The following is a 142,669-nucleotide window of genomic DNA, read 5'->3' on the forward strand; positions in this document are numbered from 1 at the left end:
TTCTGATCACAGTTCGTTTACAACTATGATTAAAGGTACACTATAGTCCCCAAAACAACTTTAGCTTAATGAAGCCGTTTTGGTGTATAAATCATGCACTTGAAGTTTTACTGCTCAATTCTCTGCCATTTAGGAGTTACCGTATATACTCGAGTATAAGCCGACCCGAATATAAGCCGAGGCCCCTAATTTTTCCCCAAAAAACTGGGAAAACTTATTGACTCGAGTATAAGACTAGGGTGGGAAATGCAGCAGCTACTGGTAAATTTCTAAATAAAATTAGATCCTAAAAAAAATATATTAATTGAATATTTATTTACAGTGTGTGTATAATGAATGCAGTGTGTGCGTATGAGTGCAGCGTGTGTGTGTATGAGTGCAGTGTGTGTATGAGTGCAGCGTGTGTATGAGTGCAGCGTGTGTATGAGTGCAGCGTGTGTATGAGTGCAGCGTGTGTATGAGTGCAGTGTGTGTGTGTGTGAATGCAGTGTGTGTGAGTGCAGTGTGTGTGTATGAGTGCAGTGTGTGTATGAATGCAGTGTATGAATGCAGTGTGTGCAGGGCCGGTGCAAGGATATTTGCCCCCCCATATGTCCTGACCTCCCCTCCTCCTCCCTCAGTGGTCCTTACCTCCCACCCCCGTGTTCCTTCACCCCCCTCCCCCAGTGGTCCTGACTCACCCCTCCCCTAGTGGTCCTTACTTCCCCCTCCCCTCCCCTAGTGGTCCTTACTTCCCCCCTCCCTCCCCTAGTGGTCCTTATCCCCCCCCCCCCCCTCCCATAGTGGTCCTTATCCCCCTCCCTCCCATAGTGGTCCTTATCCCCCCCCTCCCTTCCTCCCATAGTGGTCCTTATCCCCCCCTCCCTCCCATAGTGGTCCTTATCCCCCCCTTCCCTCCCATAGTGGTCCTTATCCCCCCCTTCCCTCCCATAGTGGTCCTTATCCCCCCCTCCCTCCCATAGCGGTCCTTATACCCCCCCTCCCTCCCATAGTGGTCCTTATCCCCCCCCTCCCTCCCATAGCGGTCCTTATCCCCCCCCCTCCCTCAGCGGTCCTTATCCCCCCCCCTCCTTCCCATAGTGGTCCTTATCCCCCCTCCCTCCCATAGCGGTCCTTATACCCCCCCTCCCTCCCATAGTGGTCCTTATCCCACCCCCTCCCTCCCATAGTGGTCCTTATACCCACCCCCTCCCTCCCATAGTGGTCCTTATACCCCCCCCCCTCCCACAGTGGTCCTTATACCCCCTTTTTTTTAATTATTATTTTTTTTATTATTATTATTTTTTTTTTTATTATTATTTCTTATTTTATTTATATTTATTTTTCGCCCCCCCTCCCTGCTTGATACATGGCAGGGAGGGGGGCTCTCCTTCCCTGGTGGTCCAGTGGCAGTTCAGTGGGGGGGAGAGGGGGGCTGGCAGAGCTGTACTTACCTGTTCTGCAGCTCCTGTCAGCTCTCTCCTCCTCTGCGCCGTCCGTGCAGCTCCTTCTATCAGCTCACACAGTAAGTCTCGCGAGAGCCGCGGCTCTCGCGAGACTTACACTGGGAGCTGACCGAGGTGCTGAACGGACGGCGCGGAGGAGGAGAGAGCTGACAGGAGCTGCAGAACAGGTAAGTACAGCTCTGCCAGCCCCCCTCTCCCCCGGTCTGTATTATGGCAATGCAAATTGCCATAATACAGACCTTGACTCGAGTATAAGCCGAGTTGGGGTTTTTCAGCCCAAAAAATGGGCTGAAAAACTCGGCTTATACTCGAGTATATACGGTAAATCACTTTAACTCTTGGCACTCCGACTGAGTACCTCCGCCAATCGATGCTCCTAGTGCTCGCTGAGGACTCCAAGCACTCCAATCGACGCCATCAGCACTGCAGACCCCACTTAAAGCGATACAGCTGCGCCGCGGTCCCACCTTGGATCCACGACCAGGATCCAGCTCTCAGTGGGTGACCCTCTCCTAAATTCAGAGAGCGTAGCAGGAACAAATCAAGCTCTTGCAAGAGCTGACTCTGGGGAGTATGTGATTATAGCAATCCCCAGAGTGTAGTTATCCCATCCTCCAAGCATGAGCCAAGGCTTCAAGAAAGGTTCAAGATGATCTGATTTTAATGACCACACACTGGCTTTTATGCAAGTCCCCATGCAAGGGGACATCCCACAGGGTGGGACACAGTACAACCAATCCTTTACAGGCAAACCGTAAAACACACTCAGCACAAACATACAATCCATCCCCTCTGCCTGTGATATAATTACTGAACACAATGGGTTAATGTAATTTATCACAGGCAGGAAAAATACACTTTATGCACCATATATTCCAAAATATACATGCCACAAACATAAAAATCACATATTCGAACTCCGCACACTTTAATTACCGTATTTATCGGCGTATAACACACAGTTTTTCTCCCTGAAAATAGGGGGCAAATGATGTGTGCGTGTTATACGCCGATATGCCGTATTTTTCGCTCCATAAGACGCACTTTTTTGCCCCTCAAAAGTGAGGGGAAATGTCGGTGCGTCTTATGGAGCAAATGTGAAGGTTTACTTACCTGTCTTAAAGCGTGGGCCGGTGTTCAGCGCGCACCGCGGTACAGGAACTTCAATTTCAGGTTCAGGTTTCCGGCGGGACTGAAAGGAAGTGCGCACTCAGTGTGCACACTTCCTTTCAGTCCAGCCGGAAACTGAAATTGAAGTTCCTGTACCACGGTGCGCGCTGTGAAGCCGGCCCACGCTTCGAGACAGGAAAGTAATTATGGGACAAGGGGAGGGAAAGTGCACTATGGGACAAGGGGAGGGGGGACACTATGGGAGGGAGAACACTATGGGATGAGGGGGGGGGGGAAACACTATGGGATGAGGGGGGGGACACTATGGGATGAGGGGGGGGAACACTATGGGATGAGGGGGGGGAACACTATGGGATGAGGGGGGGGAACACTATGGGATGAGGGGGGGGAACACTATGGGATGAGGGGGGGGAACACTATGGGATGAGGGGGGGGAACACTATGGGATGAGGGGGGGAACACTATGGGATGAGGGGGGGGAACACTATGGGATGAGGGGGGGAACACTATGGGATGAGGGGGGGAACACTATGGGATGAGGGGGGGGAACACTATGGGATGAGGGGGGGGAACACTATGGGATGAGGGGGGGATCACTATGGGATGAGGGGGGGAACACTATGGGATGAGGGGGGGAACACTATGGGATGAGGGGGGGGAACACTATGGGATAGGGGGGGGAACACTATGGGATGAGGGGGGGGACACTATGGGATGAGGGGGGGGACACTATGGGATGAGGGGGGGGGACACTATGGGATGAGGGGGGGGAACACTATGGGATGAGGGGGGGGAACACTATGGGATGAGGGGGTGGAGAATACTATGGGATGAGGGGGTGGAGAATACTATGGGATGAGGGGGTGGAGAATACTATGGGATGAGGGGAAATTTCCTTCTTAAAATGAGGTGCGTGTTATACGCCGATAAATACGGTATAAACATACAATTCCCTCCAGCAGTTCAAAAGTTAGGTAAAAGTCCTATTTGGGACAAAACAGCTAGTTTCAGCTGGTTTGGCAGTGTCCCTGGGACAACGCCCTGCTGGAGAACAATGGTGTAGGTATTAGAGGGGGAGGGGAAGAGACACATGCTCCCATGGAATCAAAGGGCAGAAACGGTCTTTTAAAAGCCAATAAGCCCAAATTGTCTTTTTAACTGGCAAAGTCTCCCAGGGACCATAGTCACATGGCAGGAGGCTGGCAATTAGTCCTCTCCAGGCACAAGTGGCGAAGGGCACTTCGTCACAACTTGTCTCTATATATTTCCTACACCTGGAACTTCTAGACACTGGGTGGAGCTACTGACATCTACAAATGTCAGTACATCCCAGCCATCACTGACTGCTACATGAATTTATCCATAGACCTCAATGCTGTACTCCCGAGCATGAGCGGGAGTACAGCAGTGACGTCAGCTCCTGGCACTGAAGAGCACTGACCAAAGGAAGATGGCTGCACCCGCGAGAGTTAGGTTCAGGTTAGTAAAGCTCACCTTGACCTTCCCCACCATCTGTGATGTCACAGTCAGGGATCTTTGCAAATTCTGCAAAAACGTTAAACCCCTTAAAGGAACACTATAGTCACCTAAATTACTTTAGCTAAATAAAGCAGTTTTAGTGTATAGATCATTCCCCTGACTGCTCAATTCACTGTCATTTAGGAGTTAAATCACTTTGTTTCTGTTTATGCAGCCCTAGCCACACCTCCCCTGGCTATGATTGACAGAGCCTGCATGAAAAAAAAAATGGTTTCACTTTCAAACAGATGTAATTTACCTTAAATAATTGTATCTCAATCTCTAAATTGAACTTTAGTCACATACAGGAGGCTCTTGCAGGGTCTAGCAAGCTATTAACATAGCAGGGGATAAGAAAATCTTAATTAAACAGAACTTGCAATAAAGAAATCCTAAATAGGGCTCTCTTTACAGGAAGTGTTTATGGAAGGTTGTGCAAGTCACATGCAGGGAGGTGTGACTGGGGTTCATAAACAAAGGGATTTAACATAGAATGTGACGGCAGATAAGAACCATTCGGCCCATCTAGTCTGCCCAGTTTTCTAAATACTTTCATTAGTCCCTGGCCTTATCTTATAGTTAGGATAGCCTTATGCCTATCCCACGCATGCTTAAACTCCTTTACTGTGTTAACCTCTACCACTTCAGCTGGAAGGCTATTCCATGCATCCACTACCCTCTCAGTAAAGTAATACTTCCTGATATTATTTTTAAACCTTTGTCCCTCTAATTTAAGACTATGTCCTCTTGTTGTGGTAATTTAACTCCTAAATGGCAGAGGATTGAGCAGTGAGGCTGCAGGGGCATGTTCTATACACCAAAACGGCTTCATTAAGCTATAGTTGTTCAGATGACTATATAGTGTCCCTTTAAGGACCAAAGTTCTGGAATAAAAGGGAATCATGACATGTCACACAAGTCATGTGTCCTTAAGGGGTTAAAGTGCTGCTTTAACATGAATTTCAACTTAAGGCCACAATAGCCAGCCTGAAAGTCAGCTGTTTTCAATTTGGTTAGTTTTGCCCAAATTCTGAAACTATATTTATAACTCCTCACACTTTATAGCTAGCCATGTTAATTTCTTGATCAGTATTACAAGGAGTACAGGCCACATCTATCCCAGCAGCAGCAATCCCTCCCTATGATCTCCTTATAGATAAATAACTGTGACGTCACAACGACGTCATTATATACAATAATAATGGCGATCTCATTATAATAATGGTGATGTCATTATATATAATAATAAAGGTAATGTCAGGGAGGCCAAACGCTGTTTTTATTAACCCTTTCCCTGGTGTAATAAACCCACCTGACAGGCCTGTCCATAGTGCGGTATCCCCGGGGGGAGGCCGAGCACTCTGGGTAATACCGGGGTTTCCTCCGCAAAGCAGCCGCCGATCTAAACTCAAAATCCCCGCGCACAGCCCGTGCCTCGGACACCCGCTCACAGACGCACATTCGCGCTGAAACAAATTACATGAACCCGCCCGAGGGATTTTGAAATAGTAACTAGAATTCCACAGATCGCCTTCGATATTATCTCTCTCCGGTATTTTTTTTTTTATTTTATTTTTTTTTAGACTTACCGATCCATACTGGAATAATGCTCTGAGGAGTAATGGCGAATCTGCGACCAAGGATGTCAGTGATCGATCTACACCACCGGCCAGTGAGCTGGGGAATCACGTGATCTAGGAAGTAGTCACGTGATCGTGTTATTGACTTCACTGCAGGATTGCTTTCATTAGAACGAATACATTGTAATCCTAGTAATATATCACCATGTGTACTGACTACTGGGATTAATGGCAATAGCCAAACAATGTAAAACAACCACAGATTGCTAGAGTGTCAGCTTTTCACATGGACACTTTTTAAAATCTAGGGTGGAAGAGTGACTGGTGAGTTGGGCTGCTCATGTAACTTTGGGTAGATATATGTTGGTATCTTTATAAAAAAAAATGTGCAGTTTGATCTTTATGGGAATTTGCAGTTACTTTATCAATAAATCCTTATTTTCATTTATAGAACATAATTTTTATTACAGACACTTGTTTCAAAGATTCTACAAGGTTAGAGGATATATACAGGACATGAGCGTCATTCACTAAAATGAGAATTGTCAGTGATGGAGAATGAATTATTTTACCTATGCAATGTTTAGTGAATATTCCCATAGACCAGGCATAGGCAACCTTCGGTACCCCAGATGTTTTGGACTACACCTCCCATGATGCTTTGTCAGCATTATGGGTATAAGAGCATTATGGGGGATGTAGTCCACAACATCTGGAGTGCTGAAGGTTGCCTATCCCTGCCCTAGACATACAGAGCTATAAATATATGCATTAATGGATTTAATAACCTATATTATCCTGTATCTACAAATACACGGACAGGTCTTCCTCAGTGGTTTGGTTTGGTGGGAAGGGGGGGGGCGAGGGAATAGCGGTGAAGCGATAATTAAAGGCCAACAGGTGTAATTAGTACATCTGGAGATACCTTGCCTAACTTACCTGCAGTACCAGAGATAAGGGGACTGGTCATAGATACAGGTAAATAAAGAGTTAAAAGGCCTTTTTGCCTTAGTTAAGTCTTTCCACATCTGCAAGGGTTAAAAGCAAGAATTTCATCCACTGTCTGTTATCTTGCAAGCACAACCTACCTTTTCTCTATCACAGGTCAAGATAACATTCGCATAGTTTAGAGAAGATGTGCTAGACATGTGCAGTAGATTTCCTGTAATAAGTAATGTTATATGAATAATTATACTTTTTTGCACTGAACGTCTATGATTGCTTGATTGTGTCTTCTGTTGGCTACACCCCTATGAAACTGTGTTTGTTTCATATATACGCTGTACCCGCATTAAATAAGCCACAATTTTTCTGGAACTTCGGAATCAGGTACCTCTCTAATTAGGCGATTTAGGCGGCCGCTTAAATTGCCTTAGGGCAGACTAACATGTCGGGTTCTTAGTCTATGACAGAGGGCCCGACCCAGGAGAGGACCCGGCGGCTTGCCCATAATGCCGCCGGGTGCGAGGCTCCTCCAGTCAGTCTCCCCTGACGGAAACTAAGCCTCCAGTCTGCAGCTCCGCCAGGAGTGAGCTGCAGACTAAGGTGTCTCGCGATCTCCAGCCTGTCAGAGCATTGCCGCGGGTTAACACGGCAACGCTCTGACTGGAGATCGCAAGACTTGCCAAGTGGTCTGCAGCTTACTCCCGGCAGAGCTGCAGACCAGATAGCCGGAGCACCGGGGAGAGAGGGCGCCCACTGGACCACCAGGGGAATCCACAGGACCACCAGGGAAGGTATTTATAAACCCCCTGTTAATTTCCCTCCATCACCCCTACCCCCTTTCAAAGCCCCTACACCGTCACTGCCCTTCCACCTCCCCTTCACCCTGTCACTGCCCCTCCACACCCCCACACCCACCCTGTCACAGCCACCCACACATCTTGACACAGCCCCCCCTACCCTGTCACAACCCCGCCAACCTGTCACAGTCCCCCCCCTACCCTGTCACAACCCAACTTACTTGCTGTGGGATGACAGCCCCTCCACCCGGCCATCCCACAGTAGATAGATATATACACACACTCTGTCACCCCATACACATACACTATCACCATTCCCAAACACTTTCAGCCCCTACTCACTGTTACCTCCTTCACCCAGCCAAACCTCACATTAAACCCTCCTAATCATGTCACTCTCACCCCCTCCAACCATACCAAACTCACCTGCCCTTGCTTTACCACAATTACCCTTTCACATTTACCCCCCCCCCCCCAATCCTGTCTGACTCCCCCTTCTTTTGCACTGTCGCACACAGTCCCCAACCCTGTCACACATCCTCTATCAGTCTGTCCCAATTACCCCCTTCACCCTGCCACACTCCCCCTACCACATAAGCGCCTCCAATCCTGTCAGGTGTTTTTAGTTTCAATTTGAAATTCACTTTAAATTCCCGGGAAATCTCACTTTAGTTAATAACCCTGCTAGTTTATGCTTTTTCTATTTATTTATTTTTGTTGTGCACGTCCAATCCAGCATTTAACACCACACCAGCACGATCAGGAACACAAAGGCAACAACAGTGGCAGAAAACTGCACATTTTTGATAATATAGAAATAGCTAGACTAATGTCTATACTTACATTAATAGTGAGTGAAGTGGAAGTCTGAGGTAAATAGACATGCACAATTCAGAGAGATAGTTGTAGAGAACAGAGAGCATGACATAAACTGGTTGTAAATGAAGACATGGCTATTGAGATTACTGTATGACATACTAGATATGTATACAGAAGTTTAAGCCACTAGAAATAAACATAAAATTATGCTGCCGCACCTCAAAAAGTTAAATTAAAAAATAGCATAAAAAATAACTATTTGTGGGACAGAAAAGATAGGTATGCCACAAGATCGCATCCACCCTTAGCAGGTGAGAATGTTACCTAGGCATTGGGCCAGAGGATAGGTTCAGTCGACTCCTGTAAACAGCAAGGTGAAGGTGTTAGCAAGACATGCATTTTGTGAGACCATGATTCTGCGCTTCACTGCTCCCCTGACTGGGAGGCTCACAATGACCAAGTCCCTCTTCAACTTGGAAACTCAGAGGATCCAAACAGATGGTATCGCCTCCAGCGGATATTCGTGAACACCGGACAATTTCCTTTAGCCCCACTAGGCCATGATCTAGGGTGCCATGTTGAGCTCTGTGGTGTATGTTCAACTGAAACGTGCTTAGAGGAGGCACATCCGCCATCCTAGGTCACAGAGTATTACTCTAGTAACGTCTGGAATTGTGAGTTAGGTACAGCAGAGATAATATGTTGCTGTCCAGTGGGGCCCGGGATTCCCCCCGCCAGTCCAAAGGGGATGGGGGTACGAGGTCAGCAGGGCTGCATAGTGGACTTAGGGATGATAAGAGTGTCCGCCTCTTCCCTTCTCCATCAGGCCGCAGCTACACGTTTCGGGCTCCCAGTAGCTTATAGACTTAAGGGAGGTCTCAATCTAGTTGCCTTTACACCCCAGATGTGGGTAGTGTACTTTGGTTGTTATGTCAATTCCATGACCAAAATAATTATCCTAAGATTAGGTGAAAAAACAGGAGCTAATGCAGCACACGTCTAAACAGTTCACATTTTAGGCTCCGACGCCCAGTTCATGCATTTTCATTCTGCAGGACATAATTTTAGCCTCCTTTTTTTGCTTTAAAAAAAAAATATGTGGAAAAACATTCTATTGTTTAAATAGTTTAATTTTTACCATTGAAATCAGTTTCAGAACAAGTAGGTTCAACAAAATTTGAAGTTTATCAAATAAGCTGGTGAATTAGATTCCAACTTCCAGATTGATTCTCTTTTCCCCAAATGTCGGCAATACAAGGGCCAACAAGCACAGATAAACCCTATTAATAGACACCTTTTTCTTTTTCTTTAAAAAAGCAAACCTTCTACTTTTTTTTTCCAGGAGTCCTGCACCTTACCATGTCAAAGCACACCATCCGTTTGGCCCATCCCAAACGTGTATTTATACTTATCAGTGTTTGAAGGTATGCATTGTTTTGTTTTGATTTTTACCTTCGGTGATGATTAAAGCCCAGAAAGTGAGTGAAGGGGGCTTAACATAAGAACCTACTAATCTTAGGGTTGCTCCATAAGCAAAGCCCACCCTTTCAGTATGCCCTTTCAACCTTCACTTCCTCCCTATCTTTTTCCCCAAAATACTGCTGTGCATATTTCATGTAGTGGAAAACTGATAAATGAACCAAAAACAGTAAACAAAATTGAATTCCAATTATACGCTTTTAGTATGGGTTTCACAACCAAGTTTTAAAAATGATCAAATTTGAATGATTTGGTTAAATTATTTTATTTGTAAACAGAATTGTGTGCCAGCATTTACATTTACATTGTTTCCTAGGGATTTATGTCATCACTATACAGAAACTGGAAATGTATTTACATGCACATATTGCTGTATTTTTTAAGCAAACTTTTCCTATTCTTTTTATTAAGATTACATAATTGTGTGCCTCTCATGCTGATACAGATACTGTCTGGTGAATAGACAATAGGCACTAGATGTCTTCTACTAAGTATAATGTATGTAAGTTGATCAGGAGGTGATCTGTGTAAACTAAGAAGCTGTGAAAGAAGCATAGAATGGTGGTCTGTTTTACTGACCTAGTTAAAGGAACTCAATGGCATTAGAATTAAAAATCTGTATTCCTAATGCTGTAGTGTTCTTGATCCTACTCTTATTCTGGTCCCCCCACCCCCTGGTGCATTCAAATAAAAAAAATGTAAAAAAATGACTTGCCTTACTTTTTTCCAGCACAGAAGCTCCCTCAGTGCTGCTGACCTCTTCACCACCGAGGTCCAATCCAATACTCATCATAGAGGAGCATTTGGGCCTAATGAGCATGCGCAGAGACAGCGGCAACCACATTCAAACTTCCCCATATGCATTGCATCAGTGTTGCGCAAGCGCATATGGTGGCTGTACTACAGGTGAACTTAAAGCACCACTCAATACCCATAAACCACTTCAACTTATGAAAGTTGTGATTTCTCATAGAAATCAGCACTTTTATAAGCTGATAGGATACTCCTCCCCCTAAAGCACTTCAGGTTGTTGAAGTGCATTATGGGTGTAAAGTATCCTATGTTAACCCCAGTTCAGAAAGGTGCAAAGTTCTATGAGAAATTATTGATTTTCCCCAATGCCCCCCAAGACCTGTCTGATTAAGCTAAGAGAATTGGCAGGCATTCTCTACTTGAGCGTGCCTGCGTCCTCCTACATACCCCTTTCTCAGACCCCAGATCAGAGTTCTGTGCAGTGCACAAGCTGACGTGCACAATCAGCCGCACACGTGTGCACAGCAGGAGAGTTTCAGAGGCTTCTCAATGACAGACTATTTCCTTATGAAGAGACTGTTAGTCTCTTCTGAGGAAAAAGGGGAGGGCTTGTTAAGGCTTCTGCAAACTCTTTTACGATATACCCTCAATGAATACATCTATGAAAAACGTATTCATGTATTCATTGGGATTATATGTACTAAACAGTGAATTATACTTTTTTGCCCATTTTGGCAGTGGAATGTCCCTTTTAACTCTACAATACAGCTTATTAAAAAAAATGCAAAGTTTTACATTGCAGTGTTAAAAGGACAGGGATATTGTACTCAGACCACTTCATTGCGATTAAATGGTCTGAGTGACCATAGTGTTTTCCTGGCATTATAGTGCCCTGAGGGTGCCCCCACCCTCAGGGTCCCACTCCCGCCGGGCTGAAGGGGAGGAAGGGGGTTAAACACTCACCTTTCTCCAGCACCGGGCTCCCTCGGTGCTGGGGACTCTCCTCCTCCTTTGGCCTCAATGCTTGCCTATGGACGCTGGCATCTTCTCACTTTGAAAATCACAATGAGACACGCGGAAGCGCCTCTAGCGGCTGTCAATGGATTAACCCATTTGTAAACATAGCAGTTGTTATGTTTACAGCAGAAAGGGTTAATCCTAGATGGAACTGGTACCCAGACCACTTCATTGAGCTGAAGTGGTCTGGGTGCCTATAGTGGTCCTTAGTGTAGGAACGAAAATATGTGATTCATGATGAGTGGTTAATTTACTAAAGGAACAATATAAAATAATATAAGATAGCAGCAGTTTTGAGACAGAGGTGGATTAGCATGATAGAATTTTTACATTAGATTTCATATTTTTATGAAATAATATACTAAGAGGTTTATGTGATTACTTGTTGATCTGCTAAATCTACCAATGCAATAGCCCTCATAAAATCATACCGTTAATCTGTACATTGTATCACTTTGGAAGTAAAGCAACTTTTAGACAGTATCCACAATATCTACATTCATTATTTATTTCAGTCACCTTCCTGTGACCAACACCACTCTTGTGCAGTCTCATGACAGGAATGTACAAACACCGGGGGGTAAGAGACTAATTCATGTCTGATTTTTTTTACAGGGAGTGGACAACTTTTGGTCTTTGTTGCTCACTTAGCATTTATATAGCACCAACAATTATAAAAGGGTAGAGGTAAGGAATGCCCTGCTCAAACAAGCTTACAAACTATGAGGATTTTGAGGTAGGCAGATATACATAATTTCGTGTCTTACCCAAGGACACTTTCTTGTAATGTGGTCTGACCGGGATTCAAACATGAGTTTTTCAATGTTACCACTGCTTTAACCAGCAGATATAACACACAGACAAGATAATCACATATATACAGATTGAAATCCACATAAACACAAAACAAGCATCACAAAACAATCTTATTTAATATATTTAAAGGAACACTTTGATCATCATAACAACTTAATCTAAATAAAGTGTTATGGTACCAGGAGGGCCCCGGGTGCACTCTTACCTTAAGGTGTTAAATCGTTCTCAAACAAATTAACCCAGTTATCTCCAGGTCCCAGAGGTGACATCCAGCTTCTCAATCTCAGCTAACCCCTCCTGCTAATCAGTGGTGCCTTGTTCAGTGGCACTCCGCACTTCCTGTAACTGAGATTCAAAAGCCAAATGCCACCTGGGGGGACCTGGAGATTGGCACCAGATGCAACTTTTTGGAGTTAAACCGTTCAAGAACGGCTTAACCCCTTAGGTAAGAGTGTGCCCTGGGGTCTCCTTGCACCGTAACAACTTAATTTAGATTAAAGGGACACTATAGTCACCTGAACAACTTTAGCTTAATGAAGCAGTTTTGGTGTATAGAACATGCCCTTACAGCCTCACTGCTCAATTCTCTGCCATTTAGGAGTTACCGTATTTTTCGCTCCATAAGACGCACTTTTTTTCCCCTCAAAAGTGAGGGGAAAAGTCTGTGCGTCTTATGGAGCGAATATGAAGCTTTACTTACCTGTCTTGCAGCGTTGGCCGGCAGCACAGGGCGCACCGCGGTAGTGGAACTTGAATTTCATGTTCCGGTTTCCGGCGGGACTGAAAGGAAGTGTGCACAAGCTGAGTGCGCACTTCCTTTCAGTCCCGCCGGAAACCGGAACATGAAATTCAAGTTCCACTACCGCGGTGCGCCCTGTGCTGCTGGCCAACACTACAAGACAGGTAAGTAATTATGGGACAAGGGGAGGGGGACAGTAAGGGGAGGGGGACAGTAAGGGGAGGGGGACAGTAAGGGGGGGGATGAAGTCTATGGAGGGGGGGATGAAGTCTATGGAGGGGGGGATGAAGTCTATGGAGGGGGATGAAGTCTATGGGGGGGATGAAGACTATGGGGAGGGGGGGGAGATAAGATCTATGGGGAGGGGGTGGATGAAGACTATGGGGATGGGGGGATGAAGACTATGGGGAGGGGGTGGATGAAGACTATGGGGAGGGGGTGGATGAAGTCTATGGGGAGGGGGTGGGTGAAGACTATGGGAGAGAGGAGAAGACTATGGGAGGGGGGGACACTATGGGACAGGGGAGAAAAAAAATATTCTGTACAAACTGTCCCATAGTAAGAAATACTATGGGACAGTTTGTTCAGAATATTTTTTTTCTGGGTTTCTTCCTCTAAAAACTAGGTGCGTCTTATGGTGAGGTGCGTCTTATGGAGCGAAAAATACGGTAAATCCCTTTGTTTATGAACCCTAGTCCCACCTCCCTGCATGTGATTTGCACAGCCTTCCATAAACACTTGTAAAGAGAGCCCTATTTAGGCTTTATTTATTGCAAGTTCTGTTTAATTAAGATTTTCTTATCCCCTGCTATGTTAATAGCTTGCTAGACCCCGCAAGAGCCTCCTGTATGTGATTAAAGTTCAATTTAGAGATTGAGATACAATTATTTAAGGTAAATTACATCTGTTTGAAAGTGAAACCAGTTTATTTTTTTCATGCAGGCTCTGTCAATCATAGCCAGGGGAGGTGTGGCTAGGGCTGCATAAACAGAAACAAAGTGATTTAACTCCTAAATGGCAGTGAATTGAGCAGTGAAATTGCAGGGGAATGATCTATACACTAAAACTGCTTTATTTAGCCAAAGTACTTTAGGTGACTATAGTTTTCCTTTAAGCTGTTATGGTGACCGAAGTGTCCCTTTAAATGCTTTTTCTAATTTCTCATTAGATATTTCCTACTTACAGTATCATATAAGAAAATAAAACATGGTCATCAGTTGAGGTATTGGCAAGCTAAAATTTTTCATTTTGACTATTAATGTAAAATACTTAATGTGTTTTATTATTAAAAGATTTGTATTAAACCTGGTTTCTAAACAGCAAAACTAAATATCAGATCTTCAGTATAAGATGCTTTTTTTTGGTTTTAATGGATTGCAAAATTAGGAATCGAGATTCAAAAAATGACTCTTGCAAGTTCAAACATGACCTGAAATGAGTAAAAAGTATATATTAAAACACAGAAAGAGTTTATAATAAAGTGACCCTTTTATCTAGAAAACATTACAGTGAATACCAGAGTCAGCTATAGGCAGGCATATGCAAGCTACAGGTATACAATATGCAGACATGTACTGTGGCAGTGTGAGGGAACACTGCTATATTAGCACCAAAATGGCACTTGCAGTGTTCCCTGACTAGAGGGGTTTAGAAATCAGGCTGCTCTAGAACACTAATTAGGGAGCTACATAAACCTTATGCAGAGGGTTAGGAGGTTTTCAAAAGGCTTATTACAAGTTAGTGCTGTGCAGCAAGAGACCAATCGAACCCTGTAAGAAAGCAACCGCTTGCTGACAGCACAACTTACTGCAGTGATAGAGGGACAACTTGCTGACCATAGTATACTTAAAGAGATAGTATACAGTCTCTCAAAACCTGACAAAGAAGAGCCCAGAGGTGTCTCAAAGTCTCTCCAGGCAAACCAGTATATACAAAAGATGACTCCCCATGATGATGTGGAAGCTGGGAGAGGCCCAAAAAGCATAAGTTGATCTGGAGGAAGAGGCTGCCGCTAACTATGACTGCCTTAAGCTGAGATTCTAGCCAGGCACCTGCAGTCAGGGCCCAAAGATATTATAGTATACTAAAAATGTAATATATATGTTGGAGTGCCCATGCGGATTTCTACATATTGGTATGACTACAAGATGCTTGAAGATTAGACTAACAGAGTATTGTCGCAACATTATCAAAGGATACGAAAATCATTCAGTGTCCAAACATTTTATTGTACACAAAATAAATCTGAGATTACTAAAATGTATTGGAATTGAAAAATGTGATATCCTCTGGAGAGGTGGAGACATAAGAAAAATCTTAGGCAAAAAAGAAATCACGTTGGTCTTTCAGCTAAAAACTCTCTCTCCAGATAGTCTCAATGCAGAATTTGATCTTTTAAATTTAAAAAAAAAAAAAAAAAAATTTAATTTAAATTTTATATTCTATTCTTACATTTTATTATTTATTTTTTATCTTGTATTGTTATGTTTATTTTTAATGTCATATTCATTTTTATTTTTTTCCTGCATTTTTATTGTTATTGGTCCTACTACACTCCTTTGATCATTAATATTCTTTATATCCTTTAAGATTTTTCTCTAGTAATATGCTATATTGAAAATGGGCTGTTATTTCTGTCCTCTACTAAGATGTCTTTCATTTTGCCATCCACCTCACCTGTTCCCCTTTCAAGATGTCGTCAGAATCTGCCTTATCGATCAGAATAAGGTAGGCCACGCCACCTATCCTTACATGTGTTTAGAGAAACATTTTCCTTTATATATACATAACCCCCATGGTAATATCTTGCTATCCCCTCCTATTAGTGTGAGTGGGTCCTATTAATAATATAACTTTCAGGTGTATGTGGCACTATAAACTACATGTCTCGAAATCCTAGTCGTGGGATGTGCACAAACACAAGCACGTCTCACGACCTGCCACCTCCATTTTTTTTTACTATGGAGCCACAACCTTCAAACCATGCTTGGCACACAACTCCCATAAGGAACTGCAGCCGACCATGTGACCAAATACATCACTATCCATGCGTGTCACGTGGTCGGACCGAGCAAATTAACAATACAAAGTACACACAATCCGATACCTTTGTTTTAATTTCACAAACATACTTTTTAGAAGTATTTCCAAAAAATATTGTTATCTCAATCCATTTAATGTGTTTTGTAAGGTATTCCACTATTTTGTGTTTCATGCTTTGTGCTCTCTATTATTGAGGCACCACTTCCAAACCATACCGGGCACACAATTGCCATAATGTGCTGCGGCCGTCCACGTGACGCAATATATCACTATCCATGCGTATCACATGGTCGGACCAAGAATAACAACAAAACCATGTACATGCAATTCTAAACTTCGATTTTAACCATCTTTTTTAATAGTATTTAAAATAAATAGTTATTTTTATGTACAAAGAAAACAGGTATGGTCACTCACACCAGACAAAATAAGTGGGTGGTGAAAACAAACACTTATCTTAATAGACAGAGGCAACAGCTTCCTCCAGGGATATCCCAGCAATTAGTTATAATAGTTATTTTTTATTTTATTTTAAGTTATTTTTATCTACTTCATTTGTTTTGTAATGCATATCACATTTCTGTGTTTTATGCAGATGACGTCATTATGGCGCTAAGATTCAATGTTGTAATTGATTGCATTGCCTATGTATACCCTTATGTACCAGGTTAATGTTTTTAATGCCATTTGAAAAAGCCATGTGTTGGCGAAACGCATTTTGGCTATTTTTATAATTTCAATTTGTATTAAAGAACCACTATAGGTACCCAGACCTGGTCCATCTAGGGTTAATCTTTTTTTCTATAAACATAGCAGTTTCAGAGAAACTGCTATGTTTATAAATGGGTTAATCCAGCCTCTGGTGGCTGTCTCATTGACAGCCGCTAGAGGGCTTGCGTGCTTCTCACTGTGAAAATCACAGTGAGAAGACGCCAGCGTCCATAGGAAAGCATTGTAAATGCTTTCCTATGAGACTGGCTGAATGCGCGCACTGCTCTTGCTTCAGCCGAAGAGGAGGGGAAGAGGAGGAGGAGAGCTCCCCGCCCAGCGCTGGAGAAAGAAGTTAGTTTAACCCCTTCCTCTGCATCCAGCCCGGTGGGAGGGGGACCCTGAGGGTGGGGGCACCCTCAGGGCACTATAGTGCCAGGAAAAAGAGTGTTTTCCTGGCACTATAGTGGTCCTTTAATAAAGTAATATTGGCCTTCTTACCCTTCCTGTGCCATATATTTTATTTTTTTTTACCGATAATTTTTTATTTTATTTTAACCTGGTCTCCAAGAATCCACACGGATCTACTTACTAAAGAATCCCAGGTGGGGATTATACCACCTACGCCTATATAAGTGAGCAGTACTACCTGCTCACTTAAACGTGAGTATAAGACCTTTTATTATATTTAAAAGAAAAATAAGTTTTTACAGAGAGAGCACTATTTCTGCCCTATGTCTTTACCTTACCGGTACATCTCTACCCTGAGGAATCAACGTAAATATACCATCACCTATATCCTACCAGTGGGGGGGATCAACGCTACTGAATGCCAATCATACCTGAGCTTGTACTGGCTCAAAAATAGGTTAGTGTGATTATATCATATTCCACACTTCTTAACGTACCTGTGACATACTTCAGCATTTGAGTTATTTTTCTTTTTATGTCCTAATCGGATCAAGAGACACCACTATCTCAAGACCTTCACGATACAGATCCAGACCAGTACCTCATATACTGGACTTCTTATTATTTATAATTTTGGACTATAACTAATCTGTTTGGCTTCTTACTGCAAGTACTATTTTTATACTTTTTATATTTAAAAAAAAAAAAAACATTGTGGTGCAACCTAACATCTATCAGATTGTATACCATTCCTAGGTTTTTGCTGCCCATCTCGTAAATATCTTCTAATTGGCCACTAAGCGCTGATCCATCTATTGTTCTTTTACCCGTTCGTTCGCTTCCTCCCGAACTGCTAGACACGTTGTAATTATAGCTCGCATTTTGGGTGTCTATTCGTACGTTCTCCAGAGTAAAATACAGCATATAAATAAATCCAACGGGTATTCAGACGCATACCCAAACATCAGCCTAGACTAGATGAAGGGTACAACAGGAATGTTTTAATCAGGCCAAATGGCCAGCTTTTATGCAAGTCAAGGGCACATTATACACACCCACAGAAACTCCCACAACACGCCCCTTAAATTACTGATTCACAATGACTCGACATAAAATACAAAATATAAAAAGTACATAATAATTCACATAAATATTATAGGGACCCCCAGAAATGTCATATCCCGGTTAGCCTGGATCTGAGCGCCCAAGTTGTCCAAATAGCGCTCAGATCTCACGAAAAGAACCAAATCGCCACCGGGGTAAAGATTTGACCAAATGTTCATGAGGCGCTTGCCCCAAATAGTTCCAAAGTTTCAATAGTAGCGGTCGGTCAATTTCGGGAGTCCCAAACCAAACAAATCCACCAACGGTTCCCCTGGCTCATTGGTAGCGTTTTTTTACCGGGTTCGTGCGAACAAACCTACCGAACTTAATGAGCCAGGGGATGGTCGGTGTTAGGTAGATTAATATACTGAACCAAAGAAAATAACGAATGGGAACCAAAGTATGTAGTTTCTTCACAGTGACAATAGTGGAATGTGATATAGCTGTAACAGTACTAAGCCAAAAACCATAAGTTGAAGGTACCCCAACACCCAAAGACCTGGAGGTCAGATCAACCGCCGCCATCTGGATGTGGAAGTTTGGGTCCCGATGAACTCCGCCAGAGCTTCAAGGAATCCCAATTCTGACACCACTTGTAGCAGGCTGCCGTTCTTTCTTCCAATATGAGGGAAGCTTTGTGGTGGAATCTCGGTAAAAATAAATTTAGGAGGCCGAGATTACCACGTGGCATGTGTACGTGCATATACTGGTGTATCGGTCGGTTGGTTGCACGTGGCAAAGATACAATACAATACAGGATGTAGTATTCCCCTCCTCCATTGTGCTGGGCAAGCCATGTGGTCAAACAGGAAGTTAGTTCTTGTTCGATTGATTGGGTAAGAGTATGTGTGGGTGGAGCTTATTATGGGAGGAGTTACATGCCTATATAAGGAGCCTACACTATTGTCCGGGGCTCAGATCTTGTTGTATTTTGGTGACATTAGTCCCTCTGAGTCCCGTTCGGTGAATCGAATAAAGAATCTCTTCCTTCCTGAAGAAACCTGTGTCCATCTCTCTGTGCTTGGCTTCCGTCAGTTTCTCCGGTATCAGCTTTATATAGCAAGAAGGCCTTACTTTAGCCACAACAAAACATTGAACAAAAATAAAATCGTACTCTGCTCTGGAGAATAACTAAAATAGAGTACCCTCTCTATGCTACTGGGTAGCTAAGCAGACCCCAGTGGTTTAACAAATAACAAAACAAAAGGCTTGCAAAATACCTTTTGTTGCTATACTGGTTAAGCAGTCTCTTAGTCTCTTTGCCTCTCAGGCTCAGTTTCTGCTCCACCTGATTCCCCCCTGCATGGGGTTTATGTAGCTCCCTAATTAGTGTTCTAGAGCAGCCTGATTTTTAACCCCCTCTAGTCAGGGAACACTGAAAGTGCCATTCTGGTGCTAATATAGCGGTGTTCCCTCACACTGCCACAGTACATATAATTATATCATAACATTGGAAATCTGGGGAGGGGGAGGAGGAAGGGAGGGAGGGACAAACAAAACTAGACATATAACTAACCACATAATCTACACTAACACAAACTGATCTTTGACTCTCTCCTGCCAAGCAAAAGGTGAAGTGCCTTTTGGTAATAAACAGTCAAGCCTGTTGACATACATTACCTCGATAGTAATAAGTATAACAATCATCCATTCCAATCGTAATCCACGTTTCTCGCTTAGATGATTACGCATCAAGTCTGTCAGTTCTGTACAATGTTGCAATTTTTCATTGATTACCTGGAACATAAAATAAGTTAATTAAAGGACCACTCTAGGCACCCAGACCACTTCAGCTTAATGAAGCGGTCTGGGTGCCAGGTCCAGCTAGGGTTAACCCATTCAGAGAAACTGCTATGTTTATAAATGGGTTAATCCAGCCCTCAAAGCCTCTAGTGGCTGTCTCATTGACAGCCGCTAGAGGCGCTTGCGTGATTCTCACTGTGAAAATCACAGTGAGAGCACGCAAGCGTCCATAGGAAAGCATTGATAATGCTTTCCTATGAGACCAGCTGAATGCGCGCGCAGCTCTTGCTCCCCGCCCGGCGCTGGAATAAAGGTAAGTTTTAACCCTTTACTCTCCCCAGAGCCTGGCGGGAGGGGGTCCCTGAGGGTGGGGGCACCCTCAGGGCACTATAGTGCCAGGAAAACGAGTATGTTTTCCTGGCACTATAGTGGTCCTTTAATGGAAAATTTTAATATTCTTCTGCTTGTATAGCATGTTTATTCCTTGTGCAAGCATTAAAGGAACACTATAGTCACCTAAACAATTTAAGCTTAATGAAGCAGTTTTAGTGTATAGATAATGCCTCTCAGGCTGTACTGCTCAATTCACTGCCATTTAGGAGTTAAATCACTTTTTTCTTTTTATGCAACCCTTGCCACACCTCCCCTTGCTATGATTGACAGAGCCTGCATGAAAAAGCTGGTTTCACTTTCAATCAGATGTAATTTACCTTAAACAATTTTATCTCCTGCTCTGTAAATTGAACTTTAATCACATACCGGAGACTCTTATAGGGTCTAGCAAGCTATTAACATAGCAGGGGATAAGACAATCTAAATTAAACAGAACTTTCAATAAAGAAAGGATAAACTTTAGATGACTCTTTACCTGAATTGTTTATGGAAGGCTGTGCAAGTCACATGCAGGGAGGTGTGACTAGGGTTCATAAACAAAGTGATTTAACTCCGAAATGGCAGAGAATTGAGCAGTGAGGCTGCAGGGGCATGTTCTATACACCAAAACTGCTTCATTAAGCTAAAGTTGTTTTGGTGACTATAGTGTCCTTTTAAATAACTTTATAAAATAACATTATGGAAAGCCATAATATAAAACCAACAGAAATGGTACTAGCTTAACTCAAAAAGACAAGAATCCTTCCTATCACACACAAGTTACGGATACCGGTATACATGCTATATAATACTGGCAAACACTGATTTTTTTTACAGTGCAAAATTCCCCCATGAAATATTTTTTTTTTCTTGGGGAGCACACACACCTTGACCCTGCGATTGATGCTGAGAAACTGGCAGGTCTTATCATAAAGATGTTCCAGGCTCTCTCTGTCCCAGTAGAAGTCAGGCGTGATAAGAAGGTCTGAACTCAAATTTATACGATGTCTGAAAGAGAAGACACTAATGGTCGATTTCTTTCTGTATATGCTCTCTCTGTTTTTTTTTTTTTTGTGAAACAAAATAAATAAAGCATTGGGCAAAGTTCTTTGAGCCCTATGAATAGAGATTTAGAGATTGGGCATTCATTGGGCAAACATGATATTCATTTGATAGGGTTTGACCTTACTAATTTCTGTATTTTTATACAAGTGATCTCTTTTTTTAATTCTCAACCTGGCTACAGACAGTCAAACACACTACAAAGATGGAGTGATAGCCTTACTATATGTCTTCCATGGTGTCATCTCCTTCTAATGTATGCTGCTATGCAGTTTAGAGCACTCTGTGCAGTGACTTTTAATGTCTGAGCTATGTATATACCTTTGATAAGGAAGTATTTATCTTGAGTGAGGAGGTTTGGCTAAGGAGGCAGGCTTATGATTGCAGCATTCTGCAAAAAAATAGTTTTTTCATGGAAAAAAAGAATTTTGAGCGTGCACAAAATTAAGAGCAACCACCACAGGGGACTCACACCTACTGCACCATATGGGATAAGGGTCTTCTATAAGGGAGGCTGAGCAGTGGTTTTGTAGAAGGGGATAGTACAGGGGTTTGTAGAAGGGGGCAGGACAGGGGATTTGTAGAAGGAACTGACAGGGGTTTTACAAAGTTTAAAAATGTGTGCAATCTATAAAAAAAAATGTAAAAGATTTTGCAGGTGTTTTATTTAATTTTTTGGGAGGGGGTGCCAAACATAGGATCCTCCCGGGTGCCAAATGCTCTAGGTACGCCCCTGCCTGCGTGTACCGCTATGGGTGAGGAAGCTAATTCTAATAACCAGAAATTTACGAGGGGGAAGAAAGATAAAGACAAAAACTGAGCCTATTAGGCCTAGCAAAGGGAACCAGTATGGTAATATAAGCAACAATGGGGGACCAGGGAACCTATATACAAAGATAAAGATGTTCACAGTTTTATGCTTACTATTCTGGGACCTATGAATCCATCTTATACTTGAAAATAGGGACCTGCGCGTCTCCGCAATAAAACTTTTGTATCTCATTCCAAACTAATTTACTGAAGATATGGGAGACCTGCGAGTCTCACTGTTATATTTCTCTTCTAAAAATGAAAACTTAATTTAAAGTTATTGATTAGAAAGAAAAAGATAGAGAAAGTGTGTCAGATTGCTGAAACAAGATGGGGGGTAACCCCATATTTTACGCAATATGGATTGCTAATATTGTACTAGTAACCTGCAGGTGTCCGAATTTAGTGTACCCTCCGAATTTAAGCTGTATTGGTGCCCGGAGTGTCCCTTTTAAGATGATGAATTTGTCTCAGGTGACTTTACACCCATCACCTAGTCCTAGTGTGAGACCTACAGATCAAGAGCACCCTAAACTGATTCTATAGTAATGCTACCAAGGATGTTTGTCACAAACCAGTAAAATGAAACACACTGAAAACAAAATTGTAAAATTTAGATCAAAATAGCAAAAAAAAGAAAAAATAAATAAATAAATAAAAAATCTCTAGCTCGGTTCTTTTCCAACATGACTATTGTAGCCGAGATGTCATCATTCAGTTTACAACTTACTGTATGATGTATAAACACAATGGTTCTAGAAAAAATAAAATAAAAAAGTGTGATTGACAGATCCTCCATATACCCAAAGTCGTAAGATGTTTAAACTGTTCACTTAACTAGAATTTACTTATAATACGTTTACCGCTAATATTACCTGCTTTATAGAACCTACTACAATTGAATATTTTGTAAGCTATAGCCGTTTCGCTCTCACTGTTCGGACCTGCGTGTCCACTCTAAATATTGCACTTTTCTGCATTTCACATAATGTGAAATATAACATAATTTCAATAAACAGCTTTGGAATCTAAACACAATGGTTCTAAAACATACACTATAGACAATATGTAGAAATGAGAGAAACGCAATGGAAATTCTGGTCCTTCCACTTTATGCTACTTTGAGATTTTTATTCCACTTTCCCGGACTTGGATATATTGGCAGAAAAAAATGTTCTACCATTTACAAAGGCTTGGACAGGCATGAGGACTGACATAAATATGTTTAATATTGAAACGTGAAAGTTAAAATAAAAGATAAAATGTTTCACCTTAATGCAAATAATTCTCCGATTTTCTGCATTACATCCTCATGCGATAGATTAATTTTTTTTCTTGCTTTTAACATCTGTTAAATGTAGAGATGGAATTTATTTGAAATTCTTCATATCAGAGAGCATTAAGCCTGGATATATACAAACAGACATTAAAAGGAGCTAGTATTGGCTCATGAGAATTTAATAAGGTTTGTGTTAATTTCACAAACGCATACTAAATGCAGGAGAGAAAGCGTGGAGGAGAATAGTTATGGATTATAAAGAGAAAATGTGAGAGGGGTGTAAGGGAGAATTAATGAAGTCAGGAGAACTGAACAAGACAGAGAGAGGGAAAGGTTCAGTTAAAAGGTAGCATAGACTTGCCTCGGGTATTGATTGAATTGACTCAACAAAAGTGTCAAGGGTAGCCTCCCAGATGGCGAGTTTCACTGCCAAAACAAAATAAACCCATTACATCATATAAGACATGATCCTTTAGTTATTTTAATTTCAAGCACTGAATGACCATGCCATTTAACAGTGTTTTTAATGAGCTACACCCATCAAATAGGTTTTATTTTATTTACATCTTGATGCCATCATTATAGAGATACATATGCCCTTTCATAAATACATTATGAATGTGCGATCTCATTAGTTACACATCTATTTGCAGCAAAACATGTAGGAGTCTCTTCAATAAAAATCAGAATTTTAGAGAGATGGAGTCCGATTGGCAACTATTAGACTACAATAGCTGAGCTGCAAAAAAAAAAAGTCACCAATTCTGCTACAGACACAGCTTGACTATTGTAGCCTCAGTTTTGTCTTTTTCCTTTAATTTAAATTTGTTATAATTCAGAATTTAGTGAATCAACCCCTTGCTAGTCATTAGATTTGCTAACAATTCAGCTCTTTCAAGCTCCCAAATGATACTCACCAGAAAGACAAAGTGCATTGGAAAATGCAAACTTCTCTAAGATTGCATTATCTGCCTCTAATAGGGAACTCAGCAGAATTTCACCATTCACCAGCTTTGAGTGACCCCTGCAAGACATGTTTGGGGAAAAAAAATATATATTTTTTACATTTGATAGAAATTGTAAGGCAATATTGCTCAAAAAAAGATCAGTGAGTTTAATATTAATATTCGTTTTTTTTATAAGCAATATTAATAATAGATTGACATTGATCTTACTTTATAGCTCTAGTTGTATTGGGCCTGGTACTTTCCACAATATTTACAAACACGGTCCTGTATTTTTCTGCTGAATATAAAGTAATTGTGTTCCTTTTATGTCGGTAGGAATATTTGTATCTATACAAATAGCTGCTCCCTTGGGGATGCACAGCATTTTTAAGTGGCACTGTTACTTTGCAGGGTTTTGCTGCTTTTTTTTTTTCATCTATTTCCTCTTATTTTTTGAAAGGCACCTTGGTTTTTTATGCATAAAGAAAGGTGGGGGCATTATCGTTCGTAAAAAAAATTTCAATACCACCAACTACAGCGTTTTGTCCAATCGATAAACCCAAAGCAGAATCACAGTAGAACCCCAACACAGTTCGAGGATCTTTGCTTACGCAGGAAGTCCATAGCAAGGGGCGTCTCTAAGCTATACCAAATGCTGCTTTCAGCAACAAGTCCACCCCCATACATCTCTAAATGGGAGGAAGAACTGAGAGTGATCTTGACCGAAGTGCAATGGTCAAAAATAATGGCACTGACACACCACCAGCGCTGTATCTAGCCCAAGGCTGACAAGGCATTTTCCTTGGGCGGCACTTTCAGGGGGACGGGGGAAAAAAGCCGCCCCCAATGCCTGGGGGGCCGAGGCTGTCATGCGCTAATGTTTCATGCGCGCAGCGAGGGAGCACTCTCCATTGAGCTCTACCTGCTTAGCTCCCTCACATGCACCGCAGTGATGCCAGAGCCGGAATATGACATTACTCCAGCATTACTAAGAGTCGCGCGAGGGAGCTGAGCAGGGAGATCAGAGCTCCTTCGCCGCCTGCCTCCGCCACTCACCTGTCTGCCTGTCTGCCTGACCACCCACCCTTCCGCCATGCTGTAGCCAGCCCCACTGGACTACAGGGAAAAATCCACTCCAACACTGTGTTAGTGTGTCTGTTAGAGTGTGTATGTGTTAGTGAGTGTGTGTCTGTCACTGAGAGTGTATATGTGTGTGTCAGTGAGTGTGCATGTGTCTGTCGGTGAATTCGTACCTGTCAGTTTGTGTATATGTGTGTCTGTCGGTGAATGTGAGTATGTATGTAACTGAATGAGTAAGTGTGTATGTCTGTGAATGTGTGTTTCAGTGAAAGAGTGTGTTGGTTAAACAATGTGTGTGATAATGACTGTGTATCTGTCATACATGTACCCCCATCAGCTCAGAGCTGTGTTGTAGGTGCGAGGAGGTAAGGAGAACAATGATCCATATCTGAGAATGCAGAACACTTCAACCTTTCTGGAAGCAAATACACAAAACACTTATCAAAGTGATGGGATCAGACCTGACGGGGAACCAGTGGCACACGGGCGGGGAGGGCGTGGACGGGAGGGCGCACGGGGATGGGTGGGGGATCACGAGCCCTCAACCCAACACTTACCAAATTATTTTTTATTTTATTTTCTTCTTTTTCTGCCATATGGACACAGTGTTCATTTAAACATATAGGCTTTGCGATCCAAGACTGGATCGGACTGGTAGGGAGGTTGAGACAATCACTCACCTGAAATCACATTAAACAGATATCTCAACATGACTACCGTTGGGGGGAGTGGGGGAGAGGAGTAAGGAAAGATCATCGATTATCCCTTATTATGAGCAACAACTGTAGGGAGCGTTTACAGAACCGAAGAATCCACAGGGAGGAGTTGGGGGAGAGAGGTTGAAGTCAGAGGCAAAACCCAACATTGTCAATATACTACGATAAAAAGCGTACATATTGTCAAACACAAACTGTGTAACCCTTACTCATACAAGAATCCCTTACCAATATCACACTCACGATATTGTAAACTCCGGTTTAAGTGTTGTATTATACAATATTTGAAAACCAAAAAATAAAGAATGTCAAACAGGGAGAAAAATGAAAGGGGGAAAAAAGTGGGGAAAACACATGGATCTTCATTGGCTACAGAGGCTAGTACTGCAGCTGATACGGAGGGAAAATAAGTTGAAAAAATAAATAAATAAAATTTCTAAATATTTTTTACACTAGCCCATTTACTATTGGGTGGTGGAAAGTCTTCCCTGTGCAAAGTCGTTAACTAGTTATTCTCTTAATCCATTCTTCTGACTCCTCTGTGCTTGTAGACATTTTCTTTAATATTTTGGGTACTTAAGGTAGGAATCTGCAATATTGTTCTTACTATTGCATTATGTAAATATCTTTCCGAAAAGATTGTAAAAAATCAAAAGGTAGGTGACTACTATGTCCTATGTGGAGAGTGATCTTTGGCAATGAACGAATGAGCAGAGCTTAAAGGAACACAATGGGGATTAAACATTTTTTTTTATTATTTACAATGTCTGTGATCGCCTGGTGCTGTCAATGCATTAATTGTTAAACCATTTTCAAACACTAATTAAGGGTCCCTGGCAGCCCACAACTCGGTATTCACTGGAAATTGGAGATTACACACTTCCTTCTAGCCATACCAATTCATACCTGCAATGAGCACTGTGATAGGCTGAAAGTGGCCAGCCAATGCTTGCTTATTAGTCCAACCAGCACAACCAGCGCATAGGGGAGCTCACATTTAGCATCAAAGGGACACCTTACACACCAAAACAATTATTGCTTTATGAAGCAGTTTAGGTGTGTAGATCATGCCCCCTGTAGAGTCCCTGCTTAGTTCTCTGCCATTCAGGAGTTAAAGGAGCACTGTAGGGTCAGGAACACAAACATGTATTCCTGACCCTTTAGTGTTAAAACCATCATCTAGAAAACCATCATCTGACTCCCTCTTGCCACCCTAAATATTGTGGCTATGCCTGTGTCTGCTGACATCATCAGAAGCGGTAATCTGAGCCAATCACAATGCTTCCCCATAGGATTGGATTTGTATTCACTTTTGTGTCACACAGCTAGGTTGCAATGCCGCTGCCCATCCCATGTGTTCCCTATTAAGAGTTAATAAGCATGTAGGGATGTATATAAAAAATACCCCTTTCTGTCTCATTAGAGATAATTTTGCCAGAAGCTCAAGGAAGCAAGGCGAATGGTTAGAGTTAGGACCCACCTAAGAGGTCTGCCATGACGTGGCAGGTGGGCATACCCGCTCATGCACATTGGAGGTAACTAAAAACCTCAATTTGTTTAAAAATACATAGGGATATGGAAAGAGGGCAGGTAACTTTTTTTTCTTTGGTTTTTACTATATGTATTTTGGCTGATGTGTACTATAGTCATTGCTGCCGCCTAGGAGTAATGGGAGTTTGAGCGCAGGACTAGTTTCTTTGTATTTGTATTCCCCATAGGATTGGCTGAGACTGTCAAGGAGGCGGCATATCAGGGGCAGAGCCAGCACAAGTCAAACAGAGCCGTGGCCAATCAGCTTCTCCTCATAGAGAGGAATTGATTCAATGCATCTCTATGAGGAAAGGTCAGTGTCTGCATGCAGAGGGTGGAAACACTGAATGGCAGTGCTGCACACTTTGCAGCACTGCCCCAGGAAGCACCTCTAGTAGCCGTCTGAGGAGTGGCCACTGGAGGTATCACTAGGCTGTAATGTAAACACTGCATTTTCTCTGAAAAGACAGTGTTTACTGCAAAAAGTCTGAAGGGAATGACTCTACTCACCAGAACTAATGCAATAAGCTGTAGTTGTTCTGGTGACTATAGTGTCCCTTTAATATCACTTTTATTTCTATTTATGCAGCCCTGGCCACAACTTCCCTGGCTGTGACTCACGTGGCCTGCAAAGTAAAATGGTTTCATTTTCAATCAGATCTTACAGTGCAGTGTGTTTATATTAAGTTCTAAGCTCCTGCTCTGTTAAATGGATTTTGGTCATGCATGTAAGGCCGTTGTGAGCTCAGGCTATTAAGAGAATGGAACAGAAGAAATTCTAAATTGAATTAAACACACGGTGTAACAAGGAAGCTAAAATAAATTGATTAATTTTCAGGAAGTGTGTAGGGAGGTTGTGTAAGTCTCATCGAGGAGCAATTAAAATGTTTTACAGTGTGCCAACATATTTCACAGGGCTGTACAATAAAAAAACAAGACAAACATTTAATTCTAACAAAACATGTATGACATACAGGACCCGAAAGTGAAGAGGAACCTGCCCAAATGAGCTCACTAAGGTTGCATAAAAGTTATGTAAAACGTCACTGTCACTATCTGGGGACTTTGCAGAATTTGCATCCCCAACAGTGACAATACCGCTCGGTGAGGGAATGTAAAGGTGAGTTCTACTTGCCTGAACCTGTGTTTCACAGGTGCGGCCATGGTTCTCCCGCGGGTTCTCCTCAGCTCCTGGGATCCAATACATGGGATATGGGATCCTCCATACATAGTGCCAATTCCCTTCACCTATCATTGGTGATGGCTGGGGAGAACGACACTTCTATATAGCGGTAGCTCTGCCCAGTGTCTAGAGGTTTCAAGTGTAGGGAATATACAAAAAGTAGTCCCTATGTTGTCTCAGTATATCTCTTGACTAGGGTGGAATTTCAGTAAAATTCTAATACAGTTAAATGAGTATTTCATAAAGACTCATTTTTCAGGAAGGGTGGGGGGGGGGGGGGGGGGTGTCAGTGCCATTTAGACTCCTAAACAGCAGAGAATTGAGCAGCTAGACTGAATGTGTATGATCTATACACACAACCACATTATTGAGTTAAAGTTGTTAACATGCTTAGAGTGTCCTGTTAAAACATCAAAAACTATTTACCACTGGTTGTAAAGAAGATGTCAGGGGGGACTATAGACATTATAACCACATTAATGAGATGAAGCAGTGCCTACAGAGTTCCTTTAAACAAGGATCCTTTTCATTTGCCAAGGTAATTTATTCATAATTTAGCAATCAAAAGAATCCTACAGCAAGGCAGACAGCAGACATTATTGACAGAGGAAAAGAAAATTTCGACTTTCAGATATTAAGAGCCAGCAAGTGGAAGAAAAGACAATATATAATATAAAGAAATTCATCTTGTAAGACGGAATGTATAATCATTAAGATACAAAGGTTATAAGGAAAGAAAAAAAAACAAAAATACAAATGACAATGCCACTGTAATGTGTAGCCGCAAGATGGATATATTTAGTCCTTAGGGATAAATGCATAAGCTTGTGGGCTATTGAACTATTCAGGGGAAATTCTAAAGAGAGCGAGAAAATGTGTGTGTGTGTGCTTGTGCGCACAGTGACCTATTGGCAAATGCAACTTTAGGTGGTGGTCTCATGCAATGCAAGTACACCACGGCATGAACTAACCAACAAAAATTTAAATGATCGCACAGTGACCTGTTTTAACGAGATGAAAAGGCTGCTTACTCTCCAAAGCTATAATTAATCTCTTCATTCTCCCAGTGAACCAGCGCCACCTCATATGGTTGTATTTCATGACGCTCCAGAATTTGCATCACATGTTTCATCTGGTGGGGGAAAAAAGCACTAATAAAAAGGACAACTGTCATACTGACTGCATTGGAATTTCAGTGAATTTAGCCGTATCGGATCACTTAACTTTCATATAGCCATACTTCCTCGGCCGCCATATTTTATAATTCCCAAAACTTATAGTCTCTGTTCTTTTTTTAAAGCCAACTTCCAAATTCTTTCTCCACAGTAACATTTATCCATGCCATCTTCAGCACCATAAACCCTTCCATTCTCATCCACATAAATATATTTCTCACTCTCAGAAGCTGTAAAACAATTATTCGTACTCTCAAAAGCCATATTCATTTACTTGCTTAAAAACATTTGCTTATAGCTTTACTTACAGTTTTTTCTTCGACATTCCAGAATACAACAGCCCCTTCCCTGTTATAACAACATACACAAGTATTAATGAATAGCTCTATATATCTGTAACATTGCCTGGGTTGCTATAATCAGATTATATTAGAGTATGAGATCAAATTTAAATACAGACTGCCCCACTTCTAATCATGGAGCATATTTTCATTAACTGACCACTACTCCTGTTTAAAAGGACATTCTAAGCAACAAAACCATATCATCTTAATTTAGACCCTGGCCCTTTTGTGTGGCAATGTGAAACATGCTGTTGAGGGAATGTTGCCATGAATGTGTCCCGATTGGTGGAACTTTCTCTATGAAGACTTTCAATTATTGAAAGACTTCACATTTTGCGACATCGTGCACAGCATGATGCCACCAAACGCTGTGAATGCATTTCACAGAGAAGCAATACTTCTCGATAAAAAGTATCCAAATGGCTGAGTGTGAATTGCTATGCATGTAGGCTTTTTATGAGTTGCATTGGATTGAACCAGGCATCATCCAGACAGATGATGTCAAAAGAAGAGAAGTGGCTGCAGCAAAGAGATGTCCTGTTTTCTTATTTTAAAGAGTGAAAAGGGGCATAATATAAAACTCAGTCAGGAACACTATACTATTATAAACCATTATAACTAAATATATTTATTTTTAATGTTAGAGTGTTCCTTGGAGATTCACAATAAATATTTTTTTTTTTTGGGGGGGGGGGGGGGGGGGGGGAATTAAAGGGACACTACAGGTATCAAATCAACTTTAGCTTAATGAGGCAGTTTGGATGTACATATCATGTCCATGCAATCTGACGGCTCAGTTATCTGACATTTAGGAGTCTAATCACTTTTGTTTCATGTGGATCTAGCCACACCTTCCCAGGATATAGCCTGCAAGAAGAAATTGGTTTAATTTTCAGGTCTTAACTCACTTTGGAAGGTTTTATTTCCTGCTCTGTAAATTGAACTTTAATGACACACAGGTTCTAGCAGGCTATTAACAGATCAGGTGATAATACATTTAAAATGAAAAAGACTGTGCAAAAAAGGAAGTTTAAACATTAGATCTCTCTTTCCAGGAAATGTGTAGGTCACATGCAGGGAGGTATAACTGGGCCTTCATAAAGTTATAAGTTAACTACTAAATGGCAAAGACCTGAGCAGTGAGACTGCAGGGGCGTGGTCTATACAACATAGAAACATAGAATGTGACGGCAGATAAGAACCATTCGGCCCATCTAGTCTGCCCAGTTTTCTAAATACTTTCATTAGTCCCTGGCCTTATCTTATAGTTAGGATAGCCTTATGCCTATCCCACGCATGCTTAAACTCCTTTACTGTGTTAACCTCTACCACTTCAGCTGGAAGGCTATTCCATGCATCCACTACCCTCTCAGTAAAGTAATACTTCCTGATATTATTTTTAAACCTTTGTCCCTCTAATTTAAGACTATGTCCTCTTGTTGTGGTAGTTTTTCTTCTTTTAAATATAGTCTCCTCCTTTACTGTGTTGATTCCCTTTATGTATTTAAATGTTTCTATCATATCCCCCCTGTCTCGTCTTTCCTCCATGCTATACATGTTAAGATCCTTTAACCTTTCCTGGTAAGTTTTATCCTGCAATCCATGAACCAGTTTAGTAGCCCTTCTTTGAACTCTCTCTAAGGTATCAATATCCTTCTGAAGATAGGGTCTCCAGTACTGTGTACAGTACTCCAAGTGAGGTCTCACCAGTGTTCTGTACAATGGCATGAGCACTTCCCTCTTTCTACTGCTAATACCTCTCCCTATACAACCAAGCATTCTGCTTGCATTTCCTGCTGCTCTATTACATTGTCTGCCTACCTTTAAGTCATCAGAAATAATCACCCCTAAATCCCTTTCCTCAGATGTTGAGGTTAGGACTCTATCAAATATTCTGTACTCTGCCCTTGGGTTTTTACGTCCAAGATGCATTATCTTGCACTTATCCACATTAAATGTCAGTTGCCACAACTCTGACCATTTTTCTAGTCTACCTAAATCATTTTCCATTTGGCTTATCCCTCCTGGAACATCAACCCTGTTACATATCTTAGTATCAACAAAACTAAATTCCCCCCCTCCCGTGAAAAATTAGTATTTCATAAAGATAGAATCTATGAAATACTCATTTTGATTGTGTTGGAATTTCATTGAAATTCCAACCTAGTAGGGAGATATACAGTAACAAAGCAGTGACTATGTTGTCTCTGTATATTTCCTAACCCTGACAATTTTAGATGGACTTCTAGACGGAGTTACCACTATCTAGCAGTGTCAAACCTCCATCTGTCATCAGTACCAGCTGCAGGGAATTGGATCTGTCTATGGAGGATCTCACATGGTCAACAAATTAGTTACGTAGTTACATAGCTGAAAAGAAACTTGCGTCCATCTAGTGATTATAAAACAAATGTGTACAATGTAGTTTGTGTTTTAAGGAGTTTATGGTTGGAATGAAGATAGAAGATGTACAAATAAAGGAAATGAAACATCTGTACCTGAAGAAAAAGATAATCCCTGTATCATTTTCTTTGGCAGTACTTTCTACTTCGACTAGCAACACATTGGATGCATCTATAAAATAAAATGAAATGCACAGAATATAGAGAGTTGACAGATGTACATGTCCCTTCACAGCAGTGTAGTTAAACAGGTCTCCCACCAACTGAACTCCTGTAGAAGTTATAAGCCGTTTGTGCCTATTCGGTAGGGTTCATGGCCTTCATGTCTTCTTCATTACAAGTGATATTGTAATGAAGCCTCGGGGGGGCTCAAAAGTGGCCAGCTGGCCAGCTCTTGAGCCCCCAAGACACAAGGCAAGTAAAGGATCTGCCTGAGCGTTTGGGAGTGGCTTTTTTTGCCACCCCCTGCAAAGTGCCACCCAAGGCGGATGCCTTCTTTGCCTCATGTAAGATACGTCCCTGCACACACACAAAGACATACACTGACATACCCATTGACAAGCATACTGACACACATATACTGACAGACAACCTACTGACACATTCACACTTTTAAATCTACTCCCCATTTCCTACCTTGAAGGATTGCTTCCCTGGTGTCCAGAGTGGTGGCTGAGGCTGTTGTGGGTTGCCGACTGGCAATCCGGACCAGCCCCGCTCCTCTCTGCTTCCCTCATGTGGTCTCTCCCGCATGTCTCTCTCTGGGAGGAAGTGACTCATGGCAGTCACTTCCTCCCATGTTGCCAAAAAGCAAAGGGGCCTGGTCATGCTGTTAAAGGGCCACAGCATGGGACCGGGCCCCTTCTTACAAACGCCCACCGGGTGGCCCTTATGCATTGGCCACCCGGTGGGCCTTCTTAGTGTGCAGGCAACAGGATGCACAAGGGGTCCATGGGAGGAAGAGAGAAAGTTGTCGAGGGCAGCAGGGCCCATGGGGCAGCTGCCTTGGGCCCCCTAGAAGTAAAAGGGCACGGGACAGCTGCCCCGTTTGCCCTGCGTTAAAGACGGCCTTGTGTTGCATATTGCTATGGGAAGCACTTCTTCATGAAACTTATGTTTGGTACTACTAACTAAAAATTGATGGGGACAGTTTAGTTAGAAGGACACTATAGGTCTCAAGACCACTTTATCTCTTTGAAGTGCTCTGGGTGTAGTGTCCCTGTTTCCTTAACCCTGCAATGTAAAACATTGCAGTTTTAGAGAAACTGCCTCTAGTGGCTATCTATCTACAGTTCCCAAAATTTGACTCTGTGAAACGACGCTGAACATCCTCACGTTTTCACATTGAAATCTCTTTGAACAAAAAAGTAGCTAGGGACCCTCACTCAGTGTTAATCTGTTAGGAAGTGGTTTAATACTGAATGGAGGGATGGCACCAGAAGATTTCTGGCACTATAACCACTTCAATAAGATGCAATGGTTATAGTCCCTGGAGTGTCCATCTAAGTTGCTTTGGCCTTAGATTTTACTTTTAACACATTTTCCACTATGACTTTACCATAGAGGTACCAACTCAAATTTGTATGTGTTTTTTTTTTTTTTTTTTTTTACTAAATAATATGTATGTTAGCTGCATCTTAACCCTGCCTACTATTCCTCATCTCCCTTACTCTAAAACATGTAAATATTCCTGGGTCTATAACAGAGATAAGTGATTTCACAACTAACTTTCTAAGCAATGATTTATCATGTTGCACTGTACATGATAGCAGATCAAGAAGCACAGCAAAGGTTTATGTGATTTGTAGTTCAGCTTTCAGAAGTATAACTTTAATAAACGGCATCCAAGTCCCAGAAACCTCTGCTGTGACCATATTGATTATCTAAAAATAAAAAAAGGGAAATTCCTCCAAAATACAGCAACTTCACATGTAGTGTCTTGTTTGGCTTTTATACTTTTATATTCTATTGTGCTGTACAATAGGTAAAACAAGACAAACAAGTAATTCTAACAAAACATGTTTGAAATATGGGAACATTAAGTGAAGGGCGAACTGTTCAAATAAGCTTATAATCTAAAACAATTACAGTCATCAAAACAATGCAACTGTGGATAACATTACCAAACTGTCACTCAGTCTAGTACTTAAGCATGGAAATACTAACATGTAGTTTTACATCTAGCTCTTGGAGAGTCCTATAGCATGCACAGAACTCATACGTTTTCCTCCTTGCTCTGCATGGACATACTTTACTATCCTTTTCACTAAATCCTGGGCAAAACCTTAGCATTACTTTATTGCTTTCAATTACTGCCAAAATAATGTATGGCTTGACTACAGGTGTTTTCTGAAAATTATACAAGAGGTAAGGCTGATGGTGAGAGTGCACAAATCAAGATATTGCAAGAACATAAATGATACCTCTTGGCAAAATTGGCAGTTCCAAGTAGCCGTGTAATGTCAGGTCATGGCACAAAGTACCCAAGTGATACTCATCAGCTGTTGCGAAGGCTGTGCACTGCATCAGATCCTAAATAAGAAAAGCAAAGAAAGTAGACAATATTGATGCCAAGCCCACTGCTCTTATATGCACCCAGTGCCTTTATACTGGTGGTTGAATCACTGGCACGATGGATGACTGCAGAGATGTGTGCGTACAAATCCTATGATATGATATTTTCATATACTATTAAACATACATTCAAAATACTATTGTTTATTCTGTTTACGCAAGGCCAGAGGTTGTTCCTAAACTTGAATAAAAGTGAATAAACCCATTTTTACCACAGTGTCTGACAGTGAAGGTTGATTAGCTCTGGATGGCTGTTTTGTTCTCGGTGCTTTTAGAGGTCTTTTGGTTACAGATAACGGCACTCCAGGTTTTGATGAGGAGATGGAATATAACCTACGAGAGACTCCAAGCAAATTACAATGGGGAACAGAGGTCCTTGTGTGTTGAAAACCAATATAAAATCCACATCGATTTTGTAACTCTACATGCACTCCTGGAATATTCGTCGAAGATTTGACATTGCATTTCATAAGAACATTTGTAGTCACAGATGAAATTGCAGGTCTTGTGTTCCCAGGTCCTGTGCAATGTCTGTATTTACAAGGTACTGTAAAAGGTGCATTCGTGATGCATTGAGTCCTGTATATTTTTGTCACCAGATCAGCTGTCCTCCTCAGCAGGCCCCTCATGATACAGAGCTGAAAAAAGAAGCACACTTTATGAAATTAGTTTTTATTGCATTTATTTTAGCAATGTGTCAGTCTATGCTGAATTATTTTTGATAAATTCACTATTCACAGTGTTATTTATATCTGTGTTATGTTTTGGCTAATACAATGGAGGCTTGTCCATAGTGGCAGTGCTACCCCTCTGCTGTTTCAAGGAAGAGTGAGTAAAAAAAAACAAAAACCTAATCTGATGGTTGGGTGACGTCCCTAAAACCTGTTTAAACTCTATGTGAAGTTGCCTACTTCACCGTCATTTGCTGGCAGTTCCCATTTGATTCCTAATGGTGCCATTTAAAAGGGACAAAAATAGGCCTTAGTAGAAAGGCCAGCTTACAAGCATGACTACTGGTCTCTTATTGGCTGCTGGAAGCAGGCGTGGAGTTGTCAGAAATCCACTTGCCCTTCTGCAGTTGAGGTATGTGGTCGCTCCCTCGTTTCCTCTCTCCCGCTCTAGCAGGTCCCTCCAAGCACTGGCTTAACTTTGCAGAAGGAATGGCGGCAGACACTGCTTTACCTTCAGGATCCTGTGCCAAGCCCACAAACTCCCAGGCTCTTTCCCTCTCCTCATTGTGTACTTTAACTTAGAATGGCAGCAGGCACCGCTTTGATATGTGCTTTAGGTAGTAAGAATGGCAGCAGGCACTGCTTTACCACCCGCTGATTGAAGTGGTGTCTGCCTTACTTTAGTGTTAAGAAACTTTAAAGGTGCCCCTCATACCGTTGTCTTGTCTATCATCCCTAAAAATATCACACAGTGACAGGCAGTGGTGTATTTTAAATTTGTGCTGCCCTAGGCATGACGAAACCTGTGCACCCTCCCCCCTATCTAAATTTGCTCTACCCCTTCTTGTCAAGGCCGTAACTCTTCCCGTTTAAGACCAACACGCAGTTTCACTGACAGACACCCATTGGCACACACTCTCAAATACACATACAGTGACATACATTCACTGACATACACTCACTGACAAATGCACTGACAGACACACGCACTTACTTATAGATACACACTCACTAACAGACACACACTCACAGACATACAGTGACAGACACATACACTCACTAACAGATACACACTAACAGACATACAGTGACAGACACACACTTCCAGACAGGCACACACACACACACACACACTCACAGACACACACTTTCACTCACAGACAGCCTGATACTGACACACTCACACAGACACACACAGACACCCTGATACTGACACACACACACACATTGTCTAATACAAATTATATGTCATTTAATTTTAATCCACCCAGCCTCCCTAGTTTTAGGAGAGTTGGAGTGGATTCTTCCCTGGGGTCCAGTGGGGCCAACTGCTGGTGGCTGGGCTGGCTCCTGCTGCTGGGCAGGTAGGCATGAAGGCACAGGCGGGCGGGCCAGTGGTCAGTCAGCCAATGCAGGCGGCGAGGGAGCACTATGCTCTGAGCTCTTCCTGCTCAGTTCCCCGCGCGCCACACAGTGGTGCCGGGAGTTGGAGTGACGCATTGTTGGCAGCTTGAACGCCTCTGGGGGGCCCTGAGGTGGCCAGTCAGCCAGATCTTGGGCCCCCATGAAAGAGGCAAACATGGCATCTGCCAGGGTGCTTGGGGGGGTTTAGGAGGGGGGGGGGGGGCAGGTGGCATTTTTGCTGGAGGAGTGGAAGAGTGGATGAGGACTCCAGTGGCAACCTATGAAGCTCTGGTGAACTCCATGCCCATGAGGGTTAAGGCAGTGCTGGAAAATAATGGTGGGCACACAAAATATTGACACCTTAGGCCCAATTTGGACATTTCCACTTAGGGGTGTACTCACTTTTGTTGCCAAAAATTTAGACATTAATGGATGTGTGTTGAGTTATTTTGAGGGGACAGACAATTTACACTGTTATACAGGCTGTGCACTTACTACTTTACATTTTAGCAGAGTGTCATTTCTTCAGTGTTGTCACATGAAAAGATATAAAATATTTACAAAAATGTGAGGGGTGTACTCACTTTTGTGAGATACTGTACATATTCCTATTCATGATTAACAATATTTAGGGACTGATTCAAATACACGTGTATTTGACTGTGTCCAGTCTGGCGCCCCACCAACTTGAAAAGTCACCAGCCGCCACTGGGCTAACGTAGTAAAGGATGACTCCAAACACCATAGCCACTACAGCATTATGTAGTGGTTATGGTGCTAGGAGCCCCCCCCCCTGCCACCCCCCATTATGAGTCAAACCATGCTAGACCCATACATCTAAACATTGCTGACTTAAGAAAGATAGCATTTGACCTAACCCAAGACTCAGGATTCTTTGAGGAATAGGATTGGACCTTAGGGTTGGGTACCTGGTTGGATCTATTGGGTAGGAAAATATTGAGCGGCGCTATTGTGATTATTTTTATTCTAATTACTATATATGTTGTCGTTTCTTGTTTAAGATGCTTTGTTTGTGAAATCACTAAGAATACTAGAAAACCTGTTCGATATCACCAAATGTCAATCCACCAGTTCTGCTACCTGTGACAACCTCAATTTTGCAAATCGATTCCTGCTTACTTAAAATAAATACCTTTAGATGGGTAAGTATAAAGTTAATACCTCACATGATAATTATATTAACCATGATGTAGATTTTCGTTGTGGATTGCAATATATTAAATTCTACACCATTTATATTTTTTGTGAATGTTACAGGTGCCACCTCAGCTTTGCATCACCGAATATTTCACAATAGTTTAGATGTCTTGTAAAATAACAATAATTCATTTTGCTGGGCAATGTTTTGTAGACCCATTTTTTCGTAGTTCACATACACGAATACACAATAACATCTAGTAGAAAATCATCAAATATGATAGTGATTACGTCATATTGAAAGTTCTTTCAGAAACTGCAGAGACCCCAAAAATGACAGCACTACCTTAAAGGGACACTCCAGGCACCCAGACCACTTCTGCTCATTGGAGTGGTCTGGGTGCCAACTCCCACTACCCTTAACCCTGCAAGTGTAATTATTGCAGTTTTTTATAAACTGCAATAATTACCTTGCAGGGTTAAAAGTCCTCCCCTACTGGCTGTCTACTAGACAGCCACTAGAGGTCACTTCCTGCATCATAGCACAGATTATCTGTGCTAGAGCGTCGCTGGACGTCCTCACGCTGTGTGAGGACCTCCAGCGTCGCTCTATTCCCCATAGGGAAGCATTGAAATTAATTTTCAATGCCTTCCTATGGGGTCCGCCAATGCGCATGCGCGGCATTGCCGCGCATGCGCATTGGGACTCCTCGGCCGGTGGGCGGGATCAGTCTTGCCCAACGGCCGACGGAGGAAGAAGGTGGAGCGGCAGGGGAGGAGCAGGCAGCGATGTGGGACATGTCGCTGCCTGAGGTAAGTGACTGAAGGGGTTTTCACCCCTTCAGTAACCGGGGATTCGGGGGTGGGAGGGAAAGGGACCCTCCAGTGCCAGGAAAACTGATTGTTTTCCTGGCACTGGAGATTCCCTTTAAAGGAACACTGAATCAATACATCTCTATGAGAAACATTCAGCGTCTCCATGCAAAGCACCTCTAGTGGGTAATGGAGTGACTGCCACTAGATGTGTTACTAGGCAGTAATGTAAAAGGCAGTGAGTTTAGTGTGCCTTTTGACAAGGCAGTGTTTACAGTAAAAACCTGCAGGGACAGGCTTCAGACACCAACCTGTAGTTGTTCTGTTGACTACAGTATCCCTTCAATAAGACTTTTAGTATACATGTTGAATTAAAAATAAGCACTATTTATGATTTATACAATCCATAAATCGTTCACCTTGTTTAGGGATAAAGTGAAGTTGACTACAATTCCGTGGGAACGTCCATTTTGCTGGTCAGCCATACAGCCAGAATTGTAGATACACTAATAACAAAGCTGATTCTGGTTACATTTAATTGTTGCAGAAGTCTTGGAATTCAGAACCCCGTTAATAACAACATTCCAATCCAGGTGTGGTGTCTAATACTCTAAAGCTGACATCTGACCTAAACAGTCGGGTGCTATACCCTAATATGCTTCCACTAAAATCTACCATCACTACATTGTCCATGCAACCACGAGTAATTAGCATTTATTTAACAGGAGATTCACAAAAGCACGAGACAGGACTCGAACACGCGACCTTGACAAGTACAGACAGCGGATTACCTGTCTTCTCTGTCGCAGCCGGATCACGCCCCTTTTATGACCACGCCCCCGCCAGCCCTTCACATAGAATTCTAAAGACCATCCCTCTTGCAGCCTGTTAGACTGCTGGATACTTATTCTAGCCGTTAGAAGCCGCAGATTCGTTTGAAGCAGCAGTCACTTCAAGCTGCGTCAAAAAGACACTAAAAGTTAGACAAACGCTCGCTGGGAAAATTACACGGATAAATAATCTGTGTGAATTATTATTTTAAGATGGAAAAAAAAATAAACTTCAGTGCGTCTATCTCATTCATGGTGATTGTATGGAAAGTGCGTATGAGGGGTGAGCGGCTGCGGCTGTCACTTGCTGTGTCTGAGACTCCTGGCAGTTCAGCTCATGGGGAACAAGTGAGCTCCTGGCTGTGTCTCTCTCTGGGTGAGTGTGAATAGGACAGAAGTTGCAATATAATCAATCATTATTAATAGCATGTTCATAGAGATATATCGTTTTATGCAAAGGTTCTTTAAAAGGGAATTATACCCTGAAAATATGTACATTTTCCCCATAATCAAGTGTGCATTTGCTTCTATTCAAAGTGAATTTCAATTTTTAGCCAGAAATAGCCAAATTGTAAAACATAGGTAAGAAATGTTCCAGTTCAGTAATTGTGGCCTTGAATTAGAAATTTACTTTAGGGTTTATTCCTACATTCAGTACTGTAGTAAATTCAAAATGCAAATCTGTGTTGATAGTCGAGTTTGTGAATTTTTGTTCTTAATTCTCTGCAATTCACTAATTTTTGAATAAACTCTATGTCCAATTCCGTTATTTTATCTTGCAATTCATGATTTTACAAGCCCTTCAGGTGAGACATAATAGAAATGTTATTAAAGATAGCCGCTGGAGGTCTGGTGGCCATGGGAGGCATGGAAAAGTGAGATTCACTGACTTGAACATGTCACTGGCGGGCATTGGCATCCTCCTCTTACTGCTCTTCAGCTCCCTGCGCTTTAGCTGACAGGTGTGGGAGTACAGCATTGAGGTCTGTGAACCATCCAGTGCAGAGAGCAGAGGATCTTCCACAGAAAGGGACATACTAAAAGGAATGACAGATTGGAATGCCCATAGACTTTAACAAGGCAGTGGAATGCCCATAGAGAATAATGGAAACAAAATATTTCAATTAGAGATAAAACTATAAGACATATGAAATAAATCTTTTGCTACAATACTCTCCAGATTTTTTAAATTGAGATTAGGTGGGATTATTAATGTTTTCTTTGGAATGACAAGGGTGAATGACTAAAGAGAATGCCCATAGACTATAATGGGAGGCAACACAAACTCATTTGCAGGTAAATATGTGTTATGTAGCAAATTCATCTTTACCACAGGTGTTCCCCAAGTACAGCAGTAGATTATAAAATTAAAAGTAATTGGGATTATAGCTCTTTTCTATGGAATGACAGTTAAATGATACAATGGAATGCCCATAGACTATAATGGGAAGCAATATGTGACTTGGAATCTGAACCGTGAAACATATCAAGTAAATCTTTTGCAGGCTTACTCTACGAGTTCAGTGGCAATTTTTGAAATTGAGTTTAAATGGGATTATCATTGTTTTCTATAGAATGACAATGGTGAATGACTAAAGAGAATGCCCATAGACTATAATGGAAGGCAACACATAAACTCATTCACAGGTAAATTTAGAATAAGGGGTGGGGACCTATTGACCTCCCCCCCCCCTGGCCCACACCCCTGCACGGTGGGTGGGGGCCCTAGATAAAAATTTACCCCCCCCCCATCACTCCCCTACCCCCAAAAAATAACCTCTACCTACACCCCTCATCCTAAAAATAACGAGGGGGGGACCATAAGCTAGATACCTGTAAAAAATAAAAAATAAGCTTACCCATTGATGTCTTCTTTCTTCTAAAATCTTTGTTTTTCAGCCCCCAAAAAGGGCAATTAAAAATCCATAATAACCGACGCACTTTAAAAAAAAAAAAAATAATAAAACAAGCGGAAAAACCTGAGCTCTGCAGGGCGAGGGAAAGGGTTATAAAGCCTTGCCCCGCCCTACAATTAGGCTCAGAGCACTCTGATTGGTGGGTTTAAGCCATCCAATCAGAGTGCTCTGACAGGTAAGTCTGTACATTTACCTGTCACGGCACTCTGATTGGTTAGCTTGAAATCCACCAATCGGAGTGCTCTGTGTCATTTTATACAGCGTGGGAAAGTTCTTTGGAATTTTCCCACGCTGTGTAATTAAACTCATAACAACACTCTGGTGGATTTAAATCCACCAATCAGAGAGTTATGAGTCAAATTACACAGCGTGGGAAAATTCCAAAGAACTTTCCCACGTTGTGCAAAATGACACAGAGCACTCTGGCTGGATTTCAAGCTAACCAATCAGAGTGGTCTGTGTCATGTAACACAGCGTGGGAAAATTCCAAAGAACTTTCCCACGCTGTGCAAAATGACACAGAGCACTCTGATTGGTGGATTTCAAGCTAACCAATCAGAGTGCCGTGACAGGTAAATGTAGAGACTTACCTGTCAGTCTCTTCATTTACCTATCAAAGCACTCTGATTGGATGGCTTAAACCCACCAATCAGAGTGCTCTGAGCCTAATTGCAGGGTGGGGCAAGGCTTTATAAGCCTTGCCCCGCCCTGCAGAGCTCAGTCTGCGCAGAGCCCTCCAGGTGAAGATGGATTTTTTTATTTTATTTTTTTGAAGTGCGTCGGTTATTATGGATTTTTATTTGGCCTTTTTTGGGGGCTGAAAAAAGAAGATTTTAGAAGAAAGAAGACATCAAATGGTAAGTTTATTTTTTTCCAGGTTTCAAGCTTATGGCCCCCCCTCATTATTTTTAGGATGAGGGGGGTAGGTAGGGGTTATTTTTTTGGGGGGAGAGGGGTGACAGGGGGTAAATTATTATTTAGGGCCCCCACACACCGCACAGGGGTGAGGGCCAGGGGGAAGGACAATAGGTTCCCACCCCTTATTCTAAATTTAGGGCCCCCACCCGCCGCTCAGGGGTGGGGGCCGGAGGACAGTAGGTCCCCACCCTCAATCTTATTTAGAGCCCCCACCCACCGCACAGGGGAGGGGGCCGAGGGTGGAGGACAGTAGATCCCCCCCCCTCAATCTTATTTAGGGCCCCCACCAACCACGCAGGGGTGGGGGCCAGGGTGGAGGACTGTAGGTCACCCCCATTTTAATTTAGGGCCTCCACCCGCCGCTCATGGGTGGGGGCCGGGGGGAGGACAATAGGTCCCAACCCCCTTATTTTACTTTGGGGCCCACACCCGCCTTCAAAAGATTTACTTGATATGTTACACGGTTCAGATTCCAAGTCACATATTGCTTCCCATTATATTCTACGGGCATTCCATTGTATCATTTAACTGTCATTCCATAGAAAAGACTTATAATCCCAGTGACTTTTAATTTTATAATCTACTGCTGTACTTGGGGAACACCTGTGCTAAGGATGAATTTGCTACATAACACAGATGTACCTGTGAATGAGTTTATGTGTTGCCTCCCATTATAGTCTATGGGCATTCTCTTTAGTCATTCACCATTGTCATTCTATAGAAAACAATGATAATCCCATCTAAACTCAATTTCAAAAATTGCCACTGAACTCGTAGAGTAAGCTTGCAAAAGATTTACTTGATATGTTTCACGGTTCAGATTCCAAGTCACATATTGCTTCCCATTATAGTCTATGGGCATTCCCTTGTATCATTTACCTGTCATTCCATAGACACGAGCTATAATCCCAGTTACTTTTAATTTTATAATCTACTGCTGTACTTGGGGAAAACCTGTGGTAAAGATGAATTTGCTACATAACACAGATTTACCTGCAAATGACTTTGTGTTGCCTCCCATTATAGTCTATGGGCATTCTCTTTAGTCATTCACCATTGTCATTCTATAGAAAACAATGATAATCCCATTTAAACTCAATTTCAAAAATTGCCACTGAACTCGTAGAGTAAGCTTGCAAAAGATTTACTTGATATGTTTCACGGTTCAGATTCCAAGTCACATATTGCTTCCCATTATAGTCTATGGGCATTCCATTGTATCATTTAACTGTCATTCCATAGAAAAGAGCTATAATCCCAGTTACTTTTAATGTTATAATCTACTGCTGTACTTGGGGAACACCTGTGGTAAAGCATAATTTGCTGTGTAACACGGATTTGCCTGTAATGGAGTTTATATTTTACTTCCCATTTTAGTCTATGGGCATTCTCTTTAGTCATTCACCCTTGTCATTCCATAGAAAACATTAACAATCCCACCTAATCTCAATTTAAAAAAACGACACTGAATCTGGAGAGTATTGTAGCAAAATATTTATTTCATATGTCTAATAGTTACATCTCTAATTGAAATATTTTGTTTCCATTATTCTCTATGGGCATTCCACTGCCTTGTTAAAGTCTATGGGCATTCCAATCTGTCATTCCTTTTAGTATGTCTCCACAGAAAGAGCTTTTTTCCCTAGAGCCTTTACTGGTGACGGCCAAGATAAATTACAAGGTTGAGAAAAGGTAGCTCAGCCTTTTTGTCATAAGTAGGAAAAATACTGAGACAAAATAGTCCCTACTTTGTCTCAGTGTATCTTTTTGACTAGGTTGGAATGTCGGTGAAATTCCAACACAGTCCATCTGAGTATTTCATAAAGATTCACTTTTTATATCCTGCTTTAAAGGAACACTATAGTCACCAAAACAACTTTAGCTTAATAAAGCAATCTGATGTATAGATCATGTTCCTGCATGTTTATGCAGCCCAAGTCACACCTCTCTGCATGTGACTTGCACAGCATTCCTAAACACGTCCTTTAAATAATCATCTAATGTTCTTCCTTTATTGCAAATTCTGTTTAATTTAGAATTTCTTATATCCCACACTGTTAATTGCTTTGCTAGACCTTACAAGACCCTCCTGTATGTGATTAAAGTTCAATTTACAGAGTATCAGATAAAAACTTTTTACATAAGTTAACATCGGTTTGAAAATTTTACCCTTTTGATTTCATGCAGGCTGTCAGTCATAGCCAGGGGAGGTGTGACTAAGGCTGCATGGACAGAAACACTAGTGATTTAACTCATAAATGGCTGATAATTGAGCAGTGAAACTTCAGAGTCATAATCTATTCACAAACTTCTTAATTAAAGGACCACTATAGTGCCCTGAGGACTCCTGTACTCCGACCAAGTACCTCCGCCCAGTCCACTTCCTAGCCGCTTGCTGGGACTCTGGAACACTTCAGCCCCTGTAACCGAAGCTTGACTGGGGTTAAATTATTAGGAGGAGGAGATTTTATGAACTAGAAGAGTTTCTTTGTGGTTATTTCCAATCTGTTTACCCTGCGCAAATAATGAACACGTGAAGAACAGCATTCAGTATGAAAGGTTATATGGGGACAAAGAACTGGCAACATGGCTGTTACACTGGTATTTGGTCAGGTCCTGCAGCGGCTACAAGCCAAACATTTCAAAAGGAATTAAAATGTGCTTCCTTGAAAACTATAATAAAAAGTAATATTCCTAATGTCCGGTATTCCAGGCAGGTATCGTCCCCTTTGCCTATTCCTCTGCAGCTTTCCTTCTAGGCAGCTCTGCATGCACCTCTGAGTGCAATGTGATAGTGCTTGTCTTTAAAAAGACCCTTGTGGCTCTCAGGCCTAGCTCTCTTTTTGATTTGCTCCCGGGCTAGAGGGATCGTGTAGCCAGCCAACATGTCTGAAGACTCTTTTACTCTGATCCCTAAAAATGCACAAAGGACACACAGTTCCAAAAGGAACTAACATACCATTCTTTATTTTGGACAACGACTAACCTTTGAGAACTAGTACTGAAGCATGTGCTGACAAACATTTATAATACAAATATATAGAATACTAGCAAATGAGCAGTTAAAATTAATACAAATAACATTTTCAAACACAATAAAAGGAACAATATACAAGATCTGTAGAAGATTGGACAAAAGTGGAACAAAGCCTTCTACACAGGGTGAACCTAGCTGTTAAAAGAGCACTAGGACAGCTTTAGCTACAGAGAGAGACTCCAAATATCTCTATGGTGATACAAAAAAATTAAAGATACATTCCTAATGGACAAATTAACAGCACAGGTCCGCGGGACAAGCATAAAGTTAGAAAAGATTTGAGGCCCCTGGCTGGCTAGCACAGCGAGTGACTAAATGAGGGGCGAGCTGGGCTAGGTCCCCCTAGCGCACCGACCATCTCACTTTCGTTAGCGACCCACAGCCGCATACATGTCATCTTCTGCCTAGAGACCTGGGGGATCCCCCTGGGAGATGCTAGAGACCTGAAATGCCCCAAAGCATGAACAAATATAATACCACACTGTTTTCACCTCTCACAAACAATATTTATGGAGGCCCCTCCCCCCCCCCGAGTGCCCTCCTATATCCTCCCCCTCTTACCCCAATCCATGCCCTCTTTGTTATTTGAGGGACGTCCTGTTCTATCTCTCTTCTTACTCTCATCTTCTCTCTCCCTTTTATCACTTATAAATCTACGACTTATGGTCGCTAACGAACTGCAGAGACTACGTGTGAACGCTTGCAGATACAATACTACCCTAGGGTATTTCTAACCGGGACGTACTTACGGACCATATAACATCTCGATGTTCTCTGACGTACTTACGGACCATATAACATCTCGATGTTCTCTGACTGTGTGTATGGTGGTATAGGAACTTCTTTCCTTTCTATTTAAACAAAACCCGAGACGGGATATATGCTACTATCGGAATCCGTGCTCTACTTCACGATACATGGTCGCTAACGCTTTTCAAGATCTCTATTGTTACAATGTCACTGGCTGTAATTTTGCTGGCAATATGTAAATGAACATGGACATCGTGATTGTACAAAGTTATGATGGTATGCACTGTTATCTTGTTTTGTACGCATTATTTTTGTTACCCTGTTTTGGAGTAAATAAAGAATAAAAAAAAAAAAAAAAAGGAACAATATATGTATTTAACCACATATTTGGCTGCCCTCATTTCTTACCCAGAAAGCAATTCTACTGGCCATCTAAGTGACTGCCACTAGCTATGTTTCTATTCAGTAATGTAAACACTGCTTTTTCTCTGAAAAGGCAGTATTTAGAGTTAGAACCCTGTAGAAACAGATTGTAGACACCAGAACAGCTACTTGAAGCTGTAGTTGTTTTGGTGACTATAGTATCCCTTTAATGATGCATTTTTCTCATTGGGGAGTATATCTAAAAACAGCTCGCAAAAAACTTCAGATCTCATGTTTGCAGCCTTTGCAAGCCCTCCCCTTCTTCCCCAACCCAGACTTTCTGTGGCTGTCCAATTACAGACTTCCCAATGCAGCTCACCAATTAGCATTTGCAAGTTTAGCTCCACTGCCCTAAACAAACCAGGATGTAACAAGGCCGGTTGTCTGATTGACAACCAGGGATAGCATAACAAGATTACCGTAGTTTACAAAAGTGTAAATTCTATTTAAATATGCACATTTTGTAAACTAAAAAAGGGCAAAATCTTATCAATCTTCTGAAACTATTAATGGGTTTGGTAAAAATTTCTATACAGGTTGGGAATAAAACTCTTATATGGTATCTGACACCTTGTTTTGTTTGGTATACAGAGCCAGTAAAATGGTTCTTGCCCCAGCCTTTCTGAAAATCTTTCTTAAAAAGTTTGCAACATAAAAACAAAAAAGGAATTCTCATATTTTCCAATATACTTTGTAAAGGTACCTCCAAATAAAAGACCCTTTTCTGCTGGGCTTTTTTTTAGATGTAGATAATTGAGTATGTTGAGAATCTTTTTTTAGTAAGCTTGCCTTTCATCATTTCATAGCCATGTTAGAAATTATAACACCAAGAAGGCAAGCTGCCCTGTGGATCCAAATATTTAGACAAATGGCTCCCATTGAGACTGCAGATGCATATATAAACCAAAACCACATAATTAAGCTAAAGTTGTTTTGGTGCTTGGCGTGTCCCTTTAAATAAAGGGTAGAATAAAGAGTAACTAATCCAGGAGAAAAATTAATATGTATAGTCACAGGTTCATGAGTCTATTGCTGTTATTTCTTCAATCCTCCACTAGTCCTAATTCCAGATGTGCAGAATATAGTGAAAGTATTCCCTTTGTGTAGAGTTTCCTCAATATAATGGACGCAATCAGTCGTATTGGGTAAAAGTAGCAATCTCACTGTATTAGGACACACTCGACTTTTTATGCAGTGCCCCTATTTTCTAATACAAAATCACAAGGGTTTCCTTCCCACAAGCCATTGTGTTTGAGAGATAATTGAACTCCAATTAAGATAATCCAATTATCTCTCAAATAGGAAAGCTTGCATACAATTTTAACATATCACAAAAATTATATTCCCGAATAGCCCCGATCTGGGCGCACAACATATCCAAAAAGCGCTTAGATCGGTTTGGTAAAATGAAAGTTATGTTCGTGCATATATGAACTGGCTGCCCGGTAGAGGTGGTATAGTCAATTTCAAAAGGGGTTAATTTGATTGTATGGGAGGTCAGAGCGTACAACCTAAATTCCTCTTTGAAGCTGGGACCCCAGCAGAGCTACTCTGTAAGGTGTGAGAAGTCACAAATAAGTGGCCTGGAAGTCTGGTTTCAGTATAAACTAACTCTCCCATTTGCCATATGTCTGTCACGTATCCATCCTCTTCATGTAAGGATTACTGTAGTAATTACCTTCCTAAGAATAATAGAAGTGCCTCTCAGCAGGCCTACGCCATTATGCCTGGAATTTGCAACATGTCGGTGGACTCCAGCCACTGCGGATCCACTCGATTTTATAGCCCTGCGTCCGTCCACGGTGGAGATGAGGTTGACGTGCAGGTGACGTCACGCAGGAGATACACACGCACGTTTTGGGGTCAAAGGCCAGGTACGGCCAATAGGATCCGCAAGAGGGTTATTTAAACTCACTTATTCCTTTAGCTCATTGCCCTGTCGTGTGTTCCTGATGGTATTATTCTGTTTTTTGACTTTGGCTTTATTTAGACTTCCCTGATTTATGATATCTGTGACTTTTGGCTTTCCCTTATCGTTGTGTCTCATTCTGTATCCCTGACCTCAGCAAGTATCTTGACTACTCATGGGTACGTTAAGTCCGGCCATTCTAAGGTGCGGTTAGAGATTATCCTTAGTCCTAGGTGTAATACTATTTCTGCATGCTGGATCAACTAATAATCCTGACAATGTCTTGATTCCCTCTTAGATAAGGAGTCCTTTGATATGAACAAGCCTTGTGTTCCAATATCATATCCAAAAGAGACATTAATAACTATCCACAGATTAATACTCAAGCCTCATTTTTATCATATTTAGAATGGGACAAGCACAATCTTATCAAGCCTAAACATGATTTGCGAACAATGGAACACCACAGAATCTGTTCGGTAACCGAACAGAAGTGAACAATTCCATTCAAATGCAGGGAAACATTAGACGATAGAAAGTATAATTAACGTTTACCGTATTTTTCGCTCCATAAGACGCACCTAGTTTTTAGAGGAGGAAACCCAGAAAAAAAATATTTTGAACATGTTTCTTACTATGGGAAAGTTTGTTCAGAATATTTTATTTTCTCCCCTGTCCCATAGTGTTCCTTACCACCCACTCCCCTCTCCTGTCCCATAATGATCTTTAACCCCCCCCCTCCCCTGTCCCATAGAGATCTTTTAAGCCCCCTCCCCTGTCCCATAGTGATTTTAAACCCCCCATTCCTCTGTCCCATAGTTATTTTTTTAACCCCTCCTCCCCTGTCCCATAGTGTTCTTTAACCCCCATCCCCTTATCCAAGTGTTCTTTAACCCCCTCCTCCCTTGTCAAATAGTGTTCATCCCCAACCCATAGTGTTCTCCCCCTCCCCTCCCCTCCTCCCATAGTGTTCTCCCCCTCCCCTCCCCTCCTCCCATAGTGTCCCCCCCTCCCCTCCTCCCATAGTGTTCCCCCCTCCCCTCCTCCCATAGTGTTCCCCCCTCCCCTCCTCCCATAGTGTTCCCTCCTCCCATAGTGTTCCCCCCTCCCCTCCTCCCATAGTGTTCCCCCCTCCCCTCCTCCCATAGTGTTCCCCCCTCCCCTCCTCCCATAGTGTTCCCCCCTCCCCTCCTCCCATAGTGTTCCCCCCTCCCCTCCTCCCATAGTGTTCCCCCCTCCCCTCCTCCCATAGTGTTCCCCCCTCCCCTCCTCCCATAGTGTTCCCCCCTCCCCTCCTCCCATAGTGTTCCCCCCTCCCCTCCTCCCATAGTGTTCCCTCCTCCCATAGTGTTCCCCCCTCCCCTCCTCCCATAGTGTTCCCCCCTCCCCTCCTCCCATAGTGTTCCCCCCTCCCCTCCTCCCATAGTGTTCCCCCCTCCCCTCCTCCCATAGTGTTCCCCCCTCCCCTCCTCCCATAGTGTTCCCCCTCCCCTCCTCCCATAGTGTTCCCCCCTCCCCTCCTCCCATAGTGTTCCCCCCTCCCCTCCTCCCATAGTGTTCCCCCCTCCCCTCCTCCCATAGTGTTCTCCCCTCCCCTCCTCCCATAGTGTTCTCCCCTCCCCTCCTCCCATAGTGTTCTCCCCTCCCCTCCTCCCATAGTGTTCTCCCCTCCCCTCCTCCCATAGTGTTCTCCCCTCCCCTCCTCCCATAGTGTTCTCCCCTCCCCTCCTCCCATAGTGTTCTCCCCTCCCCTCCTCCCATAGTGTTCTCCCCTCCCCTCCTCCCATAGTGTTCTCCCCTCCCCTCCTCCCATAGTGTTCTCCCCTCCCCTCCTCCCATAGTGTTCTCCCCTCCCCTCCTCCCATAGTGTTCTCTCCTCCCCTCCTCCCATAGTGTTCTCCCCTCCCCTCCTCCCATAGTGTTCTCCCCTCCCCTCCTCCCATAGTGTTCTCCCCTCCCCTCCTCCCATAGTGTTCTCCCCTCCCCTCCTCCCATAGTGTTCTCCCCTCCCCTCCTCCCATAGTGTTCTCCCCTCCCCTCCTCCCATAGTGTTCTCCCCTCCCCTCCTCCCATAGTGTTCTCCCCTCCCCTCCTCCCATAGTGTTCTCCCCTCCCCTCCTCCCATAGTGTTCTCCCCTCCCCTCCTCCCATAGTGTTCTCCCCTCCCCTCCTCCCATAGTGTTCTCCCCTCCCCTCCTCCCATAGTGTTCTCCCCTCCCTTCCTCCCATAGTGTTCTCCCCTCCCCTCCTCCCATAGTGTTCTCCCCTCCCCTCCTCCCATAGTGTTCTCCCCTCCCCTCCTCCCATAGTGTTCTCCCCTCCCCTCCTCCCATAGTGTTCTCCCCTCCCCTCCTCCCATAGTGTTCTCCCCTCCCCTCCTCCCATAGTGTTCTCCCCTCCCCTCCTCCCATAGTGTTCTCCCCTCCCCTCCTCCCATAGTGTTCTCCCCTCCCCTCCTCCCATAGTGTTCTCCCCTCCCCTCCTCCCATAGTGTTCTCCCCACTCCTCCCATAGTGTTCTCCCCACTCCTCCCATAGTGTTCTCCCCACTCCTCCCATAGTGCTCTCCCCACTCCTCCCATAGTGTTCTCCCCACTCCTCCCATAGTGTTCTCCCCACTCCTCCCATAGTGTTCTCCCCACTCCTCCCATAGTGTTCTCCCCACTCCTCCCATAGTGTTCTCCCCACTCCTCCCATAGTGCTCTCCCCACTCCTCCCATAGTGTTCTCCCCACTCCTCCCATAGTGTTCTCCCCACTCCTCCCATAGTGTTCTCCCCACTCCTCCCATAGTGTTCTCCCCACTCTTCCCATAGTGTTCTCCCCACTCTTCCCATAGTGTTCTCCCCACTCTTCCCATAGTGTTCTCCCCACTCTTCCCATAGTGTTCTCCCCACTCTTCCCATAGTGTTCTCCCCACTCCTCCCATAGTGTTCTCCCCACTCCTCCCATAGTGTTCTCCCCACTCCTCCCATAGTGTTCTCCCCACTCCTCCCATAGTGTTCTCCCCACTCCTCCCATAGTGTTCTCCCCACTCCTCCCATAGTGTTCTCCCCACTCCTCCCATAGTGTTCTCCCCACTCCTCCCATAGTGTTCTCCCCACTCCTCCCATAGTGTTCTCCCCACTCCTCCCATAGTGTTCTCCCCACTCCTCCCATAGTGTTCTCCCCACTCCTCCCATAGTGTTCTCCCCACTCCTCCCATAGTGTTCTCCCCACTCCTCCCATAGTGTTCTCCCCACTCCTCCCATAGTGTTCTCCCCACTCCTCCCATAGTGTTCTCCCCACTCCTCCCATAGTGTTCTCCCCACTCCTCCCATAGTGTTCTCCCCACTCCTCCCATAGTGTTCTCCCCACTCTTCCCATAGTGTTCTCCCCACTCTTCCCATAGTGTTCTCCCCACTCCTCCCATAGTGTTCTCCCCACTCCTCCCATAGTGTTCCCCCCTCCCCTCCTCCCATAGTGTCCCCCCCCCTCCTTCCATAGTGTTCTCCCCCTCCTTCCATAGTGTTCTCCCCCTCCTCCCATAGTGTTCTCCCCCTCCTCCCATAGTGTTCTCCCCCTCCTCCCATAGTGTTCTCCCCCTCCTCCCATAGTGTTCTCCCCCCTCCTCCCATAGTGTTGTTCCCCCCTCCCCTCCTCCCATAGTGTTCTCTCCCTCCTCCCATAGTGTTCTCTCCCTCCTCCCATAGTGTTCTCTCCCTCCTCCCATAGTGTTCTCTCCCTCCTCCCATAGTGTTCTCCCCCCTCCTCCCATAGTGTTCTCCCCCCTCCTCCCATAGTGTTCTCCCCCCTCCTCCCATAGTGTTCTCCCCACTCCTCCCATAGTGTTCTCCCCACTCCTCCCATAGTGTTCCCCCCTCCCCTCCTCCCATAGTGTCCCCCCCCCCCTCCTTCCATAGTGTTCTCCCCCTCCTTCCATAGTGTTCTCCCCCTCCTCCCATAGTGTTCTCCCCCTCCTCCCATAGTGTTCTCCCCCTCCTCCCATAGTGTTCTCCCCCTCCTCCCATAGTGTTCTCCCCCCTCCTCCCATAGTGTTCTCCCCCCTCCTCCCATAGTGTTGTTCCCCCCTCCCCTCCTCCCATAGTGTTCTCTCCCTCCTCCCATAGTGTTCTCTCCCTCCTCCCATAGTGTTCTCTCCCTCCTCCCATAGTGTTCTCTCCCTCCTCCCATAGTGTTCTCTCCCTCCTCCCATAGTGTTCTCCCCCCTCCTCCCATAGTGTTCTCCCCCCTCCTCCCATAGTGTTCTCCCCCCTCCTCCCATAGTGTTCTCCCCCCTCCTCCCATAGTGTTCTCCCCCCTCCTCCCATAGTGTTCTCCCCCCTCCTCCCATAGTGTTCTCCCCCCTCCTCCCATAGTGTTCTCCCCCCTCCTCCCATAGTGTTCTCCCCCCTCCTCCCATAGTGTTCTCCCCCTCCTCCCATAGTGTTCCCCCCTCCCCTCCTCCCATAGTGTTCTCCCCCTCCTCCCATAGTGTTCTCCCCCCTCCTCCCGTAGTGTTCTCCCCCCTCCTCCCGTAGTGTTCTCCCCCCTCCTCCCGTAGTGTTCTCCCCCCTCCTCCCGTAGTGTTCTCCCCCCTCCTCCCGTAGTGTTCTCCCCCCTCCTCCCGTAGTGTTCTCCCCCCTCCTCCCGTAGTGTTCTCCCCCCTCCTCCCGTAGTGTTCTCCCCCCTCCTCCCGTAGTGTTCTCCCCCCTCCTCCCGTAGTGTTCTCCCCCCTCCTCCCGTAGTGTTCTCCCCCCTCCTCCCGTAGTGTTCTCCCCCGCTCCTCCCATAGAGTTCTCCCCCCTCCCCTTGTCCTATAGTGCACTTTCCCTCCCATAGTACCCCCTCCCCTTGTCCCATAGAGTCCCCCCCCCCTCTTCTTGTCCCATAATTACTTACCTGTCTTGTAGCGTGGGGGCAGCACAGCGCGCACCGCGGTACAGGAACTTTAATTTCAGGTTCCGGTTTCCGGCGGGACTGAAAGGAAGTGCGCACTCAGTGTGCACACTTCCTTTCAGTCCCGCCGGAAACCGGAACCTAAAATTTAAGTTCCTGTACCGCGGGGCGCGCTGTGCTGCCCCCACGCTACAAGACAGGTGGTAAGTAAAGCTTCACATTCGCTCCATAAGACGCACAGATATTTCCCCTCACTTTTGAGGGGGAAAAAAGTGCGTCTTATGGAGCGAAAAATACGGTAATTATGTTTTTTTTTTTTTTTACAAGTTAAAACAAAACTACAGTTTCCTTTTAGGAACACTATAGACATCCTTATGACTTCGTCAGTTAAGTGATCTGGGTGTCGTGAGCCTTCGTTTGAACCCTGCAGCTGAAAACATTGCTATTATGCAGAAACGGCAGTGTTTACATTGCAGGTTAAACTGTCTCTTTTGGATGTCCATATGAAATCCACTAGATGCGCTTCTGTGACATAGTTGAGTAAAACTCCACTATTTTAGTCAGGTGAAATAGTTGCTGGAATGTGTTTTGCTGCACATGTGTATTAGCCTCCTAATGATTTCCTTTTGGGAATGCTTTGGATTGGCTGAGATTATCAGTCTTGATAATCTCAGCCAAGGATGCAGAACCAGCTCTGAAGAGTGCAATGCTGCATGGAAAGCAAGGTAAGTTAATTCTCAGGGAGTTTAAGGGACAATATTACTAATATGCATTCCTAACACGATAGTGTTGGATTACTTATGTAGGTCCCCAGTCCCCCTCAGAATGGAGATAAAAAGTAGCTTTACTTACCTTTTTTCCATCTCCGTGCTGGTCTCGCGGCAGCAGGACCCGCCTCCATGGCTGAGATCATAAATAGTGGAGATCTCTGCCAATGTAATGCTTTCCCATAGGAAAGCTGAGGAACATTAGGAATATTACTTTTTATTGTAGTTTTCAAAGAAGCACATTTTAATTCCTTTTGAAATGTTTGGCTTGTAGCAGCTGCAGGACCTGACCAAATACCAGTGTAACAGCCATGTTGCCAGTTCTTTGTCCCCATATAACCTTTCATACTGAATGCTGTTCTTCACGTGTTCATTATTTGTGCAGGGTAAACAGATTGGAAATAACCACAAAGAAACTCTTCTAGTTCATTGTAACGGATCGCCTGGCACCCCGACTTGGTACCTCCGTTAATGGATGCTCCTAGTGCTTCCTGAGGACTCCAAGCACTCTGGCAGACACCACAATCACCGAATCCGAGAAACATATGAACCTTCTCAAGCCTCTGAATGCTGTAGACCATTGAATAGGAACCATACGAATAGGCTTGTACTCCTAGCAGTCAACTGGAACAGCATACAATAAATCCTTCCCCCAATAATGAGACGACACATCACTTTGAGGGTAAAACAGGAACTCTGGACTGGCTCATCCAGCCTGGCTTTTATTACACTTGTACACTTACAGGCCACACCCAGGGGGAGGCATAAAATCACCAATCACACATCTGGTGCAACCCACACATTCCCTCCCCTCAGATAAACAGTTAAACCAATTATTACATACAATAAAAATACAGTTTTTACACACACACTGTAACTTTAAAACCATACATCCAATTTCAATAAAAGTTGCATATTCAGACTCAGCATACATCAAACATAAACACTTCCAAAAATCAGCCAAATCCCTCCAGTGGATCAAAAGTTAGCTGGAAGTCCTTTATGACCGACCGCAAGCACAATTTCCTGCCCAAAACAGTTCCATAGATTTGGGCTGTGCGGTCGGTCAATTTCATGCGAAAAAACGACTAAGTCCCATTTCGAACGGGACTTAGTCTCTGGAGCTGCAAGTTCCGTATGGGAGAAGGTAAGGGTCAGCGGTGTTCGGCAGAATGTGTAGCCGATTTTAGTTCCACAGAATCTTTAACATACACCGCTGACCGCATTCGAATGACCAAAATGGCCGCCGCCACGTGTTCGGCTGCCGAATGGCGGCCACCCAGCGCTCGGCAATTAACCTGCAGTAACCTCACAGCCTGGGAGGTAAATTGCCTGCACACTTTAACTTCTGGGTGGTCCGCCTGTGTGGTACTTGGTTCAGTAAGCCCTATTTACTGAACCAAGTGGGGGAAAGCCAGGAACAAGTTATTTTACAGGTCTGGGGACATAGTCTTAAAGGGACATTGTTCACCAAAGTTACAAGATGTCCCCAGCCGGTTCTTAAAGGGCCATACACACCAAATAAAAGTCCATACGTTTTATGGGGCCATAGTCTTAAAGGGTATTGTTACCCAAAGTCTCAATATGTCCCCAGACAGTTCTTAAAGGGCCAGCAGCAGTACAATAAAATACCATTCACTGTGCTTAAAGGGCCAGTAGCCGCCATATAAAGTACAATATGCCCCAAATAACCCAGGGGCCATAGTCAGTAGGTAGGAGGCTAGCAAACAGGCTTCTCCAGGGCCCAGTGGCGAGGTTGGTTTCGCCACATTCATAAAATCTCCTCCTCCTAATAATTGTAGTATGCTTTTACATGCAGTGTTAAATATATATATATATATATATATGTATGTATGTATGTATTAAGGCCGTTTGGCCTGTATTTGTGGGAGGGGCTTAAATTAATTCACTCCCCTATATAAGGGTCACCCCTTACCGGACTCATATCGCTTGAGGTCAGCATCAGAATGACCCTCCCACCCACTCCTAATTTCAACACTTTCTCTTTTCTTTCCATTTACTTTACTTTCTTACTCCTCGGTGGGCCCTCTTTATTTACAGGCCTACCGTATCGTCGGTCTCGGCACACCACAACCGACTTGCTCCCTTTATACTATCCTACGCTTATGCTGGGTCCTTACTCCATATACGGCTATTTGCCACTTACACAAATATATATATATGTGTGTGTGAAACTTTAGTCATTTTAAGCCTGATTAATATATTCTATTCTTTTCAGATCATATTAGAGAACGTGTTCTACGTTGCCCAGTAAATAAACAGAATGGATATTCCCTGCTCGCTTTCAGCCAGGTTTGAAGGGTGTGTTCCTTTTTTTATTGCTAGTTAGCTGTGATGACATTTGATGCTCAGCTTGCATCATTTTCTTATTTGTTAAAGTTGTTTGTCAGAAAATGTAGAAATACATCCTGTTTCTCCAATTGTGTTGCATTTATACAGCTTCAGAATTGTAAAATTTTCACTCCTTCAGGGAAAGGATATAAACAAATTACGAACACGCACACACTCTTTCTCAAAGTACAAATGCGGACTCTAAATCCATTTCCATCAGGCATGAAATCCCCCAAAATTGTCCAGCACACAACAGCAGATGAAATGCACTCCAAATTTATTGAGGTCCTTAAAGCTTACAGTACAGTCTTTTGACCTAGTGATAGGTCTTTCTTAGTTAGGGAAAGGGTCAAAGGGGCGTTCTGGAAAATATTTTATAAAAAAAAGAGATGGTTATTTCTGGTCCATGTAAGATGCTAACGTATGTTAATATCAATGCACAGATACCGGTAAGTAAATTTTTCTTATTATGGCACATGTACAAACCTGGAAACTCCACTGACCACACGCACATAACAGGAGGGGTGTATCCTCCACTTGGGGAGGGGGTCGTATGGGAGACCGGGACATTGCTACACATGGGGTCCTGAGACCTGGGACATTCACACAGAGCAACTTGTGCTACCGCGAACAGGACGACTACAATTCAGACCAGCAGCGACCACCGTAGGGTGCTCTGATACCATCGAAGTCATTGGCGTAGTTGGCCGCCCAAATATGGCCTATCTGTATGGACAATGCAGGACAATGCAGGACAATGGGGGGAGGGAGGGTGTCACACAGTCGCATAGTCATTCTGGTTCCCCACCGCGAGGTAATAGGCCACATGGCCCATCATCTGCACATCACTTTACGGACACTGGGACACACGGAGGGAGGGCAACAGGAAACGGGCAAGGATGCGACAAACATACGCCTGGGAGATTAGGGGGGGGGGAGGAGGGAGGGGGGCAATGGCAGACGAGAAGGCGGATGAGACGGGCGGGGAGGGGGATAAGGAGCAAGACCCACAGAATGGAGGGTGGGGGGATGGAAGAGAGTAGGGGGGGGTGGGGGGAGGTAAGAAACAATGAAGGATACAAAGCGGAGGGGGGGGAGAAAGGACACCCGCTAGAGGAGGGAATTGCTGGAGGTGGGACATCACGGGCACCTGTATGCAGACATATCCATAAAGGCACCCAGGTCGGACATATAGGGGGGAGGTGGGGGGGGGGGGGGGAAGTACTGCCCACAGGGCATGGGAACGACTGTAAGAGTTCAATACAGACACATCTGCTCAGGAGCAATCAGTGACGCCCAGGTCACACCCACATACTGCTACTGCATAACGCACACACCTGCACGAAAATAGGACCACCCAGGTCACAGACCCACCCATGCTTGGGAGGGCAACCTCGATACCCGCAAGACAACAAGCACCCTACCCCGACATACCTCGCAGACTACTCACACACGCACTGGCACCGCACGATACGCAGAACCCACAACCTGTGCTCAGATCAAGGGGCGACATGAAACACTAGGCTACCCACACACAGGCAAACCGAGACCTGCCCCACTACATGCACTCACAGGGGTAGCTTACCCAGATAGAAGTAGGGCCTACACGGGCCGCACTCTCACATTACCTGACAGACACCGATCCCTGTCATTGACGGCCGGACAGACGGCTACCCCCCGGCGCCACTGAGGCACGGCTTGGACAATCCCTCCCGTCAGCCGGTGGCAAACGGGGGATACCCGCATACCCCGAAGGGTTAGGACTAAAAGGTACCCTCAACTGAGTAGAGTACCCCCGTCCAGGAGTAGCCCCGGACACCAGACTTTCTGGGTCCACGGACCTTACCACCGGGACTTCAGTCCACCGACCCAACAATACCTAAGGTCCCTTGGAGACCACAACACAGACACACGCTCACACACACCTCATTCCGCCCCCCCCCTCCCCTTGGGTTGTGTTCTTCTCTCTCTCTCTCCTCACCCTCTCTCTCTCTCTCTCCTCACCCTCTCTCTCTCTCTCTCTCTCCTCACCCTCTCTCTCTCTCTCTCTCTCCTCACCCTCTCTCTCTCTCTCTCTCTCCTCACCCTCTCTCTCTCTCTCTCTCTCCTCACCCTCTCTCTCTCTCTCTCTCTCCTCACCCTCTCTCTCTCTCTCTCTCTCCTCACCCTCTCTCTCTCTCCCTCTCCTCACCCCCCCTCTCCTCACCCCCCCTCTCCTCACCCCCCCTCTCCTCACCCCCCCTCTTACCCTCCCCCCCGGTCTCCCCCCCATATACCGCCCGCCAAAGATGCCCCGGAGGGCCGCGCCGGCTATAGGTGACGCTCCCTACGTTGAGGAGGACCTGAACATCCTATCATACAATGTTCGGGGCCTCAATATTCGAGAGAAGCGATCACGACTCTTGCGGGACCTGAAAAGATACCGCGCATCGGTGGCCTTCTTACAAGAGACACACTTTCAAGAGAACCGAACACCATCCCTGCGAGACCATAACTACCCACTAGGACTCTTCAGCAACAATCCACACCGCCGCACACTGGGCGTGGGCATCCTGTTTTCCAGAAGGATCCCGTTCGTCGAAAAGGACACGCTTAGATGCCCCCACGGCAGATACATCTTTACGAAGGGGACCATCCAGGATCGGGCATACACCTTCGCGACTCTATACGCGCCCAATACCAACCAATTCGGATTCCTCCGCTCGGCACTGAAGACCCTGATGGGATTCGCGGACGGCACCCTGATCATAGGAGGAGATCTTAATCTTCCGCTCCATCATCAGGACTCCACAGCAAACCCAGCACAGCGGACACCCAATAGACATTCACGGACGGTACAACTGCTGCACCATCACCAACTTACAGACTGCTGGAGAGCGCTGCACCCCACCGCGAGGGACTATACGTTCTACTCCACGACGCACGCCACCTACACCAGGCTCGATTACTTCCTCCTACAGTATCACAACCTGCCTCTTCTAGTGGAATCGGAAATCCTGCCCATGACGTGGTCGGACCATAACCCCATCCGCATACGAATCAAGTCACCCCTGTTCCGACCCCGTCAGGTGTCTTGGCGGCTCAATGAATCAATCCTCAAAGACCCTAACCTGGTTACCGAGACTAAACAAACTATCCAAGACTACTTTCTTTTAAATGAAACAGAAGACGTGTCGCCCCTGCTATGCTGGGAGGCACATAAAGCGGTACTCCGGGGACACTTCATTGCGCGATGCTCGGAGATGAAAAAGGCATACAACCAGACGATAACAGACCTCAATAAGGACATTGCAGAACTGGAATGTCATCATAAGCGTACACTGAACCCATCGACCTATCGAGACCTCCTTCTCAAGCGCACCCACCTCACCGAACACTTGAACCGAACAATCCAACGATCCTACCAACACTTCAAACACCGGATATATGAACATGGAAACAGATGTGGGAGACTCCTGGCAACGCTACTAAAGAAACGCAGGAACCACCTGTATATACCCAAGATTCGGAATGCCACGGGACAGATATGCCACCTACCCAACCAGATCTCAGCAGCGTTCACCCAATACTACGAGGACCTCTATAATCTGAAACCAGACACACAGGCCTATGCGACGCCTCACAAGGGGGAGGCCATCCGCGCATACCTTGACACAGCAGGATTGAAACAAATAGCAGCCCCAGAACGGGACGAGCTGGAGGCCCCTATCACCGTGGAGGAGCTGACCTATGCACTCAGAAAGGCCAAGACGGGGAAGGCACCGGGGCCAGACGGACTGCCTCTGCTGTACTATAAAACATTCATGCCGGATCTCCTACCGAAATTACACTCGGCTCTAAACTCGATCTTGGATGGGGCAACCCCCTCAACCCAATTCACGGCGGCGAACATCACCCTCCTCCCAAAAGAGGGTAAGGACCCGACATCATGTGCTAGCTACCGCCCGATCTCAGTCCTGGATGTGGACGTCAAGCTCCTGGCAAGCGTGCTGGCTGGCCGCCTGGCGCCTTTGCTTCCGGACCTGGTCCACCCAGATCAAACAGGGTTCATCCCAGGGAGAGAGGTTAGAGATAACACCATACGGGCACTGAACCTGATCTCCATAGCCACGCGATCCAAACAGCAGACCCTAATCCTCTCCACGGACGCCGAAAAGGCTTTCGATAGGGTCAACTGGGAATTCCTCTTCGAAACCCTACGCGGCCTAGGCATCGGCCCCAAATACATACAATGGGTTCAGACGCTATACAGTGACCCGACGGCGAGACTCCGCATCAATGGGGCCCTCACGGACCCATTCCGAATACGCAATGGAACACGTCAAGGCTGCCCCCTATCTCCCCTGCTCTTCGCGCTAACCCTGGAGCCATTCCTTAACAACATCAGAAGCAACGAGGAGATACGCGGACTCAGCATTGGTCGCTCACACCACAAAGTCCTGGCCTATGCGGACGACCTCCTCTTCATCGTACAACACCCGGCTACGACACTGCGAAAGATCATGACGGAATTCGAAACATACGGCAACGTCTCCAACCTACGTATCAATTATACCAAATCAGAAATGTTAAACCTCAACGTTGGACACACCCAAGCGCAGACTCTCAGGCGCCGCTTTCCCTTCCGCTGGTGCACCACCAAGATGCGATACCTAGGGGTGTGGCTCACGCAGAACCCGGCAGACCTGTACTCACACAATTTCCTGCCGCTCCTTCAGACTGCGCAGGCAGAATTACAGGCCTGGAACACATACTACATATCCTGGACTGGCCGCATCAACGCGGTGAAGATGACTCTTCTCCCAAAATTCTTATTTGTTTTCCAAACCGTACCAGTCGCGGCACCAAACAGCTTCTTCACATCCATCCAAGCGGCAGTCAGGCACTTCATCTGGAAAGGCAAAACCCCCCGAATAGCCCACTCCCAATTGACTCTCCCGAAACTCAAAGGGGGCCTAGCCCTCCCTGATTTCAAGAAGTATTACATCGCAACCCACCTCACAAGGATCATTAACTGGTCAACCAAGCCGCAAGGAAAACCATGGATCCAACTGGAAGAGGACAGCACTAACTGCGACCTGCGAGCCCTACCCTGGCTCACTAAGGAAGCTAGCCGACACGTACAACACGTGAACCCGTTTGTGAAGACCACACTCAGGATCTGGCACCAGACAGGGCCCAAATTCTATCTTACGACGGACCCGAGTCCCCTACTTCCCCTCAGAGGTAACCCGGATTTCCCAGCAGGGGACATGGGCCCAACCCTGCAATCAGGGCTCAATAATGCGCTGCCTCGGATAGGAGATGTGCTAACATCCACGGGCGCAATACACCCAATAACCACCCTATTTCCGGACCAAAGACATACCCTATTGCACACTATGGCGCGTGAACAACTACGGCGCTACACACGCTCAATCCCCCAACAACCGAGCCTTATACGGGAATGTACGGAGTTCGAAACCCTATGCAGAACGGACACACCGCCCCCCAGGGCGATCTCTCAAATATACACCTCGCTGGCAACCGGACGGTACCTCCTGGCACCGCCATGCATTAGGAGATGGGAAGAGGACCTTGAGGAGCCACTCACAGACACAGACTGGGATAAAATAATTGCACTCATCCAGAAGACCCCCGGCTCAGCGAGGCTCCAGGAAACCTCATATAAAATATTCACGAGGTGGTACGTCACTCCAGCAGACATTCACACCAGAGACAGCTCAAAATCAGACACATGCTGGAGATGTGGAAGAGAGGCCGGGACGTTCTTACACCTCTGGTGGGACTGCACTCTCATTAGACCATTCTGGGAAACGGTGGGACGAGTGATCACCGAAACTACGGAGGAATGCCTCCCAATGACGCCGGCCCCCTTCTTGCTGCACCACACGACGATGCCCATGCAGGTATATAAACGATCAGTGATACCCAGGCTCCTCAATGCAGCGAAAACAACAGTCCCTATCTTTTGGAAACAACCACGCACCCCCCCACTCCGACGATGGGTGGAAGAGGTGGAGGACACCCGGAAATATGAAGACTTGAAGACAACCACAGCAGCGACAAAGGAAAGGTACACGAAGAGGTGGTTCTACTGGATGAAATATGTCACCTCAGACGACTTCGTAGCCCTTTTGACTACATCAGACTTTAGGGAGGAGCAGACAAGGAACCAAGGAGAGCCGGCCACCGATGATGCGGACGGGGCGGGGCGGTCGGGGGCGGAGAATGGGGATACAGATAGGCGAGGCGGCAGGGACGCCCGCACGCCCTGATGCCACTATCTCTTCCAGCCCCCCCCCCCCCCCACATGCCTTGCCTCCCTACTTCACTATGTTTCTCGACCCATCCCCTTTCCCAAATCCCAGACCCTCACACCCACAAACACGACATAACTTGGACTCACATAGCCGCCCAGATACTGGAATCGGAACCGAACTCTACGACAACTATGCTACGTATGATTAAGGCACACACACAGACACACACAAGACAAACGTTTCTCATTTTGTTTATATAATGATCACCTATAAGGCTCTTATACAATGGCAAGTTTCAGAATACAAGTACCTGACTCTACCTGTGTTGCTCACTAGAGGGGGCTGAGAGAACACATGCTCTCGCGCAACCTATGCTCAAAGAGCTTTTACTACTAACTTCCACAGCATTGTCATCAGCCAACATATGATTGTTAACTGTACAGAGTTCACTTTGTTACCGCTTTGTTACTGTTATATTGTAACTGTTGATTAGACCTGTTGCACTGGACGGCTCACCGTCATACAACGCTTTTCCATCTGAGCTAAGCCTCTACGTAGGCATACACAGTCATAAATGTAAAGTACTTGACTATACGCACTGTTCACAAAAATAAAAACCATTTAAAACAAACCTGGAAACTCTGGATGTAGCGGAGACATACAAGATGTCTCTTGGTTCTCCAAGGCAAGAAGAGGAAACGGTTTGCACCACCAATTTGTTTATCCACTCTCTTTCCCCTCCCCTCCCCTCCCCCATAGAACTATTTTGAGAACTCTTTTCCATAGGACTACCACCTTCTTGTCACCACAGGAACTAAAAGGTCTTTTTATGCCACTGACTAGCTAAAGTTTTCCAAAATATGTAGATACATTTACTATCTGTCTAATTTATAGATACATGTGCTTTGATGATCAGGAGTACTGTCCAAAAAATAAGAAAAAATTCCAAATTACCGAGCTTTACTTTTATCTGTGTATCAATTTGTCTTCTGCCCATAGTTACTGTCTTCTTTGATTTGTTCTCTATAGATCTTTTGCATATTTCACAGTGAAAGACAGACTGTCTCAAATTTTGACCAAAGTGATTGACACAGTTCATAGATATAAACACAAGTTTCTAGAAGAATATGGAGAGGTGAGTTTTGTGTTCTTTTTTTTTTTTTTTTTTTTTTTATTAAATTATTTATTTTTAAATTCAAGACATCTGAAATCTTCTTTAATTTACCCTTAAACAAGCTTATGATCACCAATTGCTAACTTGTCCAAAGACACAGTCTACACAGAAAAGATACTCTTATTTTTATGCCCAAATTATGCCATGACAAAAGACATATTGCCAAATGCTGTGTAGATTAATCCTATTCTCAGAGGTACTCCAGTAGCAGAAATATTGTAAGGTCTTCCTTTTTGAATGAGTCCCTAGAGATATGTTTTTGCCTATTGTTAAAGCTGTGACTTAAATATGAATATTAATCTCTTAATACATAATAATTAAGCAATATGGAACAACATTAATATTTTTATAGTTCATGGTATTATGGTCGAATATGTGGATAGAAAATACACAAAACGTTGTAATATTAAATGTATATTTAATATAACTATAATAAATAAACAGATGCTAGCAGAATGTCAATTTACCACAATAATTATACAATAATGTATATTTAATATAACTATAATAAATAAACAGATGCTAGCAGAATGTCAATTTACCACAATAATTATACAATACAAAACTACATAAAAAGGTTACTAAATGTTTTACAAAAGGCTATTACAATTGCTAAATGTTACAATGGATTTATATTACTTACAAGGCCCCAGCCCTTTGGCTGGGGTAAGTCAGAGCTGGTACTACATCTTAGGTCCAGTCAGGTACAGGTAAAAAGAGCCAGAGTTTCTCCTACATCTGGTTTTTATTCAGTCTAAGTAGGCTGGCCTGTGATGTCACTGCCAGAAGCACATGTCTTCCTACACACTGCCCCTAGTGGTGCCTCCAAAGCATTACACTAAATATGCTTTATTTATGATGTAAAGTCATTAATTAATCGATACCATTACAAACCACCCTTTGACTTATGTCATAAAACAAGCATTTATAAAACCAGTACATTTTGAATCTTCCCCATTTTAACACTACCTGCCCTACAACAAAACCCACCTTTTGAAGAACGATACCCATTTACCCATTAATTATTACCCATTCACATTGTATTTCTTATATAAATGTTCACCATTGAGCACATGCATTACCAGTTGAGAAACCTTGGCCTAAAGTAGGCACATACCCACCCTTATAATAATGAACAACTCAAACCATGTTTTATTAGATTAACCAATGATATTGTGTTCATGTGAGGATGTGTTTTGGAGCTTAATATAGTATTAGACACCACAAACTCATAACACCTATGAATCATGGCACAGACCGACTCGATTTCTGTAGCCTCTGGCTGGTCTTTGTGCCTGGAATTTTCACAAACATTAGTCCTGGAAACTGGATACTCTATTCTTCGACAGTCTCATAGAACATACGCATGGAGACAGGGATGAATGAAATAATTTGAGCAAACAAGGACGTAGGATTTTTGTATTATTTTTCCTACTCCCATCACTCGCAGCTTCAGTATTTCTTCTAATAACAGTTCATGTGATCAAGGACTTTTGTGTGTTTGTGGTCACATTGTTTTGTTTTTTCTTTCTTTAACCACCTTGACGTAACAGTTTCCTGCTCCTGATGCATTTTGTTCCGACTCTCACCACTCTTAGCTGCAAATTTTTTTTATCTCCTTACAGCAACAGTTGAGCACAGTGTCCAGTGCTTCTTCTTAAAATATCCTTGCTTGAAAGTTCTTGAATGAAAACACAGGCAATGACGAACACAAACATAAATGGCAAATAACTGTGCCAATCATCACAAGTACCATTTGATTGTGGTGTCTTAACCATATTTTTCCCTATGGCGTTTGGATAAATACCTACACACCTCTCTTCACATCCAGCACACTCCTGATTCAGAGATAAACACAATATCACTGCTGTATCTACCAATTTAACCCAAACACTCGTTATTACTGCTGCATTTACCAATTTAATCTAAACACTCGTTATCACTGCTGTATTTACCAATTTAATCTAAACACTCGTTATCACTGCTGTATTTAACCAATTTATTCTAAACATTAACCAAAACAATTACATTCCTATTTACCACCCTTCTATTTAAACATGTATAGATAACCCAAAATGCCTACTTTCTCTTATCCCTCTTATCACTCTTCCGTTTTTTGTTTGTTTGTTTTTTTAACTGCAACCACTCATGCACTTTACACAGACACAAATCAAGCACCTACTGGACAATGGGGTTCCCTCGTTAGAGCCCTCCCACCCCAGTTTGGTTTACACAAAAATACCCCCTGGTCCCTATGGGTCAATTCCCCCCTTTCCCAGGCAAGCATACATACATACAACAATAATACATAAGGGTTTCAATTGCAATACAATCACTAGAAATAAGAGAATAGTATGCACAAAATCATAGCATAGACATGTTAAATAGACAATAAAATAAAACATTCAATAGCTCATCAAAGGTCAACATTTAGACACTGGTCTCCATCTGATATTCTATCTGTGTTCCAATGTCCACCTCTGGTTTCTGCTACATCTGAAAAGGTTAGAAAACAGATCAGGATTACTTTCCTAGTCACTTATAGCGTATACTGCAAATATTTTACGTAGAATATGTATATATATATACACACACAGACATGTAAACACATTCCTTCAGCTTTTCATTTTATAGACAATTTTTTCAACAAGATTACTTTCTTAATTTTTTTTTTTTTTACAAGGCTCTTAAAAAACAATAAGCTAATAGCTGCTTTCGGCATCTTCTCTGCAATTCAGGAAACACATTTCTAGCCAACCTAAACATGTTTAATAACTCTCCACCCTTTGGTTAAATTATAGAGGAGTGAACCACAACACCTCTTCCGCCTCTGAAAGGATATAGGTCAATATGTCTCAAAGTTCAACACTTCTGACAGCTATGAGTGACTCCCTATTAATTTCTAGCCTTTCCACGGACATGCTTGCACCTCGCGGCTAAGGGCCTGCACAACTAACCATCCTGTGATGGCAGTGGCTTTCCGCATGGGGGTGACCGCCCCCGCAAAATTATAGAGGAGCAAACATACAGCAGCCTCTTTTCCGGCTCGATTAAAGGTTCTGGGCCAATATGTCTGCAATTTAACCAGTACACTCACGTATCACTTATTGTATATTTCCTGGTCTCTCAGGAATTTCTATTAAATAGCGTATCCCCTTCCCAGGGCAATATACAACAAAAACTAGTCACCAAGGGTCTCTATGGTCATGATAGGCCACCCTACCACTAGTGTAATACGCCCTTTTTTAAATATATTTCCTGGTCTCTCAGAGATTTTGCCTATCCCTTTCCCAGAGCAATATATATAAACAATTACAAATAAGTTACAAAACGCTACTTATAAGTAATACAGGGTTTCAAATAATATAATAATACAGGATAGAACTGCACAACAACTATTGGGTATGCTCCCCCTTATCCGGACACGTTTAAATACCCCCTAGCTCAGGTTCCCCACCCGCTACTGTAACTAAAATCACAGCCCACGTTATGGAGGTTCACCCGCTAGGCAGATACACCCTAATTCAAAGCATGGAAATATTAAAATCAGTTATAGATGGCTTCTAAAATAATATAAATCTTAATCTGAGCCCATACACTTACTTTGTTAAAAATGCTAACTTGTTAAAATATTCAGACTAAATAGGACAAAGGAATTATTTTACCATTTTTTCAGTTCATTTGTTACCAGTTCCTGAAATTCCATCATATGTCCAGTAATTCCTTAGTCCTGGATAATAAAGCTGAAAAACACTCCACAAATTGATTAGTTTAGGGAATTACATTTACAAAATAATGCATCCTTTACTATGCAGTTTATTTTCTCATACAGGTAAGACCACCCGCCCCCAACAAGGACAAATTCTCCCCCAGCTGTAACTGAAAAGGATGGTCTCTTACCTCACCAACCATCCCCCAAACATGTGCTTCACTGTTTTGACTAGGATATACACTACATGTTCACACAACTGTTAAATTAAAAAGGTGGTCTTTCCTTCATGAGTCATAATCATATATATATATATATATATATATATATATATATATCCATACTAATATTCTATGTATACGCTCACATAAATCTAATATTCGCTCAATCTGCTTTACTAAACTTATCTTTTCTTAACTACTAATTTAATTAGTTTAGTCCAAATATCTTTTCAACTAAACAAATCCTTGAATGCCAAACAAATGTAAATGTGTACACAAACAAACAGGGTCCAGTAACCAGCAATAAAAACCTGATGAACAGGTTTAGTGAAAAGTCTTTTTCTATGCAAATGGTATTCACACCATGTGGTCAATGGTGGATTGAAACCCACATGGTCAGACAAAAAGTAAAATAGTTTTATTTGTATTTATTTTTTCTATATAAAAATGACCAAAGATTGGTAAAACGTAACAAGCAACACAATAATTCATCACTATGTTCTACAACAAGAGATACCTTAAAAACAAATATCTAATCCCTATCTACTATCTGCATTCATTCAATTAAAACCATATCATCATTCATTCATCATTACGTATACAGACAGACAATTTACTGTATGATTTAAGCAAAATGCATAACATTTATATTTTCCCCAATATTCAAGCATAATCCTGTTCACAGCGCCATATGTTGTAATCGTGACTTAAATATGAATATTAATCTCTTAATACATAATAATTAAGCAATATGGAACAACATTAATATTTTTATAGTTCATGGTATTATGGTCGAATATGTGGATAGAAAATACACAAAACGTTGTAATATTAAATGTATATTTAATATAACTATAATAAATAAACAGATGCTAGCAGAATGTCAATTTACCACAATAATTATACAATAATGTATATTTAATATAACTATAATAAATAAACAGATGCTAGCAGAATGTCAATTTACCACAATAATTATACAATACAAAACTACATAAAAAGGTTACTAAATGTTTTACAAAAGGCTATTACAATTGCTAAATGTTACAATGGATTTATATTACTTACAAGGCCCCAGCCCTTTGGCTGGGGTAAGTCAGAGCTGGTACTACATCTTAGGTCCAGTCAGGTACAGGTAAAAAGAGCCAGAGTTTCTCCTACATCTGGTTTTTATTCAGTCTAAGTAGGCTGGCCTGTGATGTCACTGCCAGAAGCACATGTCTTCCTACACACTGCCCCTAGTGGTGCCTCCAAAGCATTACACTAAATATGCTTTATTTATGATGTAAAGTCATTAATTAATCGATACCATTACACCTATGAATGCCCTTGCAGTGACATGACTATGCAACTCCGGGCTTGGTGAACAAGGGAACATTGTCTGGATATACCTCTTACGGCCAACATTGTGTAGTCTGCTATACCTCACTGTTGAAGCCAATGAAAAGTTAAAACGTAATAACTTGACCGCAGAGTTTTATGTGTATGGTATTTTGCCCAGTGTTTTTGCCTGTGGTTAGAAGTGCATGCTATCGTACATGTGGTAATTCCTATAGTCAGCCATTATATTAGAACTGAATGATTATCTCAACATATACCGACAAGTGTTCTGTGTGGATTTAATTTTGTAAACATAGCTCTTTGTTTACTTTTTAGGAGGGTATAGATGGAGAAAAGAGAGCTTTAGCCTACTTTTCCAAGCTACGTAATGAGATGCAAACAGATAAGCCTATCATTCCCATCATTGATGACCTTCCAGATACACATATCTGGAATGAGTACCTGCAGTACCAGAAATCATTACTTGGTGATGGTGAACAGCCAAGCTGGTTCCGATCTCCTTGGCTGTATGTAGAATGTTACCTTTATCGTAGGATTCATGAAGGTATGACACTCAGGTAAGTGTACAAAATGGGGTTACTTTGGAGTTTAATCTACAGAATGTGCTTAGTGGACCAACTAGCTATTTCATTTAGGGTTAAAAGAGGGCTTATCTCCAGCTCCCTTGGCCCTCCATAGAAATGAGCATGCAAGTTTTTCATTGAAGGCATGTACATGGTAGGTGTGTATGTGTGCAGGGGCCTAGTGTTTGTGAATGCTGAGGTATTTTTTTGTGAAGGGTCAATATGTAAATGTTAGGGTGACCTGTCCCAAATATTACTTCTTCTGAATGAAGATAAGAGATTGCAGACTTGCCAAAGTTGACAGTCTACCACATAGCTGTGTTTGCTATTTGCGATCCCCATTGTGAATTAACAGAAAGGCTGGTCACTCTTACATTTTGTGTACATATGCTTTTTGATTAAAATGCTGACTAAATCACTTGCTAGTTCATATTTTTTTCTCTCGTTCTAGATTTGGACTAATATCTATTATCTTGAATAGAAGTTCAAATTTAAAGTGGCTCTATCACCTCAAACTTCTCCTGTTGTTTCCTCCTCTCTTCCTCTTTCAGAATCTGTTATTATTTTATTAATTTCTGATCCATTTCTCTTTAAAACATAAGACATAGTAGGGACTACTTTGTCTTGTGTATTTTTCCTACGCTTGACAAATCTTTACAAGGGGTAGTGGAGCTTGCCTTAACTTTACAGAATCTGAGTGATCTACCCAAATGAAAGTCTAAAAGTGTGAACCCTGGCTATTGAGGAAGCCTGAGCAGTAAAGGGTGTCAGTGATTACCAGCCAATCACAGCTGCACCTTGCTGGTATGAATTGGAATGGCTAACAAAGTTTGCAATCTCTGTCTCGGCCATACCTCCAGTGGCTGGGCTGTGGTTAACCAGGGACTGCTTGGAAATTGTTTAACACTGACTTGAGGGGCAGCGCCAGGGACTTGAAGCACTATAACCAATTCAATGAGATGAAATGTTTGTAGTGCCTTGATTATTCCTTTAAAATCCATAAACAGGAATTGTAAATTTACAAGTAACGTAAGCATCCTTAAAAATATTTATTTTTGTATGTTTGGCACATATAGTTAGTTTTTTGTTGTTTGTTCTTATAGCCCTCCTATATCTACGTATGATGTGTTCATGGAAGCAAAAAATGATGCTTACTTGCAATCTGAGAATGCTATTATAGCACTCTGCACACATCTTCAGGAATTCAAAAAAAACATTGCAGATACCCCTGAAGCTGGATGCAAAGAAGCATTCTCTAAACTGCTGCAGGTAAGGATATCTTTCTGAAAACAATCTTTATTTTATTTGCTTAACATGTGCCATATGACTTGGTAGCCCTGTTATATAACCAATATATTCTTTATAAGCTTGCCAAATAGGTATTAGGCTCGAAGCTGCACTTGTTTCCACATTGCCAATGGTGTAGTCATATCCTGTGAACAGGGCCACCATCAGAAATTTTGGGGCCCCTAACACAGCTCTAGGTCTGGGCCCCCGGGTGACCACCTCCAAATCCCGCCCACAGGCATACACACACACAGACACAAAAGGACACAGACACACACACACAAAAAGATACACAAATACTGAAACAGACATACACACATACAGGCATACTGACACACACATACTGAAACAGACACACACACATATACAGACACATACAGAAACACACACATAAGGAGATACAGATACACACACATACAGACACATACACACTGACTACATACATACTCGCATACTGACACACACACACATACATACTCGCATACTGACACACACACACACATACATACTGACAAACAGACATACATATAAACTGTCATACAGACATACATACATAATGGCATATATACTGATATACATACTGATATACACACACATACAGATAGATATATACATACACACATACATATTGAGATATATATATATATATACAAAAATACCTTGCACTCTAGCTCAAATTGTGTTTAAAGTCCATAGAAGACTATTACTTGCCGGGTGCTCGTTTTCAGGGGCGGAAAATGTAAACAGCGGTCTGGAACTGCACTCACGGTCCTTTTAAATTGAAAATTCCTTTATTGCATCAAATATACGACGTTTCGGTCCACACAGGGACCTTCCTCAGGATAGACTGACAATTAAAACATATAACTTACTCACATATATACCCCCCAATAACATAATTTAGTGACTTACCCCAGGTGTGTTCCGCTGAGATCGGCGTCCTCCCCCCTCGTGTGCGCCTGCGCGCTAACAACCTGTCGCTTCCTGGACGTCAAGTAGTCACGTGTAAACGTGAATAGACGTCGCTGTCTAGGTAACGAATACACTATCTCCTAGGAAACCCGCTGTAAATATAAAGCAGTTGGGTTTCTATATGCAGGAGACAAGATCGGAGTATCGGCTTTACTCAACGGAACACCCTGCCAAATAGAATTTATTTAAAAACTTTAGATTTCATACATATACAAAGCGAGCATAAAGTAAAGGGAAGTTCTAGATAGTATTGGACCCTTAAGTCCTTCTAAGCGTTAACCTATCTATTGTACCATCTTGTGAATCATTCTAACATAGATTGATCACGTGATTGTGTAGTGACTTAAACTATATATATATATACTATAATATGTATACATGTACAAAATAAGGTGTATGTTGTGATGTTATTCTCTAGTGAAACAAATATGTTTAAATATGTGAAAAACAAGGTATAAAGGATATATGAATATCCAAAATAAAATGAATGAATAATAATAATAAAAATATATTGGATTAAAGAAAGTAATATACACTACTCATTGTACACTAAGCCTACTGATCGTAATACAATCCTTCATGCACAAAGTGCGCATCCTGAAAAATTGAAAACTTCATTGCCCAAGGCACAGTTCCTCAGGACAATACGTAACAACTCTGATGAGCAAATAAAAGATGAACAATTACAACAGATGAAAATCAAATTCTTAAATCGAGGATACAATACTAAACAATTAGATGTGGCATTAGAACAGGCGAGACACCAAGTCCCGAAGATTCCTCTGGTATCGCAGAATCGTCTGTTTTGTCTATTGACGTATAATGCAGCATCAGAGAAATTATCTAATATTGTTAAAAAAAATTGGAGTATGCTAGCACGGGACACAACATTACCGAATATTTTCAATCAAAAACCAATGATTAGTTATAAACAGAATAAGAACCTTCGCGACATATTAGTCAGGACAGATCCAGTGCATAGTTATGCACGAACCAACAAAATCCAACAGAGAGGAAGCATTAGATGCCTTGGATGCGTCACTTGTAGCCACATGGTCCCCGCCAGGACTTTCAATCATCCTCATACGAATAAGACATATACAATCAATTATACTATTACCTGCAAGACTCCGTTTGTAATATATAAGCTGAACTGCCCCTGCGGGCTATCGTATATAGGCAAAACGGAAACACCTTTGTGTGAACGTATAAGAGGACATAGATCCAATATACGCACAGCTTACAGAGACGGGCACAGTGATAAACCTGTTGCTAAACATTATTTGGAAAAGGGAAACCCTCTAGCATCACTCAAATTTACAGCAATGGACCACATTCCAGAACCACGTAGAGGAGGAGATAGAGGCAAGCTATTATTGAATAAGGAAACACATTGGATTTTCATACTGGACACAGTCTACCCAAAGGGATTGAATGAACTATTAACGTATCATTCTTTTTTGTAACAATTTCAAAAAATGAAGTCAGCAAATCTTCCGCTTTGTATATAATTGTTTTTAAATTATATTTTGATTTGATTTGGAATGTTCTAGTGATCCTGTATTGATCAAACCTATATAATGTCTCAAGTTCGGGGTAAAAAAAGCCTCAACAGTTGATGAGTTAGCAAAGTAAGCACGATCAGCAAGTTAAACATTACAGAGGATTTTTCTTAAAATTTTTTATTTTTGAAAGATATTTTTTTGAAAAGAGTTGGTTGTAAGGGAGTTAAGGGCCCATGGACAGGGCCGTTTGAATAAACACTTGAGGAAAGGTTTATTTATGGAAAGCAGTTATATAGAAAGAGATTCCAGTACTATGGGCCTCATAAACACTGCGTATAAATATGTTACTGAATATAGACTTGAGGAGATACTTTCTCCGGGAACTATCCCAACAACCAAATAATTCGAGCGTAATAGTAGGATCCGGTGGGTACTCTAAATACATATATATAGGTATAGCATGGGTGTAGATAGGGAGATGGAGGATAGTTATATAAGTGAGTTACCATTTTGGTCATTGCCTAATATTTAGAATATATGAACACAGAATACAAGCTATATCATTATAGGCACATACAACTTAAATCACGGATACACTAATATCTGACAATACACATTTTTCACTACATAACTTAAATTTAATATTTGCATGTTTTTTCATTAGTGCACACATTATTTTTTATTATTTTTTTATATATTTTTATTATTATTATTCATTCATTTTATTTTGGATATTCATATATCCTTTATACCTTGTTTTTCACATATTTAAACATATTTGTTTCACTAGAGAATAACATCACAACATACACCTTATTTTGTACATGTATACATATTATAGTATATATATATATAGTTTAAGTCACTACACAATCACGTGATCAATCTATGTTAGAATGATTCACAAGATGGTACAATAGATAGGTTAACGCTTAGAAGGACTTAAGGGTCCAATACTATCTAGAACTTCCCTTTACTTTATGCTCGCTTTGTATATGTATGAAATCTAAAGTTTTTAAATAAATTCTATTTGGCAGGGTGTTCCGTTGAGTAAAGCCGATACTCCGATCTTGTCTCCTGCATATAGAAACCCAACTGCTTTATATTTACAGCGGGTTTCCTAGGAGATAGTGTATTCGTTACCTAGACAGCGACGTCTATTCACGTTTACACGTGACTACTTGACGTCCAGGAAGCGACAGGTTGTTAGCGCGCAGGCGCACACGAGGGGGGAGGACGTCAATCTCAGCGAAACACACCTGGGGTAAGTCACTAAATTATGTTATTGGGGGGGTATATATGTGAGTAAGTTTTATGTTTTAATTGTCAGTCTATCCTGAGGAAGGTCCCTGTGTGGACCGAAACGTCGTATATTTGATGCAATAAAGGAATTTTCAATTTAAAAGGACCGTGAGTGCAGTTCCAGACCGCTGTTTTTATATATATATATATATATATATATGCATACATACAGGCGCACACACACACATACATACTGACAGACATACATACATAGATAGATACACACATACATACACACATACTGACATACACATACATACATACTGAAATATATATATATATATATATACACATACAGACATACATACTGATAGATATATGCATACACACATATATACATACATACACACATACATACTGACAGACATACACATACATAGATAGATACACACATACATGCACACATACTGATATATATATATATGTATATATATATATATATACATGCAGACACATACATACATTCTGATATACATACACACATACAGACATACACCTCATGTTTCACCCTCCTATTCCTTACCTTTAAGTTGCAGGAGGGTGGCTGGGGATGATGGGAGCGGATGCCTCTGCTCTCCTCAGCTGTCTCTCCCCCCGCACGGAGTAAGCTGGGAGGAAGTCACCGGCCATCACTTGCTCCCAGCAGCATTTGCGGTGAGGCCGCATCTTTTTTATTTTTATTTTTAAAGGGGCACAGAGGGCACACGAGGGAGGAGTGGAAAGCGGCACGCTGCTCCCTCGACGCCCGCACTGCCGCCTCCTTTTCTCCTGCATTCATTGTCAGAGCAGGTACTTGCCATCAGGGTAAGCAGGTGCCTGATCTGCCATACCGATTAAAGGACAGCTTCGGGGGGTGCCTTAAGGTGGCCATATGACCACCTTCTGGGCCCCCCTGTGACAAGGCTCCTCCGGGCGCCCCCACTTTAGAGCCGCTCACCCAGTGCTGTGGCTTAGGACATGGAAAGCCCACCAGGTAATATTCCGGTGGGCACCCCCAGGGAGGGAGCACCCTCCATTCCCTAGCTGGAATGGAGGGTGTGAAGGGCAGGGTAGTGCTCAAACGGCTATTGCGCTACAACTCTTTGGAGACAGGAGTCATAGTGTATGGTCCAGCATCTTAATTGGATGGTTAAACTACTGTAAAAACAGAATCTTGTTGTATAGGAGTGCTGTGTATCCTTTTGTTTTGTGTAAATGGGAATAATTCCCCACGCTCTCTTGTGTGCTGGAAGGAGAATGGCCTAGAGTAGACTGCAGAGAGGATAGTCTTTACTAAATGATGGGATAGAGTGGGCAACGTTACTGTGGTTCTCACCAGATTCAATTACACAGAAACAAAAACTGTAAACATTTGAGAGGCCAATATCTGCAGGGCAGACAGGGCAAGTCTACAGTCTTATCCTTGGTTTTCTAATCACTTCTGATTTTTTTTTAAAGCATTTCTGAATAGTTCAAAATAAATAAAACTACAAGCTGTAATAGGGTAACAAATTAATCATTGTCACATCTGAAGAGTGATTAAATGTGTTTAAAGTTGTAGATTTCTTGGGCTACATTACATTTTTCTTTGAGGACATAGGAAAGTAATTCTAATAACTCCATGGAATGAACTATATACACATGCTATGATTTGAAATATGCTACAATGATTTTTCAAAGTATATGAGTAACTGGTGCATTTTATTTAGACTTGTATACCTTCAGATGTAATGTACATAAATATGCATTATGGGATTATTACAAAAGTTTACTTTACTCTTCTTTTAATAAGCCAACAATTCATGTTTGTGTTTATCTCCTGTAGGTGTCTTTATGGGGAAACAAGTGTGACCTTTCGATTTCTGGTGGGCAGGATAACTCTCAGAAATTCAGCATTTTAAACTCTTTGGAATCTTTCAAATCCAACATTCTAGTCGACAACACAGAATCTGTATGGCAAATCCTTTCACAGAAAAAAGATTCTAGTCGAAGAGTTGACATTGTGTTAGATAATGCTGGATTTGAGCTAATTACTGATTTTGTCTTAGCTGATCTACTGTTGTCTTTGAAGCTGGCTACCGAAGTTCACTTCCATGCTAAGTGCATCCCTTGGTATGTCTCAGACACCACTAAGCGTGATATTGACTGGACTATCAAGCAACTCTTAAGTACAAACAACAGGTGGATGTCCAAGTGTGGAGAAATCTGGAAAGAGAACCTGAAGAAGGGTCGTTGGGTTTATCACGAGCATCTGTTTTGGACTTTGCCGCATGAGTTCTGTAGCATGGCTCAGACTGCTCCTGATTTGTATTCTGAGCTGCAGAAATCTGACTTGGTTCTATTTAAAGGAGATTTAAACTATAGGAAGCTGACTGGAGATCGGAAATGGGACTTCACTGTACCTTTTACTCAAGCTCTCACAACATTTCATCCCGCACCATTGTGTAGTGTAAGAACCCTAAAATCAGATGTGCAGGTTGGCCTAAAACCTGGCGCAGGAGAGCAGCTAGCTGCGTCTGAAACTGACTGGATGATTTCTGGCAAATATGGAATTATCCAGTTTGACGCTTCTGTATGAATTTGCTCCAGTGTGTTAAAACTCCACCTCCTCATACAATGCTTTAATTGAATGTTTATTTTTATAGATTTTTACTGGGTGCCATAAATGCTTCCTTGGTATAGTGACTGCTGCATTTGCTGAATGATAAGAAAGGTATTTCTGCGTTTATCTTAGGCTACATTTGAAATGCTGCCATTATCATTATCATACAATGGTGGACTAGTTCTCTGGAGAGCTGGAATATAGAATAACAGTTTTTTTTTGTTTGTTTTTTTTGTAAATACGTAACTGCTAAGCTATACGGTTTTATTTAGCACAATGTGTAGGCAAAACTATTAGCAGATAAAAACTATGAATGCACTGCATCAGTATTCTTTTGATATTGAGAACGTAAAATCATACATGTCAAAGCCAGACTGGGGCAAATTACTAAATGTTGAGGAATTACTTTGAAAATAAATGGAAACCTCCTCATGATTAACCCACATTTGACACATTGTCCCTGAGCTGCAATGCTTTCATACATATGGTCCTTAAAGGAAAAGTATGGAGAAAAATGATTCTGTATTTGGATGCATGATATAGATAATGCATTAAAAATAATGCAATAAATAACCAGAAAAAAAATTAAATATAAAAAGATATTTACCTTTGAAGTTTTTGCACTGATTAGTTTGTCAGCCTTCAACTTTATGTATTCTCCATTCTAACAAAGAAGAAATTCTAATTTAAACAATTTCTGCCCAGCAGGGAGTTTATGCGATAAGTAGTTTATCCCTAAGCAACAGTTCCATTTATCACTTAGCAGTATCAGTATACATAGCAGTACCACTCATCCTATCAATTTAAACCTGGTTCACTAGAAGGAGAGAGAGCTCACAATGAACTAATCCTTATGGTTGTTTGATTGACATTGAGCGTCTAAGAAATACGGCAATTTCTTGTAAATCACTGCAGTTTAGGGTGCTCTAGTCACATCACCTTTAATTCAATGTTATGATGGTGTTTACAGTGTCCATTTAATCTCATATGCAGGATAAATTATGACTCACCAACTAGCCGTTGGTCACTCATTGTTATAGTAGCAGCATTGCCCATATCTGTAGGTATTATCTGTGTGATTACACAAAGGAATTTGGGAACTGCATGCTTTAAAAGTAAGCATCTCTACACATCTCCTGCTTTCTCTTCCAAATATGTAAATGCTTGACGGTAAATCCTTTTATTTTTTTATTTATTTTTCTGAAGCAGTGAGACTTTAAAGGGACACTTTAGGCCCCAGGAATAACTACAGCTTATTGTGTGTTTTCTGGTGACTAGTGTGCAGCACTGCCATTCAGCGTCTCCACCATCTGCATGCAGACAATGAACTTTCCTCATAGAAATGCATTGATTCAATTAATCTCTATGAGGAGCTGCTGATTGGCCAGGGCTGTTTTTGGCTTGTGTTGGCTCTGCCCCTGATCTGCCTTCTTGATAGTCTAAGTCAATCCTATGGGGAAGCATTGTGATTGGCTTTTGTTCAACACTTCTAATGATGTCAGCTAAGCAGGCAGATTAGGGAGCCAGGGGGGGGAGGGGCTTCCTTTAAAGAAAGTGGTACCAGCAGTTTCACCTACAAAAGGTAGTTGTGCGCACTGTTTCTTTGTCTATTCCCAGCAATAACATTACAGAAAGACTTGCTGGGGTGAGTAACTTTTAGGCCTGGACATTACTTTTTTTTATGGTAAAAGTACCCTCAGAAATAATTTCCATATTTTAATGATGGGAAAAATTTAAAATTGACATGGCTAATTTACAAAACCAAGAACTATAGTGAATAAAAAAAGAACATATTTGCTAAATTTAGTCCAACATGGAGTTTGAGAAATGTTGTTGTTGATTGCAACTTTGATATGTTAACATATATTTTCTCTTGCCCTATGCTCTCTTTATAGAACACTCAAAGCAGTGCTAATTTAGCTCAGCTGGGCTAAGCTCAAAGATAGACACTACAGCTCTTTAAAAAGTCTGCGATTGGACAAGCACAATCCCGACACTCAACAAAGAAATACAATGCATTAGCTTGCCTTGGTGAAAATAAAATATATATTCTATTATCTTATTTTCGCAAATCTGTGTCATTCTTCTGTGACACAGAATACATTCTATTTTTTGGCAAATATGTGTTACTCTAGAGCTCAATGTAGTGGTTATGGTGATTACTCTAGTGGGGATAGCTGGGCGCCAGACCTTGCCTCTCTGCAGCTGAAAGTTCTCTGCCTGAGCAATCAGCTGATGGTTTCAGTGAGCTGGCCTTAAACTGCAGGGATTAGCTTGTGAAAGCTAATGGATTTAATACCAGAAAGGATGAGTCAAAAACCAGCGTCCAGTAGACACCAGGTAAGAAGTCAAATAATTAGCAAATCTGCTGTAGTTGTTATGGTGCTCAAAGTGTTCCTTTAAAAGTTATTGTAACCAGTATCTCTATAAATGTATCATCCTCAAAAATGTGGAATAAAGTTGATCAACTGCAAAATCTATTTTAAAAGGACACTCTGGGTATCATAGCAACGTCATCAGAAGTTGTTATGGTTTAAGGAAGACCCCGGGCACCAGCTTACCTCAAGATGATATCCAAATTTTCACATGGGTAAAACGTAACAAATCTGTAATAATTTCATTTTGACAATACATCTAAACTGTGCAACAAAGTTGCTGTACATGGCTCAACTTAAAATTTATCTATGACTATGTTTATGTAGTGAAATAGATACTTATGAAAGAAACAGCAACTTTTGCAGTAATAAAAGGGAAAAAGAGGGGGGCGGAGCTAGCAGCCAAGCCGCATGAGCTAACTGAGCTCCTCTGCTAGGGAGACAGAATCCACAGCCATCGGGCACTAAAATCTAAAATGGGACACCCCAAACAATCTACAAGTGGGACTCAAGCAACTGGGAAAATCCCTGCAGGAAAATCGGGGTCTCTAACTAAATATTTCCGAGATACAAGCGAACATCAAGCAGACCAAGTAGGCCCCACCACGGCGCCGACCTCACCACATACCTGCTCCTCACCACCGAGCCCCGCGGGGTCCGATGACACAATACAGTCCTCAGAGGGAGGCATCAAAGCCATACAGACCACTACTTGGCAATGCAGCGCTCCCTGGACGACTTTGACAACCGGGGACGGCGCAATAACTTAAGAATAAAAGGTCTACCAGAGACAGACCGTGAGAACCTCACAGCAGTCCTACAAGAACTCTTCAACCTGATCATGAACAGGCCCACAGACACTCCAATAGCCTTTGACAGGGCTCACAGGGCCCTGCGACCGAGGGGGACACAAGCGGACCTCCCGCGAGATGTGATTTGCCGACTGCATTACTACGACTGTAAAGCCAAAATATTAGACGCCTTGCGATGATCTCAACAACCTCTGCTGTTCCACGAAATGGAGGTGACTATCTATCCAGACCTCTCGTGGCTTACATTACAAGCACGCAGGTCCCTGAAGCCAGTCACGGATCAGCTCCGCACGAGAAATATCCGATACCGGTGTGGATTCCCCTTCTCCCTCACCGCGACCTTCCGGGGCTCCCCCCACACCATCTCCACGATCAAGGATGTCCCGGTGTTCGTGCGGGACCTAGAGCTCAGTGAACTCCGGGTCCAAGATTGGTACGGCCCGATCCAAACCCCTAACATGCCGAGACAACAGCCAAGACCTCATTGGCAACAGTCACCAAAGAGAAGACCCAGCCACACGGACTGGCCGCCAGAAGATCATACGCACAACTCTACAACTAACCGCCATTAAACAGCAGGACACCCCCTACCTCAGCCCAGGGACATTGTATAGCCTCCGCTGTGCTTCTTCCAGCCTCCGCGACACCCTCAGATAATGACTTAGCTCCTTGAAACAACCCCACTCCTGGATGTTGCCAGGGAGCCACCTCAACGTCACGACCCGGGACCAACTCACGAAACCACGCTGACAGCACCGGAGGATACATCTTGCCACTATTCGAGAAGACAACCATCGCACTGATCACGCAAGTACTGTATTCCCCGAAACACCCACTATATTCCCCCTCTCCCTCATCTCAGCCTGGCTGGACACTCATACCCCAACATGATTATTGCTACTCCAAGCATCGGACTGACGACACCCACACCCACTACCCTCAGCGATCTCTTACCTTACAGACTCAAACTGGACAGTTCACATTAACGCACCGACCCCCAGTGATCACGGGATTCACGGGGTTGTCGGATATGGGGAGTTGAAAACTCGGAGGTCAGGGAACACCGGGGATCCGGATGAAAAATCTATACCCAGCAACCTACACCACCTACAATGACTTTTATGGGGCACTAAGCCGATTCCTCCGACCTCAGTTTGGTGGGCAGTGTCCTCCATGGGTTTACATCTCCTCCCCCAGTTCCTGGCCCTGTTCCCTACTCCGATCCCCCAGTCAGCTCCCCTAGACCCACCACTTTACACCAGGCCTCTCCACTTCGCATTCCCCTCCCTACCCCTCTGAACTCCATACCCTCGCCTATCTCTCTTTCAGTCAGAATATCACCCTACGCACCAGATGACCATCCACCAAGAGGTACAATAAAATATGATGTACGACAATCTACAATATTCCACAAATGTTTTTTTTGGGGGGGTTTTTTCTCTCTCTTACAATGTCCCACAGCGCTCCATATGTATAACGGGAGAGGGACGTTCTCACATTGTATTGTTACATGCTGTTGTAAATTGCCTGCTGATGTATAGACTCTGGGGACCGACCACCGACCTGACATGCCATGCCCCTCCAAACCACCACACACTCTCACCCCCCTCTCCACCCTCCTCAAGACCGCGTTTAATTTCTGGACTCCCCTAAGGCCCATCTGACGGTCAGAGGAGCCCAGGAGACGCACCAGGACAGATATTGTGAGCAATCACAACAAATCGCAACAAACCCGCTAGATCTGACTATCCCTGACTCCCGCTCCATCCTAATTTAATACAAAAAAAAAATACTAATAATAAAATTAAACAATAAAAACCTAGCCCACTAAGCGAGAAAACCCTGGACAGACAGAGATGGGGACGGACAGTTGGGAATGCTTGTAAATCCCCTACTTTAACATGTCAACCCCCTATATGATGTTAACATTGATTTAGGAGACCCAGGATTTATGTGATGGTAAACTGTCAAGAAACTCACTGCACAATGTCTTATTTATGTATGCATCTTAAGCGGAAAGCAGACCACACATGAGCTGTAATCCTCCTATTCCAAAGCATGAAGACGCACTATGACTCTGACACCAAGGGGTAGAACGCAGCACCAGAAAACAGCACAAGGACGCCCCTCATAATCCAGAGACGCTGTATCCCAGGTGATCTGGGCAACCTACACAAACACCATATACAGGTAACGAAACAGCTCCACCTCGAATCACAGTCTCCCCCCCCCCCCCCACCAGAAGAACAGCGCAGGACCGCGCCCCCCCCCACCCTGTTCCCATCCTGTCCCACATCTACTTACTTAATGTCCCGCCACACGATATTGCCCCTCATACCAAGCCCTATGTAAATACACAAGGATTCACCTCCCAAGCGGACCTCAGATCAATTGGAAACACACACCACTCAGGGAAGCCGCGACCAAGAGCAGTCGCCCATTACCACCCGGGTGACACATCTAGCTCCATTACTAGGTCCACTGGACCTGTCCCAGGTGCACATCTTCTACCCACAAGGCTAACATAAGCCCGGGGTAGTCCGCCATGGGAACCCCCTAACCGTCTACAACTCTACTGTCAGGCACAGTAACTGTTGAAGACACAAGTTTTTCCTGTACATAGTTACATTTTACTACCCCTGAACCCCCCCCAAGTTTACCAATACCTCCCCCCCCCCCACCGAGCTCGCAGCAACGATGCCCGACACTAACACTGCACCAAGATATGGCCCCTGCACTCCGAAATCGAAAGTTCCCAACGGGTTACTTCAGCAACTACGAGACAACGAAATCGCGTGGAGGGGCAATACTCCTATCGGCGCACGTACCATTCACATACATAGCGCACAACACTGACGATACTCCTTATGGTAAAGGGCCAAATCGGCCAAAACACAGTGACCCTAGTCAATACATACCTCCCAACCGACGTCAATGCGCCACCCTCAAGAAACAACTCAAACACATAGAATTGTTCGCGGAGTGTATCCTGATCATGGGGGGTGACTTCAACCTATTTACAGATTCCCGGATGGACACGACATCCCACACAACCCAATATCAGATGTCAGCCCGGAAACAATACTAGATACTAGATCGCGCACAACTCTATGACGGCACATCCGACAGCTAAAGACTTTTCCTTCTACTCAACTGCAACACGCACATACTCAAGATTAGACATGTTCTTTGTCCCACACAGATTACTCCACCTGGTACAATCTAGTAGCTACGGCCAGATTACTTGGTCAGACCACGCACCCCTGACTATGGCCATACATATACCCACACTACCTCAGAAATCCTTCTAATGGAAACTCAACGACCTCCTCCTAAATGACCCCGCTGTACTAACCCATATTAATAATGCACTGCAACAATACTTCCACCTCAACACATCCCCCACCATAACCCCGCCGACTACGTGGGAAGCCCATAAATGCGTTATTAAGGGAGAACTGATAGGACTCGCATCCCGACTCAAGATGGGGGGCAAATGTGGCCGACTACTTGCGCAATCCCTACGGCAACAGAGACAATCAACAATCAAGGCCTCTAACGGCTCCATGACACATAAACTCCCTGAAATCCTCTCCAAGCTTTCCACACTTTCTATACCGACCTATACAATCTTAGAACCACGCCACCCTCCAACGCAGGCATTGAACGATATCTTTCCTCACAAATCCAAAAGACAATCTCGACACACATCCTCCCGTCCCTAGATGCCCCTATCACACATGACGAAGTACGTGCCGCCATACGTCACCTTCCACTAGGTAAAAGTCCAGGGCCGGACGGATTTACGGCCAAATATTACAAAACATTCCAGGAACACCTGACAGAACCGTTTGTACAGGCCTTCAACTCCCTTACGCAGTTCCAGGCTCTCCCCTCCCCATCACTGGAAGCTCACATAACCCTCATACCGAAACCGGGCAAAGACCCAACCATCTGTGGAAGCTACAGACCGATATCCCTTATAAACCTAGACCTAAAGATCTTCACGAAAATTCTAGCTACCCGATTACGACCCCTACTCCAGTCCCTAATACACGATGACCAGGCGGGTTTCGTCCCCAATAGAGAAGCGAAGCACAACACCACCAAAATCTTAAACCTCCTCTACATTGCACAACACTTGCCGACTGACAGCCTTATGTTATCAATTGACGCGGAAAAGGCGTTTGACAGGGTAGACTGGACCCTGTTAATAGCCACACTCCGCAAACTCGGCTTTGGCCCAAACTGGATCAGGTGGATGGAATCCATCTACTCCACCCCCACCGCCAGACTGCGGATTAACGGTCAACTCTCAAACCCGGTTCACATCAGAAATGGCACGAGACAGGGGTGCCCCCTTTTCCCCCTCCTGTTCATCCTGATAATGGAACCCTTCCTCAATGGTATTAGGAGTAACAAGGCCATACAAGTAATGCAAGTGAATCAAGCAGAGTACAAAATATCGGCCTTTGCTGATGACCTCTTATTCACCATCCAATCCCCAGAAGCCTCACTACCTCCACTACTAGAGGAAATATCCCTCTACCACACGCTATCCAACTTCAAAGTCAACTTTGCCAAAAGTGAGATCCTCCCAATCAAAATATCCCCCCAGACCCGTGCCTCCCTCACAGCCAGGCTCCCGTTTACGTGGGCGGAATCAGCAATAACATATCTGGGGGTACGCCTCCCAGTGAACCTGCCATCCACCTTTGACATAAATTACGAACCACTATTTCAATTTATCTCAAGAGACCTCCAATCGTGGCATAAACCACAATACTCCTGGCTCTGCAGAATTAACATTCTAAAAATGAATACCCTCCCCAAGATCCTATATCTATTCCAAACCCTACCCATAGCTGTACCCAAGATATTTTTCACTAAGCTCAGGACACTGTTTACAACTTTCATTTGGGCTCATAAACAGCCGAGAATCAAATATGAAATCCTCACCAGGCGTAGATCCCTAGGCGGACTGGGTCTACCACACCTTGAACGTTATTACGAAGTCACAGTTCTGTCGCAGATATACGAATGGTCGATTCACCCCCCAACACGACAGTGGGTAAAGCTAGAAAGCTCCATATTCAATGTTCCCATACACACAATCCCGTGTCGAAAATCGGCCTTACCAACACTCCTCCTCAGCCACACTAAACACCCTACGATCCGCCCCACGCTCCTGACATGGCCTCGCATTCGCAAATCAACCGATCTATCCCCCCACCCATCCCCATTATACCCCATCACCTACAACCCTCTCTCCCCCCCCCCCCGGCATGAACGCTAAGCCATACCACAACCTCCAAACCACGTCAGGTGAGACATACCTCCAGTTGGGCACCCTACTGGAGGGTCACCACATCCGCCCCCTTTCCAACCTAACTAGACAAGACACCCATACACCAATGCAGACCCTTCTCTATGCTCAGGTGGCCCACTTCATAAGAGATAACCCTTCCCTATACGGAGGTGCACGCATACTTTCAGACTTCGAAATACATTGCAAATCAAACAATATCAAAACCAAGCTCCTCTCGACGCTCTATAAACTTCTCGGCTCTGACCATGCTAACACGCTACCACCCTTCACGGACTCATGGGCCAATGACCTCGACCCCCAAATTACAACCCCCCAGTGGAAAACTATTTTCCGTCAAACACATTCCACCTCAATATGTACCACAATCCAGGAGGGTAACTACAAGAGGATAGCTAGATGGCATTACTCACCAGCCAAAATTCATAGCCTCTTCCCAAACACGCAAGACACATGCTGTAAGTGTTCCCAAGGGGGAGCCTCCCTAGCCCATACCTGGTGGATATGCCCGATGATCCAGAAATACTGGAACAATATAGTAAAAATGCTCAAGACAATAACGGGAATTCTTGTGCCAACTACTCCACAAGCATTACTATTCATGGTCCTCCCAAGCCCCTTACCCAAACCGCAACATATCCTCCTCACCCACCTTATAACCGCAGCCAATTTGCTCATTCCTGCCAAATGGAAAAACTCTAACGCTCCGTCGATCAGGGAATGGATTGCCAAGGTAGAGGCAATCAGAATCATGGAGGAAATACATGCCTCCATTGCCCACAAACAATCACTCTTTCAGACCGTTTGGGACCCATGGGTTAGATTCCTAAATTACAAGTAGCTAGGCCCTATGGATCAGGTATACCCTAATGAAGGAGGAACGTATACACCAGCCCCCCCAACACCTCAGCACAACACCAGTGCAGACACCGACCCAAGGGACCATACCCCCCCTCCTCCCTCCCTCCTCTCACCCGCACCACAATATTCCACTCCTCTCCCCTCTAGAACCTGCACCACCCGACACAGCAACATACCCACAAGACACATAACCTTCACTAACACTCTTCCATACAACGTGAGTAATGTGAATAAATAAGTGAACATACCTAATGACTTTCACGCAAAGATCTGCCGAGAGGGCTCCTACTAGACCACCCACGATCATTATAGGCTATCGCCCATGAGACTCGCTGTTCAGCTCGATTTTGTTATGTTCTAATATAGTTCTACTATGATCTTATCGTAATTGTGAACACAGGACCGATATGATGATACATTTTACACGTTGCCGCCATATCACAGTGAATGTATTGAACTGGGATATCCATGTTTTATGTATTATAATGACTCCAACACATCACACCAGTGTATTGACATCTGTACCTCGCATTTAGCCTGATGAAGCTGATGTGGCGATGCAGGCACCGTTGTATTACTAAACTAACTGCAAATAAAGAAACATAAAAAAAAAAAAAAAAGGAAAAAGAAATCTAGCCACTATAACCACTATATGATGATAGTTCAAAAGGTCATAGGGCTGTGGACACTGTTGCCTGATTTGACCGAATATGAAGATCCCTGAGGTATTGTTGGCCTAACCACCTGTACCTTAGCAATGTTTTTTGTTTTTTTTTTAAAGAGCATTAGATTACATGCACAAACAATATAAACACTCTCACAGATCCGAAAAAATCACAGTATTCCTGCAATTTAAATTTATAGACACACTCGGGATACTCTTACACACTCACAGGTGGCATAGACACTAATAAAAACATTTTATACCTGTGGTGATGGCATATGCAAGAATGCCCAGTTACCAGGGAATGTCACTTACGTGCTAGACCATCCCAGTAGCCCACTCATGACAAATATGAGCATACCTACCTTTTGAAGTTTTCTGGCTCATTTGTACTGCATGAAACATCTGTCTCTCTTTTCCTCCCTGCACACCCCTTCTCCAGACCCTGCTCATTAAAAGTTGCAGTGATAAAGATAAGAGGCTACAATTTGTTATGCTCTTGTCACTATTTTCAAAAAAGCAGGCTCCTCACTCTCTTCATCCGGCCCACTGCCAACCTCTTTATTCCATCATTGGTCTAAGAGTTTAACGTCTCTGAATTCTTCTCTAGGCAAACACAGTCTGGGGCTACATACATCCCTTCTGCAAATGCTGTCCTTTTGATCTATGATTTCTCCAACAAGCACTAACCGAAAAAAACATAACCATTATAAACCACTGATCTATTGGTATATAAAATCTCATTACTTCATATGATCTTTTTTTTTTTTGCGGTCATCGTATTTTTTACAACTGTTTGCTAATGCAAATATCCAGTCGTACAATTATTTGCAAGAAACATGCAGACATGTTCAAGTGGTTCAGTTATTTAAACTATACAGCAGAATGCGGAAACCAGCGATCCATCTTGCAAAGCTGTGTCACTCTTCTGTGTATTCTTAAAAAGCTGTAACCGTAACTATTCAGGTTGGTAGTGGTGAAACAGTGTATAAAATATTATCTTGGCCCACATTTGGCATTTTAAAATAACAATTTAAAGAGAATTTGTCTTCTATGGAAAGTAAACCATTGAATAAAACCATGAATATCACCTATTACTTGTGTTAACCTTTATTCATGTGATGCTCTATTTTATTTTAAAATGGATGTCACGAAACCAATCTCGCCACATTGTATTGGAGGAGCCTGGTTGCCCGCCTGCTGCCTTTGGATAATGGACCGGCAGCTAAAGGGTTAATTTTACTGTGCAGAAGGATTTATTTCTCCCTTTCTGCGCAGCAGTTCGGTAGATTTCATCTACCGAACAAACAGCCGTTTACCAACCTTCCCAGAGCCGTGGGAAGCCGGCCGGCGCTGTTAATTGGCCACCCAGGAGCTGGAGTGTGCCTCCAATTTACTTCCCTGAAGCTGCGGTTAACAGCAGCTTAATTGCTTGTTACTGGGTGGCCGCTGTTACACTTAGCGGCCGCTAGGTGGCGGTGTTCTGGAGCTCCCCGGGCAGCCAGCGCTTTTCTGCCCGGCTTTCATGCACCAAAAACAGACCACTGCTTGACCCTCAACACGGAGCCTTGTCTCGTTCTTGGGGGGATTCACTGTATGCTGTTGGAGATTGATTGCTAGGAGTGTAAGCTGATGTCTGCTTTTCCTGTTCGTCTGCTAGCAGCTATTCGTGAGGTTCCAGTTTGGAGTGCTACCTTATTCCCTTGTATGCCGTTCGGGAGTTTGATGCATTCATTTATATCCAAATTCGTGAGTTTTGGTGCTTTTACAGTAGCTGTGCCTGTCTGTGAAAAGGGGATTATCGCCTAAACGGATTTTTACCCTTTAGGTCCGTTACAATGACATTAAAGGATCAGTATGGGGTCAGGAACATAAACATGTATTCCTAACCATATAGTGTTAAAAACACCATCTTGCCTCCCTGTTCCCTCAAAATATAGTAACATCTTACCTTTATTCCAGTTTGCTGCTGCTGGCTCTGCCCCTGATCTACCTCATTATCGGACATCCTCAGAAGTGATGATCTGATCACAATCCTTTTCCATTGGATTGGGTGAGCTTGTCAAGGAGGCAGACCATGGGCAGAGCCATGGGCAGTCCTGGCCAATCAGCATCTCCTCGTAGAGATAAATTGAATCAATGCATCTCTATGAGGAAAGTTCAGTGTCTCCATGCAGAGGGTGAAGACACTGAATGGCCCCAGGAAGCACCTCTAGTAGCCTGGACTTACTTATATGTTTACTGGAAGTTGATATGAGGCATATCATTCAAACAATTATTTGACAAACGATTGAAAGTAACAGCGTTCCAGGTGCTTGGCTTTTAGTGAGTAGACTCCTTAAAAAAGTAATATGGATTACATGAAAGGGTTTTCTATTGAGACGTTGAGATATGCAATGATAGACTGAGGTCACGAGTGGCGTGCTTACATATACTCTTGTGCTAATGTAATGAAACAATACTTATACTATATGGGGTCTTTCTGTCCTCATATAGTATAAGTACAGTATTGAGGACTGCGATCAAATCAGTTTGTCAGATCTCATTGATTTCTCATTGGCTGAGCTACATTGCTTACCTTTCAATTAGGAAGACATTTTGTGAAAAGGGGCGGCATGACTCAAGAGGGTGGGTTTAGTATGACTACAAGATTTGAGGAGGGAGAAAAGTCTGACATAAATATATATCCAAAACCTATTGAAGTTTTCCTTTAAGTAATGCATAATTACATTTTACCAGACACCAAAATGATAAGTTGTCTATCACTGTTCAAAGATATATTAAAGAAATGTATGTATCTAGAATGCTGGAGTGCTATTTCAAACAGATAAACATATATCTACAAATGGCAATTCTAAGAACAAAGCCCATAGTAGAGAAATAGTAGCAAAGCAGTACTTATCTTGAAGGAGCAGTAATAAAGAGAGCTAATGAATGCTAGCCTGATCATTATAGTCTAGGGTGGAACATGATAGACTACGGTTTCCCAAACTGTGGGTTGCCGGCTGATATGTGGTGGGTCACGCTGACCCACGCTGGTGACTCGGGAGACCGTTAGGCCCTCGCCCGACACCAAGAGGTGGCCCAGCGGCTTGCAGAGAGTGGCGCTGGGTGCGGCCCCTCTGTAACAGGTTGAACGCCCTGCGCACCCTCCGGTCTGCAGGTCTGCCTCCGCCGGGGGCAGAGCTGCAGACCATGCAGTAAGTGTCAATGAGCTCGGACAATCACAGAGCGTTACTGCGGATTACCATGGTAACGCTCTGAGACTTTACATGCCAGTGCTCGCGAGACTATTTCTGCATGGTCTGCACCTCCGCTTCCGCCGGAGGACAGGACAGCAAGAGCCACCAGACCACCAGGGAGAAAGGAAGGAAGGATCACCAGGGACCTCTCAAAAAAGTATTTTAATGGATTTTACCCTCCCCCCCTCCCCCCCACTGTCACCATCACCCCTTACTGTCACCATCACCTCCCCCCCACTGTCACCATCACCTACCTCCCTCACTCACCCTCACCTCCACCTGACTGTCACCCTAACCTCACTCCCACACTGTCACCCTCACCTCCCTCCCACATAGTGTCACCCTCACCTCCCCCACACCATCACCCTAAACGCCCTATCACACTGTCATTCTCCCTCCCACACTGTCACCCTAACCTCCCTCCCACACTGTCACTCTCACTCTCCCTCCTACACTGTCACCCTAACCTCCCTCCCACACTGTCACCCTAACCTCCCTCCCACACTGTCACTCTCACTCTCCCTCCCACACTGTCACCCTCACCTCCCCCCCACAATGTCACCCTCACCTCCCTCCCACACTGACCCCCTCACCTCACTGTCACCCTCACCTCCCTAACTCTCACCCTCACCATCCCCCACACCGTCACCCTCACCTCCTCCCCCAATGTCACTGTCACCCTCTCTTCCCCTCCACACTGCCACCCTCACCTCCCAAACACTGTCACACCTCACCTTCCCCACACTCCTGTCTCGGTGTCCTTTTGTGTCAGTGTGTGTGTATTGTGTCAGTGTGTATCCGAGTGTCTGTGTATTAGTGTCAGTGTGTGTAACGTGTCACTATGTGTGTCTGCATGTGTATTGCTGTGTCAGTCTGAGTATTTGTGTGTCTGTGTATTTGCATGTACGTGTCTCTGTATGTGTGGGTGTATGTTTTTCAGTATGTGTATACACTACACACAAATGCACAAACCCTACATACACTACATACAACTGCATACCTACATTCAAACACCTACATTTACACACATACTTCATACAAAAACATGCTTACATTCAAACGCTCAAACACTGCTCACAAATACAACCCAGTAACGGTGGGCAAATGGTAGATCCCCAGCTGGCATAGCATTGTTGGAGTTCTCCGACAGATGAGGATCTACCACTGGGATACTCAATGTGAGAAAGAGAGGGACACAGCACTTCCGAGTCTGTGTGTAACAGGTTTATGCCTCTAAACTGCCATGAAATGCCAAGATTATTCCTCTGAAACTACCATGAAATCCCAGAATTATGCCTCTAAAACTGCCATGATATGCCAAGTTTCTGCCTCTAAAACTGCCATGATATGTCAAAATTATGCCTCTAAATCTTCCATGACATGCCACGTTTATGCATTTAAAACTGGTTGCCATCAAGTGCCAGGTTTAGACATCTAAATCTGATTGCCTTGATGTGCCAATTTTATGCCTCTAAAACCAATTGCCATGGTGTGACAATTTGACCCATCTATAGTGGATTGACATAGTGTGCCAAATGTATGCCTCTAAAGCGGATTGCCATGGTGTGCCAATTGTATGCCTCTAAAACTGATTGCCATGGTGTGCCAATTTTATGCATCTAAAGCTGACATGATGTGCCAATTGTATGCATCTAAAGCTGGTTGCCATGGTGTGCCAATTGTATGCCTCTAAAGCTGATTGCCCTGGTGTGCAAATTGTATGCCTCTAGAAGTGGTTGCCATGGTGTGCCAATTTTATGCATTTAAAGCTGCCAGGATGTGGCAATTTTATGCATCTAAAACAAATTGGCATTGTGTCAATTTATGCCTCTAAAGCCGATTGCCATGGTGTGCCAATTTTTTGCCTGTAAAGCTGCCAAGGTGTGCCAAGTTTATTCATTAAAATAAAAGCAAGTGGGTCTCGAAAAATTATTGTTTTCAAAAGTGGGTTTTGGTCCGTTAAAGTTTGGGAAGCCCTGTAATAGACTATATTTTTTATATAAGTTTGTCAAAAGGTAGTGCAATAAAATGATTGTTCCTTAGGGGCATAGATGAGTGTGGACTTTATAGGGTACATGATGTCAGAGGATTGGGAACACTTATGGCATTCTATCTTGAGGGATTTTGGGGATCACTGAAGGAGTTGCAGGTAAAAAGCTCCTCTAGATTAGATGCACAGTGTGTGTGTGTGTTTGTTTGTATGTATGTGTGTCTGTCAGTGAGTGTGTGTGTGTATGTCAGTGCAGCACTGTACTTATAAAAGTTGTTGTAAAGCCCTGACAGGGCTCTTGGTGCTATGCGAGTATTTTATATATTCCCAGGTGGATTGCAAAATCACATTTTCTATATAACAAAACATCTCATGTCTTTGTATTTATATGCTACAACAACCTTTGCAGAACAGCCGCCACTCCACAGTGCCCTGGTTTATAATAGTAACGGTAAACTCTGTTACAAAGCATTCCAAATCCAGAACAGCCAGTTCAGTTCCCTCTCATGGCCAGCAGAGGGCAGGCAAGGGATGGTGCCTGACGGACAACGTCAATGCTAGAGGTTTGGGCTCTGTTCGCACCCGTAGTGCGCCTAGGATTGTGGGACTGGGGAAGAAAATGGTGGTGATTACCCTCTGCCGGGCGGCCGGTGTCCCAGCAATGTCACGTAAGTCATGGCGGAGAGAGAGGGATCCTCATCAGTAAATACATACAGGGCAGGGTGACAATGTTACTCGGGGTTCGAGTAGAAACGTGGAAGTTGTTTAGCTTAATCCCTCCAAGTCTGTCTGATACTATGGTGTTTGGTGTTTGTGTGACTGCCACAAACTGCTTAATAAATAATAATAATAATAATATTAATAATAATAATGATGATTAATGAATGATAATGTGTGCCCTTATCAGCGATGGCAAAGCATTTGGTTATTATGTATTAATTAATAAACTATGCACTATGCAAGCAGTTGTCCAGATGTTTTGCCAGCTGTCAAAGCTGCAAATCTAGGTTGTCCATCATTTTCCTTCATGCACTAGTCACCAGCATGGCTAGAAATTATTAAACTACTCATGTCAGCAGCACCCACATGTCATAAATATGTATTTAAGGTATGCAGGGGGTGAGCAGTTGACTGCCAGCCAATTGAAGCCTTTCTTCTGTAATTTAAAGGAATATGGCTTTCCCAAAGGAAATCATTGAGAGGTTGTTGGGCATGTGAGGCATAATGTCACGCTGCGCCAGTAAGCACCTCCTAATAGAGATGCATTGATGTTGATTGGCGCAGTGTCGTGTTTTGCTGCGCATGCACAGTAGCCTCCGAATGTTAAACTAGGAACCACCTATAGTGGCCGTCTGCGTGACTGCCACTGGAGGTATTATTAACTAAACACTGCCTTTCCTCTGAGAGCCGGCAGGGACATGCTATAGACGCTAGATCCACTACATTAAGCTGTAGTGGTTCTGGTGACTACAGTGTCACCTTAAGATAGTAAGATGAGTGTTGAGATGTCTGCACAGTGAGGTTGCAGCCAAAAATAATGCAGGACGTTGATATCCCAGCATCTTGTGGGTTTGTAAATAGACTGGTGGTGGCCTGTGCTCACCAGAAACTGTGATATCTGAGATTGATCAAACTGCCATACTACAATGATGTCCCTGGCGGTTGATGCCAGTGATCACACATGATCATAACATTGATGGCAATGGAGTCAGTGGAAAACAAGTCTTTGTCTCTTAGGCATGCACAGATTTCTGTGAATGCTCCCTAACACTGTGGAGGGAATACTGATGAAAGTTGCAGGAATATATGATGGCAAACTTTGCAACCCCAGCAGTCCACTTCTGTCAAATCTATATATACTGCGTGTTCCACATGAGTAGGTCCATTCATACTGTGTTTTGTTGCAAGCCCTCCCCTAGCCTCTGTAGAAGAATACATCATTGCACAGGCACCACTTTTCAGAAATACTCCTGCATAGCAGACAAGTATATATCTGTGCACCAGGTCTCAATTTCTATCTGCCATGTAACCTAGCAATTGTTTCCATTCTGCTTATCTAGTCACATATTGGAGGGTATGTAAACAGTGTGGTGTAGTGAAAAGAGGTCTAGACTATATTAAAAGTGTGACATACCATAGAAATCAGTTGAACATGCAGACATATTGCATTGGTGAGTCCTCCTCTTTTCCATGTTTACACCACTTTTCAGAACATTACACTTTTTACATATAACCCTCATAGTCTTCAGTTAATTATGCGCCAGAGGATAAACATTATTGTAATAAAATATTTATCACTGCAGCTTGAATGTTTCCTCTATACGGCAGATAAACAAGTTTATATTTTCTACTTTAAAAATGTACCAAAACATTTTCTCAAACCAGTTTGGGTGGCAAAACATGCTAATTATGATCGTTCTTATTACATTTTGAGAAGAAAAACAGCATAACATTATTGAACTGAAAATGTTGTTTCTTTTCCAGGGGCTCATGTTAAGTCCCTTGTGACCCGGATTCCGATTGTCCTACAGCAGCGGAAGGTCCACCATACACTTCTTCCTCATGGGAAAGGAGGTCGCTCCTCAGTTAGTGGTGTGGTTGCCACTGTCTTTGGTGCCACTGGATTTTTGGGAAGATATGTTGTCAATAGACTTGGTAATGTATAGTATTAACATCTGATGCTGAAGTTTGGAGTTCCTAACCCTGTATTAATAACACTACAGTCCCCGCCTCTCTGGTCTTGGGTGCCTATGGTGTCCCTTTAAATGACACAAAGTGGTGATCACTTTTTACTAGGCATAATGGTATATTGTATCTTCATCTTTGATAAAAGCAAATGCTTTACTAGCTAGAAATGCTTATTGTTGGTACATTATGAAAGACATGGCTAAAATGGACAAACAAAGCATTTCTTTAGTAACAGAATTATTAAAGCATAGTGTTTTCAATAAGAAATAAATACCTTTTTTATTTTATTTTTTAATACTAGTGAGGTCAAATTTGTATTTATTTTTAATTTATTTTCTATTCATAGGACGCATCGGATCCCAGGTTATTATTCCCTATCGTTGTGACATATATGACACCATGTATCTTCGACCAATGGGGGACCTGGGGCAATTGGTATTCATGGTAAGAACACATTAGTCTGTGACTTGCTGGTCTATCTCCTGTTGATTCATTGTTTCTGTACAAAAAGGTGTAAACCAATGTTTTGTTCTTGTATTTGTGCTAAATGTATTATTTTGCATAACTGATTTGTAATTCACATCTAAATTGAGTTTTTATGATTGCATCTGTTACCTAATATTACTTGGATACTAAGCCTTTTGGCTCTGCTCACTGGGTTCAAAGGTTTTTTTTTTTTATTTTGGTTTTGTTCTCAGCCTATCAGTACCATAAAAAAAAAAAAATGAAAAGCAGAGAGAACTGCAGGACCATAATGGTCTCACTGGGCATTACTGTCCATGGGAGTCCTGTTTTTTCTCAAACTGCTCAAACAGTTTGACACTAAGTCGGAAACCAGAACTGTGTTTGAACATCACAACCTGGGATTGTAAATATTTATACATTGTTTTGTGTTCTTACTTTTAATCTCGTTGCCTAACAATTATTCACAGCTTCTGAAAGACGGGCTTACTTTATGAGACTACTGACCTGAAGGTGATTGCAGGCTATGGTGTAAATCATGTGAATTGTTTTGGTTATGGCATCACTGCTTTTCACAGTAAGGCTCTCAATTTCAATCTGTGTGATTTGGGTGTTTCGTTATAATTTCAGGAATGGAACGCGAGGGACAAAGATACTATCAGAAAAGCAGTCGAGTATTCAAATGTTGTCATTAACATTGTTGGGAGAGAATATGAAACCAAGTAAGCGTATGCTTCTGTACTTTCCAATTGCAATGTCAAGTAATAATCATTATTTAACCAGGATTCATGCATACATTCTGAGTCTACTGTGTCAATTTTATTGTCTGTGGAAGGATTAACAATCCTCAAGTTCGAACGAGTAGTAGATGCAGCAACTGCGCACTTACCAATATGCTATATTATAGGCTTAATTTTTAATTATTTTTTTTTCTAAAGAAAACGATAGCCACATTCATAGATAAGGACAACAAGTTAGATGGTCTTTATTTGCTCCAAACAACTTCATTTCAGTGATGGGTGAAATCTTACCATATAGTGTTAAACTTGTTTACATCATCGTGCATTGCACATCTCCAGACTCTGTTTAAAAAAACAAACATAATTTATTGCGTCATTGAAGATTCACTTTGGGTATACCACAAATAAGCTTGATTATTCACTAAGGTTTGCATTATTGAGAATTTCAATATTTATTTTGTCAATCTCTCCTTACTAAAGGAACTTTAGTTTTGATGATGTGTTCGTGAATATTCCAAAAGAAATTGCCACTATATCACGTGAGGCTGGTGTGGAGAAATTTATCCATGTGTCCCATTTAAATGCTGACATGAAGAGTCCTTCAAAGTATCTGAGAACAAAGGTAAGCTATTAAGAGATCTTGCAATCTGCTGTTATGTAGTGGGTATAACATAAGCATTAACAAAGTTATGGAGGGAGAAGAAGTAACTTTTTACTGATACTGGCTACTGAAAGACCACCCACATCCATGAAAATAGGTGCAGAATTTAAAACCACCTTTTCCAGTATGCCCAGCCCTAATGTGATTTCCAACATGGATGCTATAGTGGATGGATGTAATAATCCCAACTTCCTTTTTTTTTTTTTTTTTTTTTTTTTAACACTTCTTTTGTTAAATCTAATCAATATGTGAAGAAATAAGAGTTCCTTCAGAACTCAAGACTGTATACTGATTCAAGGGTGCATGTTGTTAAAAGTTTACTCCCAGAACCATGACCACTTCAGCTGTTGATGGTGCCTGGAGTGTGTATGTGTAGAGTTTTGCTATGATATAATAACCTCACCTTTGTGGCGTCATTGGTGCTTCATTTACCAGTCTTGATCAAGAGTTCATTCACTGGACAAGAGTGCCCACCTGACTCTCTCATTCAATGAATAAGTGGAAGGATCGGTTTTTACCCTTTCCAGGGAACGGAGCCAGGGTACTCCTCAGCCAGTGGTCTGTAGTGCTTATGATGCTTGGAGTAAGCCTTTAAATCAGGGCTCTACAAATCCCAGGTGCAAGGTTGCCATGGCGACTAGGAATTTTGTCCTGGTGCCTGGGTATTTGTCAGCCCATTCCCTCTGAGGCAGGCGGCAAGGTGGTTTAGGGAGAATTGAGGCGAGTGGCTGTAAGGAATGGAGGTGGCGAGGAAGCTCTAATCTTTTTGCTCTGCTCCCTCATGTGCTCTGCCTGGACCAGAAATATGACGTCACTCCTGCCCCAGCATTACTATACAGCAAGGGAGGGAGCAGAGCAAGAAGAGCTTAAACATAACAGCCACAGTGGACCCCAATAAAAGCAATCCACCCCAGGGAGACTGGATGGACTTAAATTGAATTAAAACAAATCATTTGTAAGTGTCTGAGAGAATGTGTCTCTGTCAGTTACATACTGATAAAAAAACATAACTGCAAAGTTGTTTGCCCTCTAAGGCTTTGTCACCACATGCGTCACATTTTGGGATCTTTTTCCACCGCACTTCTTTTGTCAGGAAAATAAACTACTAAAAAAGAATATAGAACAGCAATAAATTGAACTTGCCTGCAGTAACACTGACCTGGTAGGTGAATGAGAGCCCAAACCGAGTGAAATATCTAGGAGCTGCAAACAGAGACCCCAATCACGTAAAAACATAAAAAAAAAACCAACAAACTCTTAAAGCTGCATTTGCACACATGCACAGAAATTTGAAAACCTGCAAACCTGAACGTGATGCGTTCTAGAGGATTGTGTGTGACATTTTCAGAGACCCAAGGAAGGCAAAGTAAGGAAATCACTAAAGATGGTCTAGAGGTATGTAGAGAAGTTGGCAGATCTGCATTTTACAAAAAGGAAAAGCTTGAAATAAGGTCAAAATAAACCTAAACATAGACACAGTATGTTATAAGTCAAGAAATAATCCACCAATAAAGAAAAGGCAAATTCAAAAATATAATTGAGCCAAAATACTGTTACCCTAAGGATTTTCACAGGGTTCCTGTCACTTTGGAAAGCAAAACCAACTTTGATCACTTATATTTATGATTTTTATATATATATATATATATATATATATATATATATATATATTGAACAAAATTATAAATGCAACACCTTTTATGTTTTTGCCCCCATTTTTCATGAGCTGAACTTAAAGATCTAAGACATTTTCGATGTACACAAAAGGCATTTTTCTCTCAAATATTGTGCACAAATCTGTCTAAATCTGTGTTAGTGAGCACTTCTCCTTTGCCGAGATAATCCATCCACCTCGCAGGTGTGGCATATCAAGATGCTGATTAGACAGCATGATTATTGCACAGGTGTGCCTTAGGCTGGCCACAATATATAATATTTTTAATAATATATAATTTTGTTCAGTGTGTGTATATATATATATATATATATATATATATATATAGTGTGTGTGTGTGTGTGTGTAGTTATATAATGTAGAAAATGCCTTCACCGCTGTGGCTGCCACAGTAAAATATTTTTTATTTATCTAAATTGTTTTGTTTTTGTCTTTGTAGAATATTTTGTGATTCAATATTGATTACCATTCATACACTGCAATAACAAAAAAAAAAAAAAAAAAAAAGCTGAAGACCCTTGGCTGGTGAATGGCACTATGTTTTATTAGTACTACATTCCTTATGCTTAAACTTTTCCACAAATTCACAAGTTGCATTTGGGGCACATCCCTTTTCTCGAACTTTGGCTCTCTATTTATGTGTATATAGTTAACCCCTGCCTTCCCTTTGCCTTTTTTACTCTTATTTCTACACCTTCCCCTCCCCCCCCCCCCAAATTGATTAATGAATAACATATGTAGTATCACCAATTTGCTTAAAGGGACACTCTAGGCACCCAGACCACTTCTGCCCATTGGAGTGGTCTGGGTGCCAACTCCCACTACACTTAACCCTGCAAGTGTAATTATTGCAGTTCTCATAAACTGCAATAATTACATTGCAGGGTTAACTCCTGGCTGTCTACTAGACCGTCACTAGAGGGCACTTCCTGGATTCTAGCACAGGTTTTCTGTGCTATAGCGTCGCTGGATGTCCTCATGCTGTGTGAGGACCTCCAGCATTTCTAAAATCCCCATAGGAAAGCATTGAAATCATTTTTTAATACTTTCCTATGGAGATGTCTAATGTGCGTGCGCGGCATTGCTGCGCATGCGCATTAGTTCTCCCCTGCCGATTGACGTGATGACGGAGAGGAGCGTTGGTGGACCCAGAAGCCGCGCCGAGGGACATCGGCGCTGCCTCAGGTAAGTCACTGAAGGGGTTTTGACCCCTTCAGCAACCGGGGATGGGAGGTGGGAGGGAGAGGGAATCTGCAGTGCCAGGAAAACGATTTGTCTTCCTGGCACTGGAGAGTCCCTTTAACTTACCAGGTCAACTTATTCCAGTAGCATGTAAAACCTCTTTTCCTTTTCCCTCCCCATTATACATTATCCCCCTTTTCCTCAACTTTTTTCTGGTTCATTGTGTTCTTTTATTGCATCATTTTGTCACTAGAGCACAATTTCCATGTAGGGTTCTTTCAAATGGATCCTGTGTGATTCTGTTTTTTTCAATATTATTACTGTATCTTATCCATTTATACTTGCACCCTAACAAGGGTTCTGCCTACCAACTGTGTACTGAATGGACCCAAGATTTATATGATTCTGATCTTTTTGGTTTTTATTTTTTGTTTATTATTTTTCATTTTCTCTATGGATGAAACCATAAATTAAATAAATAAATAAAACTGGAGACCTTCTGTCTGGGCAGTTTTGTTATGCATTTATTTTTAATTTGTTAGAAGGTAACTGGTCAGACAGTTTGACTGTGTATTTTAATACTGTATTGATTGAATTGGTCTGCCATCTATTGTTTAAGTGCAAACACTTTGTCTACTGCAGGTATTCAGTTTTGTTTTTGTACTAACTTTGATCCATCTGTCTAGTGTGCTTTCCAATACTATTTTTTATTTCTTTTGTATATTAATTTTCTTTGTGATTCAATTGTAGGCTGTTGGAGAACAGGTTGTGAGAGAAGCTTTTCCAAATGCGATAATAATTAAACCATCAGAAATGTTTGGCAGAGAAGACCGCTTTCTCAATCATTACGCAAGTATGAACATTTACTTTTTTCTCCGGGAGATTCTTTTTTTTTTTTATGGAAAATTCATTTTAGGTTTGGATGGGATATAAAATAAAACCTTTAAAGCTCCATACCGCGGAGTGCTTTCTTGTACATTAGAATTCATAAATCATGTTTTAGAATTTTAGCAAATTATTGAAGTTACTCCAAGCACTCTGACCATAGTGATTTGAAGTTGTTAAAGGTACACTATAGTCACCAGAACAACTACAGCTTATTGAATATGTTCTGGTTAGTAGAATCATTACTGTCAGGCTTTTTGCTGTAAACATTGTCTTTTCAGAGAAAATGCAGTGTTTACATTACAGCCTAGTGATAACTTCACTGGCCACTCCTCAGATGGCTGTTAGAGATCCTTCCTGGGTCATGGCTGCCTAAAATGCATCCAAACATTCAGTATCTCCTCCCTCTGTATGCAGACACTGAACTTTCCTCATAGAGATTCACTGATTCAATTCATCTCTATGAGGAGATGCTGATTGGCCAGGGCTGTGTTTGAATCATGCTGGCTCTGCCACTGATCTGCCTCTTTTCAGTCTCAGCCAATCCTATAGGGAGGCATTGTGATTGGATCAGGCTACCACTTCTGATGATGTCAGCAGACTGCTTGTTTTTTTTTTTTTTTAGACAAACAGCATGCAGAGTTACCACTTCTGGTTGAATACAGTAAGATGTTGCTATATTTATGGAGGCATGAGGGGCCCAGGGGGGCTAGGTGGTGGTTTTAACACTATAGGGTCAGGAATACATGTTTGTGTTCCTGACCCTATAGTGATCCTTTAAGGTGTTTGGATTGTGGATATGCAATGTTTTATTTTAAAATGCTGCACATACAGAGTTAAAGCCCTTAGCTGCTGGCTAATGTTAAATCTGTTCATATTTGGCGTATGTCATCAGCAGGCCTTGTACGCTGGCGACAGACGACCAATGGCAGTACTACCCAACTCATTGCAGCCTTCTTGGATGTCCATCCCCCCTGCAGTAAAGAACAGTAACAGTAACACTGGAGGAGAATTGGGCTACAGGTGTTATTTCCTTTGTTACTTACGGTTTTTCTGAGGCAGGCATGCAAGCAAATGATACTCTAGCCAAAAACAGTGCTTTTTGGTTGGAGTGACGCATTTAACGAACGTCTTTCCAAATGTATTTTAGAATCATCACACACCTGTTTACATTGCTCCTTATCTCACCTTTAAAATACTGTTTTTTTCCACCTCCTCAAGCAGGCAATCTTTTTTTTTTTTTTCCGTTTGTTAATGAAGTAATTGTGTAAATGACATTTTTCTTTTTTCTTTTTTTTAATAAGTCAATTTAACAGAGTTGTTTATTGCAGACATGCGTTGGTTTGGTGGTGTGCCGCTGATTTCTTTTGGTAAAAAGACTGTGAAACAACCTATTTATGTAAGTATTAGCTCATGGATGTGTGTCCAGGTTTGAAAATTGTCTGCAAATGCAAATCAAAGTAAATTAAGACCGTTACAGCTTGGCTATTTTAGCTTCAGTTTTGGCTTTTAATTTGCTACAATGTCAAGTTGAATAACTCTAAATTAACCCAAACACAGCATAATTTCTATTTATTATCATAGTAAATCCGAGGAAACGTCTAATTCAGAGATTTTTTTTGTATTCTTTCTTTAATATACTGTAATAGCATATTTCATATAGACTACAAAAAACTGTGACTCAAACAAGCAGATAAACTATGCAATGGGTCCCAATGACAACGGAAAAAATAAATACCAGACCAACATGTCTGTAAAAATATTTGGTCTAAGCCATAATTTAGGCATAATGTAGGGACAAAAATAAAAGTATCACTAAATAAGACAATGTGCATGAATTTCAATACAGAAGAACTGTTGGCACACATTTTTAGATGCTAATGGGTAGCTATTAAAACAAAACTGTCCTCCCCTTTTTTTTCTTTAAGGGACATTGTAGGCACTGTAGAAGGATATTGAAACTTTGGAAAGAGTTCAGAGAAGGACTATTAAACTTGTTCATTGATTGCAGGGAAAATCCTACCAGGAAAGGTTAAAGCATCTTAACATGTATAGCTTGGAGGAAAGACGAGACTGAGGAGATATGATAGAAACATTTAAATCCATTAAGGGGTATCAACACAGTTGACACAGTTGATAGGTGGAGAGTATATTTAAAAGAAAGAAACAAGAAAAAAAAAAAAACTAAGACAACAAGAGGACTTAGACTTAAATTAGAGGGCAAAGGTATCAAAAGGTAAGGCCAGGGACTTACTTTGGTCAGACTAGATGGGCTGAATGCTTCTCATCTCCCATCACATTCTATGTTTCTAGGCACTGTAACAACCTAATTTAAATTAATTAAATTGGCTTTAGCACTCTGGCACTGTCTTTCCATACAGTGTTAATCAATTTTTTAGAATTTCAACACTAAATAAGGATTCCTCGCCACCCGCAGCCCAGCCCGTACTGAATGTATGGCAAGGCAGAGGTTATACTCTACCTTTTAGCCATACTAATTCATTACAGCAATGAGTACTGTAAAAGGCTGAAAGCAGTCAGCTCAGTCTAATGCGTCCTCATTAGGCAAAGCAGCACAGAACTCTCATTTAGCTATAAAACATTAAAGGGAGCATATAGTCCCAAAAATAAGAATCTTTATTTTGGAACTATAGGTTTCCTTCTGTCCATTCCCCTTCTATCCACTCCTTTTGCAGTACAAAAATCATAGTGAAATATTATTCACCTATTTTTCAGTGCCAGATCAGTGTGATCTAGTGTGATCATATCTCATCTGAGGTGCCTTTTTCCTAAAGAATATAAATGCAAAACTAAAGCTTTGCACACCTCTTACTAATTTTGTAGCTTGCCTCTGCACTTTTTCTAGTTCTGCAATCCCCTTCTTTAAAACATGTGCTCAAAATTGCACAGCATATTCAAAGTGGGATCTTACCCATTGATTTATAGAGGCAAAATTATATTTTGATCACGTGACTCAATACCCCTTTTTATACACAAAAGCACCTTACTATATTTTGCAATGTCTAACAGCATTGCACACTGTTGCATAGTTTATCTATAATTGTTTCCAAGTCATTTTCGTTTTAGGTTATCCTTAACTCAGCCCAATTTAATGTATAAGTGGGTTCCTTATTAATGTTCAGACTGTATTATCTTACCTAGTTTTGTATCACCTACAAACACAATGCCCACTTTAGGATTATTTATAAAAAGATTAAATAGAAGTGGGCCCAAGACAGAACCCTGAGGCACTTCACTTACCACTTTTGTCTAATTTGAAAATTACCATTTAGAAATACTCTCTGCAATCTATCTTTAAGTTTTCATCTAAACCAACTGATTTCAATTTGTATAGTAACCTTTTGTGTGGAAGTGTATCCGTTGACTTGGCAAAATGGAAGTAGATCACATCTTCTGGATCACCCTGATCTATATTTCTACTAGCTTCTTCAAAGAAACATTTAGCTTAGTTTGGCATGAACTGTTATTGTTGGTTTATAGTTAATCCATTTCCTGACTAGTTAAAGGGACACTCTCTAGGCTCCATAACCGCTACAGCATGCTGGTTGTCAGATTTTTTTTACAAATAGTTGTCTGCTACCATGGTTCTTACAAAGCGGAATTTCATAATGCCACATTATCATACCAGTGCATAACCATATTCATTGGCTGAGATTCACCAAGTGATTTCATCCAGTTAATACCATTTAAACCTATTATGGTATGTTATTGTTTGCACTGTAGTGGTTACGGTGTCTAGTGTCCTTTAAAATCATATTTGCAATACTATTAATAAAACAATTGTTTTGTTTTTTCTTTGGTATAATAGCTGTTAAAGGGAATCTCCAGTGCCAGGAAAACAATCCGTTTTCCTGGCACTGGAGGTTCCCTCTCCCTCCCACCCCCTAATCCCCAGTTACTGAAGGGGTGAAAACCCCTTCAGTCACTTACCTGAGGCAGCGATGATGTCCCTCGTCGCTGTCTCCTCCTCCGCGCCGCTCCTCCTTCTTACTCCGTCGGCGGTAGTAGACAGCCACTAGAGGTGGAGTTAACCCTGCAAGATAATTATTGCAGTTTATAAAAAAACTGCAATAATTACACTTGCAGGGTTAAGAGTAGTGGGAGTTGGCACCCAGACCACTCCAATGGGCAGAAGTGGTCTGGGTGCCTGGAGTGTCCCTTTAAATGATGTATATGCATATTTCTCTTAAAGTACCTTCTTCTCTTTTGCATTTTAAATTGAGACTTGAGAGTATTGATCCTACTTATAACCCTTTAGGTAGTAGATGTTGCCAGGGCCATAATGGGTGTCCTAACGGATCCTGACTCCGATGGAAAGACATATGCATTAGCTGGGTAAGTTAAACCAACTACTTTCATTTCACACATTATAACTCATCAGCAGGGTTATTCACTAAATTCAGAAAAAATGTGAATACAATGTGAATTTCAAATTTAAGGTAGAAAATATTTACTGCAAGCATAGTTACTTGGAAAAAAAATTTATTTCGGCTTTTTTTGCCTTAAACGTGGAATTCCTGGCAACTCGCTCTAGTGAATAACCCTGTAGATCTTATTCTGACATATATTGTACAAATCTTTAATGTGACTGTACCTTTACAATTCTCTCTAATGTTTAGAGGGTTGTACTCTTTTTTTTTTTTTTTTTTTTTCCTTGCATGTACAAGAAGCAATGTATGGACCACCTGTATGCAAGTTAAAAATCTTTTTAAGAAAACATTTAGAGCAAACTGTCTCTCAGAAACTGGAAATATTAATTTTAATGTTTAAGAGAATCTACTATTAAAAATGTTTCTGCTGCCTCTCCTCACTGAGAAGAAATACGTCCACAGGAAACTGCTTGGATGCTTGGACTATTGATAGTTTATCTCTGACAAATACATGGCCATTTGGTCTCCCTGTATTCAATATTTTTTTGGTCAATCACATTACTTCAACATACATCAATGCTGTAATACCTTCCTACTATTCCCTTCTAATTTTTCCTTTCCTTTACCTCCTTTCTTGAAATCTATTTTTTTCCTCTCCCTTTCTACTTCTCTTGCTTTACCTTACTCTTTGACCTTTTCTTTAATGCATTAAAAACATACAGCTGCATGTATAAGTTAAATGGAAGCAAATCAAGGGTCTGTCACTGTCTTTGCAACATTTGCAAAAACCCTCGATGGTGAGATCTGGACTCGGGAGGCTGGGGGGGCAGACAAGGGTGAATTTTACTTATCTAAACCTATCCCTTCCATCTGCTCCTGGCGCTTCAGATGCCAAAAGCCGTCATTGGCGCTGTTTTCTATGGGTGATACCCTCTATAAAAGAGCTAATTTCCCCAGCAGCCATCACTGGTGATGGCTGGGGAAATGACAAGCTTGACGCAGTGTATCTTCACCCAGTATCAAGCTTTGTCAGGCGGACGAAAAATACTAAGACAAAGTAGTACTTACTTTGTCTCCTATGTTTCCATTGGGTTGGAATTTTAGTAAAATTCATACACCGTCAAAACAAGTATTTAATAAAGATTTTATTTTATGAAATGCTCATTAGGGGAGGGTGAAGTGATATTGCCACTTTAACTTTAAGTAGAGCTTTTTGAAAAAAAAAAATATATATATATATGTAATGGCTCAAGAGGCATACTTGCACATGTCTCTGAGGAAGCAACATGAGCTGCTGTTGCTCCAAATTTTTGTAATTTTTTATAAAGGAATCTGGCAGTTATAAATTGCCCTAAACTGTTTGTAGTCAGCATATAGTATGATGTGAATGCATTGAGTATGTTGCAAACCTACTCCCAAATAATGCAACAGAATCCCAGTATTTTGTAACATGCAAGCACTTAGTAGGCATCGTGGGATGCTGAGCTCATCATTCGGTGCCAGGGTGTCTGTGTTTTCCACTTGTGCAGCTTTCAAGATGATATAATCTTCTGATAAGTATACATTTTACTCTATACGTTTGCTGCCAATGTGAAGATTTTACCTATACCTACCCAATGGTGACCTTGCAATCTACATATGTTTTTTGACAGGTCAATGGGTCAATTTTATTATTTTTTTTTCCCATTTTTATTTCATGTTTCTCTTTTATACTTTAAAGTTATTCCAATGCATGAATATTGTTTTTAGATAAAGTGTTGTAATCTTGGCACTTGCCTTTAATATAAGCTAAAACGTACATTATCGTCAAGGAAAGGCTAAATATAATATGGAGATGTGTACATTCCATGAATAGCTTTGCTTTGATTTTGCTTGTAATATATTTTGAAACCAGCAGGCATACATTTCCCTCTTTAGCAGCAGTTGAATATTTGCATTCCATGAAGGTTCCTATCTAATCCTTTCTCATATATTTCTTCTAACATGCACTGACGTACCCAGCTTTGATATCCTGGTTACCAGATATTAAGAAAATAGTGTGTCTACACAACATTTGCTGTTTAAATAACGTGGACAAGACATTCACTGTTTATTTAGTACAGTAATGCTGAGAATGCAAAGTAAATTCAAATTATAGGTGTAGCAAAATATATTCCCTCTGAAGAACTGTAGTCTGTTTCATTTATAGGACTGTAAATTATTTTCCAGGGTATTTTAGTTATGTGAGCGTTAGTGAATTTAAAATTTAAGGCTAGAGAAGCTGAACTAAAAACATGTTTGACTTAAAGAGTTTTACAAGTTTGATATTTTTGACCTTAAATTTGAAATTCACCTTGAATTCTCACTGTAGTAAACCTAACCTGGTTTGTGTTCTTTGTAGCCTAATACACAATGTGCTCAGATTAAGTCTTAGCTAAACTTTTTTTTAAATTTTCATTTGTAATATTTGCTTTGCAGTCCTAACAGATACCTGCTTCATGATCTGGTGGAATACATCTTTGGTGTTACCCACAGGCCATTTTTTCCTTATCCTCTTCCTAGGCCTCTCTACCGGTAAGTCAACTAATTTTAGTATACGTAACAGTTGGTGGATCTGCTGTCATTGCATTGAATAAATATTGTCAGTCTAAAAAGTTACTAGATTGGGACACAAATCTTCATAGCAGTATGTAGGCTGTCTTTAATGCAAATTCAAGTGGGTTAAGTTGAAGTACCAAGGGCATCAATTTAAACAGATTTCACAAGAATCTATTCTCTTTAAAGTATACTGTGCTAAGACTTGCAGAAATAATTCTCTTCTTTCAAGTAGCCAATGTCTACTTAAATATACTTTCCATAAAACCTTCACATAGAAGTAGGGCTTCACCTGAGTAGACAAATATTTTTTTGAGTAGACAAAATTATATAGAGCCAATGGGACAGCTGATGACTGAAGGGCCTTGGGGACAGAAATGGTTTAAAAGAGAGTATTTTTTTTGTTTTATTTTGATTGAACATCCAACCAGTACAAAGCTCAGATAGGCATAAGGAAATGTACCCAGTAAGTAGCACTGCAACAAATCAAATCATAGTCTTGTCTGTCTCAAAATGAGATGAGGAAGGTATATAACAGACATACGACAGACGGAAGAAACAACAAGATACATACCATGTGACTTCAAACTGAACTTATATACAGGAAGATTGTAACATAATGTGGTCCGTAAATAGCTGAGATAAGTAAGTGTACGAGAGCCGTAAGAAGATACTGAATAGAGGAATCCAAGACAGGCTCTGTTATAAAAGAAAAGTTACCTAATTTTAAAGGAATACGTATGACAGGTGCTCCATGTGGCTGTTCCCACACAAATGCTGCAGTCAGTCTGGCACAAAGGGTACACATTCTGCAGTCTAAAATATTCACCCATAAAAAGAAGTGTAAAGTAAAAATTATTTTTGGACAAAATTAAATCTTGAAATGAGGAACAAAAAAAGTTTGCTATAGCTGCACTCAGATATACCCAGACTTTGTAAAACAAATTCTATTCCAGAAACGGGCAAATATCCAAAAAGGTTGAGAACATGGATGGTGATGGTGTTGATGGTCATTTCACCTTTAATGCTTTAACTTGTATGGTTTCCATATACTGCCTTCTTAACATTGTTTGATATTTGTATGACTATGAAAGGTTTAAGAAGCCTTGATAATATGTCGTCTTCTGCTTTAAACATTTAGCATAGTTGCAAGATTTTTTGAGGCGAATCCGTTTGAACCATGGACAACCCGAGACAAAGTGGACAGAGTAAGTACTAAGGATTTGGAACTACATTGTTAACGCTTAACTGTAAACAAAATGTATTTCGATTTTTAATATCTTGTATGGTGTTTTAGTATTGCTTTTGGAAAATATAATTTTATAATGAAGCAGGGACAGTTTTGTCCTCTATATAGTTATTGGAATAGGAAATGTATGCAAATTTAGGATGATTTCTGCAATGCCATTTCATTTACATCCACCATTAATCACTGATTGCTGACATCATTGGCTTCTTCTTGTTTCATTAGCAGCTGATGGCAATTTTATGCTCATTGGCAAAAATTATTTTGGTACATATCATTAATGTGATTCATATTACATAATCAGCCATAAACATTTGTTTTTTTCTTGTTTATACATGACACCAACAAGGCTGCTGGCTAGGTAAGAAATATTGTGGCAGTGAGTGATGGGATCACCATGGGCGTCCGCAGGAATTTTTCCGGGGAGGGCATAATTGTAATGACATCCATGCTTGGTCCCTTTTTGACAGTGTCATAAAAGGGAAGGGGCATAGTCATTATCACAAAGCCAGGGTGAATAGTGTTTTCACAATTATGGTGTCAGGAATACATGGCGTGAGAGTTAGACAGGGTAGCTGAAGGGAGCTGCTGGGAAGGTAAGAGCTTGCTGGGCCCCCACTGCACAGTCCTTGCCACCGGACCACCAGGGAATGCCCCCCCAGGCCAGGTAAGAAGCAGGGTGGGGGGACAAAAACTATTTTTTTTAAATTAAATATAAAAAGAAAAAAAATGCCTCCCCACATTTTACACACTTAACATACCTACACAAATACACACTACACAAACACGCACACTCTACATTCATTATATAAACACACTGCATTCGTGACACTATAGTGTTCCTTTAAGCAAATTAACAACTTAATCTAAATAAAACGCTATGATGCCAGGAAGCCCCTGGGTGCTCTCTTTCCTTTAAGGGGTTAAACCGCTCTCATTCGTGTTATATATATATATATATATAGAATACACACACACTGCATTCATTATATACACACACACACAAACACTACACAGTCTCTGTGTAGTGTGTGTGTGTGTATATAATGCTGTGTGTGTGTGTGTATATAATGAATGTAGAGTGTGTTTGTGTAGTTTGTGTGTGTGTGTGTGTGTATATAATGAATGCAGTGTGTTTGTGTAGTGTCTGTATATAATGAATGCAAACACACTGCATTCATGATATACACACACTACACAAACACACTCTGCATTCATTATATATACACACACTCACGGCACAAACACACTCTGAATTCACTATACACACTACACAAACACACACTCTGCATTCATTATATACACACTACACAAACACACCCACACTCTGCATTCATTATATACACACTACACAAACACACATTGCATTCACTATATACACTCTGCATTCACTACACAAACCTACACTGCATACACTACACAAACACACACACACTGCATTCACTAATCAAATGCTCTTACTGCATTTACAATCACACACACATATTCTTGAAAACCTAAAAAATTCTGACTGACCTGTATATTTTGTGCATTTACCTTAATAAAAAAAGATTTGCAAAATAAATAAACATGTTCAGTTAACAGTAGATTTGTGAAGGAAAAAAAAAAGTTTATTTTTTTAAAAATGGTAAAAGTACAGAATATTGGTAAGTTATCCGTATCGGCAAGTGTCATTTCTTCCCTAGCAATCCTCTTCTCTAAAGAAGTAGAGCTAAAAATAAAATACCAAGAAACTGACAAAGATGGAAGATATAAAATCCTTGTGGGTGAAATAAATGGAAAATTGGTGACCTTAGTAAACATCTATGCTACTAATAAAAAAAACCCTTTGAAATTCTTTCTGAGAATATTAAATAAACTGGAAAAGTCAAACAGGGACAACTGCTGTGGATGGGTGACTTTAACTGCATACTGGACCCTTCAGTGGATAAAAAAAAACTCTCTCAGGTCTGATTAGAGATAGAAATGGCAAGGAAATTTGAGGAATTCATAAGTAAGAACTCCCTATATGATATGTGGCGAGTATTTCATGCAGAAGAGAAAGATTATACGTGCTTTTCAAAACCATACTGTGCCTACTCAAGAATTTATTTAAAATTAGGTGAGGCAGGAGTGATAAACCAAACTCAAAAGGTTAGAATTCAAGACATAATAACATGGTCAGATCACAATGCTGTGATTTTAGATCTCAGACAGAATTGTATTGGTTTTAATAGAGATTGAATAATTACACGTTAAAGAACCAAGAAAACAGATTCTATTAACAAGATGTCAGAGCTCTACTTCCTGGAGAATGAGATAGAAGATACTTCTTTAATTACAGCATGGTGTGATTACAAGAGGGTAACACAAGGCCTCTTTATGATACTAGGAGCTCAACTAAAGAAACAATCTGGAAAAAAACTATCCGAGCTATATATAAAGTTATTTAACTTTATTAAGATAAACGATATAGAAAAAAAAAAATCAATCTCCAATGCTAATAAAAATTTGGAGATAATGAATACGATAAGATATTATATAAGATACTTTATAAGATATTATAAAGGTAACAAGGCTGATAAAATGCTTTCGAACAGGATTAAAAATAAAAGAAACAAAACAAGGATTACAACAATTATTTATAACAGAGAGACATGTTTGTCTCCAGACAAAATAGGAAAAGCATTCAGCACTTTCTGTCAAACTCTATATTCACTACCTAAAGGGGCTACTTGAATAGAAATCCCATAATACTTTAAAAACAAGATATTTCCAAAGCTGTCTAAGGAGGCATTGGAAGAGGTTAATAAACTATTCTCTATTCTTGAAATTATTCATAGAATAGCCTCTGGACCAGATGGCTTTAATGCCTTTTTTTTTTTTTTTTTTAAATAAAACATTTAAAAACATGTTGGCACCCCACTTGATGAAAACATTCAATGAAATTGTAGATCATGAGGAATTACCAGAAGAGATGTTAAAGGGGAACATAACCCCTATTTTAAAATCAGGGAAAGACCCTGACATAGTAAACTACAGAGCTATTTCAATATTAAATATAGATTCTAAGCTATATGCAGGCATAATTGCCAATAGGATCAAAAATAATATAAAAGATCTGGTTCATATCAATCAGGTAGGTTTTATTAATGGGAGAGCCTCTTCAAACCATATTAGGAGTCTAATGAGCTTATACGAAGATGCAGAGAAAAGACATATCCCAGCTGACACTGTCATTAGATGCCGAAAAGGCGTTTGACAGAGTTAGCTTGGATTTCATAAGAGATACCTTGCAGGCTTTTGGGATTAATGGCTGACATTTTTCTGTCTATAATGGCCCTGTAGTCAGGTGTTAAATCTGACTGGTTCCAAATAAAAAACGGAACAAGGCAGGGGTGCCCTTTATCTCCCCTCCTGTGTATTCTGTCATTGTAACCACTAGTTAGGGAGATTAGAGCCAACAAGGATATTAAAGGACACAGAGGCTCAGAACATCAAATAATTAAACTTTACGCAGACATCTTATTGAAAGTGGAAGACCCTATAAATGCAATTCAAGAAACAATGAAAATAATCACAAAATATAGCTACATATCAAATTCCAAGTTAAATATAGGAAAAACTGTTGCATTATCACAAAATTTAAAACAAGAAGTAATAACACAATTGAACAGGATGTATGGTTTTATATGGCAAAATCGCATCTCAATTATTTGGGAATAAACCTTTGTTTAGATCCAAAAAACTGGGTGGAGATAAACCTATTACCCCTAATTAAAAAATTAACAGATCATTAAAGATATGGAAAGATCTAGGTACATCATAGTGGGGGAGGATAAACATAGTAAAGGCATACGTACTCCCAAAGCTGACATATATCTTTAGAATGATACCCCTAATAGTACCGCCAGCTTGGCTAGACTTGATACAGTCAGCCTTTAATTGTTTTATTTGGGCAGGGAAAAAAGATTAAGTTTGGAATCCCTTTAAAAAAAAAAAAGAAAAGAAAAAGGAGGCTTAGGAATACCAATTATAAAGGAATATGCTCAATCCGCATTACTAACCCATGCAATAATAACATAAAATAAAAAGTCTAAAACAGAATGGTGGTATGCATTAGAACAAGGGATGGAAGATATAGACCAGGAACTATAGCATGGTTATTTTGGGTACCTCATGAAAATAAAAAGGCTCTAAAAGCAGAAAGAAGTCTAGCCCTATGTCAAATTTTAGCTAGATGACCAGAAAGAAACTTGACATCCAAAGTTCGATTGTATCTTGCCTCCCAGTTAGCTACATTACCTACTTAACTGAAGACCTAGACCTGTCTTTAAGGGAATTAAAAGGAGTAAAATATATGTTCTCCTGGAAGACAAGAAAATAAAACCCTTAAACACTATACAGAGAGAATTTGGCCTAACACTGAGTGACACATTTAAATGAGTGAAGGGTATAGTATCAAAATATGTAATTAGAGAGGATACTTCTAAAGAGCTCCAACTTTTGAGCAAACTAATCCAACAGGAAGATTATAAAAAAAGTAGTAACTAAGTGCTTAGAATTGAGAAGACTATTAAAAAAGAATCGACTCCTCCGGCACTTAAAAAATGGGAGCAAGTACTACGATTGGTAATAACGCTACCAGACTGGAATAGAGTTACACTTTAAGCTGATAAACAGATGGAACTTAGTACCAGAAGGAATTGCTAAAATGTATGTAAATAATACAGATTTATGCTGGAGATGTGGCACTTTTATAGGCGATCAGACTCCTATTTGGTGGTCATGTACTTTATTAAGACAACTATGGAAAAAGACAGAAGAATTCTTCGCAACCTGGATCAGGCACAAATATGATCTTACAAATCATCTTACATCTAGTAACGGTGGTAAAAATTTCCATCTCAAGAAATTGGAAGTCTTCAGTAGTAAGCAACTGGCTAGTTATAAAGGCACAATTGACATACCAATGTCGAATGGAAAGGGGTATAACTAATTTTATTAATAGAAAAAAATGAGCTCCTGTGGCGAAACCAACCTCGCCACTGAGAACTGGAGAAGCCTGGTTGCTAGCCTCCTGCCCAGTGATTATGGTCCCTGGGAGATATTGCCCTTTAAGGGACTGAATTGGGGCTTATGGACTGCTACCATAATGTACTGACCCTTTCAGAACTACTTTTCGGCATGTGGATTGTATAATACTGTCCCTAGCCCTTTAAATACTTTGTGGACATATTGGTACTTTTGTATATGGCACTTTGGACACATTCGAAGCTGTCGAAGTTGTCGAAGTCGTCGAAGTGGCCGGTATCGGACAAAGGACCACGTGGCGGCGGCCATTTTAACTTCGAACACTGCCGACCCTTAACATCAACTCCACTTCGACACTTCGACTAAAGTCGAAGTACAGGCACACTTCGAATGGGACTTAGCCGTTTTTATGCCAGGAATTGACCGACCGCACAGCCCAAGTCGGTCGTAAAAGGACTTCCGTGTAACTTTTGATCCACTGGAGGGATTTGCCTGAATTTTGGAAGTGTTTATGTTTAAAGTATGCTGAGTCTGAATATGTGATTTGTATGTGAATGTGATGTATGGTTTTGAAGTTATAGAAAGTTGTGTAAAAGTATATTTTGAACTGTATGCATAATGGGATTATGTGTCACACTAAGGGGAGGGGATGTGTGGGATGTAACATCTATGTCATTGATTCTTTTATGCCTCCCCCTGGGTGTGGCCTGTATGTGTGAGTTGGAAATAAAAGCCAGGCTGGATGAGCCAGTCCAGAGTTCCTGTTTAACCCTCAAAATGAAGTGTCATCTCGTTCTTGGGGGGAATTGGATTGTAAGCTGACTGCCAGGAGTGTAAGCGGATTGTATGCTTTTCTTGTTCAGCTGTTCCAGTTCGGAGTGTTCGTGTGTCTCCAGTTGGGAGAGTGGTGTTTGCAGTAGCTGACTGTGCATCTGGAAAGGGGATTATCGCCTAAACGGATTTTATTACCTTTTATGCTGAAACGGTCCGCAACAATTGGTGTCAGCGGTGGGATCGTTCCTACAACCAGAGGGACAGCTACAGACAACACCATTCCTGGATTACAAAGTGAGGGCAACGCCAGTACCCGTACAGCGTCCCCACCAGCAGTCATGTTCTATCGATATGAAGGCGTAGAGTTTGCTACTGAGGTAATGAGGAGAATAGCCAAATATGGCCCGAATCCCCTGAAGGTGATTGTTGATGCAGCTATACAGCAACTGCTTGAAGAGAACCAGAGGTCACGTGATCTCGAGCACGATTTCATCCTGTTAATGGTGAGACATGGTCAAGGAGATGAGGTAGCCGATATCCTCCTCCAACGCAAACCAGAGAAACCCAAAGTAGAGGACTGCATGGAGTGGTACTGGAAAGGCCCCCAGCAGGCAGGTGGAGATGGGACCGAGGTCTCTCTACCGGCCCTACAGGGATGCTGGGCAGTCGGCCCAGATCCCCAGCGGCAGTGTGTAACCCAGGGAGCTGATGGTGTCGTCCATCCTCCCCAGCGGCAGTGTGTAACCCAGGGAGCTGATGGTGTCGTCCATCCTCCCCAGCGGCAGGCTGAGTTACAGGGGGCAGAGGTAGTTGTTCCTGCCCCCCAACAGCAAAGTGATATGCCAAGAAGGCAGTGTGACGTGAAGGGAGCGGAGAGCAGCGTCCTCCCTCCCCAGCGGCAGTGTGTGTCCCAGGGAGCAGAAGGTGTCGTCCTTCCTCCCCAGCGGCAGTGTGTACCCCAGGGAGCCGAAGGTGCCGTCCTTCCTCCCCAGCGGCAGTGTGTACCCCAGGGAGCTGATGGTGTCGTCCGTCCTCCCCAGCGGCAGTGTGTCCTGCAGGGAGCAGAGACAGTCAGTCTCACACCCCAGCAGCAGGACAAGAGAAGGAAAGGGGAGACAGCTGGTCTCCCTTTCCACCAGCAGAGAGAGTGTCAGGGAGAGGAGCCTGCTAACCCCTCTCCCCAGCGGCAGTTCACCGTCCAGAGAGAGGAGCTTGTTACACCCTCTCTCCCACGGCAGCCTAACCCACCAAGGGGAGATGTTAAGCCCCACAACTGTGCAGATGGGACTGTAGTCTCTGCACTTACAGCACAAGCGGTAGGGACGGTCGGTCCTGTCCCCCAGCCACAGAGCGGTGTATCCAAATGGGAGACAGTCGGTCTCTCCCTCCGGCAGCCGAGCTATGCACCTACAGGGGAGACAGTCAGTCTCCAGCAACCAGGCTCCAACCAGACTACTCCCGTGGTAGTGCTGGCACCAGGGCAGAGTACCGCTGGTCTCTGCCCACTCAGCAACCCACCAAGGCAGCCTACCAGTCCCCCACACAGCCGTGGTGAGGCACCTGAACCTGGACAAGATTCTCCCTCCCCCAGGTGTAGTAACCGTTTATTATGGGTGGGCTGCTCTGTTGTTTCTGTTTTTGTGTCCTGGGATTGTGTCCTGGGATTGTTGAGCGGTTCTGTTGCTTCCCTGTAATATGTGTAATGTGCAACTGGTACGTAGCAGGTTGGGGTGAGAGGGTCAGTGCAGAGGATGCCTACACTGGGGTCTCAGGTTGGGTGTTTCAGGGCCCAGTTTCCCCATACTTCATGTCTCCAACTCTGACGAATTGGTACTAGGGTCATAATCGTTTCAAATTTACCTGTCAGGGAGATATGTCGTATTACTTTCTGCATTAAGGTGTTCTTTGGCGATAGCCAATTTTTTTGCAATAAGGTGTACTGCCTTTATGAGGATGTAAAAAATTGGGTATTTCGTAGGTCTGGGGTATTTTTGTTCAAATATAAACAGCAGCAGGGAGGTTGGTGTGTTGGGCACAGCTACCGGGGTATGGGTGTGGATAAGTTAAATTATATCTTCCCAGTAGGGTTGGAGTTTCGGGCAGCTCCACCATATATGGAGGAATGTACCTTTATCAGTGTGGCAGCGCCAGCACATACTGGGCTTGGATGGGCACATTGCTGCCAAGCGTGTAGGGACTATATACCAGCAGTAAAGCAGTTTACGTATCAACTCCATGCGCATGAAGTCAAGCCTTTGTTATATTAACTGAGGTCAGCCAAGAGGATTCTGGTATCTGAAACCCTAGATCTTTTTCCCAGTCCTGCATGCATTTCAGAGATCTTATGTCTTCATCAGGGAGTAATAATGCATATATTGTGGAAATAGTTTTGTCGACCTGCTTTAACTTCATGTAAAATGTTTCCAAAATTGTAATGCGGGTAGGGTTGTGAGTGAGACGGCCAATCATTTGTGCCACCAAGATTCTAGTTGGCGGTAAGAATGGAGTGCGGTGTTGGGTAGCGTGTATTGGTCTTTCAGGTGGTGAAATGTTGGCAATTTACCATCCCTGTGTAAGTCATGCAAGTAAGTTACTCCGCACCTGTTCCGCATCCTAAAATTAAAGTCAGGTATCAGGTGTGACAGAACCGTCAATGGGGTGGAAAAACTGTATCTGGTGGCAGCCACACAGGAGTTTTCGGGTAGCGTCCCATATAGACAACGTTGCTAAAGTTGCTGGGAGCGCATGAGGTATGTGCGGTCTCTGGTGGGGCAGCAGCCACAGAATGTCGTGCAATGTGTTTTAACCAGTGCTGTTCTATGTGCACCCACTGTGGCAGGCCCGTTTGTTGGTTAACAGATATCACATTGGTCATGTTGGCAGCTCTATAATACATTAGTATGTTTGGCAGACTCATTCCACCCATACGAATGTTGACAATGCCACCCTGGGTTTCTTATCATTCCATATAAACAAATTAATCTGTTTTTGAAGAGCTGTGAAACCAATAATCCTTTTAATGTGATTCTTTTTTTTTTCTTCATGTTTTCTAGCTACACACCACAGACAAGAAATATCCCGAACTCCCTGGTTTGGAAGACCTTGGTATTATCCCAACACATCTGGAGCAGAGGGCAATCGAAGTCCTACGCCGACACCGCAAGTACCGTTGGCTGGATGCAGATGTTACTGACACAAAACCAGCAACTCCTGTAAACTTTTAACAGAAAACAAAATCAAGTATTCTGAGTTTGGAAAATGTCCTTTCCCTTCTAAATAAAGTTTTGTGACAATTCTGATTTCACCACCAATGTATATAAATAAAATATTGAAAACTATGATGGGCTATATGCTGGGGGTTTTTTTTTTTCCGTTTTTTTTTTTTCCAGTATTTTTACTTTGACAATTAAATGCTTAACTGTACAAATGAAGTAACTGTGTTACAGAAACTGAGTGCTTTGTTGAGTGCTGACTGTGTGGAATTAATTTAACCCCTTAAGGACCAAACTTCTGGAATAAAAGGGAATCATGACATGTCACACATACATTTTTGTACCAGCAGCCTCATATAGATTGGTGAAAAGTTGAACTTAATGGATGTTTTATGCCAGATTCAACATAGCATATCTGTGAAATACGCTTTAAAGGCACAGCACAGGTTTCCATGCTTGGCTATTATCAACTATATACAGGGTGGCTGTATACACAGGGTGGCTTAGTTAACATACATACTATCACTAACAGTTGCACATACTCTGACCCTGGTACAAGCACCATGGGTAGGGGTATGTGGAGGGGTACCCTGCCTCTCCTGGCAATGGTAGTAAATCAAATATTTCCTTGCACAGTAATGCACTGCCTTGCTATAGCCAGGAAGCATGTGGTGTGCATGTCCTACAGGTGCAGATCAGCTCACTCCTGGTCCCTGTGCTCAGGGAATGAATCCAAGCACTGCAATGCACAGACTCATTCACAGAGTGTCAGGACTGGAAAAGGGTGATTTACAGTGATCTGCAACCACGTGAGGTGTAGACCACATTCTCCACCCGCTGGACAATAAGAAATTAAAGATTTCCTGTTTAAAATTAATGTTGAGGCTGAAAACACACAGCCTATACACACAGGAAGTTACACACAGTCTCTCTATACAGAAACACTAGGAGCAGCAGCCTACACATGTAACCTTCAAGACACATTCAGAATCCACAGTCTGGCAGAGACATTGGGAAATGCTAGTAAAGATAAAAATGACATAGGAGAAAGAGAGATTTGCAGTGGAATAGAGTGCAAGCAAGAGTTAGATAGAAACGCTAAAATCAAGCAAGACTTCGAGAGAGAATGTAGAGGTTTTGTATCTTATCTAATAAAAAAAGATAAGATACAAAACTGAAGGGTGATGTAGGATTCATGAGAGGGTGGCAAAATTAATGTTTACCTAGGGCGGTAAAAATCCATGGTCATAACAGCAAAAGGGAGCTAGTACTAAATTTGCTTGCCATGAAGAGGTTGGCTAATTTTGAAACTGGAGAAGTCATGATAAGTTGCATTTTCAGTTTAATTTGGAGAAACCATGTGAAGCATTCATTGTGTTCAGCTATTTCAATTGCTTGTTTGATTTGTTCTTTGCAAACAGCTGAAAGTCTGTAAATTTTAACAAAAAAACGTCATTTTCAATGGGAGTTGAATAATTTTGATCACAACTGTATCTATAGTATTTTAAGGAACACATTTCAACTCTGGGAAGAGGAACTTGACCTGATATACAATGCTTCAATACTTCTTAATGTCAAAAATCCACAGTGGATTATAGATACACTTTAAGGGAACACACTTGGCTTTTTCTTATTTCAGTTTCACTTTCAAAGGTTTGGATAGGTTTCCGGAGCTCAGAGATGCCAATTTTCACACGTCCTTTGCCAACTTCTTAATGTTCACAGCAGAAGACATCTGGCAGATCGGAAAGTTCAGATCTAATGACAAATACAAGCTCTTATCGCGTTCTGGGCTGTTTCTATTCTTTGAACTTAAAATTGAAGTTCTATATTTCACCTCTTGAAATATTTATTTGGTTCTGGATGCACACTTTATTATTGCATATGTAAACCATTTTTATCCAACTATAGCTACTTCTACTTCTTTTTGTGCAGGTATGAAGTTCTTATAGACTTATTAAATGGCTACAAACAACCGGTATATAGCATCAAAATAGTTCCAGTAATATTTTGAGGAACTACATTAGGTGTATACTGCAAGATGTTAATTGCAAGCAGATTAAATAAAACCACTACAAGCAAACAAAATGTAAATTGTTCACTTTTTAATACAGGACGTAATTAGGCTTGATCTTTTTTTATTTTTAAGCTGCAATCTGTGAATAGTCACCGAGAGCCTACTAGCTATCAATTAGCACACTATTATATGAAAACAATTGTTTAAAACATATATCCTCTGGCCAATGACGGTTTTAACATAGTAGGGTCCTTGTCTCTATTTCTGAGGTTTGAAATCATGAGATTGATGGACATTAGTACTTGAGGCACGATTAGTGTGATTCATGCAGAGCAGGCTCGGGGTTGGGGTTCTCTTGTTGCTGCACACCCTATTTCTGTCATTAGCGGGTTGGTATGAATTTGAGATGGGTGAGTAAGAGGGAAGCAGAGTAAACATGCCCAATAATGCAACCTGACCAAGTTTATAGTAAGTTTCTAAAAATTTATTACATACTTTACATTTTTCTTTTTGCACTTTTTATGGGTCCTGAATTTTTTAGACTCCGGAATGTGTACCTTTTTGTGCTAGTCATACTTTTGTTAGAGAGGCTTCCCCTATGGTGACCATGCTAATCGGGCACAGTCATGTGGTAGCACCTAATTGATGCCGTGACATCTCCTCATTCTATTACTTTTTCTTAAATTGTCAGTAACCTTTCAATTATCTGGAATTTCAGCTGTAAGACTTTGTGACACGCTTCAGTAAAATGTACTGGTAGGGGTAAATCAACGAGACCTGTCCTAATTGTTGATTTGTGTTCGGAGAATCTGTCTTTCTTCTTTTGAGTTGTTTGTCCTACATATACCAAGCCGCATGAGCATTATAAGATATGTAGTATACATCACAAATTGTTTAATGTAGTACTTTTTTTTTTTCCCATTATGGGGATGTTAAGACAGGTTCCCTGAATCATATAATGGTGAAATACACAATTAAAACATGAAAAGCTGTGACAGTCTAGCCTGAGTTAAAGGCAACTATGCACTCACCAATTTATCCCTAAAAGAGGGAGATCTCATAAAAGCCAATATTGGCTTACTGGCGAATTCTAAAATGGCCAGATGACAATCAATCAAAATTTGCCAACAATTGTCAACAATTCGTTTTATGTCTGAAGAAAGGGTACCATAACGTTAAATACATATAATTCTGGTATTAAAATCTCTCTTGGCTTTCAGGTTAAAAAATTCCTGTCTGTTTACTTTTTCAATTTGTGTTGATTGGGTAAAGCCAAGAGATGTGATCGCTTGCTAAACCTTTCAGTCATCTCGGACAATTGTCTGTCTGCCTTATCCATCGGTGAGACCAATCTTCTCACTTTCATATACTGGCTCTTAGTAGGAGATCTAAATGCAGAAGAAGCATGAAAGCTGGTATAGTGCAACATTGTGTTTCTATCCAACGGCTTTCTGAATAAATTGGTTTCAAGTTTATCAGGTTACACAATTAAAATATCCCCAAAAAAGGTAAAACTTCAGAATCAACCGTCATGATAAATGATTCAGGAACCTGTCTTTTATCATCGTAATAATAATTAAAACAGAACTACATTAAAATACAATTTGTGACATGTAATACCACCCTTATAATATATTTCTTAAAATGCCCCTGCGGTTTAGTATATGTGGGACAAACAACTCAAAAGCTGAAAGACAGATTCTCCAAATACAAATCAACAATTAGGGCAGGTCTCGTTGATTTACCCCTACCAGCCCATTTTACTAAAGCACGTCACAATGTCTCACAGCTGAAATTCCAGATAATTGGACATGTTACTGAGAATTTGTGAAAAGTTGATAGAGTGAGGAGATTGTTGTTACGTGAAGCCTAATGGATAAGAGAATTAGACACATTAAACTCAAAGAGCCTTCATCAAGAATATGATCTTACCACCTTAATCTGACTAGTGGTTTTCAATTCATTTTTAGTCTAATATTTCTTTCAATCATTGGTGTTTGTGCTAGTGCAGGTTTATTGTCACACCCTCTTTTATATGCTCTCTTCTCCTGTGGGTATTTTCAAATATAATTATAAACGCAACATTTGTTTTTGCCTCATTTTTCATGAGCTGAACTCAAAGATCTAAGACTTTTTCTATGTACACAAAAGGCCTATTTCTCTCAAATATGGTTCACAAATCTGTCTAAATCTGTGTTAGTGAGCACTTCTCCTTTGGTGAGATAATCCATCCACCTCACACGTGTGGCATATCAAGATTCTGATTAGACAGCATGATTATTGCAAAGGTGTGCCTTAGGCTGTCCACAATAAAAGGCCACTCTAAAATGTGCAGTTTTATCACACAGCACACTGATGTCGCAAGTTTTGAGGGAGTGTGCAATTAGCATGCTGACTGCCGGAATGTCCACCAGAGTTGTTGCCGTGAATTGAATGTCAGAGAATTTGGCAGTACATCCAACCGGCCCCACAACCACAGACCACGTGTAACTACGCCAGCCCAGGACCTCCACATCCAGCATCTTCACCTCCAAGATTGTCTGAGACCAGCCACCCAGTCAGCTACTGCAACAATCGGCTTGCATAACTAAAGAATTTCTGCGTAAACTGTCAGAAACCGTCTGCATGCTTGTCATCCTCATCGCGTCTCGACCTGATGGCATTTTGAAAGTACAGAGATACCGTGACGAGATCCTGAGGCCCATTGTTCATCCACAACCATCACCTCATGTTGCAGCATGATAATGCATGGCCCCATGTTGCAAGGATCTGTACACAATTCCTGGAAGCTGAAAACGTCCCAGGTCTTGCATGGCCAGCATACTCACCGGACATGTCACCCATTGAGCATGTTTGGGATGTACTGAATTGGCGTATGTGACAGCGTGTTCCAGTATCCAGCAACTTTGCACACCCATTGCAGAGGAGTGAATCAAGGCCACAATCAACATTCCACAGGCCACAATCAACAACCTGATCAACTCCATGCGAAGGAAATGTGTTGCACTGCGTGAGGCAAATGGTGGTCACACCAGATACTGACTGGTTTTCGGACCCTCCCAACTCCCAATACATTAAAAATGCAAATTTTATAGTGTCCTTTTATTGTGGCCAGCCCAAGGCACACCTGTGCAATAATCATACTGTTTAATCAGCATCTTGATATGCCACACCTGTTAGGTGGATGGATTATCTCGGTGAACAATATTTGAGAGAAATAGGCCTTTTGTGTACATAGAAAAGCCTTAGATCTTTGAGTTTAGCTCGTGAAAAATTGGGGCAAAAACGAAAGTGTTGCGTTTCTAATTGTGTTCAGTGTATATATGTATACACCTGCATCATCACAGAGACCAACAAGCTCATATAGGCCACAGCATTAGTGGTGCTCCAGCTACTTTACTACAAGATCAGGCTCAAGGAGAAACAATGCCCACCATGGAGACTACGACTGGAAGCCAAGATAAAGTCAACACGGGAAGAAAGTTTGTAGGCTGGATCAACTTAACAGAGGTGGAAAAATCAAAGATAGATCCTGGCTGCTGCGGAAGTACAAGGATATGCCCATACCAGAGGCACTGGAAATAGCTAAGCAAAGACTGACAGCACTGGCAACCACACTGAGCGGATACACCAGAGAAGCAGAGGCTAAGAGAATCAATGCCCTCTTTACCAAAGAACCATCCAAGGTGTATGCACAGCTACAGGGTAACCACCACATCTCCCCACAAGACCAACCCAGAGCTGACACTGAACAGTACTGGAAGAATATCTGGTAGAAAGAAGCATCAAGCATCTTATAACACTGAGGCCCAGTGGCTATTGAACATGAAAGCAGACCACTGCATGCTACCAGAACAGGAACCAGTCACCATCACAATCTAAGATATCCAACAGAGAGCAGTACACATGAAGAGTTGGTCACCCCCAGGACCTGACATGATCCACAACTACTGGATAAAGAAGTTAACAACGCTGCATGAATGCCTAGCAGCACAAATGAACCAGCTACTTGCAACAGGCTCCCACCCTGACTGGCTAACACTAGGCAGAACAATACTGATCATGAAGGGCCCTCACAAGGGAACAACACCATCCAACTACCGACCAATACCCTGCCTCCCCACAACATGGAAACTCCTGTCAGGCATCGTAGCCTCCAAGATCCAAGGGCATATGAGTCAATATATGAGCAATACTCAGAAGGGGATTGGAAACAACACGAGAGGATCACCAACTACTGATACACCAAGGGATTCTAAGACCAGACAGACCAATCTGTGCACGGCCTGGATTGACTACAAGAAAGCCTATGACACAATGCCACACACATGGATACTGGAATACTTGGCTCTTTACAAGGTCAGCAAGACAATAAGAGCCTTCATCAAGAACTCGATGGGCAAGTGGAAAACAACTCAAGAAGCCAATTCTAGGACAATAACTTTACTCAAGTGAACAGCGCTATCCCCAATTCTGTTCTGCATAGGCCTCAACCCCCTTAGCCAGATCATCAAGAAGAGTGGATACAGGTTCAAGAGCGGAGCTACCATCAGCCACCTACTCTACATGGATGACATCAAGCTGTATGCCAAGAATAAGCGGTACATTGACTCACTGATCCACCTAACTAGGATGTACAGCAAGGACATCGGAATGCCGTTCGGACTAGAGAAGTGCGGGCAGATGATAGCAAAAAGAGGGAAGATGATCAGGACAGAAGCAGTTGAAGTTCCAGAAGGCCAAATAGAAGATGTACAGAATAGCTACAAGTACCTGCGGTACCACAAACGCATGGCAACCATGAGGAAGAGGCAAGGGCGATAGCATCATCCAAGTACCTCCAAAGAGTCAGACAGGTCCTGAAGTCCCAGCTCAATTGCAAGAACAAGATCCAAGCCATCAACACATATGACCTACCGGTCATCAGGTACCCAGCTGGAATAATACCCTGGCCAAGAGAAGAACTGGTCACCATGGATGTTAAGAACAGAAAATTACTTACTATGAATGGAGGATTCCACTCGAAATCCAGCACCCAGAGTTAATACTTTGCTAAACACAAATACACACAGCAGTCAAGCCACAAGACTTGCTTTTCCCACAGAAATCTCACTTTAACAGTTGCTCTCACTACTACAAGGGATTCTATATTTGTGGTCAGAACTTAAATATACAATAGAGGAGAGGGGGAAAGTTGGTAGTGATGTTCCGAAACCAACGTACAGGTAGGCCTGTAAAGAGGGCCCACCAGAGGTAGTGTAATAGAATAAGATATTAGAGGGAGTGGTGGGTGGGGGTCACTTGCAAAGGTAAGTAGGGGGGTAGGGTTTATATAGGGAAAAGTATAGTGCTCACACAGAGCACTATGCAGCCAGTAATGTGGGAGATCACACGATTTGTTATGGTTCGCCCAGCCATTATTATGGCATTGGGAACATGTGTTCTATCAGTCAAGCAAGTACAGATCACTGTCAGTGCTCCCTTGTGATTGCCACTTCTCAGTATATCAAAGCACTGGCATTGATTTACCTACCCTGTGCTCTGATTAAGAGGGGAAAACTGAGACTGAACTGCAGCGAAGGCCCCTACAAACAATACCACAAGTAGGCTCCCCCTCACACACACAATACCACCAGTTGACTGAAAAGGGGGCGTTCACACTTGCTACCAGGGAGCGATTGTTCCTCTTAGTCTCTTGTACCTCCCCTTCAGATAGTGTTCTCCTGGCTGGTCAGGAAGTGGGGGAAAACAGTCAATGCGAATAGACGTGGCCGGGACGGACGGAGTTCCAGAGGATTGTGACTAGTCCCGCTACAGTGCTCACGGTTCTCTGGAGTTATTGTTTGGCCATGGGGAGAGGCGCTCTTTGGTGTTTGGAGGGGTAGATAATGAGAGCCAGTGGTAGTGATCAAGTCTTTTGGAAAAAATATGGGGAAATAAACATGATTTGCCACAGGACTTTATAAACTGTGCCAAAAATGCCGATACAACTGTCTGTGACCCTCTGATAAATCTCTCTCTATATCTTTCATTTTTAATTATAGTCTCTTATACGCAGACACTGTTATGTTTATTCACTAAATTGCTCAATTCAAAATGCAAAATTTAATTCACTAACATTTTGGATTTTATATCTCTCTTCCTTACACATAATGTCCCTTATACACATACTTATTCTGCACATGTCTGTGAGCAGGGCCGGCCTTAGACCTTTAGGTCGCCCTGTGCGAAAAATCTTCACAGCGCCCCCCTCCGTCTGTCTTCCATGTATGATGTAATGTTTGTGTTGTCTGTGTATGTGATAGATGTGATGACTGTGTGTGATATGTATGCTATGTGTTGGCTGTGTGTGATATTTGTAATGGGTGTATTAACTGTGTGATATGTGTGTATTGGTTGTATGTGAAATTTGTGCTGGGTTTATTGACTGTGTGTGATGGTTATTTAATTCAGATAAAAACATGCATTTAGGTCTGTGTGTGAATGCAGGTGTATATTTTTGCAGAGTTATGTGCACACAGGCCCACTGTCAAATCCACCACATATACACTTTCAAATCCACCACATGCACACAGGTACAGGCAGTAACACACATACACAGTTACAGGTAGATAAACACACTCACACACAATTACATGCAGACAGTAACACACACACACACACACATGCAGACAGCCACACACACACACACACACACACAGGCAGCCACACACACACACACAGGCAGCCACACACATACACACACACACACACAGGGAGACAGCATACACGCAGGCAGACAGCCCCACACACACACACACACACAGAGGCAGACGGCCACACACACAGAGGCAGACAGTCACGCACACACACACACACACACACACAGGCAGACAGCCACACACACAGACAGACATCCACACAAACACACACACACACACACACACAAGCAGACAGTCACACACACACACACACAGGCAGGCAGACAGTCACACACATACACAGGCAGACAGCCACACACACACGCACAGGCAGACAGTCACGCACACACATAGGCAGACAATCATATACACACAGGCAGACAGTCATACACACTCACACTCACACATAGTTACCTCTGTTCATTGTGGAGGCAGTGCAGCTCCTGGAGACTGGTTGTTGGGGAAGCAGGGGCTCCTTCCTGCTTCCCCATGCAGCAGTTATCCGGCACTTTTAGCTCTGCCCCCGCGTTTTAGTTTTTTTAAATCCCGGCCGGCCATGTGTGAGCTGTGTCGGCCACATGGCGCCCCCTGCTCCATGGCGCCTTAGCTCGCACACCCCTAAGGCCGGCCCTGTCTGTGAGTGAATGTTAAAGGTGTGTCTGCTACTAGGTAGGCAGAGACAGGAAGGTTATTCCCTTCTGTGTATATATTACAGGAAGCCCCTTATACCAGAGGCAGAGCCAGCTAATTCAGATACCAGACTCCTACAGTAGCATTTGTAGACATTACCTTGGCATAATGCCATCCTTTCGATTCTGCTGGTGAATTTATTACTAACATCTCCTTCCCCCCTTACCCCTCCCCCCAAAAAATAGATACAAATATCTGCTTGCTAAACCAATAACTAGTAAAATAAGTTTTTTTTCCAGGATTAAAGCTAATAGTCTTTTTACAAAAGCTCTGGAAATCATATAATTTAAAAATCCATCTAACTAGCCTCATTAAAATAAAATAACATGATTCATTCAGGACCACTTTTTCTGTGTTGAGGGTAAAGCCATCTGTATTTTTTGTTTGTTGATTGAAACATCTGTTCTATACATTGTGTAGGTGTGTTTATAACCATTTCAGTACCAGGGCAGGGGCTTCTAATCTTTCTGTAAAATCATGAAATGCCTTTAACCCCTTAAGGACACATGACATGTGTGACATGTCATGATTCCCTTTTATTCCAGAAGTTTGGTCCGTAAGGGGTTAATATACTGTTACCAATACCATTTTCTTTGAAAATTTACTACATATGGTGGATAAACAAAACAGAGAAATTAGGGTAAAACAGTCAAGTACAAGGGCATTGCATAGCAGTTTACATGTTTGCTAACCTCTTAGTGGAACTAATTATGGGCTCACATTTTATTATTATTATTATTGGTATTTATATTGAGCCAACTTATTACACAGCGCTTTACAATTTTTAATCCTTTATAGATGCTGATCTGTATTAATATATATACAAATTTACATGTGATAGAGGCGCTTAAAAATTACAGAGTATAATTCTTGATAACACTAGTGGGAGTCCCTCTCACCTACCAAAAACATGCATACAAGAAAAGTGGAAAAGAGCCCAAGGAGCTATAATCCTTAAGAGTGGAGCATGAGAAAGATGGTGGAACTATAACCACCTACCCTAAATGGGGGTGTATCAGATATTGCCAAGTTTGGATGATGCTTCAATCCAGTGGATATCATGGCATGTATGAAAGAAAAAAATAGGGGATATACATAGCATAATTCTATGGTAAAGAATGAGAAACGTATCTGCATTGCAGGTTAACAACTTACATGGAGTAGAGCCTCAGATAGGACAGGCTCAAATCTTTTCAGCAGATGCTGGTGAGCAAGGTGGAACACCATCTAAGATGGTGGACGACACGTTTATCCAGACTCCTGAAAGGGAGATATCTGCTACTCACCTGCGCTTAGAAGCTTTCTTCAATGCCTTTTGGAGAAAGCTGGAGAGCCGAATGGCTCCTAGTGAGACCATCGAGGCACCTCCTGAACCATCCCACTGCTCCCCAAAGCGCCCTGCAGCTAACACCATGGGCCCAACATACCGGAGGCGGCCTAATCGGTGCATGGCGGTAAAAGCAACCTGCCTGCAAGCCCCGAAGCTCTATAACTCCAGCACTACGAAGAAGGAAACACATGGGGTCGGAGAGAGGAGGGGAGAGCAACTGCTGACCGAAAATCTGCAGAGGTCACCTTTGGCTGAGAGCCTGAGAAGCCAAGCAATCTGGGACACTAATTTTCCTATAATGGGGATTTGATGACAAACAAGTAGTGATGTACCGAACTGTTCGCTGGCGAATAGTTCCTGGCGAACATAGCGTGTTTGCGTTCGCCACGGCGGGCGAACACATGCGCGGTTCGATCCGCCCCCTATTCGTCATCATTGAGTAAACTTTGACCCTGTGCCTCACGGTCAGCAGACACATTCCAGCAAATTAGCAGCAGACCCTCCCTTCCAGACCCTCCCACCTCCTGTACAGCATCCACTTTAGATTCATCCTGAAGCTGCATTCTTAGATAGAGGAGGGAAAGTGTAGATGCTTCTCATTTGATAGGGAAATTAATAGCTAGGCTAGTGTATTCAGTGTCCACTACAGTCCTAAATGACTCATCTGATCTCTGCTGTAAGGACAGCACCCCAAAAAGCCCTTTTTAGGGCTAGAACATCAGTCTGCTTTTTTTTCCCCTGTGTTATGTAATTGCAGTTGCCTGCCTGCCAGCTTCTGTGTCAGGCTCACAGTGCATACTGTGCCCACTTGCCCAGTGCCACCACTCATATCTGGTGTCACAATAGCTTAAGCTTGCATTTAAAAACAAAAAAAAAATTTCACTGTAAGAGATTGAATAGCAGTTAGTTGTCTGCAAGCGTCTGGGTGTCAAGACTTCAGCATGTACTCTGCCAACCTCTGCCAGTGTACTTTGCCACTCATATCTGGTGTCACAATAGCGTGCCTTTAAAAAGAAAAAAAGTTTTTCACTGTAAGCTAATAGCAGTCAGTGTCCTTAAAGCGGGTGTCAGGCCTTCAGCGTGTACTCTGCCAACCTCTGCAAGTGCACTTTGCCACTCATATCTGGTGTCACTATAGCGTGCCTTTAAAAAGAAAAAAAGTTTTTCACTGTAAGCTAATAGCAGTCAGTGTCCTTAAAGCGGGTGTCAGACCTTCAGCGTGTACTCTGCCAACCTCTGCAAGTGCACTTTGCCACTCATATCTGGTGTCACTATAGCGTGCCTTTAAAAAGAAAAAAAGTTTTTCACTGTAAGCTAATTGCAGTTAGTTGTCTGCAAGCGTCTGGGTGTCAGGCCTTCAGCGTGTACTCTGCCAACCTCTGCCAGTGTACTTTGCCACTCATATCTGGTGTCTCTATAGCGTGCCTTTTAAAAGAAAAAAAGTTTTTCACTGTAAGCCAATAGCAGTCAGTATCCTTAAAGTGGGTGTCAGGCCTTCAGCGTGTGCTCTGCCAACCTCTGCAAGTGCACTTTGCCACTCATATCTGGTGTCTCTATAGCGTGCCTTTAAAAAGAAAAAAAGTTTTTCACTATAAGCTAATAGCAGTCAGTGTCCTTAAAGCGGGTGTCAGGCCTTCAGCGTGTACTCTTCCAGCCTCTGCAAGTGCACATTGCCACTCATATCTGGTGTCACAATAGCGTTGATTTAAAAACAAAAAATGTTTTTTCACTGTTATAGATTAGTGGAGAAGTAGACCTGAATAGGTCAAACAGGGAAAGGCGCCCCCTAGTGCATAGCTATACATATGTACAGTGAATTATAAAACGTAACCTTTAATGGTGGCTGTTGTAAAAAAAACCCTTGTGAAGAGTTTTAGAAAAAAGAAAACAAAAATAAACTTAAAATAGGAGGATAGATGTCTGGATGGGGATAAATATCCTAAGGGTGTTGCCCACAGGATGTAAAGCTCAGTACAGCCCCCAGACACACACCCGGTTGTTTCCCCTTTCTTTGGGTATCCAACTACTCCATTCACTGTTATAGATTGAATAGCAGTTAGTTGTCTTCAAGCGGGTGTGCAAGGCCTACAGCGTGTACTCTGCCAACCTCTGCCACTGCACAGTGCCACTCATATCTGGTCGCACAGTAGCTTGCACGCATAGTACCACTAAAAAATGACAGGCAGAGGCAGGCCACCCCGCAGGGGCCATGGTGTTCGTGGTGCTGTGATTCCCTTTTGCCCTAGAATAATGCCCAGTTTTCAGAGGCCACGTACCCTGAACTTGAAAAGTTCTGAGGATATAGTTGACTGGCTAACACAGGACACCCAATCTTCTACAGCTTCCGCTCGGAACTTTGACGCACCATCCTCCTCCAGCTTAGCTTCGGGCACCTCTCAAGATACCACTCACCCGCCTGCCGCCACCACCAACACTAGCACCACAGCCGCTTCACTTGGTATGTCAGAGGAGTTATTTACACATCCGTTTGAAGAAATGAGTGATGCGCAACCATTATTGCCAGAGGATGTAGATAACAGGGATATATCTCAGGCAGGCAGCATTACACACATGGACATACAGTGTGATAATGATGATGTTGTACCCGCTGCTGCTTCCTTTGCTGAGTTGTCAGATACAAGTGAAGCGGTTGATGATGACGATGCGTCCATGGATGTCACGTGGGTGCCCGCTCAGCAAGAAGAAGAACAGGGCGAAAGTTCAGATAGGGAGACAGAGAGGAGGAGACGAGTTGGAAGCAGGGGGAGGTCGTCGCAAGGAGCTAGTGGCACAGTCAGACAGCATGCAACGGCACTCGGGGTCAGCTCGACAGCACGCCAATCAACGCATGCTGTGTCCACCACCAGAATGCCGTCATTGCAGAGCTCAGCAGTGTGGCATTTTTTTTGTGTGTCTACCTCTGACAACAGCGATGCCATTTGCAACCTGTGCCAAAAGAAACTGGGTTGTGGGAAGTCCAACACCCACCTAGGTACAACTGCTTTGTGTAGGCACATGATCGCACATCACAAACGCCTATGGGATCAACACATGAGTACAAGCAGCACACAAACTCAAAGCCGCCATCCTCCTCCTGGTCCAGCATCTTCAGCCACGTCAACCACTGCTGTCCTCCTTGCCCCCTCTCAACCATCTGCCACTCCGTCTCTCGCCTTGAGCAGTTCCCGCTCATTTGCCCACAGTCAGGTGTCTGTCAAGGACATGTTTGAGCGTAAGAAGCCAATGTCAGAAAGTCACCCCCTTGCCCAGCGTCTGACAGCTGTCTGTCTGAACTATTAGCCCGCCAGCTTTTACCCTACAAGCTGGTGGAGTCTGAGGCGTTCAAAAAATTTGTAGCTATTGGGACACCACAGTGGAAGGTACCCAGACGAAATTTATTTTCACAAAAGGCAATCTCCAACCTGTACTCGATTGTGCAAAAGGAAGTAATGGCATGTCTGGCACACAGTGTTGGGACAAGGGTCCATCTGACCACTGATACCTGTTCTGCAAAGCATGGTCAGGGAAGGTATATCACCTACACTGCGCATTGGGTAAACCTGCTGACGGCTGCCAAGCATGGGATGCGTGGCTCTGCAAAGAAGTTGGTGACACCGCCACGACTTGCAGGCAGGCCTGCTGCCACCTCCTCTACTCCTCCTACTCCATCCTCTTCCATAACCTCCTCGGCTGAGTCCTCTTTTGCTGCTGCGTCTTGCTCCACATCAACGGCACCCCCCCAGCTCCCCAGGTACTATTCCACATCCTGGATACGGCAGTGTTACGCCGTCTTGGGTTTGACTTGCTTGAAAGCAGAGAGTCACACCGGACAAGCACTCCTGTCCGCCCTGAATGCACAGGTGGAAAAGTGGCTGACTCCGCAGCAACTGGATATCGGCAAAGTGGTTTGTGACAACGGAACAAATTTGTTGGCGGCATTGAAGTTGGGCAAGTTGACACATGTGCCGTGCATGGCACATGTGTGTAATCTGATCGTACAACGCTTTGTGCATAAGTACACAGGCTTACAGGATGTCCTGAAGCAGGCCAGGAAGGTGTGTGGCCATTTCAGGCGTTCCTACACGGCCATGGTGCACTTTGCAGATATCCAGCGGCGAAACAACATGCCAGTGAGGCGCTTGATTTGCGTCAGCCCGACACGTTGGAATTCAACACTCCTAATGTTCGACCGCCTGCTCCAACAAGAAAAAGCCGTTAATGAATATTTGTATGACCGGGGTTCTAGGACAGCCTCTGGGGAGCTGGGAATTTTTTTGCCACGTTACTGGACGCTCATGTGCAATGCCTGTAGGCTCATGCATCCTTTTGAGGAGGTGACAAACCTAGTCAGTCGAACCGAAGGCACCATCAGCGACATCATACCATTTGTTTTCTTCCTGGAGCGTGCCCTGCGAAGAGTGCTGGATCAGGCCGTAGATCAACGTGAAGAGGAAGAGGAAGAGTTGTGGTCACCATAACCACCAGAAACAGCCTTATCAGCATCGCTTGCTGGACCAGCGGCAACGCTGGAAGAGGATTGTGAGGAAGAGGAGTCAGAGGAGGAATGTGGCTTTGAGGAGGAGGAGGAAGACCAACCACAACAGGCATCCCAGGGTGCTCGTTGTCACCTATCTGGTACCCGTGGTGTTGTACGTTGCTGGGGGGAAGAACATACCTTCATTGAGATCACTGAGGAGGAGGAAAGGGAAATGAGTAGCTCGGCATCCAACCTTGTGCAAATGGGGTCTTTCATGCTGTCGTGCCTGTTGAGGGACCCTCGTATAAAAAGGCTAAAGGAGAACGACCTGTACTGGGTGTCCACGCTACTAGACCCCTGGTATAAGCAGAAAGTGGCGGAAATGTTACCAAATTACAACAAGTCGGAAAGGATGCAGCATTTGCAAAATAAATTAAAAAGTATGCTTTACACAGCGTATAAGGGTGATGTCACAGCACAACGGGAATCTAACAGGGGAAGAGGTGAAAGTCATCCTCCTCCTCCCACGACAACGCCGGCAAGGACAGGACGCTTTAAAGACGTGTTGTTGATGGAGGACATCATTAAAAAGCAGAGCTTTTTAAGTCCTATGCATCGCCACAGCCCTTCGGGATCCACCCTCAGAGAACGACTCGACCGACAGGTAGCAGACTACCTCGCCTTAACTGCAGATATCAACACTCTGAGGAGCGATGAACCCCTTGACTACTGGGTGTGCAGGCTTGACCTGTGGCCTGAGCTATCCCAATTTGAGATAGAACTTCTGGCCTGCCCTGCTTCAAGTGTCCTGTCAGAAAGGACCTTCAGTGCAGTAGGAGGTATTGTCATTGAGAAGAGAAGTCGCCTAGGTCAAAAAAGTCTAGATTACCTCACCTTTATTAAGATGAATGAGGGATGGATCCCGAAGGGACTGACAGTGGGCGATATATTCGACTAAAAAAGGCCTGATGAGATGAGCTGCCTTGGGCTAAAAATGGTCCACACGCTGCTGTATTTTAGCTATGAATGCCGGTTGACTTGCGTGACTTATCCGCCACCAACTAGGGTTCAAGACGCAATGTTTTAGGGCACTTTCTGCCTGGGAAACAAACATCAATTTTTATGGCCGCTGCTACAATACCTAATTTTTCAGGCATGTGTACATGCCTAATTTTTCGGCCCTCTGGTGCTGCACTGTGGCTTCAAAAACCAAACCAAAAAAAAGGCACATAACAGGGATTAGACTGATAGGAATAGTACTACTTAACACACCACTCCTATCTGGTGGCACATTAGATTGCACGCGCAGTGCCCCAAATTTGAAGTAGGAGGACCGACCAAGCATCTTTTTCCATTTCCCGGTTCCTAAAATCGATGCCATATACACGTCCCCTGATAGGGCGCCAGCTCGTTATTCTCTTGGGCGCCAGCTCGTTATTCTCTTTTTCACTTTACTAGGGACACTTTACTGCACTATGGGCACTTAGACCCACTCTTTGTCTTGCACACTGTTACATAGAAACATAGAAACATAGAATGTGACGGCAGATAAGAACCATTCGGCCCATCTAGTCTGCCCAGTTTTCTAAATACTTTCATTAGTCCCTAGCCTTATCTTATAGTTAGGATAGCCTTATGCCTATCCCACGCATGCTTAAACTCCTTTACTGTGTTAACCTCTACCACTTCAGCTGGAAGGCTATTCCATGCATCCACTACCCTCTCAGTAAAGTAATACTTCCTGATATTATTTTTAAACCTTTGTCCCTCTACTTTAAGACTATGTCCTCTTGTTGTGGTAGTTTTTCTTCTTTTAAATATATTCTCCTCCTTTACTGTGTTGATTCCCTTTATGTATTTAAATGGTTCTATCATATCCCCCCTGTCTCGTCTTTCCTCCAAGCTATACATGTTAAGATCCTTTAACCTTTCCTGGTAAGTTTTATCCTGCAATCCATGAACCAGTTTAGTAGCCCTTCTTTGAACTCTCTCTAAGGTATTAATATCCTTCTGAAGATAGGGTCTCCAGTACTGTGTACAGTACTCCAAGTGAGGTCTCACCAGTGTTCTGTACAATGGCATGAGCACTTCCCTCTTTCTACTGCTAATACCTCTCCCTATAAAACCAAGCATTCTGCTAGCATTTCCTGCTGCTCTATTACATTGTCTGCCTACCTTTAAGTCATCAGAAATAATCACCCCTAAATCCCTTTCCTCAGATGTTGAGGTTAGGACTCTATCAAATATTCTGTACTCTGCCCTTGGGTTTTTACGTCCAAGATGCATTATCTTGCACTTATCCACATTAAATGTCAGTTGCCATAGCTCTGACCATTTTTCTAGTTTACCTAAATCATTTTCCATTTGGCTTATCCCTCCTGGAACATCAACCCTGTGACATATCTTAGTATCATCCGCAAAAAGACACACCTTACCATCAAGACCTTCTGCAATATCACTAATAAAAATATTAAAGAGAATGGGTCCAAGTACAGATCCCTGAGGTACCCCACTGGTGACAAGCCCAAGCTTCGAATATACTCCATTGACTACAACCCTCTGTTGCCTGTCACTCAGCCACTGCCTTACCTATTCAACAATATTGGAATCCAAACTCAAAGATTGTAGTTTATTGATAAGCCTTCTATGTGCAACAGTGTCAAAAGCCTTACTGAAATCTAGGTAAGCAATGTCTACTGCACCACCCTGATCTATAATTTTTGTTACCCAATCAAAAAAATCAATAAGATTAGTTTGGCATGATCTCCCTGAAGTAAACCCATGTTGTCTCTGATCTTGAAATCCATGTGTTTTTAGATGTTCAACAATCCTATCCTTTAACATGGTTTCCATCACTTTCCCCACTACTGAAGTATAGCTTACTGGCCTATAGCTGCCTGACTCCTCCCTATTACCTTTCTTGTGAATGGGCACAACATTCGCTAACTTCCAATCTTCTGGGACTACTCCTGTTATCAATGATTGGTTAAATAAATCTGTTAATGGTTTTGCTAGTACACCACTAAGCTCTTTTAATAACTTTGGGTGTATTCCATCAGGTCCCATTGACTTATTTGTCTTTACTTTTGACAGTTGAAATAGAACCTCTTCCTCTGTAAACTCACGTGTAATAAATGACTAATTTATCCTTTTTCTTAACTGAGGTCCCTTTCCTTCATTTTCATCTGTAAATACCGAACAAAAATATTCATTGAGGCAGTCAGCTAGACCTTTATCCTCATCTACATACCTTCCTTCTTTTGTTTTTTTTTTTTGTTTTTTGTCAATCTTTATTTTATTGTGCAAATCATGAACATAGCAGGCTTGTTGCGCCACGACAGTGGTACAAGCCCAATTTAAACTTACATGAGGTAACAGTGCCGTGGTATACAGATTCCTTGCACATTTTTGTGGGTATAAGTGAATACATGGTCATCGAGTATGTCTACTGAAAATAAGCAGAAACCAGCTAACTATCAAGTGAGTGTTTTCTCTAGGTTATCTCTCGCAAAACTGAAAACATTAAAACGATGAATAAGCTAAACATAACTTTGGCATTAATTAAGTTGTCCATCGTTGGACATATGACATTTTTTGTTTTTAATCTAACTAATCCTTGTTTTACTTTTCTTTTCTCATTTATGTATCTAAAAAAAGTTTTGTCCCCCTTTTTTACTGACTGTGCTATTTTCTCTTCTGTGTGTGATTTGGAAGCTCTTATAACTTGCTTAGCCTCTTTCTGCCTAATCTTATAGGTCATTCTGTCTTCCTCACTCTGGGTTTTTTTATAATTACTAAATGCTAACATTTTGTTTTTTACTATTTTGGCCACATCTGCGGAGTACCACAGTGGTTTCTTGAATTTTTTGCTGTTACTGACAAGCCTAATACAATTTTCTGTTGCCTTCAGCAGTGCAATGTTTAAATAATCCCATTTCTCTTGGACTCCATTTAAATTGCTCCAGTCTGATAATGACTCCTTTACACATATTCTAATTTTAGAAAAGTCTGTTTTTCTAAAGTCTAAAACTTTTGTTTTTGTGTGGTGTGACTCAGTCACTGTTCTTATATTAAACCACACTGACTGATGATCACTGGGTCCTAACCTTTCACCTACAGTAATATCTGATACCAAATCTCCATTTGTTAACACTAAATCTAGTATGGCCTCTTTACGAGTTGGCTCCTCAACGACTTGTTTTAGAGACAATCCCAGTAGGGAGTTTAGAATATGTGTGCTCCTGGCACAAGTAGCTATTTTTGTTTTCCAATTCACATTAGGAAGATTAAAGTCACCCATGATGATAACTTCCCCCTTCATTGTCATTTTAGCTATTTCTTCAACTAGTAGATTATCTAACTCTTCAATTTGTCCTGGGGGCCTATAAATCACACCTACATGAGTTACTGTGTGATTACCAAATTCTAACGTAACCCAAACGGACTCTATGTTCGCCTCACTAACCTTTATTAGGCTAGATTTTATGCTATCCTTTACATACAGGGCCACCCCTCCCCCTTTCTTGCCTTCCCTGTCTTTTCTATATAAAGAGTACCCTGGTATTGCTATGTCCCAGTCATTTTTCTCATTATACCATGTCTCAGTAACAGCGACTAAATCTACACTATCAGTTGCCATTATTGCCACAAGTGCATGGATCTTATTCCCTAAACTGCGAGCATTTGTAGACATGACTCTAAGCTTATCATTTTTTAACACACTTGCTACAGGCACCTTCTGTCCTTGTTTTGGGGGACAATTGGATTGATGTTTTATCACCCTTTTGCCCCCCCCTCCTAGTTTAAAAACATCCTAGCAAAACCTCTGAACTGCTCACTGAGAACATTTGTTCCCTTTTGAGAAAGATGCAAACCATCTTTTTTGTACAGTTTATTTCCATTGCAAACAGAGCTACCATGAGCAATAAAGCCAAATCCTTGCTCCCGACACCATTCACCAAGCCATAAGTTAAAGTCCCTAATACGCATCCGCCTGTCGTTCTGAGTGTTATGCACAGGCAGAACTTCAGAGAATTACAGTGTGGAAGCAACCTGCCGTATATCATTGGCAAAAACACTAAAAACTTCCTTAACCTCTGAAACCTCATTGCAAGCCAAGTCATTTGTCCCTAAATGGACAAGTACATCCAATTCCGGTTCCTGCTTTGCTTGCTTAACAATATTACAGATACGTCTCCTGTCTCTGTGAGCAGTAGCTCCGGGAAGACACCTCACAAGACCACCATTGTCCATCTCCACACCTCTTATGATGGAATCCCCCAACAACAACTGCTTTCTATTAGGCCTCACCATAGTCTTCAAGCCTCTCTGCACAACACCAGTAGCCTCAGTGCCTCTCTGCACAACACCACTAGCCTCAGTGCCTCTCTGCACAACACCACTACCCTCAGTGCCTCTCTCCACAACACCACTAGCCTCAGTGCCTCTCTCCACAACACCACTAGCCTCAGCGCCTCTCTGCACAACACCACTAGCCTCAGCTCCTCTCTCCACAACACCACTAGCCTTAAGGCCTCTCTTCACAACACCACTAGCCTCAGTGCCTCTCTGCACAACACCACTAGCCTCAGTGCCTCTCTCTAGGACACCACTAGCCTCAGTGCCTCTCTCTAGGACACCACTAGCCTCAGTGCCTCTCTCCGGGACACCACTACACTCTGAAAGTGCAGAAAATGAATTATGTAGAGCAACAGACTGTGCAATATGCTTTTTATCCACAACTCCAAGTCTACCAGATCCTACAGTAATCCATCTGCCATTCCTAGTATGTCTCTGCGGCAGTGGCTTTGCAGCAGTTCCAGCCTGAGTTTGTTTACCAGATAATTTACAAATCTCAGACTTCAAAAATACAATCTCCTGCTGCAAGATAGAGAACTGTCTACAGATTAGACAACAACCAAACCTCCAAAAAGTGGAACGTGAAACAAATGCAAAGCAACTATTACACTGAACTACCTTACCTTTTTTTATTTATCCTCCTGAATACATCAGATTACCTCCAGCTTATCTCCAGAATATCTCCAACCACACACACACTTAGAAGCAACACTCTCCAGAATATCTCCAACCACACACACACTTAGAAGCAACACTCTCCAGAATATCTCCAACCACACACACACTTAGAAGCAACACTTAGATGAAGCAACCAAGCTATATTAGCCAAGCTAATGACAACTACCCTTATATACTCTTAAAATCACCTCCCACTATGAATGTTTAACACCTGGGTATGCCTCTGCTTATTAGCAAACAATAGCTAATTTAAACAGCAATCAATAGCAAGTAGCTACCTAATCAAATCAAATGCCTTATAATTACCAACAGGAAATCAAACCTTGTGCAATCAGTAACCTTTTCCTACAGATGAATCTTACCTGTAACAGTAAAAAAGAAAACTCTTAGCACAACTCTTAGACAGTTGAAGCTTCTGTAAAACTCTCCAGAATATCTCCAACCACACACACACTTAGAAGCAACACTTAGATGAAGCAACCAAGCTATATTAGCCAAGCTAATGACAACTACCCTTATATACTCCTAAAATCACCTCCCACTAGGAATGTTTAACACCTGGGTAGGCCTCTGCTTATTAGCAAACAATAGCTAATTTAAACAGCAATCGATAGCAAGTAGCTACCTAATCAAATCAAATGCCTTATAATTACCAACAGGAAATCAAACCTTGTGCAATCAGTAACCTTTTCCTACAGATGAATCTTACCTGTAACAGTAAAAAAGAAAACTCTTAGCACAACTCTTAGACAGTTGAAGCTTCTGTAAAACTCTCCAGAATATCTCCAAACACACACACACTTAGAAGCAACACTTAGATGAAGCAACCAAGCTATATTCCTAGCCAGCATCTGTGATGGGAAATCAGGCAGTCATCTAGACGTTTAGATTGAGCTTTAGCTTAGAACACCCTTGAAGGTGTTTAAGGAGATTAGGGCTAGTTTAGAGGATTCTTCTTAGACCTCTCTGAGTCTTTATAGCCCTTCTACCTATCCAGCATTTCTGTAAACTAGCTAAGAGAAAGGGTGGCTGTGTGTCTATGATACATTTAACTTTATATCACCTTATTGACACTTTATCACTCCGGTCTCCATACTCTCTGCCTATACCCATCTATTTAGAGGGAATTTCCTTGCCCCTGCCAATATTATATAATAGGTAATAGTATTACCATTATTACACAATTAGGTCTCTGAGGACAGGTGTCAATCCATATCTGCTAAGTGACCCTATGTAGGGGGAACAGTCTCTATTCTGCTCTGTGTCAGTGTGTATCATGATCTCTGAGGACAGGTGTCAATCCATATCTGCCAAGTGACCCTATGTAGGGGGAACAGTCCCTATTCTGCTCTGTGTCAGTGTGTATCAGGGGCTCTGAGAACACGTGTCAATCCATATCTGCCAAGTGACCCTATGTAGGGGGAACAGTCTCTATTCTGCTCTGTGTCAGTGTGTATCATGATCTCTGAGGACAGGTGTCAATCCATATCTGCCAAGTGACCCTATGTAGGGGGAACAGTCTCTATTCTGCTCTGTGTCAGTGTGTATCATGGTCTCTGAGGACAGGTGTCAATCCATATCTGCCAAGTGACCCTATGTAGGGGGAACAGTCTCTATTCTGCTCTGTGTCAGTGTGTATCAGGGATCCTTAGGATAGGTGTCAATCCATATCTGCCAAGTGACCCTATGTAGGGGGAACAGTCCCTATTCTGCTCTGTGTCAGTGTGTATCAGGGGCTCTGAGGACAGGTGTCAATCCATATGTCAAGGTGTCAATCCATATGTCAAGGTGTCAATATGTCAAATGTCAGGTGTCAATCCATATCCATTGTGATTTAGGAATGTTAGGTGATTTATGCCCTTTATGGAATCAAACCAGACTCTGCATCAACTGTGCAATTTTCCATGGGAGTTTTGCCATGGATCCCTATCCGGCATGCCACAGTCCAGGTGTTAGTCCCCTTGACACAACTTTCCCATCACTTTTGTGGCCACAAAGAGTCCCTGTGGGTTTTAAAATTCGCCTGCCCATTGAAGTCAATGGCGGTTCGCCCGGTTCGCCGGTTCGCGAACGTTTGCGGAAGTTCGCGTCCGCCGTTCGCGAACCGAAAATGTTGTGTTCGCGACATCACTACAAACAAGATGTGCCTCTGACCCCAAGTTATATCCAGCTTAGTGTACTCTGTCCGTATCAGACTTCTTGTTTGTTCTACTTCTGTTACTTATTAGTGTTGCCCCTTACCCTCAATCTACATCGGCATGTCCCAGAGGGTAATGCAATTTATCATGCTGCAATTTCTATGAGGTGTTATTGATGTGTATTGGGGGCTGTCTGGGGTGGTATACTCTACTGTATTCCTCATCTTAACATGTCGTTCTACACTAAGTACCTATATCTTCTCAGA

At 42.5% G+C, this 142,669-nt stretch overlaps 4 protein-coding genes across 7 annotated transcripts in view; 2 read left to right on the forward strand and 2 right to left on the reverse strand.

The window, feature by feature from the left end:
• Positions 1–5,866, reverse strand: part of RAD51AP1 (RAD51 associated protein 1) — a 21,387-nt gene extending 15,521 nt beyond the window's left edge. For 2 of the 3 annotated variants that reach the window (XM_063447802.1, XM_063447801.1), the window contains exon 1: positions 5,407–5,526. In XM_063447802.1, coding sequence (XP_063303872.1) covers positions 5,407–5,423 — 17 coding nt within the window. In that variant the 5' untranslated portion in view covers positions 5,424–5,526. Of the gene's footprint in view, positions 1–5,406; positions 5,527–5,683 lie in introns of those variants that run through there. The other variant, XM_063447803.1, reaches the window with a different exon arrangement.
• An 8,295-nt stretch (positions 5,867–14,161) lies between these two features.
• RMND1 (required for meiotic nuclear division 1 homolog) lies at positions 14,162–40,390 on the reverse strand. Of its 2 annotated transcripts, none has more exons than XM_063447800.1 (12): positions 40,359–40,390; positions 35,734–36,159; positions 35,371–35,479; positions 33,044–33,119; positions 30,510–30,549; positions 30,058–30,158; positions 24,488–24,594; positions 23,932–23,996; positions 23,563–23,639; positions 21,307–21,427; positions 19,925–20,041; positions 14,162–14,468 (listed from the first exon to the last, which is right to left on the reverse strand). In XM_063447800.1, exons 2-12 carry the CDS (start codon positions 36,148–36,150, stop codon positions 14,436–14,438), a joined length of 1,263 nt encoding a protein of 420 aa, XP_063303870.1. In that variant the 5' UTR covers positions 36,151–36,159; positions 40,359–40,390; the 3' UTR covers positions 14,162–14,435. The 2 variants fall into 2 exon arrangements, with proteins under 2 accessions (XP_063303870.1, XP_063303869.1); XM_063447799.1 differs by lacking the exon at positions 14,162–14,468 and adding an exon at positions 18,486–18,937.
• A 242-nt stretch (positions 40,391–40,632) lies between these two features.
• On the forward strand, positions 40,633–78,277 carry ARMT1 (acidic residue methyltransferase 1). The gene is made up of 6 exons (XM_063445388.1): positions 40,633–40,773; positions 57,232–57,314; positions 64,637–64,742; positions 70,368–70,609; positions 71,719–71,884; positions 77,486–78,277. Exons 2-6 carry the CDS (start codon positions 57,277–57,279, stop codon positions 78,236–78,238), a joined length of 1,305 nt encoding a protein of 434 aa, XP_063301458.1. The 5' UTR covers positions 40,633–40,773; positions 57,232–57,276; the 3' UTR covers positions 78,239–78,277.
• Positions 78,278–94,091: 15,814 nt separating this feature from the next.
• NDUFA9 (NADH:ubiquinone oxidoreductase subunit A9) lies at positions 94,092–119,161 on the forward strand. Its single transcript, XM_063445389.1, has 11 exons — positions 94,092–94,200; positions 96,017–96,187; positions 96,567–96,664; positions 97,313–97,404; positions 97,903–98,044; positions 101,691–101,793; positions 103,157–103,224; positions 106,105–106,181; positions 108,674–108,769; positions 109,932–109,998; positions 118,877–119,161. Exons 1-11 carry the CDS (start codon positions 94,152–94,154, stop codon positions 119,045–119,047), a joined length of 1,134 nt encoding a protein of 377 aa, XP_063301459.1. The 5' UTR covers positions 94,092–94,151; the 3' UTR covers positions 119,048–119,161.
• The last annotated feature ends 23,508 nt before the right edge of the window (positions 119,162–142,669 follow it).

Source organism: Pelobates fuscus, chromosome 3 (assembly GCF_036172605.1).
Source record: "Pelobates fuscus isolate aPelFus1 chromosome 3, aPelFus1.pri, whole genome shotgun sequence".
NCBI classification, from domain to species: Eukaryota; Metazoa; Chordata; class Amphibia; order Anura; family Pelobatidae; genus Pelobates; species Pelobates fuscus.

What these genes read in the sequence shown, in the direction of transcription:
- NDUFA9 (XM_063445389.1), top strand. Translation starts at nt 94,152, where the DNA reads ATGGTGGTGATTACCCTCTGCCGGGCGGCCGGTGTCCCAGCAATGTCA. An exon ending in TGGGGCAATTGGTATTCATG is followed by an intron (nt 96,665 to 97,312) that starts GTAAGAACACAT and finishes TTATAATTTCAG; the next exon opens with GAATGGAACGCGAGGGACAA. An exon ending in CTTCCTAGGCCTCTCTACCG is followed by an intron (nt 108,770 to 109,931) that starts GTAAGTCAACTA and finishes TTAAACATTTAG; the next exon opens with CATAGTTGCAAGATTTTTTG.
- ARMT1 (XM_063445388.1), top strand. Translation starts at nt 57,277, where the DNA reads ATGGATATTCCCTGCTCGCTTTCAGCCAGGTTTGAAGG. An exon ending in TTCTAGAAGAATATGGAGAG is followed by an intron (nt 64,743 to 70,367) that starts GTGAGTTTTGTG and finishes TTTACTTTTTAG; the next exon opens with GAGGGTATAGATGGAGAAAA. An exon ending in CATGAAGGTATGACACTCAG is followed by an intron (nt 70,610 to 71,718) that starts GTAAGTGTACAA and finishes TTGTTCTTATAG; the next exon opens with CCCTCCTATATCTACGTATG.
- RMND1 (XM_063447799.1), bottom strand. Translation starts at nt 36,150, where the DNA reads ATGAGGGGCCTGCTGAGGAGGACAGCTGATCTGGTGACAAAAATATAC. An exon ending in CTTCACTGTCAGACACTGTG is followed by an intron (nt 35,480 to 35,733) that starts GTAAAAATGGGT and finishes TTTCTTATTTAG; the next exon opens with GATCTGATGCAGTGCACAGC. An exon ending in TTATACTTATTACTATCGAG is followed by an intron (nt 18,938 to 19,924) that starts GTAATGTATGTC and finishes TCCACCACAAAG; the next exon opens with CTTCCCTCATATTGGAAGAA.